The sequence below is a fragment of the Protomyctophum bolini genome, assembly GCF_963924005.1.
Source record: "Protomyctophum bolini genome assembly, chromosome: 11".
NCBI lineage: Eukaryota > Metazoa > Chordata > Actinopteri > Myctophiformes > Myctophidae > Protomyctophum > Protomyctophum bolini.
The window spans coordinates 39,378,234-39,522,412 of NC_137872.1; the positions used below are offsets into that span (position 1 = coordinate 39,378,234).

Here is a 144,179-nt window from a genome sequence, read left to right on the forward strand (position 1 = left end):
TCATACTAGTGGATTTGATTTCGATTCGAATAAACTCATTCTTGCAGAATGACTAGATAGATAGATAGATAGATAGATGCCATTTTAAAGCAACCATTCACAGAATTATTCTAGCTGCAGAACCATTTCCATTCACATTATGATGCAAATATTGCTGCTTAATTTGCTGCATAGTATTGTGTGATATCTGCTGCTGTTTGATGATGTCCTTTATTTGCACAAAGAGGAACTCTGTCACTACTGTATTTTATTTAACTTTATTTTATTACCACGCAACACCTGCCTAGTGCCTACAGTGCCTAGTGTGTCATAAGTGGAAATTATACAATAGAATATTCTCCTACAAATAGCAAATCTACACACTCCCATAGATTGCCAATAGGTCTGCAGTTGTCCTTGTTTGACGTACAGCAAATATTATACCAGTCCAGTAAGTATTCATGGGAATCTTAAACAAAATGGTCTCACAATTACTACAGGGAGGCTGCCAAATGTTTGTGTGATGGGGATGCTGGGATAGGGATTCAAGTGATTGGTGTAACAAATGTATATAAAAAATCTTTCCTAACATTCACAGAAAATAGCAGATTTACAAGCTCACAACAACCCGGCATGTGTCGTGCGCTTGTGGATCTGCTATTTTTGACGAGGTGGTTTGGTGTAGAAGGGGGGGAAAAAAGAGCATGAACACGAATCCAACACTGACGGTGTTGTCCAACACATCTATGTATGTATTAAATCTATGAAGAGGTTTTTATCCGCAACACCGGCATTTTATACAATTATAGTAGCGTCATCGCTCTGTCTCTTGGCTAAGAGGTCCTTGGTCTGAAAAAACATTGGAGGGAGCCTTGTGTTGAAGGGCTTTTGCCTTCTCTCAAATCGGTAACTCTGTTCTCTTAGAATATTTTCCACCTCCCACCACCAACACCTGAACATGACGTGACTGCACTGCAGCCGAAACCTGCCCTCTCAAAGCTGTGCCCTTGACTGAACTTTTAAAATTATTAACTCTATACACGATTGCTCTCACCCCACCGCTTGTCCTTATGCGTGTCCTGACCTGCCTTGTACAGAGAGAAGTAGGTGAGCCTGTTTACAACGCGCGTGTCTTCTGACAACAACCACGAGATAACTGACTGACTGAGTGTTTACGTGATGGAGTCAGTGATGTAAATAGGTTTTCAATGTAATGAGTCCCGGGATGCAGGGATGGCCCTTTTTAGATGAGTCCCAGGTACATTTTATGACTCCCACTTCAACGACGTTAGGAGTCATATTTTGCCATTTTTAACAAATTGCAGCATTTACCTCCCATTTAATTTTATCTGGATATAATGTGGTTATATTCATGTAGAAAACGGAAGAAGAAATGATTATTATAACTAAAGCTAGCAAAATAAACTAGAATTAAAAAAACAGCACTAGTGCATCCCGTCGATGCAGAGGTCGTTGTTTTATTGCGTCCCTTAACTATAAACTGTTTTGGCATGCAAAATGCACCATATTTTAATCTCTGGATGTGTTTGTATTTGACAGCATGTGACAGCGGAGGACTCCTATTTGTGTGGATACCTGAAGATCAAAGGTTTGACTGAGGTAAGGACCGTCCTCAAACCGGGTCAGACAGACAGTCGCTCTGTACTCCTAACCACAGACATAAACTGGTCAAAACCGGGTTTTCCTTGCCCCACTAGTCCAGACCAGTGTTGTTTTTTTGGCAGCACATTTTCATTTTAGTTCTAGTCATATAGTCTCTTGAATAGTTTTAATTTAGTTCTAGTCCCATTTTAGTCACCTGGAATGTTTTAGTCTAGTTTTAGTCGACTAAAATCTACAGTTGATTTAGACGACTAAAATGTATATTGGTGTGCCTTGACGCCGTCATAATAGCAGTTTTTACACTTGCTGGAAATAGCCGATCTACAAGCTCACAACGCATCGCGCTGTGACGCTTTCTTCAGCATGCAACCAAGTGTAAAATTACTGATACTGGATCTCTTGTCCTCTAGTCCCTTCCTAACAATTTTATTGTCAGTATATTTAGTCATAGTTTTAGTCATCGTAGCTCAGTTTTTATTTAATTTCCATAACATTTTCGTCAGTGGAAAAAGGTAGTCGACGAACGTCTCGGTTTCAGTCGACGAAAACGACACTGGTCTCCAGACAGTCCAATATGTTGTGACACGTGACGGATTCAAAAGTCGTGAGACCACTTAAGGTCGGTGTCTAAAAGAGACTCCTAGCATATGTGTGTCAACCGGCGTTGCCACCATATTTATGTAACACGGTTGAAAGGGCAACAGGCGTTGGGGTTCCAAATGTTATGTCCCGTGAAATATCAGCTGTGACTGACGGACCTGAGTCTGTCACGACGTCCAAGAACGAGCCTTGAATGCGTTGTTGCAACCCCAACCGGCGTCAGACAGCCCAGAAGAAATGTTATGTTATGTTATGACCCCTAGATGGAGTCATAACATTGATTGATCTATGATGCAAAAACGTGTGCATTTCCTTAAATACCAGAGGGGCCGTGTTGTACACAGCAGAACATGATTGTACTTCAGTCTCCTGCATTCAAGTTCTCAGTCGCACAGAAGTCTTCCAAGGAGTTCCTGGCTGTCGCGCACGAAAACAGCCCATCGGCGAGCTCACAACGTGCCTCTGACGTGCTGTGAGCTTGTAGATGGTTATTGGTTGTTTTAAGATAAAAAATTGAGAGTAAAGTGTTCAAACTAGCAATAGATTAGATTATTAAAGGGTGTTTGAATTGGCCGAACATAGCTATAGAATAGAATGCACCTTAAAAAAAAATCTAAAATGGTCTCGGATATTTCATTAAAGCAAAGGCCTCAATCTGTGATTTCTTCTGCTGGAATGAAGACAATTAACAAACTATCAAATCTACATATTGTACTAACTGTGTTAGTTAAAAGGTTTATTTATATTCTGCTTCATACCACTGACATAAGCTCACTTTACTTGTGAGCAATACTGTTTGTATTGCCAGAGGGAGGGAGGGACGGCGAGAGAGACAAAGAGGCCTGTTCATGCATTCAAGACATTGGGAAGGAGCTGCTAATATTATGTATCGTTGTACTGTAATCTCTTGCAATGTTGCATAATTTATAGATGGGCCTCATGGCATTATTAGTGTTGATTAATTCCTGACAAAGACCCACACGGGTCAAAAAGTACCTCTAAAGTTGCTTCTGGGAGCAACAGACCAGTTAGTTAGTAGTGTGTGAACTACCTTCTCTCAACAGTGCACATGTTTTTGTTCAGCACCTGTAGAATGTATTTTGAGATGTGTGTGTGTGTGTGTGCTTCCCGCTTGGCCATTATTAGTGTTGCACACAGTGGGATTTTGACCAAATGGGCCACACACAGCCTTCTTTATTTATTTTTTCCCCAGCCATTAAAGCCATGTCAGCATGGCTGACACACAGTTGTTTTGACCGTGTGTGTGTGTGTTTATGTCTTAGACTTAGACGGTCTGTGAACCGATTTTGTCAACACGCTATAAAAATGCAATTCATTATATACGCATCACTGACGGTGTTACTATTGCAACATGCCAACATAGTCTAGTAGCCAGCCCATAGAGCCCCATTGTGAACCCGGACATGTTGAGTACACCAATGTTTTATGTTACAAATGTTGAGTATGGGTCCCCAGCATGTAGAAACTGCCGGATGCTAACTTGCAGCATGTTGAGCAATTTTCACATAATTGCCATACTATGTGACCATACCATTAACAACCTAATAGAAGGGAAGAAAAATAATAATCCAAATTTCATCATGCTTTATGTAGCATGTGACATGTCAAACGAGGGGTTTTCATGAGGCTGAATCCATTCCAAGCATTCGTTTTGCAAAAAAAAAAAAAAAAACACTCCTTGGGCCATAGCTACTTGCATACATACAGGGCTCAAGTGATGTTATTCCTCCCTCTCATGGGTGGACCAATTGTTTAATTTGAAGAAATGTGCTTTATGTAAATAAACGGCCTCTGGTTTTCCGGGTGGAAACTGCCATATGTCCCAAAACTGTTACTTTTCAGGATTCAAATTCAAAGTCTATGACCTTTTTTCCTGTTCACAGGAGTTCCCCACTCTCACGACCTTCTTTGCGGGTGAAATAATCAGTAAAAAGAGACCTTTTCTAACCAGGAAGTGGGATGCAGATGAGGACGTGGACAGAAAGCATTGGGTACGGCTGCTTTTCATGAATCATTTATTTTTTTAAATGCATTTATTTCATTTTTGATGAAAGGCACAGGTACAGGCATACAACAAAATGCACATAAAACATAATTCAAATTCTTTGCCAACCAGTGGCTTGCCCCTTGCCTCATTTAAAAAAAAATCCTACCCCCAAACCCCAGCACCAACCACCGTTGACAAAAAATATATAAAAATATAGTAATACAACATAAAACTCAATTACATTTTTTTTAACAACAAATTGTAAATAAAAAATAATCCCTCCCAACCCACCCCGTCATAGGCCTGAAAAGCAAAAGAAATGAGCAAAGATTTCAACAAAGACCAAACAGAAAAACGGTTATGCTAGTTATATAGTAGAGGTGTTAAGCATTATGTTATGCTTTAGCTATTTTTGAAAAATCGTGAAAATGTGGCGCAAATCTTTGAATATATATATATATATATATATATATATATATATATATATATATATATAAATTATATATTCTTTCAGAGTGAACGTTTTTAACTCAAATGTTTGCTTCTGGGAGGTTCCTGGAACAACATATTATTTCAGATGGAGGGGGGGGGGGTCTGCGGCCAAATAGAGATAATTCTGGGGGTCCTTGAGATGAAATAGTTTGAGAACCACTGACATAGAAACATGAGGTTTTTCAAAAAACTGTCAGGATTTAGAAGACTTTTTTTTTGTTGTAAGAATCGTCCTCAGGTCTAAATGGGTTAAGTTTGTCACACAGCAGCGTAATCGTCACAGCTGCCATTGTCGACGGACTAGGCAGTCGGCATAATTGAAAGGAGACGTACTATCTTGAGAAGAACGCTGGCTTTTATGCCGTTAATATAGTTGATCTCTGTCCTTGGCTCCAAATAAATGAGACTAGTCTCCAAATAAATGGGACGAGGGAGGGCCATAATGTGGCTTTGCAGATTGTGTGTGTATATGGCTGTCTTTGAGCAAACGTAAACCTTGTTTGTGGAACATTGCTGTCACAGTTTAAGGCTCACAACACTTGCTCACACACATCTCATCGCTGGTGGGTTATTCTGCTGGCACCTCAGTGGAATTCTGAAAATACTGGGTTGAGTGTCGTAGTCCCGTAAATAAGTATTTATTTAAAGACCTTTTTAAGCGTCCTACAAAGCCAACTGGAGTCGTGACAAATCATGACAAACACATTTACAAATTACTAATTATTTGTTCGGCCCGAAAAATTGCGTTTGTTGTCATGATTTCTCACAACTTGAGTTGGCTTTGTATACGACGCTTAAAAGTTTTTTTTTTTTTATATATTGCCGTCGTCATGAAAGGGGGCGGGACTGCGACACTCTATTGGCCCAAGAATCAAGAGAATCCAGAGGGGTTTTATTTGTCACTTGTACTCATTCAGGTACAAGCAGGGAAAAATCCCAGTGGTGTATGTTCAGCAAACACTCAACAAAACGACAAGATATTAAAATGTATACTAATACCGCATGTACAGTAACAGGACAAAATAAATCGATGAATAAAAAGTACAGGTATGATAAACATTAAGACATCTTTATCAGACATGGGGAAAGTGCAGTGAACAAGGCAGAATGTGTCTACATCCGATTCATTCAATGTCTGTTTCACTTGTCCCTTTTTGTACATTGTGCACGTAACATTTTGAGCAGCTTCTTTAAATGTTGACCTTGTCCTCAATTTCTGGGCCCTGCCAGCCGCAGTGGGGGTGGGAGAAAAGAAAAGGGAATAATAAAAATTCTCACCCTCGAGGCACGGTCTGTGCCTTCCATTTCGTACCGTTCGTTTCATCTGCAGTTTTAACCACCCTGCCTCGACTCAAACTAGTCAGTCCTGTGTCACAGTCCTGTTGTCTAACGCCCTTTTGGTGTTTGAATCATTTCTGTTAGACTTTAGCTATTGAAAAATAGCAGATCTACAAGCTGCACTACGAGCTTGTAGGTCTGCTATTTTTGAAGAATCGTGAAAATGTAGTGCAAATCTTTGAATTTAGAAGACATTTTGTTAGACTCGTTTCCAGGTCTAAGATGGGTTAATGGAATAATGTCGCGTCCTCTTACCGGTTCCTCTTTGACTCGTGTCTCCAGGGCAAGTTTCAGCCTTTCTGCAAATACACGAAAAGCTTCAACTCTGATGACTTTGACTACGAGGCTCTGGACAACGGCGACTTCGTCTTCATGAGGTGGAAGGTCAGTCCGGGGAAGCCTATAACGTGGGCTAACGTTATGGTGTTGTAAACATTATGTTATGCTTTAGCTATTTAAAAAAATTGCAGATCTACAAGCTCATAGCGCGGCACCGAGTGCCGCACTATGAGCTTGTAGGTCTGCTATTTTAGAAAGAAATCGTGAAATTGTCGCACAGATCTTTGAATGTTCTTTCAGAGCGAACGTTGTTAACTCAAATCTTTGCACCTGGTGAGGTCCCTGGAACAACATATTTTCACACGGGGGGTCGGCGGCCAATTACCTAATATGTTTTGGGGGGGGGGGGGGGTCCTTGACATGAATATGTTTGAGAACCACCGACATGGAAACATAGGGTTTTTCATAAAACTGTTAAGGATTTTAGAAGACATTTGTGACCAGATTTGACTGAGAGATTGCCATCGCGCAAATTACAGCTTTTCACTTTTTTAATGAGTTAATAGCACAGGCAGACATACTAGAGCATGTCTGAAATAAGTTTTGGAGCTGAAATCGACATGTAAATATGAAATAAATGCCCAAACATGTAGCTATAGGTGTAATGTTAGAGACCACAGAAGTGAACCTTTCAAGCCTGTTTTCTCAAGAAGTGAACCGTTCAAGCCTGTTTTCTCAACTCGCTGTTTTCTGCAAGACATTACTCTATAAGCCATATCTCCAAAGAATGAAAATTCAAAAAGATCCAATGGCAGTCCCTCAGTCAAATTTAGTCACATTTGTAGAATCCTTCTCCGGTCGAAATGGGGTTTAAACTCTTGACCTCTGCCCCCCCCCCATCCATCCAGGAGCAGTTTCTGGTGCCAGACCACACCATCAAAGACATCAGCGGTGCCTCGTTCGCGGGCTTCTATTACATCTGCTTCCAGAAGTCCACGGCCACCATCGAGGGCTACTACTACCACAGGAGCTCGGAGTGGTGAGTAAAGCGCCTCTCTGCTTGCTTTTACAGCTAGTGTGACACAATTCCAATGTCTGTCTGCAGAGTTTGACTCTGTTGGAAGTCGGGGTGCATACTTAGTTTATGACTAGTCATTGGTTAGACCGTCATTTTAGATCTCTTCATATAAGATGGATGGATATGAAGCATCGACTGAAGGTGGAAATGTACAAATATACCCAAAGAGTAACAAAATAAGCGTTAGAAATGAGTCAAACAACCCAGAGACTACATTTCCGGGTAGGCGGGGTGTCTGCATCTGCCCGTCGCACAACAGAAACTGAATGTTTATTACGTTTATTTTAATTTTATTGATATTTAATGTTTTGTGGTTAGTACGAGTCGAGTCACCACCAGCTGAGCTTACGTCAACGAGGAATCTCGTGGAACGAGGAACGCAATGTGTCGACAGCTGGGCGTGACGTATATTAGCAGCCTTCATATGTAGTTTCAAGGCTTTTGCGGCCACATTAATTCCATTTTCTCCAGAAACTGGCTGTATCAAATATTAATGGACATCATTAACGACACACAGTCACCCCCCTGACCGAAAGGCCGAGATGATCGGTTTATTTTTAAAACACAGTTCTTATATGAAAGCGATCTAAAATACCCCTATGGGGATTTCAATGCAACTAAAAAAATACATGAACCTGTGTACTGGCGCCCTCTACTGAAAGTGACGTCAGACTTCGGTGCTCTATGACTAGTCTAAACCAAGTACTGTCTAAACTATATGCTACTTTATATGCTACTGTATATCCTACTGTACGCGTAGGTTCGGCGTCCGTCCCATTTGACATTGATTCGAGGTGTTTTGCATATACATCTCTGACCCCCCCCCCCGAACAAATAATTAGAAAGAAGACGAAAACGGCAGGTTACAACACTTTTTTTTTTGTTTTTTTGTAATTATTTGTTTGGTCCAAAATATTGTGTTTATTGTCACGATTTGTCACGACTCGAGTTGGCTTTGTACGCCGCTTATAAGTAATGAATAGTTTTTGAAATGTCTATGGGAAAAATGCATTGGGATTTATTTCCTAGGCCTGGCGTCGTCTTGAAGGGGGGCGGGACTGCGACGCTCTATTAGTCTAAGGAATAGGGACGCACATGACGTTTTGTTTTAACTGCTGAAAAACAAACATTAAAAGTCCATTAGTCTCGGCTGCCACTCTGTTAAATGTGCTCTGAACAAACATTACAAGCATATATGATGCATTTACATTGCGCTTTCATCCAAAGCACTTTACACAGATTGTGCATCACATGCACACGCACTCATAACACCGATGGCGGAGGAAACCATGCAAGGAAGGCACCAACCTGCACATCGGCCGGGGTGCAATTAGGGGTTCAGAGTATCTTGCTCATGGACACAAAAAAGTCCATAGACTTGGCTGCCATATATACCGTCATTTCAAAATCCAGATCATTGGACGGGGTAGCAACCCTACAAACATCAATTTCTTTTGTTTTTCTCTCTGTGTGAAAAGAGGCTGACTCACACTCCTGGACACATCACGCCTGCATTGGCTCTTAACCCATTTCGGGTGGGAACCCCTTTTGGTGTTTTAAACATTATGTTGTACTTTAGCAATTGAAAAATGGCAGATCTACAAACTCGTAGCGTGGCACTCGTAAGCTCTGCTATTTTTGAAAAATCGTGAAAATGTGGCGCAAATCTTTGAATATATATTTCAGAGCGAACATTTTAAACTAAAATATTGGCTTCTGGGGGGGTCCCCTGGAACTACATATTTTCAGATGGGGGTCTGTGGCCAAATACGGATAATTCTGGGGTTCCTTGACATGAAAAAAGTTGAGCACCGCTGACATAGAAACATGGGTTTTTCAGAATCTTTTTATTTAATCGGCCTCAGTCTAAAATGGGTTAAAAAAAAAAAGGTAAAAATGCTGTAAGCACTGGCGGTTTCATTAAATGATATACCTGGCTTGGCACGCACATAGATTTAATTGTTTAGCGAACAGTCGCTATAGTGTGAGGGGGGGCTCCTTTCACACTGCTTCACAAATCACATAATTGGATTCAGCCCCATATACCCATTTAACCCATTTTGACCTGAGATCAGATTCTAAAAACGTCCTCTACATCGGGACACTTTTCTGAAAAACGTTGTTCTTTCGATTAAAAAAAATAAATAGCAGACCTACAAGCTCGTAGCGCGCCACTCGGTGGCGCGCTATGAGCTTGTAGATCTGCTTTTTTTTCAATAGCTAAAGCATAACATAATGCTAACGTCACTGCAGGTACCAGTCGCTAAACCTCAGCCACGTCAGAGAGCGCAGCGTGCCCATCTACGAGTTCCGGTGACCTCGAACACGCCGGCGCAGCTGGCAGAGAGACGGAGAGAGAGAGAGGAGAGGGTCCTGGACTGGACTTGACTGGACTGGGCGTTGGGTTGGGTTGGAAGAGACGGATCGGGTCCTGCCCCTTTTTTTTAGTGCCAAGACCGGAGTTTACCTGCCCTCCTTCCCTGCAGGGTGGCGAGAAGAACGCTGCACGAGCACGCGAAAGACGGGAGCACTGCCCCCGAGACGGGACAGATGAGTGAGATGGCGACGATAACGATGATTGGATAAACCAGGGCTTGGATGATGATGATTGGATAATCAGGGGGGGTGGATGAATCTGGGCATTTTTCCTCTTGTATCCGATTCGTTCAAGATGACCACTGATTCTCCCAGATGTCTCGGGGGGGGGAAAAACGAAAGACCGAAAGAAAGATGGGGGGGAATTTAAACATTTCTCCCCCCCCCCCAATCTTCTCGTTCTCGTGTCGTGGCTTCCGTCTCGTCGTCGAAATGTTTCATTTTTCTATATGGAGACGACACACCTTTTACCTCTATACCTTTCTTTTCCAGTTCAGAGTTGTTTTGGAGGTGCGGCAATACGAGTTATCTGTACAGTGAAGTTCCATTTTTACGGTTTAATTTATATTTTTTAATTTGTCTTTTTTTAAATCTTAATTGAGGGTTCATGCCAAGAGATTTCAATAGAAGCAATGATCGCGTTAGGGCTGGGGGGGGAGGGGGCAGTATATGGATATTATATCGATATCGTGATAAGGATACTAGATCTTGACTGATCTTGCATCGTTTATCGTGATTTCGAAGTCTTTGTCTTTTTTCCTGGGTTTTAATCACTTTAAGTCTTATACTTTCAAACGATATTGTACAAAAATAAAAAGTAAATGGACATTGTCACAATATCGATATTGAGGTATTTAGTCATTCAAATATATATTGGTTCTATTTGATTTTGTCCATATCTCTCAGCCCTAGATCACAAGATGTGTGTGTTTTTTTTTAATGCAAGGTCTATGGAGGATATCAACCTATTGAGCCGATTTCAGGGACGTGTTGTTTGAAGACATTTTTTTAGCGAGGTGAACGTGGCAAGAGTTACAACTTGATGCCATCGGGAACCCCTTTTGTTGTTTTTAAGCATTGTTATACTTTAGCCATTGAAAAAATGGCAGATCTACAAGCTCATAGCGCTGCACCGAGTGTCGCGCGCTACAAGCTTGTAGGTCTGGCTATTTGTTTTAAATCGTGAAAATGTGGCGCAAATCTTTGAATATATATATATATATATATTCTTTCAGTGACCCCCCCCCCCAGAATATTTGCTTCTGGGGGCGGGTCCCTGGAACTACATATTTTCAGATGGAGGGGGGGGGGGGGGAGGGGTCGGCGGCCAATTACATAATAATCTTGGGGGTCCTTGACATGAAAATGTTTGAGAACGACTGACATAGAAAACATAGGTGTTTTTCAGAAAAAACTGTCAGGATTGAATTAGAATACATTTTGTAGAATCCTTCCCAGGTCAAAATGGGTCAATAATAATATACCGTAGTATCAAAACATCATGTCAAAAAAAATGGACAAAGTTTGACCAAAAGTTTGACAACCACAGTTATGTAGCAGCCTATGGAGGTGGTGGGGTCAACTAGGGCAGTGGTTCTCAAATGTTTTTTTTTTTGGGGGGTGGGGTCCACAGATGATTAGTTTATTGTGCAATGTCGTTTTCTCACTCCATGCAGTAAACAAACCAACATGCAGTATATAAGTGTATAACTATTAAAGTGTCTATCTGCACATTTCTAAATCTATACGGATTTAAGACCTCCATTATGCTATCAGCGCCCGGCTATTCGACCCATTTTGGGGGCGGGAACCCCCTTTTGGTGTTCTAAGCATTATGTTTTGCTTTAGCTATTGAAAAATAGCAGATCTACAAGCTCGTAGCGCGGCACCGAGTGCTGCGCTACGAGCTTGTAGATCTGCTATTTTTTTTTAATGGTGAAAATGTGCCGCAATATATTTGAATATATTCTTTCAGAGCGAGTGTTCTCTCCAGTTCAAATATGATTATTATTTTTAAAAGAAATGTGTGTGGGGGGGACAGAGTTTCATGTCGTTTATTGACCAGCATTTGAAGCTCTTAAGATTGGTTTCTAATTCTAAAACTTTTCCTTTTTAAAGACAGTCTTTGACAAAGTCTCTGACAAAACCTTTTGTTTTGGATTGTGGGTGTTTTAAAATATATTTGTTTTATATTTATCTCAACTTATTTATCTCAACCGATAAGAAAAATCAGAAAATAAAATACAATAAAATGAACTACCGGTACCCAAAATCAAAATCCGACCCAGGGAATAATAATAATAATAATAATAATAGGGAATTAAACTTTTGGCCCATAATACCCAGGATACCAAAACAACCCTATATACAAACAGATTCACAGTACAGAAATGGCAGCGCAAACACGACAGACCTATAAGGGACAAAAGGATTGAATGTTCTTAAAAAGACAATGACACACACGCCTTTTTTTTTTTTTTTTTGATCTTGATGTTAGGTTTGCATACAGTCAGTCTCCAGTGACGATGCCGTAATGAACATGTCATTCATATTTTCTTGGTTTTTGTATAGTCGAATGTGACACAGATGAACGTTCAAAAGTCAAACTCCTGATCACAGCACCGAATGGACACACAACTGGAGTTTTACCAAGCATTTTGACTACCTTAACGCCCCCGCTGCCCCACCCGCTGGAAAAAAAAACGCACCAAAAATTTGACGCTTTATGGAAAAAAAACCTGCTGCCTTAAAATGTAAATATTGTAAAGCACTTTTTGTCACTTCTGAGTGACAGATTTATTTTTGGTTTTTGGTTAAGAGTTTGTTTGGTCTTGAGGATTGTGTAAATGTGTGGAAGCATGTTTTATTTGTATCGTTTTAGTTTTTTATTATTCTTGTAAAGGGGGAATAGTGCAAAGAACGAGGGACAACACACTGAACACAGCAGCACCCCCTAGAGGTCTATTGGGTGCGGTGCGTGTGGTTCAGCCTACCTCAGTGGTCAGCGTGCCTGGCCTGATTTACACTTCTTAATGACGACGTGCCGGAAAAGAAAAAGTTGGTGATTTGTCACACAAATTATTGAGATTAAAGATTTCTTTGGAAATTGGAACATTATGCATAGAAATTACAATAATCTGTTTTGCCTTTTTTAGGCTTCGTAATAAATAAAAAAAAATCATAGGGCAGATATGACAAATAACCGAAAAATACCAAGTAATTACCGGCATTTATTATAAATGTCATACTTTCAAATAATAATAGCGGTAATAGCTGATCTACAAGCTTACAACGCAGGCGAGTTTCTGCTTTTTTTTAATGTGTGAAAACGTTTCAACATTGACATGATTATGACCATAATTGCGATTACCTCAGATAATTGCGATTTAGACGATTATGTAATTATTGTGACAACCCCCCCCCCCCCCCCCCCTAGACTCATGAGCTTGTAAATCAGTTTCTGGTGCATGTCGTAAGACGGAGTTAGCCCTTCACTAAGTCCCTCCCCAACCCATCCTTGGATTCCTTGTCCAATAGGCACGCTAGCAGGGAAGAAAGCTTGACCTGCATAGCAACCGTTGCTAAACTATTTGGATTGGACAATTGCTTCTTGGGGTGGGATTTAGTGAAGGGCTAATTAGACGCGATGTTGAAAGACATTGTTGGACTTTCTCCTCCAAAGGGCACGGATGATGTTGATGATGATGCAATTGTTCTATGGATGTTTTTGTGGTTTTTCTAAACGCCTGGGTATAAAAAAAGTGTGCAATGTAAGAGGTAAAACTATAAGGGTGGATTATAGGAAAGCGTCGTAATAAATACATGGATCTCGATTGAATATACTTTTTTATATATATATATATATATATATATATATATATATATATATATATATATAAATGTCAGTCCAAGTTAACACAGATGCTGTATGATACAATCTGCAAAGGTGGGGAAAAATGCACAATTGTGAGATTAAAGATTGTTTCAGAGTTAATGTCCATGCTGTGAAGAGATGCTTTTATTTGATCGATATTTTGCCGCATGGGCCCCTATAGAGCAGGTGTGGGCAACTGGCGGCCCGTGGGGCCACATGCGGCCCCTACCTTCACTTAATGTGGCCCTCAGGTTAATGTCAGAATACTGATATATTATTAGTTTCACAACATGCATTGCAAACATGACCCGCTTTAATTATATAACCCATTCTGACCTGAGATCAGATTCATACGAGGTTTCCACTGGACACACACTGGTCTGATTACAGGCATTTGAAATTACAATGTTTTCAGGATTCCAATTCAAAAGTAGCAAAAAAGATTTCAATTTGAATATAGCAAAAATAGCCGATCTACAAGCTCGATTGGCTATTTTTGTGACGACAGGGAGTGGAGGGAGTGAGTGTGGAAATACAGTGGCCCTCTCCATCGTCAAAGTTGCCCATCCCTCCTATAGAGCTAGTACTAGCTTGTACTAGTAAGTTCCCTATGGCATAGAGTCTATGCCATAGGGAACTTACTAGTACAATCATATTGTATGTACTGTTTTTACAAGATGTAGTAGACACACTGGCAGCACTCAAGTCATTATCTTAGATGGGATCATATAGCCAAACCATTTTTATGGGTCTCAACTCTCAAGTAAAAAAATATTACTCATTTTTCATACATTTAACATTTTGCTAAAAATGTCACTATAGAAAAGAACCATGCCTTCATACCAATATACAGATTCAAGTTAAGATAAGTAAGAAAGACTGGTGCGATCCATGTGTGTGTTACGTACATGTTGTATGCATGGATTAATGTTCTCAGTTGCCACAGCTGATGTCAATCATGAGTCGTGTGCATTCCAACATTTCATAGATGTCGGCAGCATCATGCTGCCTATGGAAGCATGTAGCGCAGCAAAAATTGCTCACAACACTTCAAGGTAGCATAATAGAATATATATTCATAAGCATATTCCATGAGTGAGGGGTATGATGTTGGAAGACCCGAAACCCTGTGTTGACCTCAGGATACATCACTGAGGATACGTCCCAGGTGCATCCATGCAATGTTTTTTTAGTTGGTGAGACGTAGGAGGGGCCCGGACAGTAGACAACCTACAGAGCCTATAGTCCTTCCATGCACCAGAAGTGTACCTCCCAGCCCTGGCAGAGTAGTTCTGGAGTAGTTCCAACGGGTTGTGTGGCCCTGGTTTTGCCCTAGTGGGACTGATCGAGGGTAGCTACTGCGGGGACGTAAGTCGGGACTTGATCACCCCCGGGCTGGGTCGCCTGAGTGAGGGGTTTGATGTTGGAAGACCCTAAATCCCATTGACCTCAGGATACATCACTGAGGATACGTCCCAGGTGCATCCATGCGATGTATTTTTAGTTAGTCATGAAATTGTAATAGTCTTGGATATTTCATGAAAGCAAATGGTTAAACCCTCATTCTGTGAACAAGAACAGACTAGGTTTACAATAATGCCTAAACATAATTCTAATAAAAATGTTTCAGTCAAGAGATTTGAGGATTAAGGGTTTGAAGTTATCTCAATTGCTGCGCCAGTGCGCACACATCTCCCACTGCTGGCACTTGAATGTATAAGCGCAGTGTTTACTAGTTCACAAACGTCATGACATTGTTGTAAAGATTACTTGTATACATAATAATACATATTCTTTTGTCCCCAGACCATGGCTATAGAGAGTCGCAGTCCCGTGCACCCCCTTTCATGACGACGCCAGGCCCAGGAAATGATTCCCAATGCATTTTTCCCATAGACATTTTAAAAGGTATTTATTTAAAAGGTATTTATTTAAAGACGGTTACGCCGCGGACAAGCTCGCTACGAGCTTGCTACGCTTGTAGGTCTGCTATTTTTTTAAACTGTCAGGATTTAGAAGACATTTTTTTAGAATATGATCTCAGGTCAAAATGCGTCAAAGAACCACCGTTCTTCCGTGCGTTAGAATCTGATATCAGGTCAGAATGGGTTTAATATCCAAGGTACTCGGCCTCCAGACGGTCACTGGCCACGCGGTGGAGCTGATCCTTCACATATTTAACGTAGCCGTTGATCTCTGAGATCCGCAGTCTGTTCCTCTTCACTTCCTCCTCCTGGATCTGAGATTATAAAGAGACGAGAAGGAAAGCAGTGATACATCTATATTCTCTAAAGCATATATAGAGACATTGATCCATCGAATACTTTATTAGTATAATAATAATAAGGAATTAAGTGTCTGGTATGGGACTGATTGTAGCTATACTGGGACGTAATTTGGGACTGATCACCCCCGGGCTGGGTCACCTGAGTGAGGGGGTATATGTTTGGGAGACCCGAAACCCTGATGACCTTGGGATACATCACTGCTGTATGCAAACAAATGCAACCAAGTGTGAAATGACTTATACTGGATCTCTTGTCCACTAGTCCCTTCCTAACATTTTAGTCTAGTTTTTATTTGTCGACGAAATTGTCAGTATATTTAGTCTTAGTTTTAGTCATCGTAGCTTAGTTTTCATTTAGTTTCCATTCGTTTTTGTCAGTGAAAAAAGGTAGTCGACGAGCATTTCTCGTCCTTAGTTTTAGTCGACGAAAACAACACTGATGCTTTCTTTCTCAAGGCAGGTTTTGAAAGAAGCCAGTGGTTCACTGTTTGTTCACATCCTTTGATGATGACAGGACATTCCTAGCGGAATTCACCCAATATGGTGGCAGAGTAAGTAGTAGAATGAATATATCCATGTTTGTGCTAAATTCGGTGGCCACCATATCGTATAGGCACTCCTTCTGGTGTTGTGACTGTGGGTGTCACTCACCTCTGGGATATGAGACCAGGGCCGCTGGGCAATAGACCAATATCATATTGATTATGTGACAGATATCGTCTGGGATTTTGGACATTATCTTAATATCATCATTATGGTATAAGTGTTGTCTTTCTCTGGGTTTTTTTTATCAACAATAGTCATTAGTCAACAAATAGCCAATCCACGTGGTGATGCATGATAGCTCTTTTGGAAAACATTTGAGAAAAGTGTAAAAAGATAAATGTATATCATCGTCACATGAACTGTATACAATATTACCGCCCCGTGATATGGAGGTCTTTTGGTGGAAAGCATGATTGTGATTGTTCATGGACCATATTATGCAGACCGCGGCCATCTTACTATATAAGTTAATGGCAAAGTGCTAACAAGGTGCAACTTCCCATAGACAGCCCCTTCATCCAAACAGAAAAGTCCTAATCTGATTGTATTACAAGACGTCAAACTCACCAACATTGCAGCTGTACGAAAAGCTTGAATTATATTCTCTTTCTATCCTCAAAGGGTTTGTTTCATAAAAAGTCCACCGTGTAGACATGTTATGAGTTACTTTCTGTCCTTGCACAGGTGATTCTTTTTCCAAGTGTTGCAGTTTGGAAGTGCTCGTTATACTGTAGATATCACTCAACGGCCCTGCGTAGCACCTGTTTTGAATTTGCACATAACGAGTGCTTCCAAACTCTGATGGCAAGATGGCAGCGGTCTGCAAATGGTCAATACGGTCCATGCAGCAGCCCTAACCCATTCTGACCTGAGATCAGATTCTAAAAATGTCTTCTACATCCTGACAGTTTTCATTCTGACCTGAGATCAGATTCAAAAAATGTCTTCTAATATCAGTCGCTCTTCGATTAAAAAAAAAAAGCAGACCTACAAGCTCATACTCGGTGGCGCGCTATGAGCTTGTAGATCTGCTATTTTTCAATAGGTAAAGCACGACATGATGCTAACACCAAAACGGGTTCCCGTTCAGAATGGGCTAAAGGTAAGGGGGGGTCTTCTCTTCCTACCCGTCTCATGAGCTCTGCCATCCAGGCGTTGACGCGCGTCACCAGCTCGTCCTCTCGGTCGTTGATGTGCAGCAGGTGCTTCTCGTGAGAGGCGGACGCCGCGTTGGTCAGGGTGTCTTTGCTCACAAACAGCTGCAAATGAACAACACGTTCAAGTGTATCAGCTTGTAGATCTGCCATTTTTGAATAGCCAGCGTATAATTATAAAGTGGTTATGATGATTGTGATGCTGTATTAACATATTTAGCTGCTGGGGGGCGCCCCCTGGAACCCCACCTAAGGACCTCTGGAGGTCCCGGGGACACCCGCCCAGAACCACTGGTCTGCTACGCTGAGTGTTCGAAATGGAACCAAACGTAAGCGCTGTAGATTTAATCATACATTATTCACATTCATTATACAGCATCATTGTGTGTTTCTAATGCTCAAAAACATCAAGACGATGTCTTGACTTTTGGCAACAAGACGTTGCCAAAAGTGTCAAAAAGTTAAGGTATATGGCCTGTGGGCTGGCCGAGCGGCCCAGGCACCTGACAAGGTGTCGCAGGTTCGAGTCCCGAGCCCGACGACCTTTGCTGCATGTCTCCCCCCCCCCCCATCTCTCTCCCCCTTTCCTGTCAAACTACTGTATATCTATCAATAAAGGCAAAGAATATCTTAAAAAAACGAAACAAAGGTTAACGCATAACTCATTTTCACATAGCTTGGACATATGCAAATTAGGGGTCCAGAGAGTCTCAACCAGTCCTTAAAGGAATAGCCTCGTATCTCCCCTCAGAGGCTGGACTATACGTATATCATGTGATGACATCACAACTGACCATTCTGACGTCACCAGGAAGCTCCTCCGTCGGCGTGCTCTTCTTGGCGACCTTCTCCAGGGTCGCCGCGGCGACCTCCGTGACCTCCTTGTGGTGGTTGTCCTCGAGGTCACGGCACTGGGCGAAGGTACGGCGAGGTCAAAGAAAGATGACCTTTTAGGTGTTATTAGTTTAGCAGTAGACTGACTCAGTAGGTGGCGTACTCATTTCCAGTTCCAGTTCATTTAGTTTGGCTGCCATGTTGTGCCACGAATCTGCCGTCGATGACCGTCCTTACCTCCTTTCCATATAGAGCGCCGCAGTCCCGCCCCCTTTCAGAAAAGCGAGTGGCCCAGGAAGTGGAACCATGCATTCTCCCATCGGCACTTTTAATATAATTTATTTAAAGACGGTTACGCCGCGGACAAAGCCAATTCGGATCGTGACGAATCATGACAATGAACACAATATTTTGGGCCGATCAAATAATTTATAAGACGAAAAACAAAACAAATAGTGTTGTCTCCTGACTTTCTTTTCTTCTTTCTAATGATTTGATCGTCCCAAAATATTGTGTTCATTGTCATGATTCGTCACGATCCGAATTGGCTTTGTCCGCGGCGTAACCGTCTTTAAATAAATTATATTAAAAGTGCCGATGGGAGAATGCATGGTTCCACTTCCTGGGCCACTCGCTTTTCTGAAAGGGGGCGGGACTGCGGCGCTCTATACCTTGCATCGTACCTGGCCTACTGAGTGGCAAAAAAACTACTTTCTGGCCTTGACAGCCCATAATACATCCAGACAGAAAAGTCCTATACTGATTGCATTAAACGACGTTAAACTCACTTTGCCACTCACTTTATATGCATGTGCATACCGGGTTCGTTTGATTGGCTCGGCAAACACGCGTTTCCTGTTCAAATCTTGCTGCCGAGCCAATCAAACGACACTGTGGTGAAATGTTCATATATACTGTAAATGTAGACATTGGACGTTAGGCTGCAGGCTGTGAAGTTGACAAATACAAAGGATATATTCCTTGAGCGGTTTCAGTGAAGCTGCCGACCATGTTAGAGATGTTCCTCTCAAAGTCTTTGATGAGGTCCTGGAACGAATGAATGAATGAATGAATGAATGAATGAATGAACGAACGAATGAACGAACGAACGAAAGAACGGACGAATTAATTAATCTGTAATAGTACCCATCTGCACACACATAAACACACACACACACACACACACACACACACACACACACACACACACACACACACACACACACACTGTGACACACAACACACACCTCCAGCTGGTCCACCAGGTGCAGCTCCAGAGTCATGACAGCGTGGCGGAACTGTGTGATGTCATCGTGACACTGCATGACGGTGACTTCCTGGACGTGAGCGTCCGTCACTTCCTGCAGCTCCTGCATCCACTAGAAACCAGAGATATGGTCTACAGTGTGAAGATGGGCGGAGCTTCATTGGAGCCACTAGATGGTCTAGTGTGAAGATGGGCGGAGCTTCATTGGAGCCACTAGATGGTCTATGTGTGAAGATGGGCGGAGCTTCATTGGAGCCACTAGATGGTCTATGTGTGAAGATGGGCGGAGCTTCATTGGAGCCACTAAGATGGTCTATTTGTGAAGATGGGCAGAGCTTCATTGGAGCCACTAGAACTAGATGGTCTATGTGTGAAGATGGGCGGAGCTTCATTGGAGCCACTAAGATGGTCTATGTGTGAAGATGGGCGGAGCTTCATTGGAGCCACTAAGATGGTCTATGTGTGAAGATGGGCGGAGCTTCATTGGAGCCACTAAGATGGTCTATGTGTGAAGATGGGCGAGCTTCATTGGAGCCACTAGATGGTCTATGTGTGAAGATGGGCGGAGCTTCATTGGAGCCACTAGATGGTCTATGTGTGAACTAGAACTAGATGGTCTATGTGTGAAGATGGGCGGAGCTTCATTGGAGCCACTAAGATGGTCTATGTGTGAAGATGGGCGGAGCTTCATTGGAGCCACTAAGATAGTCTATGTGTGAAGATGGGCGGAGCTTCATTGGAGCCACTAAGATGGTCTATGTGTGAAGATGGGCGAGCTTCATTGGAGCCACTAGATGGTCTATGTGTGAAGATGGGCGGAGCTTCATTGGAGCCACTAGATGGTCTAGTGTGAAGATGGGCGGAGCTTCATTGGAGCCACTAGATGGTCTAGTGTGAAGATGGGCGGAGCTTCATTGGAGCCACTAGATGGTCTAGTGTGAAGATGGGCGGAGCTTCATTGGAGCCACTAGATGGTCTATGTGTGAAGATGGGCGAGCTTCATTGGAGCCACTAGATGGTCTATGTGTGAAGATGGGCGGAGCTTCATTGGAGCCACTAGATGGTCTATGTGTGAAGATGGGCCAGCTTCATTGGAGCCACTAGATGGTCTATGTGTGAAGATGGGCCAGCTTCATTGGAGCCACTAAGATGGTCTATGTGTGAAGATGGGCCAGCTTCATTGGAGCCACTAGATGGTCTATGTGTGAAGATGGGCCAGCTTCATTGGAGCCACACCATGTGTGTGTACATATTGGTTAGTAACCCCTTAACCTCTTAGTGGTTCAGGGGGGAAATCCGCAACATCGGAGTTGGAATCGGAGACCAATTGGGTCTCCATTGACCCGCTGAGCGCTGCTCAGAGGTGGACCGCCCGCAGGGGCAATGGGGACCCCTGGTGGTCACTACTGGGACGTCTGGACCCCACTTTGAATACCGATGCTATAATAGAAGCAATTAAATCTCATTCAGTGCCTCCTGACGCCTTTGTCTCCCCCTGGTGGCCGAGAGTGGCAATGGCGCCTTTGGACGCCTTTTTTTATTATTATTATTTTTTTTCATCCATATTTAGAAAATTCCTCTAATCTGGTGTGCATGTGACGACATGCACTTGACATGCACAATATAATTAAATTTTCTTTCTTTTATTTATAATGGGCTTCGGTGGCAACGAGGGCCAAAACCTGTATCCACCTGGTGCGGGCACTGTTAATACAACATAAAACTTCCCAGGAAAGAGTAGTTTCCATTAGCCGTCCGTCCGTTCTTCTCGGTATAGGAACATGATACGAGTCTACTTCAGCTCACCTTTCTCCGGCGCTTCTCAAACTGTGCGACCAGCTGAGCAGCCATCTGCTGGTTCTCTGCCACCGCCTCTTTCAAACCGGCAAAGAAGAGCTGCACCTCGGCCTCTCTCTGCTGCCGCTGAACCAGGCCCATCTCAAACACCTGAACGCACAGCTCCCCCAGCTGGTGCTTAAATGTATAACGGCACCGTTAAGGAAATAATTGTCTCCTCCACCAGGCCGAAGGCATGGGGAGAGAGTATATTTTGTTAACCATACTTGTAAATAGTATATATTTGGAGAAATAAATGCATTATCAACAACCGCCACAACAATAGTAGGCCTACAGTGCTTCATAATCTAACAATCTAATTAACTTCACGTTCAAACCTGGAATCTCTATTTTGTGCATTGAAAAAGTGAGGGGGCGCTCTTATCATTACATGTCATCATACTTCATCTCATGAACAACTGAATTTATGTGATTTGGTTAGCCGACCTAATTTATCTTTTTGTCCTCGTTTCTTGTGAGTTCTGGGGGATCCCGACCAATGAATTTTACAGGCTTTATATGTTTAAATAAAGGCTTCAGAGTTTAAAAGCATCTTTCGAAAGACAAACCACAAACGTATGCATGTATAGAGTTAAGAAAACAAAGAAGCAGACGGTCTATTGCAGACAGAATAAAACAAAGGATATGTTTGAAGCAGACGGTCTATTCCAGACAGAATAAAACAAAACAAAGCACATGTTTGAAGCAGACCGACGGTCTATTCCAGACAATAAAACAAAGCACTTGTTTGAAACAGATGGTCTATTCCAGACAGAATGAAACAAAGGATATGTTTGAAGCAGACGGTCTATTCCAGACAGGTGGCTGAGTTTCTGTGCTTGTGGGTCGTCCGTGAACATGCCGTCGTACAGATGGGAGCCGTTCAGGAACTCCACGAAGGCTTCCTGACGCAAACAAACAATAGAAAGAAAATGAACACTCAAAGTCAGTGGCGGATTAAACTCAACGGCATGCGTACTTGAGTCAATGCATATACTCATGGGCAATTATTATTCAACTACAAGGAAAGGTTGCACAGTCAAATTTGCACTTGTACTGTATGGTTAATGAATGTATAGTTGCTTTTTTTTAACACAAGTATAGAAAAGTAGATAGATTTGCTGCTGGAACTATTACTTCTTCACTGTGTGTTTTGTAGGGCTGTGAATCTTTGGGGTGTCCCACGATTCGTTTCCGATTCTTGGGGTCACGATTCGATTCAACTCGATTCTCAATTCAAAACGATTCTCTATTCAATGGAATTTATGGAATTCGAATCGATTTTTCTTTTTACACCCCTAGTGTTTTGCTCAGGGAAACCTCCGCACACAGACTGGGTGTTCATCTGCAGGCCGCCTATCCACACTTTTCCTGGGCTGTGTGCATGTGCTCCAGTTCCTGTTGATTTCATTGGATATCATTGGTCATCTGACCAGTTTCATTGGCTTTCATTGGATCAAATCGACAGGAACTGGAGCACACACAGCCCAGGAAAAGTGTGGATAGATGCAACCCTGGGCGTGTACGCTGTGAAATCCTTAGTTCATGTAAGGGTCTGGGCACACCTATACGATTCCATGCGTGGACAGAAGAAGCTGTCTTTCGCGTCATTTCCGGGTTTTTTAGACAAGCTGGTGGATGTAAATGAAGCTCCACCCACGCGGCAGGTTGCCAGGTTCCCGGAAAAGCTTCATTTCCATCCACCAGTTGCCGGAAATGACGCAAAAGACAGCTTCCTTTGGCCGCGCATGGAAGTTAAAATGTGCCCATGGGCTGTAAGAGAGCCTTATTGTGTTTTTTGTGTGCTTGTTTCCGGTATATTATACCCTGTGCAGCTGGAGCGCCTCCTCCTGGCTCAGTCTGTCCTCAGCAGCCTTTCTGACCTGCAGCTCGTCGTGTTCGGTCTTCTCAACAGCATCCTGATGCTTGGCCAGCGCCTGCTCTTTCTGCATGGAGGACACACACATCATGCACACTATAGGATGTATGTATATAAAACTATATATACACATACATCCATATATCCACAATATACTGTATATATCCATTTCCGTGATTGTACCACTGTTTGGACATAAACAAGACGTGGAAGGGTGCATTTAGGTGCCCACTCTTCCTGTGTATGCGTTCAAGCACAATACTACAGTTGCTTACAGCAGTGGTTCCCAAAGTGGGGTCCGGGGACCCCCAGGGGGACCTGAGAGAGTTCCAGGGGGTCCCCCCACCCAGCTAAAAGATAGTTTGGAACCAAATGGATGAGAGTGTATACAAATGTTCCATCTGAGTTAAATTATAACATTGATTTTACAATATAAATTGTGGGTCCCATGCAGAGATATAGAAATTCCATTAAATGGGGGTGCGTATGCTGCCTAATGCATGTCAAACTGGGGGCCAGGGGGGGTCCTTGAAATTAAACGGGTTGAGAGTCACTGCTAGAGCCGTAACAATCTTCTCTTATGGGGGTCCCTGAGTATATCCTTTTAAATGGGGGGTCCGCAGGCTTACGGCGTGCTCATCCAGGAGCCTGTAGTCCAAGTAGGCCAGGTTTGGCAGGTATGCAGCGATGAAGGATTTGTAGTCTTCATCTTTACAGATGGGGTTTCCAGCTAGATTGACACAGTGCAGGTCCTTGAATCTTCTGAGGTAGACCACCTTCATGGGGAGAGGAAACATTGTCACGGTGTGTGTATATATATATATATATATATATATATATATATATATATGCGTCTTTATGGTGTGAAACCCGTGGCACTATCTTCAGAGCATGTAACGTGGATTGTGATACTGTAAAAAGAAATCACACCCGTGTGAACTGAGTGCAACTCTCTCTCTCATTAGCATGCAGGCAACAGTGCAGCACTATCCCTCTCTCTGTTTCTGGCACAACAGCGCCTCTACTGGTACTCATAGTCATATACTGGTGCTCATTAACCAACACAGCCGCACATATAGGTGAACACGGACATTGCACTAAAAGAAAAACAAAACAATAAAAGAGGAAAAGGAATCCGCTTGGCTCCAATGTGGATCTATTCAATAGATTCACATGTAGGAGCCAAGCCATTTTTCTTTTTTACGTTTTTCAAATAGAGACGGACAAAAATATCAGATCTACAAGCTCACAGCGTGTCGCAACACAATTGAAAAAATCGAATGCACATCAAACTGGGGGATCCTTAAAAAAGTTGAGAATCTGTTTTCGAGCTTGAGCCGATTCGGGGACTGCCCATAAATCAATCCTCCCGTTGGTCCGCGACCCGTGCTGCGGGTTACAAATCACCCGTGCTGCGGGTTACAAATCACCCGTGCTGCGGGTTACAAATCACCCGTTCTGTGGGTTACAAATCACCCGTGCTGCGGGTTACAAATCACCCGTGCTGCGGGTTACAAATCACCCGTTCTGTGGGTTACAAATCACCCGTTCTGTGGGTTACAAATCACCCGTTCTGTGGGTTACAAATCACCCGTTCTGTGGGTTACAAATCACCCGCGCTGCGGGTTACAAATCACCCGTTCTGTGGGTTACAAATCACCCGTTCTGTGGGTTACAAATCACCCGTTCTGTGGGTTACAAATCACCCGTTCTGCGGGTTACAAATCACCCGTTCTGTGGGTTACAAATCACCCGCGCTGCGGGTTACAAATCACCCCTGGCTTCCTGTGAGGTTATAGGTTTAGGGTTTGGGATATAGTGTTAAGAGTTCGGGAATGAGGAAGTGTTGGCAGAGGAAGTGTAGCGCCCAGGATTACATTAGACAATTGGCACTGGGTGAAAAGAAAACTGGGTTACAAAATCGTGGGATAAAAATTTAGATTAAAAAAAAAAGAGTTCGGGAATGATCTCACTCACGTGTTCCAAGTCGTCCAGGAGGTTGTTTCCTACGGACAGGATCTGGAGCCTCCTCAGTGAGTCCATGTTCTCCAGAACACTGATCCTGTTGCTGTACAGACTCAGGTCTTCGAGCTTCACCAGACGTTCCAGACCTTCCATCTTCTCTATGCTGTTGAACGACAGATCTTGAAGAGGAGAGACGTCACACGGTCACACCACTCGTTTTTTATGGTCTGTTCTTTCCCAAAGCAGTGGTTTTCAACCAGTGGTTGAACCTCGAAGGGGGTTCCAGAGGGTCCCCCCCCCCCCAGGTAAATGATGGAAAGTTGGTAACCAAATTAATGGACCCTTTTGGATCTTTAACTCTTGGGTCCATTTTGGTTTCATTTTACACTCTCAAGAGTTAAATGATTGTTAAACATCTGTTTAGTTAATTTCCAAGAAGTCTACATAATTAAAGATTTTATTTATTATTTTAGCGTTTTTACAATGCCCTAACCCCTAAAAATGAGTTATTTAGGTAGTACAGCAGCTCACACACATTACACACATGCACTACAGCCGCAGTGCCCCCCCTGCACCCCCCCAAAATCCGCCCATGAATGCAGCGCTTGTAAGCTTGGAGATGTGAACTGCTTCAAGTGTTCACAAGTGAGCTTGTATATGACGTGAAATTCGACATTCATTGTCAATGGGAATTGAATGTCTGTGTATAGGACAGAGATGGTTAACATACACTAAAAGCTGATGCCAGGGGGGGGTGTACTGTGCATGTGTTTGATCTTTACCGAGCCATGTGAGGTTGGTGAGACATGCCAGTCCCTCTATCTTCTCTATGATGTTGTTGTTCAGCTGCAGTTTGGTCAGAGATGTGAACTGTTGCAGGTGTTCAATCTTCAGGATGTCTGTGTGGACACATCAGATATCATTCAATAGCAGACAGTGCTCTGTCGGCACACACATTGGTGGACGGACATTAACAGAGTCCATTTGATTTGAGTATAGTGTAGCCTACTACTCAACTGGGTGTTTCACTTTAAAACTAAATATTTCATTTATTTGTCTTTGGTTTGGCCTCAAGTATAGCTCCCACCAGTTCAGTTGTAATACCAGGGAACCTCTGGTTTTGGTGACTGATATTGCCCTCAGGGACACAAAGATATCAAAGGGGGCTTGCCTTCAGTGCCATGCCCTTTTACCCATCTGTAAAAACAACTGCCCTCTCCAGACCACGGAATGTATAGCATTTAGGGAAGTTGTATTTATACAACGCAGTTTCGGGAGAAGAGACCTCCTTCCGCTTGACCTTAACCACTCCTCCCTCCTTATCAACCACTCCTCCCTCCTCATCAAACTCACCTGCCTTTCATTATCACCCGGCCAATCCCCCGTGCAATCACCACAGTATAAATACACCTGCGATCTCTCAACCAAGTTGTTTGTTCTGCTCCACGACAGACCAAACATGGGTTGTGAGTATACTGCACTTGTAGATCGGCTATTTTCCTCCTCCACCCCAACCTACTCCTTCCGCCTCGATTCTCTAGGAATCCAGGGGTGACGGAGCAGAGACGACCAACCACTCATTCCGAGTATAGAGCAAAGATGACCGTCAGCTCCAGCCTCCAGAGACTACGCCACCACACTGAGTCTCGCCCTATAGGCCCCTTACCTTGGGTTCCTCACTCCATTCCGCATTCATCTCATTCTGTTTCAATAAACTGTTAATCTTGAGCGAAGGTGTGGTCTCTTACTAGTGAACTATACATGGTTAAAGAAATGCAAATGCCCTCCTCTCCTTTCCATGCCATACCGGAAGGCAGCATTCAGGACAATTGTTTATTTTCTTCTCCGAAGTCTCCAGAGGTAATTAGTTTTTCGAAATCCATGCCGTACACCAGATCTCCAGTAGATAAAGAAAAGTGCAGGGTTGTGCCCTGGAAATAGCTGATCTACAAGCTCTCAACGCGTCGCGACGCGTTGTGAGCTTGTAGATCTGCAATTTTCGCTATGTTGGGCCAAAAAGTGCCCTCTTATGGGGCTTTCAGCCCCTGCCTCTCTAACACTCAATGCACGTGCTGCCCTGATTGTCCTTCTAATCATGCATAATGGCCAACAGGCTTGTATTAATTTCCCGCCCTCACGTTTATATTCCAGTCTGAGGTGAATGACGTCATTGAAGTGGATGCCCTCTTCCTTGGCTATGCGTCCAGCCTGCTGCTGAGGACCCTGCTCCTCCACTGCCTCCTGCAGTACCCTCTCGTCCCCGATAGAGGGCTCTACTGTGCCATATGACCAGCTCATCCTTTCTGCCACACAAAAGTAAAAGAGTAAATTAATTAATCCTAATAGTCAACAAACGACCGGGGAATTGGTCAAGCAAATAGAATGGAAAGAAATCAATTAAAGTGCTACAATTGAGGAAAGGAAAAAAAGAAACCTCATCGCTCATCCTGTCAGGTGCAACAATGTTGTATGTAAACGGAAAAAACAGACATTAGGCCATACATTTAAGAACATTATCTTGCCAGCAAGTACCAGGCGAGAGTCGGGTAGAAATAAAATACAGTTTTTAGAGCAACAGAATGCTATTTTCTAGAGTATGGTATGGTGAATTAGAAAAGTAGCACATGAAGTAGGCCTACTACTTTTCTAATTCACTCTACACAGTCTTAAAATAATGTGCTGCACATTAATTTAAGAATCTGTTTAGCATAAAACTAAGATTAGTTGTAGTAGGCCTAACACCGAACTTACCTTCTCTGAGGTCTTTAAAACCCAGCTAGGCGTTGGGAATGGAGGAAATGTATATCGTTGCGTAGCAACAGACGAGCTGCATTCAACACACTCAACAACACACTTTACTCAAATACGGTAGCCTACTAATGTACATTTATACTTGAGTAGGCTAGTCATTTTTCCAATACTTTATACTTATCTCTCCATACATATCAGAGACAAATACTTTTACTCGAATTATTTGAAAAACATATAGTTTTCTTTGTAGATTTATATTATTACAAAAACATGCATTAGTGCAACCATAGCCTTTAAAATCTTTCAAAGCAGATTACAATATTTTGTATACTTATGACCTTAATATAAATAGCTTTTTAATGTGTTGATTATTGTTATAAAACATGACTAAGTATATTTTTTATTATAATTATTTATAAGTCAATTTTATAATGCATTATTATGTTGTTACTTGTTAGTATGTTAATAAAGCATTATAGAAATGGGATGACCAAATAATCATTAATAGATAATGAATTAATGTTGTAAAAAAGCAAGCAAACAAGAAAACAAACAAACAACCAACTGACTACTCTTTAGAGTTGTGTTTACAACTACTGTAAAAGTTGTGTCGTTGAACGTCCCTTCAAGTGCGGTGATTGACAGCGGGCTCTGTCCATACGCATTGCACGGCCCACTACATTCCCACCAATAGCAGCGCTCTGGGGGCGGGTCTTGGCGCTAAGGCGTCACGATGCTGCTTCGAGGCTTTGCTGTCATCATTATTCCGAGTAGAGAGAGAAAGCTGAAGACAGTGTTTTTGTTATTGTTGTCAAGATGGAGTTCTTACTGGGCAACCCGTACAGCACCCCGGTGGGGCAGTCTATAGGTAAGAAACTACACTTATAATATCATATTATGGACATAATAATGACCATGTCAGCGTTGAATTAATGTCACGTCACGTCATTTCTTACTGGAGGAGCTTGTGAACTAACTGTATTAGCATCAGTGGACTGGGGAGAGGAGTGAGTGGACAGTGGAGACTTCGGTCAAGCTAGCAAGAAGAAGATGAGGAGAGACTGGAGTCAGTGTGGTGGTGGAGCCCAGGGCTTCCCGGCCGGGGCTGTTTAATGCCTCCCCTCTCTGTCTCTCTCACCTTGTTAAAAACAGAAAAGCTCCAGTCTAGAAGTATTAGGAACCGAGCCATCAGGTGTATGTATGGGGGACAGGAAAGCTTCACGTATACGCCCCCCCCGGGCGGTCCCTTTTCATATAGGGGCCCTGGAGGTTTGAGGAAGTCCGCGATGATGATGAGGTCAGGGGAAGGGAATGGATGACTCGACCCTTCTAACTTTGTTGTGAAATGTGAATGACTTTCATCTTGGTATGACGGTTGATTATCTGCGTTTTGGGCTTCAATTAAACTATATAGTAGATAGATTATGGGCTTGGGCTATTGTTGAACTGTACTATTATAATTAGCATTATTAATTGGTGTGTTCTGTCATGTCAGCTAGCTGGCCAGACGTCAGTATAGCTGCATCATCATGACATCATCCAGGCATCCACATGACGTTCTTAGTTCTATAACACGTGGCTTGTTGTTGGGAAGTACCAATTAAGTGGCTTATTTTATTTGTTTTTCCTTTCATAGCGAGTTTGTTGATGCTGAGGAAACTTGATGAGTAAATCTATAGCCTATTTATTTATGGCCTGCAAGGTCTTATTTTATATAGGCCTAGCCTGTTTGTCCCTATTTTTGGCACATACAAGACAACATTTTAAGAAATTATTTCACATGGCTTTCCAAGCTACTACTGTGGAAGGGCTATCATGTATTAATTTACTTCTATTGACCCTATAAACAATTTAATATTGGTCTAGTTTTTTTTGGAGCTCTGGCTCATGGTCTAAGGGCCCGATTCATACTCCTATTTTACCGCTGTTTCGGCGCTGTAGTGTCGAAATGATTTCGGCTCGTCAGAAATTTTCAGTAGCCCCAAAGAGCCGACTTTAGGACGGTACCCCCCCAAACCTCAAATGACGTCACATTGTAGGCACTACTAGCCTGGGCACCATTTCATTTCGGTATATGATCCGGGCTGGAGCAGGATGATATGCTTAAGTCATGTTGTAGGCAATGGTTTGCCTACAACAAACAGGAAGCTGTTTGTTGCTTCCTGTTTGATTAAAAGCAATAAAAGCTCTCGTAAGCGAGAGCTTTTATTGAGAGGTAAAAGGAAGTTGTCGCCGCCTGTTCATCCTGTCTGGCGACTACAAAACAATACTACAACATGACGTAACCACATCATCCGGCCCCAGGCGGGATCATACGGACTTTTGAAACAGAGACCAGGCTTTCCTCCGAGGCGATGGAAAGCCTGGTGAGGCGAGGTTAAGGCACTACAGAGCCGAACTGACTTTTATTCGGCTCTAAAATAGGAGTATGAATCGCGGCCTAAGAACCAAAAAGAAGTGAACCGGTTCCCATTGGGAACCAACCGGTGGAAAAGGGGGTCTCAGTGTCTGCTGCATCTATAACATCTGAACCTTGTGGTTGTGGCTGTTGAACTGCTCTGTTAGCCGTCCTGTGACCCTCAGCCGGCCCTCTAACCTATAACGCCTCTGCTCTGCTCCTGTTGACACGGACATGTCATTTCTATTGTCAGACCATGACAACATCATGAGCGTGTTGCCCGGCCGGCTGTCTGTCTTATCCGTGTGTGTGTGTGTGTGTGTGTGTCTGTCATGGACTTTATGACTTTTTGATGATTCTACAGTATACTATGTGCTTTCCCGTTGCTTTCTGTTTGCCTGGATTGACCTGTGCATCAGTGATATGATATGATATAGTACTTTATTGTCAGTTCACAGTTCACACTGAAACTTGTCTTGCGACACAGCAGCAGTGATGAGATATAAGAGTTGATACGAAGTCCATACTAAGTCACGCATCATCATTTATACATTATGGATAAGGTGACGGATCAGATGACGGATAGGGATAAGGGATAAATGCTTCATCTAAAAAACAAACAAACAAACAAACACTGTCCTCTCACTGAATTTACTCGTTTTCAGTCAGTTTGTTTTGGCAGCGCCAAACACGTCCCCATCTATTAAGTAGTAATTAGCATGCAACAGTGCAACACTCTCTCTCTGTTTCTGGCACAACAGCGCCACCTTTGCCCCTCCTGTTACTCTAAACATAGTCACATAGGTTAGGACGGACATTGCTGTTCCTTGGAGTGGTTGCACCACTCAAAAATTGAGGAAAATAATGGATATTTACAGGCAGCCCTCAGAGTGTGAGACTCAAATGAATCTGTAAATAGGAAGTGTTCTTCTCCTGTGCCTCCCTGGCTGCTCACCGGTGTGTCTGTTGCAAAAGACAAACAACCTGTTTTTTTTTTGTGTGTGTGTGTGTAGCTGTTTTCGGATTGTGTTTACTTTGCTCCTTTGGCCACTCTTAACTCTAAACAGTTCCGGCTTCAATTCGGAAAGTGCTGCAGGGAAGTTGTTTGTGAGCAAGCCAGCCAGGCCAGCCAGCCAGGCCGCCACCTAAACTCTATCTGGAGATTAGGAGGAGAGATGTTGTTGGAAGGAACGTCAGTCAGTTTAGTGGCATTTCCTGTGTTGTTGTTGAACACAGCGTCTTTTTTGCTCAGCATTCTTTTCCCACACTGTCATCCTGTGTCCGTCCAAGCTGCCTGCGCTCCGACTGGGAGCAGATTGGGTATACCGTGCCCCTTGGAATGAAAACCATGGACTGCTATAGACGTATAGAGCCATACTAATCTTCTCGTATGGGAACATGGCACATATTTTCAAATGGGGGTCCGCACAGGCTAATGCGTATAATTTTGGGGGTCCTTGACCTTGACATGAAAAAGTATGGGAACCACTGGTGTAGTAGTGGAGTTTCTTTAAAACCCATTTTGGGGCGGGAAGCCCTTTTGGTGTTTTAAAGCATTATGTTATACTTTAGCTATTGAAAAATAGCAGATCTACAAGCACCATGCTGCGCATATATTCAGCATGAACATATATTCAGATGGGGGTCGGTGGCCAATTACATATAATTTTTGGGGTCCTTGACATGAAATATTGAACACCACTGATACAGAAATATAGGTATTTCAGAAAGCTGTCCGAATGTAGATGACTTTTTTTTTCTTTTTCTCGACGTCAGGCCTAAATGTCTCTGTCGGTTGGAAACCTCTCATATTTCCAAAAACTGTTCCGTTTTCTGGAGCCAAATCCAAAAAACGGCAAAAGTAGCAGATCTACCAGCTCAAAACCCAAGCTCAAGCCTCATGCTTTTGTGCTACACCGTAGTATGATCAAGTATTCAGGGCGTTAATTTACCAAACAACAAAACCGAGTTAGAATATGGAGATGAAGAGGTTTATGCCCCCCGGCAGCAACGATTATAGTACACTGTATAGGCGAGAACTAAAACGACGCAGAGGTGTTCCCAGCTGCAAAGGTATAATATCAACGTATGGGTGTATAACACAGGTCTAAATCGGTTCATATCTTATTCTTTAGCCCATATAGTTATGGCGAGGTGATGAGAATGGCACCACGTGTTGCTGCGACCCGTCGCCCTCAATGTGGTCAAACTGGTTGATGACGTCACCGACATGCAGTGTTCGTGTTGCATACAAAAATAAACACTGTCTCTCTGTGATGGAAGAGATTCATAAAAAAACCCTCAGACATGACTTGCAGGCATCATACCTATTTTGGGCATTTCATCGTTCCAGGGGTCCGGGGACCAACGGTGGTCCCGACAGCTAAATGATTTTGAGAGTTGGTATAACTATAAATGGACCCTTATTATGGACCTTTAATTATCGAGAGCGTTAAATGAAACCAAATGGGACCCGGGCGCGGCCGTTAAGAGTTGAATTATTTTTTAAACGTCTTGCATTACTTAAGTTTACAAGAAATCTATAGACAATTGGAGAATGTAGAAGAATTGTTACTTTCATCAACGTCTGCCTGTGTGTGGGCTGTTATCTCTCCTATGTGGTACCTCAATAAATACAGCATTGAATTGTGGACAACATCTTATCCTATAACGATGTTCAAAGTTCTGGGTCCGAGAGGTTAAATAGGCATCAAATGGTGGTGCGTGGCTCAAATGCCCGAATAAATAATGGACCTTGATATGATAAACAGTTGATAACGAATTGCATTTTAATAATGAATTGCATTTTTAACAGCGCGTTTACGCAAGTGCTCAAAGCGCTTCACAACGGTTCATTCATTCTTCATACATTTGGGAGGTGAAGCGGCGAACAGTCGACGCCAGCGTCCTCACTTCCCACATTCAGGCACCAATGGTGGCGAGGCTCACACCGACTGACTCACTGAGGCAATGTAGGGTTCAGTGTCTTGGCCCAAGGACACTTCGACATGTTGGACAGGAGGAGGAGCCGGGATTCGAACTGGGATTCTAACCGCCGACCCCAGGGATCATTGGACGACCTGCTCTACACCTCCTGAGCCACAGCCGCCCCACAAATGATGATATATAGGCTATAGTTCAAAACCACTGCTCTGTTACTATACAGAGATATCGGGGCAGTGCATTAGTCAATGAGTCGGTACAGTATATTATTTATTCTTTTGAAGGAAGGACGTTTTTTGTCTTTCTGGAGCCAGAGAGGGGGTGGCATTTATTCATTCATTCAGCCAGCGCTGCTGGTCTAGCCTGCTGGGCATGTTCTCCTCTGGCCTCCCCCCCCCCCCCCCACCCACCGGTCATCCGCTTTGTGCCAAGTCATCCAAAATGGCCGCCCTCCATCCATCCATCCATCCATCCATAGACAAAAAAAAGAAAAGCCGCCTCAATGAAGGCTCATGTTACAACAAGCAGGGGGGGGAGGCATGATGAGGCCGGAGTGCTGGCCGGCACTACGCTCGCCAGGCACCGCTCACTCACTCGCTTGTGTTTCACCGTTTTACTGAGACGTCGTTGTTGTTGTTGGCATATAATCTGGCGGCTGCATCTCTCTGGTTGAGTTGCTGTGTGTGTGTGTGTGTGTGTGTGTGGGGGGGGGGGTGGTGGGGGGGTGTCAGGTTACCGCCAAGGAAATGAGAGTCCACCACGCACCATGCTGGTGTCAGTGGTGGTGTGTCCCGCTGGCTTCATCGTTTAGGAGTTTTTTTCATCTCCTAAGTGACGGACGATGTGGAGGTGGTGAAGGAGGTGTGTGCGTGTGTGCGTCCGTCCGTGCGTCCGTGCGTTGCGCTCCGGGCGGGAATAAAGTCGCGCACAAACCTCCGCGCAGACAACGATGCATTTATTTTGGTTGGGTTTCCAATGTAACGTAGAGAGAGAGACGGTACTACTGGTCCTCAAAGCGGGGTCATTTTCAGGGTCAAGTTGACATTCTTCACGACATCGGTATCGGCGAATCATGCAGCCGATCTGCCCTGATCAACCTGCCGTCTTACGTCTGTGTTTTCTTTTTAATGTAATTTTTCGTGCCCAAGATTTAGATGTTCAAAAATAGCTGATCTTCCAAGTACGAGCTCGCAACATGACGTGTCATGACAACACCATACCTCTGCTGTGAGCTTGCGCTTATAGATCTGATATTTTTGAAAACCTTTGAATACGTTAAAGGTATATTCTGTGATTTCACTTTTTTCAAATATCATTTTTTTTTTTTTTTTAGTGCCAGTTCAGTCTCTAATCCTTCAGTTCTTTATACTCTATGACTGTGACCACCAATTAAGGAAGAGGAATTGAGTTTGGAGTGAACAGAGTTGTCTCTCTCTCTCTCTCTCTCTCTCTCTCTCTCTCTCTCTCTCTCTCTCTTTCTCTCTCTTGTACAAATAGCCACAGATCTATCCACACTTTTCCTGGGCTGTGTGTGCTCCAGTTCCTGTTGATTTCATTGGATATCATTGGTCATCTGACCAGTTTCATTGGCTTTCATTGGATCTAATCGACAGGAACTGGAGCACACACAGCCCAGGAAAAGTGTGGATAAAGCTCACAGTGGCTCAGAGGAATGGCTGCTTGGGAACTGAGGTTCCCAGTTCGATCCCTCACCCCTCCTGATGAGGAGCTTGCATGGTTTCCTACGCCATTTGTGTGTGTGTGTGTGTGTGTGTGTGTGTGTGTGTGTGTGTGTGTGTGTGTGTGTGTGTGTGTGTGTGTGTGTGTGTGTGTGTGTGTGTGTGTGAATGGGTGAATGTAATGCACACTCATTGTAAAGCGTCTTGGATAAATGTGATGTACTAAATATTAATGCACCATTTTCCATTTACCTGTCCTGTCATGTCAATACAACAGCAAATGCATTAAGCACTATACACATTTTAATGGTTAACCCATTTAGGCCTGACGTCGAAATAAATTAAAAAAAGTCTTCTAAATCCTGACAGTTTTCTGAAAAACCTCATGTTTCTATATCAGTGGTGCTCAATATTTCGTGTCAAGGTCCCCACAAATGATATGTAATTTGCCGCCGACCCCCATCTGAAAATATATTATTCCAGGAACTCCCCAGAAGCAAAGATTTGAGTTAAAAACCTCTGAAAGAACATATAATATTCAAAGATTTGCGCCACATTTTCAAGATTTTTCAAAAATAGCAGACCTACAAGCTTGTAGCGCGGCACTCAGTGCAGCACTGTGAGCTTGTAGATCTGCAATTTCTCAATAGCTAAAGTATAACATAATAAGTTGAAACACCAAAAGGGGTTCCCGCCCAAAATGGTTAATAATGACTAAAGACTGTTAGTCTAGTAAAAGTACAAAAGTATCGGTATCAAAATGTACTTAAAGTGCTAAAAGTAAACGTATTCATATTGCAGAATGTCCCGTTTCACAAGTTCAAAATGTGTAGAAAATCTATTGGAAATTGCAGATCTACAAGCTCTCAATGCGTCGCGAACTTGTGACACATTGTGAGCTTGTAGATCGGCTATTTTCAAATGGCCGAAATGTATAGGGTTAATCTATGTTTTCTAATCAAAATGAAAATCTCCAAAGTAACTAGTAACTAAAGTTTTCAAATAATTGTACTGAAGTAAAAGTACAAATTGTGGCTCCGAGATGTAGTCAGTGGAGTAAAAGTACTGGAAATTGGCAGTACTCAAGTACAAATAACTCAAAATTGTACTTAAGTACAGTACTTAAGTAAAAGTACTTAGTTACTTTCCACCACTGCTTTTAGTATACCGTTCTGTCAGCGGCCACATTTAGAGAATAACTCCTTAGATGGAACCCTAACATTATGTCATACTTCAGCTTTTGCAGAATAGCAGATCTACAAGCTCCTAGCGCGGCACAGAGTGCTATGAGCTTGTAGGTCTGCTATTTTTGAAAAATCGTGAAAATGTGTTGCAAATCTTTGAATATGTATTCTTTGAACACACCATGCTATAAATAAAATACATAGTTTTATGTACCATGGTATAACAACATTTACCATGATGAGAGGCGATTTCTTGTTTATTTGAACTTTTCATAAGCTATGTGAAGAATAAATATATTTTACTGTAACTTAAGTGGGGGAAATGCAATTACATCCATCAGTTCTCAGTGGATGATTTCTCTGAGAACTCAAGGCAGATTTCGTTGACCAGATTACCCTCCATGCGACCACTTCACCTCACATTCTCCTAAATTCTCAAATCATTCTATATACTTGTGGGGACAACCGGCTCTCAAGTGTATTGTAATGCCACGCCATGCACACACACATGCACACGCACACGTGCTCCTGTGACTGTGCTTTTTCATTAAAGTTCAGTGTAAGTCAGCAGTGGAACGAGTATACGGACGGAAATAGACCGTATCGTATAGTCGGAGCGAATCAGACGAGCCCGAGGGACGCAGCTGCTCAACGTGTGTCCATTAAATGCAGTTCAGACATGGATTCTTCTCACTAAAACTGGATGGAAACACTGATAATGGCCTCAGTGGTGAAGGGGGGGGGGGGGGTTGAAACCTTTTATTCAGTATTTAAGTCCGACGTCATTTTGTAGTCCTACGTTACGTCCGGGTCCAAGTGGCACCAGCTCCCGTCCGCATCTCATTGTAAATAGAATATCCAGACGCGTGAATCTTTTTACAATGACGTTATTTTTCAGAAAGGAAGCCTTTTTTGGGTTAAAATGGGTCTTAATGCTTCCAAATCGAGTAGAATTAAGTGTCCATGACAACAAATATATGCTCGGTAAAATATTTCGGGGGCATATTTAGAATGTGTGCAGGCTTGAGTATGTTGAATCTAGTTTGCATTAATGAGGATTTAGTTGACACAATAAAATAAAATGGCGATAGTATTCCATGTGGGGCAGACGGCCTGTCACAGCCAGATTTGGGAGAGCAGCGCAGCTTTGTTGTTGCGAGGAAAGCAGTAAAATTTGACTTTCGTGGTTGTTAGTCTAAGAGGAAAATGAACGGGTAATTATTTTCCGGGTCTCTCGAGGGGGCGGTAGTGTAGGGGTTCTCAACCTGGGGGTTGCGACCCCTCGGTGTATCTATCTTGAGTGTAGAGTTTTAAGTAGGTGAAAGTCTCCTTTACTTACTGTGGGAGTTATTCAGGACTTTGTGTTATTTGCCACATTATTTATTTTATGTATTTGTTTTTGTGGAATTATAGTTTGACTACAAGAAGCCATATTGTTTCAGTCAATTCGTGTTGCAGAGCTGCACACTTTTATTCATTTTGGCGAGCAATTGGGGAGTACGGGTCGATGTATTCACTTTGAACCCATTGTGTCGTTTTTAGAAAGGTCTTTGAAAAGTGAGAGAACTGCTGATTTTGAGAAGGGCCAGGCATTTTGTAGAATCGTCTTTTTGGTGTTTTAAGCATTATGTTATGCTTTAGCTATTGAAAAATAGAAGATCTACAAGCTCGTAGCGCGGCACCGAGTGCCGCGCTACGAGCTTGTAGTTCTGCTATTTTTGAAAAATCGTGAAAATGTGTTGCAAATCTTTGAATATATATTCTTTCAGAGAGAGCGTTTTTAACTAAAATATTTGCTTCTGGGGGGGGGTCACATATTTTCAGATGGGGGTCCCGGTCGGCGGCCAATATTTTTGGGGGTCCTTGACATGGAAATGTTTGAGAACTGTCAGGATTTAGAAGACATTTCTAAAATCGTCCTCGGGAATTTAGGGAATACTGTAAAATCAGACGGTGGCACCAGGAAGGCGCATGTTTCTATTTGTGACCAGATTTGACTGAGAGACTGCCATCGCGCAAAATCCAGCTTTTCACCAGAGGAGAAAAACCTTTTTTTTTTTTATAGCACAGGCAGACTCTTCACATACTAGAGCATGTCTGAAATAAGTGTCAGAGCTGAAAATGAATGTAAATATGAAATGAATGCTTTAACATGTAGCTATGGTGTAATGTTGGAGACCACAGAAGTGAACCTTTCAAGCCTGTTTTCTCAACTCGCTGTTTTCCGCAAGACGTTACTCTATAAGCCTAGCCTGGGCACCATTTCATTTCGGTATATGATCCGGGCTGGAGCCGGATGATATGCTTACGTCATGTTGTAGGCAATGGTTTGCCTACAACAAACAGGAAGCTGTTTGTTGCTTCCTGTTTGATTAAAAGCAATAAAAGCTCTCGTAAGCGAGAGCTTTTATTGAGAGGGAAAAGGAAGTTGTCGCCGCCTGTTCATCCTGTCTGGCGACTACAAAACAATACTACAACATGACGTAACCACATCATCCGGCCCCAGCCCAGATCATACGGACTTTTGAAACAGAGACCAGGCTTTCCTCCGAGGCGGTGGAAAGCCTGGTGAGGCGAGGTTACTATAAGCCATATCTCCAAAACTGGTGGGTCAAACTGGAAAACCAATATGTCAATTTGAAGCTACGATTCCCTGCTTTCATATGACATGATCCAATGGCAGTCCCTCAGTCAAATGTAGTCACATTTGACCAGCGTCGGGGTCAGATTCAGATTCAGACTTCACCCCTGCTGTGTTGTTGCTTCTGTGAAAGAAGCTGAATAGAAATGCCACTAAACCTTCACTGCCTGACTGGACAATGGACTCATTAACTGACATGCGTAAAATTGCCTGCCCCATGGTGGTGCCTCAGTGGCCTTTTGAGTTTTTGTTGTTTCCAGGACAAATGTTACACTTTACTTTTTCTAGAATGTCAAGTTTCTTTCTACACAACCCTTTTAACCGTGCACTTCCTCTGGAAGAAAAGGCCACAAAGCCTGATTTTAAAAGCCTGGTCTTGGCTATATACAGCTGTAGTATCTGCACATTTCTGAAGTGACGATTTAAGGACCTTTTTTTTAATACCTCTAAAATGAGTAGTATTTTATTTTTCCTTGGCCTCAACTGGCACTGCTTGGGGCTGATTGGTCCAGCAGTTCACAAGATTAACCCCACAGAAGGACAAGCAAACGGTTAGAAAACATAATTTTCCTTCGGCCAGCTATAGAGATAACTAGAACCGCACTCTGTCGAGTGCCTATACTTGCTTGTTGCACACAAGTAGGTCATACATGGCCTACTAGTGCGCAAGCAGAGTGCGCAAGTAGCTGTCGACCGCTACAAACTGTCAAATCGTAGCTTCTCTGTGAAAGAACGTTTGAAATATTGAATTATTAGGTTTAGCTATTTGCTATACGTACCTAGTTTTTGGAGGTAAAAAAGTAGTATTGTGAAGTATGGTAAAAGCGACGGCTTTCGACGTATATGTCGATCAGTGTCGGGTGGATTAAAGGAAATGCCTCTATGTATATGTAATTTGTAAGTTGATTAGCGGTATACTGTGGTTACTTTGCGCCCCGTTTGATGCGTATGTACAGTATCGTGCCAGCATAGGACGTCAGGGTATAACTGGTACAACTAGCTCTCAATGATGACGTAATAAAGATGTGGATTAAAGGACCCAATGCCAGGGTGTAAATTGGTAATGACGATATGTTTTAGTGTCGGGAGGATTAAAAGGTAATGCCCCTATATACATGTATGTAATGTAACTATACCACTATACCGTATAACAGGCACAAGTATAGTCATGCATCAAACATCGTCCTGGACGAAAACTATTACCTGTGCCGCTCTGCTTGCGCGAGTAATTGATGAATGACCTTCGCGATGATTGATTGTATAGGTCCCTATGCGTCAACACTCGACCCTATGGAGTATAGACACACATATGTGTGTGGTCAACTGTGTGTGTGTGTGGACCGGTGATTATCGTGAGATTGACGCTGCTCTTTGTGATCCATGGCGTTTGTAATCTATGGCGGGGGGTTGTTGTATAGGAAAGGAAAATATCTCATTGAGCGGAAGCAAGCTCAAATTGACGGTGTAAGAAACAAGCGTCCTATACGGTCTGAGAAACCGAGAGAGAGAGAGAGAGAGAGAGAGAGAGAGAGAGAGAGAGAGAGAGAGAGAATAAATGAGTGTGTGAGAAGGACGGAGGGGGTTGACAGAGGCATAAAGAAGATGTGTGGCTGTGTTGTTGGCCGTGGACGGCACGGCACGGCCTGCCACCCTCTCTCTCTCTCTCTCTCTCTCTCTCTGTCTCTCTCTCTCTCTCTCTCTCTCTCTCTATGCCACGTGAACACTGGCACTGCTGTCAGTCCACTCTGCACTGTGGTGGGACTGGACTATGGGGACAACAATGGACTCCCAGCTTATTAACCCATTCTGACCTGAGATCACATTCTAAAAATGTCTTCTTACATCCTGACAGTTTTCCATTCTGACCTCATGAGATCAGATTAAAAAAATGTCTGTTTGAAAATGACAGTTTTCTGAAAAAGCTATGTTTCTATATGTCAGTCGTTCTTCGATTTTTCAAAAATAGCAGACCTACAAGCTCGTAGCGCGGCACTCGGTGCCGTGCTATGAGCTTGTAGATCTGCTATTTTTCAATGGCTATCACAATGCTTAAAACACCAAAAGGAAACCCCTTGTGGGGTTTCTTGTTGCTACAGTATATACTAGCAACATAACAATTGTGTCGTTTTTTGGAATAAATATTAGATTTTCTTTCAGAAAACTTAGGTCAGGCTTTAATAGGCGTTTTGTAGAATCGGCCTCATTCCTAAATGGGTTCCCTCTTAAACGCTCAGGTTCCTAAACGGTTCCCTGTAAAAGGACTCCTAGATATTTGTTATAATCTTTGATCAACACAGATTCAATCGTGTATATACAGTTATTGTATACAACTATACATATTGATATTATTGTAGTGGTTCTCAAAGTGAGTTATACTGTACAGGGATCCTCTGGGTTATATTTGAGGGTGTTCCAAAATGCACCCGTATAACTCCAAGAGTGTACAAATGGAACCACCGTCCGAAACACTGACTGGTGTGATAAAACTGTTCCTGGAAACCGTTCCAAATATGATGGCAGATGGATGGATGGATGGATGGATGGATGGATGTTCAGCCAGTTGGCTTTGGGGGAAAACTTTGACTGCCGGTAATACTACTACCCACAGAAGCACACACCTCGTTCAAAGCCAGCGTTTTGCTGTGTGTCCCTGGACACTGACTGACAACAAAACATCTTAACCGCATATACTAGTGTGTTGTGTTTCAGTTTTCTTTCTGTTATCGTGGAGGGAACGCACGCTTTCACTGGAAATATCCGATTACTGTCAGTGCGGCCAAAATGTATAGGGTTGAAGTGGTTAATGTATTACTTCACTAATCGCATTAGTGAAGTATAAAAGTAAAAGAAATGTCTCCGAGATGTATAGTGGAGTTTAGAAGTAAAAAAGTACTGAAAATTGGAAATACTCAAGTAAAGTAGAAATACCTCAAAATTGTACTTAAGTACAGTATACTTAGTTACTTTCCACCACTGGGCGCAGGATATAATATCCCAGTGGACGTATAGACGGTTAAAGTCTTCTCTTCCCAAGCGTAAATGCTCCGCCACCACACACACACACACACACACACACACACACACACACACACACACACACACACACACACACACACACGATGAAAAGCAAAACGCTGGCTTTGAACGAGGAGTGTGTTTCTGTGGGTAGTATTACCGGCAGTCAAAGTTTTCCCCCAAAGCCCCCCTGGCTGTCCATCCATCCATCCATCCATCCATCTGCCACCTCTCCTCTCCCAGCACTGACGTGACAGTCGGATAGATTCTTTCTGAGCAGCGGAGGAGGAGGAGGAGGAGGAGGAGGAGGAGGAGGAGAGGTATATATAATTAATAAGTCATGGGGGTGTCTTGTTGTCGTCCCTGTGTTCAGCAGCCTGCAGGTGAAACAGGACCACCACTCAGCCCCCAGGGATAGTGTCCTTGGCCTGGGCATGACAGCTGGCACCATGCAGGGGGGTAGGGGTGGGGGGGTTCTGAACTATAAGCTCTAACATCTGTCTTAACACATTCTGACCTGAGATCAGATTCTAAAAAAAATGACTTCTACATCCTGACCGTTTTCTGAAGAAGCTATGTTTCTATGTCAGTCGTTCGATTTAAAAAATATATCAGATCTACAAGCTCGTAGCGTGCCACTCGGTGACGCGCTATGAGCTTGTAGATCTGCTATTTTTTCCATTTTAGCGGAAGTATTGCCCAAGGGAATGACGTTGATGCAAAATCAGTTTACATTCTCCGCGAATGAAACAAGTGTTGTGATTGGTCGGGAAAATATCGTATACCCGGGGGAAATACATTTTGACGGATGTTCCCGGGGGATACATCCGCCGATAGCTTATCTGCCTTATACGTTGTGACCACCAGGCTTTTCTTTTCGCAGATAAGCAGCAAGCCTGGGACCGAGGCTATAATATCGGGGTTATTTCAAACCTTTGCCTCTATTGCGGTTAATGGATTCTGAGAAAGAAATGTTGAAAATAGAATATCTGCAATTCTGCAGATGCGTTGTGAGATGGTAGTGGGTTCGTGATGATTTGTTGATGTATACAAAAATGTAAAGAAATATATCGGCAAAAAAAACACTGCCTCTCAATTAATCGGCAAACCTACAAGACCAAGGTCGGTTATTTGGTTCTACTTCCACATTTCTGTTTCTGTTTCGAACCCCTTTTGGTGTTAGCATCATGTCATGCTTTAGCTATTGAAAAATAGCAGATCTACAAGCTCATAGCGCGCCACCGAGTGAGTGGCGCGCTACGAGCTTGTAGGTCTGCTAGTATTATTTTAAACTGTCAGGATTTAAGACATTTTTAGAATCTGATCTCGGGTCAAAATGCGTTAAAGGACCACCATCCTTCTGTGCGTTAGAATCTGATCTCAGGTCAGAATGGGTTAACTCGGACCCAGCGAATAGACTTCAAGTAAGCAGCTGTTCCGACACCTGCAAGCTGAACTCGTCAGTCCTGCATTCCCTGAACGCATAACTAAACATCTTAACATGTTTACACTTAACCCATTCTGACCTGAGATCAGATTCATACGAGGTTTCCACTGGACACACACTGGTCTGATTAATGATTATAGGCTGACCAACGCCACATCTCTGGAGAGTCGTGCTATCCCACGGTTTATCCTTTTGACCAATATTCTATCTGTCATATGACAATTACATTTAACTTGAATGAACTAGCAAACACGTACTGCATATTCCATAATTGCTATTAATTGCCGATACCAATGTCGTAAAAAAATAAAAAAAGGTCAAATAATTGCTGTCTGCGGTGTCTTAACGGCTGCATTCCCTGGACCCTGACTGACGACAAAACATTTTAACCGCATATACTAGTGTGACGTGTGTTGTGTTTTAGTTTTCTTTCTGTTATCGTGGGGGGGAACGCTTTCACTGGACATATCCAATCACTGTCGGTGTCACAAACGTGCTTTGCTCAGGGTGGGACTGTCGTGGTCTCTGCTCTTAACATGTGGAGTGTCTTTCTTGAGAGAACTTGTTGAGATTTGACACTTGGATAAAATTGAATTGATGTGGTATGTTATGTGTGTCGGCTTGTTCATCTGCTTTTTTCAGCGAATTATTTACTTACTTTTATTTATTTACTTACATTTTTTAAAGATTTACTATCGATTCGGAAAAAGAACACCACCTTTACCACCTTGTATGGGCTTGTCTCCAGTCTCCATGGTAACAGACTGGCGTGTGCCTCTGGTTGGTCCTCGCCTCTCTGAGTTCTCCTCTATATATCGGTGGTTCTCAACGTTTTTGGCTGAGGAGGAGCCTCGGAAATGCTTTGGCCATGTGTCGCCATATGTCATATATATTAACATAAAAGTCCTCAAGTTATACTTATGTTAACTTGTAAAAATACATTTAAATTGTATTACTAGTCATTCATCTGCTAGTTTAATAGACTGAAGTAATTAAAGCATGGGTCATTGTAACAGCTGAAATCAATAATATATCAGTATTCTCTGCGGGCCTCGTTAAGTGAAGGTGGGGCCGCCAGTTGCCCATGTATACTTTAGAGGCAGTTCACCACTTGTAGCCTCTGTCTGTCTGTCTCTGTGTCAGTCAGTGTGTGGCATGCTGGCTGTTAGGGCTGGAGGAGGTGCTATTAAACTGACTTATCTCCTCTGCGATAACATGGAAGCGTTCACGAAGGCATGGGAACCAGTCTTAGATACAGTGGACCCTTCTAGACTGTGCTTCAATGTACCTTATAAAACAAAGACTCTGGTGACCTGGAATGTACAATCCCGTCAAGACTGTGGTGTACTTGTGTTTTTTTTCTTCTGTGCATTGTAATGTCTGTACACAAGACAAAATGTTGTATGCATGTTGCAACAGTGTGAGTGAGGCCTTTCACTTTCCCACAGCAAGAGTGACAAGAGTCTCTAACTGATAACAACAACAACGACGACAACACAACCCCCGGTGACCGTTTATCTTCCGAACACAGTTTGAACATTTATAATTCAGTATAGCTCTGGTAGTGGATGGTGTAATGTGTCTGTGGAGTGTGGACTGTTTGTTTGTTTGTTTGTTTAAACCAGACTCGAAGGAATAGGAATGCATTGTTGGTACCAGTGTTGTTTTTGGCTGCAGCTTTTAGATTTTTAGTTTTAGTCATATAGTCTCTTGAATAGTTTTCACTTAGTTTTAGTCGCATTTTAGAGTCACCCGGAATGTTTTAGTGTTTAGTCTAGTTTTAGTCGACTAAATGTCCTGAGATTTTAGTCGACTAAAATTTATTTTGGTAGGCCTTGATGCCGTCGTGGTGAGCTTGTAGATCGGCTATGTTCAGCATGCAAGTAATTGTTAAATGTCTTATGCTGGATCTCTTGTCCACTAGTCCCTTCCTAACATGTTTGTTGACGAAATTGTCAGTATATTTAGTCTTAGTTTTAGTCATCATAGCTTACCGTAGTTTCCATTTAGTTTTCATTTAGTTTCCATTTAGTTTTCATTTAGTTTCCATTTAGTTTTCGTCGGTGGAAAAAAAAAGGCAGTCGACGGACATTTTTCGTCTTGGTTTGAGTCGACGAAATCAACACTGGTTGGTACTACTGTAGGCTATACGGTGCTGCGTTGCTACTTGGCTATAGTGTCATGACTCTTTAGTCGACTGGTTAACATACATGCCATTGGAATGGGGAACCCGGGTTCGCCTCCCGGCCGAGGCTATACATAACATTGGTGGCAGCGGTGTGTTTGGGTAACCTCTACAAGTATGTTCCCAGGCGGCATGCACAGACCTTAACCTGGGTAGTCGACAGCCCAAAACAGTCTCACTCCCTGGGGCGGAGGTCCCCCCAGTCAGTCGAGCGTGGCTCCTGGCTGGCGCGCCCGGCCGAGGCTACACTACTGTGGTGGTTTGACGTGGCTACTTCCCTCCTCAACCGAGTCAGTCAGCCATCGCAGATTAGTTTGACTTGGCTTTCTTTTATTGTTGTACAGTACCTCCACCATCCAGTTTGTTTGGACCCCCAGGGGGGGACCCCAGCCAAAATGACACTTTACAGTCTAGTTTCCTTTCTTTCTGTAGTTACTTTTAAAAAATACAAAGATCATTGTCATCAGGTCAGCACATGGGAGACAGATAATGCTTATACATGTTACAGTACACATGACGTCATTCTTCACACCTAACATTATATCAATGCGTAAGTGAAGCCACAGCCTGGCTGGACAGTGTAATTAGTCTGCATTACTCAGCTGACCTCACTGGAGTGCTAGCTGCGGTATGCTGTTGTTTACGTGAAGCACTATACACTAACATGGTTACTTTTGCACTCTGCTACTTATGTGACTGTTTATGCTCATGTTTGTTCACTATACAGTTCATGTTTTCTCTGTTTACTTTGATGCACATGTAGTGTACAGTAGCAGAGTGGCTCAGAGCCTCTGCCTGATGGCTTCAAAAGTCTTAATATCTAAAAGTCTAATATCTCCTCCCCCGGTCCATAGGGATATCCCTTTGGTCTAGTGGTTAAGATGTTGGACTTCACGCGGGAGACCCGAGTTCGAATCCCGGGCGTTACACACATACACTTGTACAAGTAAGACGTGCAAACGCGGGAAGCGAACGCAGCTCATAAATTGCAATAACAACAATTCGAATAAATTACGTACTTTTTTAAGGTTTTTTGTTTGTTTTGCGTGCGTGTGTGTGATACAGTTGCGCCCTCTGGTGGCGGGCGGGTGGTGTTACAGCGTGACACACACACACACACACACACACACACACACACACACACACACACACACACACACACACACACAGTCAGACGAAAGAGCCGATCTTGCTAAATGTCACAGACTTACGGATTGACGTCTGTCTGTCTTTTTCTTTGTCACAGAGAGGGCCACAGACGGGGGTCTGCAAAACGAGGACTGGACTCTCAACATGGAGATCTGTGACATCATCAACGAGACCGAGGAGGGGTGAGTTGTTTACCAGTGTTTTTATGTGCACCAATCGGTGTGTTTTGGAGCAGTGGTTCCCAAACTTCTTCACGTCAAGGACCCCCAGATTGACACTAATTAGCCCGCGGACCCCTATTTGAAAAGATATGCCAGGGACCCCCATAAGAGAAGATTTTTACGGCTCTAGCAGTGATTCTCAACCCGTTTAATTTCAAGGACCCCCCAGTTTGACATGCATTAGTCTACAGACCCCCATTTAATGGCATTTCTATCTCTGGGACCCCCCCCCCCCAATTTATATTGTAAAATCAATGTTAATTTAACTCTGAGACGTTATGAGCTTGTAGATACAGTACGTTATGAGCTTGTAGATCGGCCATTATTTGAACTATTTAAAAATGATTAAAAAAAAAGCAAAGTAGGGGCACCACAGCGAAAATATTGCCCCCTGTCCACTGTCTTCCTTGGAAACGAAAAAGGTGGAAAATCACTGTACTATTATGCATTGTTGTTTTGGTCGACTAAAACTAAACTAGACTGGAGGGACTAGTGGACAAGAGATCCAGTTTAATCTACAAGCTCATACGTTGTGAGCTTGTAGGTCGGCTATGTTCAGCATGCATGTAATTATAAAATGACTTATGCTGGATCTCTTGTCCACTAGTCCTTTCCTAACATGTTTGTTGACGAAATTGCCTACCAAAGTATAAAATCAGTCATTACGACGGTATAAAATACACTTTAGTCGACTTTAATGAACTCCAGATTTTAGTCGACTAAAACTATACTAACGCTAAAATGTTCCAGGTGACTAAAAATATGACTAAAACTAGTTTCATTCCAAAGACTATGACTAAACAAAAAATGCTGCCAAAAACAACACTGTATACTATTGTGTAAAAGCTCCGTTTTCTGCCTGGTTACAGTTGTGTTTCCACAGCATTCGGTCCTGTCTGTTCACCTCGTGGATCATGAGCAGTGGTGGAAGAAGTATACTCAATTGTTTTACTTAAGTAAAAGTATACCAATACTGCAATTTAGAACTACTTCGCACGTGGGTGTCAGGAATGCGCACGATAAAGAGAAACAGAGCTCGTAGAATGGTGGAAACAAAAACATCTGCATAATGTTTTTTAACCACTTCAGCACCGGTTTATTACCGTGTCGTACGACCGTACGTGTCACTCACTAGCCCGGAGGAGCTAAAACATATAGAATAGAATAATTGGAGAGCATGCCATTTTATGCTATTGTCACTATTTCAGACAATTTGGGGGAAAATTATTTGCAAAAAAATAATTATAATATTAATAAGAATTGTGACAATTTTCACATACGATGATCAAAAGTATCGGCATTAAAATGTACTTAAAATACTAAAAGTAAAAGTGTTCATATTGCAGAATGTCACGTTTCACAAATTAAAAATGTGTACACAATCTATTGAAAATAGCCGATCTACAAGCTCACATGCTTAATGTATGTTATCTAATCAAATAAAATCGACAAAGTAACTAGTAACTAAAGTTTCCAAATGACTATAGTGGAGTAAAAGTAGAAGTAAAAGTATTGGAAATTGGAAATACTCAAGTAAAGTAGAAATACCTCAAAATTGTACTTCAGTACAGTACTTACAGTAAGTAAAAGTACTTAGTTACTTTCCACCACTGATCAATGAGAGAGTCAGTGTGTAAGTTCACCATCAGGCCAGGTCGCCAGGTCCATGATGACTCATGCAGACCCGCACTGACACTGCTGTTGTCTCTCACTGTTGCCAGATTTTGTGAGAGAAACAAGCGGACACAGGTCTACGGAAACGAGCCCAAAAGAAAAGATCACATGCGCACGCACGCACACACGCACGCACACACGCACGCACACCCACACACGCACGCACACACACACACACACACACACACACACAAACGCACACACACACACACACACACACAAAAACGTAAACAATGTGAAAAATGTGGAATTGTTCTGGAACATTTTATACACCAGACCAATCAAATATAGACCAGTCATCTAAGGGGGTCCCTGGCAAAACATATGTTCAGATGGGGGTTCTGTGGACAAATGCATTGTTTGTATTAATTTGTGGGTCCCTGGCGTGAAAACATTTGAGAACCGCTGGTTTGAACAACTTTAGGAAACAAGCCCAACGTCCGCCTATAATAAGCAGACTTGGCAACCGAGGAGTGACTGATGAGGGGCAAGAATAATTTTGTATATTACGCACAAAACGTAAACGTAAAATCACACCCGTGTGAACCGAGTGGTGCAACTCCTCCCCTCCTCTCTCTCTCTCTCTCTCTCTCTCTCTCTCTCTCTCTCTCTCTCTCTCATTAGCAGGCAACAGTACAGCACTATCTCTCTCTCTGTTTCCGGCACGACAGCGCCCCTACTGGTACTAATAGTCATACTCGTGCTCATTAACGTCACATACATACAGGCGGACACGGACATTGCTGCTCCTTGGAGTGGTTGCACCACTCAAAAATCAACTGTTTTGACCAATGTCATCGTATGTGAAAATTGTCACAATTCTTATTAATATTATAATTATTTTTTTGCAAATAATTTCCCCAAACTGTCTGAAATAGTGACAATAGCATAAAATGGCATGCTCTCCAATTATTCTATTCTATATGTTTTAGCTCCTCCGGGCTAGTGAGTGACACGTACGGTCGTACGACACGGTAATAAACCGGTGCTGAAGTGGTTAAAAAAACATTATGCAGATGTTTTTGTTTCCGCCATTCTACGAGCTCTGTTTCTCTTCATCGTGCGCATTCCTGACACCCACGTGCACACACACACACACACACACACACACACACATACACACACACACAGCACGATCTATATTGGCCCCAGCGGGAAACACTGGAGTGTCTTGTGTTCTGTATAGAAAGTCATTCATTTAGGCAGCATCACGCTATCTGCAGTTCTGCACTGTTGTGGGAGAGAGAGAGAGAGCGCAAAGAATTCCAAAAATCTTCGTCGTCGTTTCCCTTTGGGGACAAAAGTTGCGTTAATAATCGGTGGATTAACGTTCAGCCCACACCACGAGTTCCTGGGAAGAGAAAGCAGAGCTATATCGTGCCAATTCTTTTAACCTCGGTCAACCTCAGAAAGTCAACGTTTTCTTACTTATACAGTAGAGAGAGAGAGAGAGAGAATACTGTGGATTTTTCAAAAACCTTAATATCGACTGTAGAGGCACGACTGTTGGTCATTTCACTAAATGTACATGATATTGGTAATTTCACAAAATCTACATGATATTGGTAATTTCACAAAATCTACATGATATTGGTAATTTCACAAAATCTACATGATATTATAAGTAATCCTCACCAATGCACCTTTACAAGTCGGTAAAGGTAAATAACAAACGGCTAGGTTTTAAGTTCAGAAAAGTTACTGTAATGTAACTGTCGTGTAGTTTCTCCCTCTACACTGACTAATTCTAATCTATTTGAGACAGAAACGGCTGAGCAAACGGCAGGCTTGTAGGCTGTAGTCAAAAACACTGGAAGAATGAAGGCAGGCAGAGAGTGTTCTGAAGTGTAGAGTAGAGTCATTTTATTGCAACCGAGACCCAGACAGACCAAGACAGAGAGCTTCCCCGTAAGCCGTTGTCAGCCCACGGGAGCACACAGCACAGACTAACCACGCTTGTGGCTAGCCTCCTAAGACCCCCCACATTGTATTTGACAGACATTTATATACAGTTACCTACACATTGAGCCAGACTGGCCATTTGGCCCCTCCCTGGTACTGTAGGCCTTGATCATTGTTCTTCTCGCATGTTAAAATCTTTAGGTGTGACCCAGGATCTGACTTTAAACATGTGAACAGGCCACCAACACCTTGACTCTACATAACAAAGACAGGCCTCTGAGAGGACTGCCTTGCATATTAAGCCAGTTCCCACCAAATACAACAGTTTGAGTGGGATATTGCATAGAATTATTGATCCTAGATACGACATAACCTTCAAAACCATGAAAATCAACACTATTGAGTCAACCTATCGGTATCCTGATAAGATATCCCAAATCCCAGATGATACAATATAGCCTCACATATCATGATCCAACAAAGCCAAGCAAGTCACCCTTAAAGGACCACTTCCCCATTTTCAACCTTACCTTCGTACTAATGTTCATTATGATAACGAGCTGGTAGATCTGATATTTTTTGAGAAATCGTCAAAATGTGGCGCGAATCTTTGAATATATATTCTTTCAGGGCGAACGTTTTTAACTCAAATCTTTGCTTCTTGGGGGGGGGGGGGGGGGGTCTCAGGTCTAAATGGGTTAATTTCATTATAGGCAAAACAGTTTAATCGTTTTTATAAATTCATCGAAAAGGCCCGTCACACAATCAGTGCTGTTTTCGTCGACTAATACTATGACGAAAAATGCTCGACTACCTTTTTTCACTGACAAAAACTACGTAAAAATGACATAAAATCAATATGCCATGATGACTAAATATACTGACAATTTCGTCAACAAATAAAAACTAGACTAAAATGTTAGGAAGGGGACTAGTGGACAAGAGATCCAGTGTAAGTCATTTTACACTTGCTTGCATGCTGAAAATAGCAGATCTACAAGCTCACAGAGGCGTCACGCTTGTAGATCTGCTATTTTCAGCAAGTGTTAAAACAGTCATTACGACGGCATCAACGCCCACCAAAATACATTTTAGTCGACTAAATCAACTGCCGATTTAGCCGACTAAAACTAGACTAACACTAAAACTTTCCGGGTGACTAAAAAGTGACTTAAAACTAAATGAAAACTATTCAAGAGGCCAATGGACTAAAACGAAAAATCTAAATGCGCTGCCAAAAACAACACTGCACACAATGAACCAAGTATATATAAGTCTCAAGTGGTCACCTCGTAGTGCAGCAGACGGTGTCACATGATTGCGGAGAATGACAGCGTCAACAACGCGACGCGACGACAAGCCGACAACGTCGCCGAGCTTGAAGATCAGGTCGCGCGTCGACGAGCGTCCCCCGCCGTGCGTCAAGACTATTAGCCCATTCTGACCTGAGATCAGATTCATGCGAGGTTTCCACTGGCTGCACACACTGGTCTGATTAACCCATTCTGACCTGAGATCAGATTCAAAAAAAATGTCAGTCGTTCTTCGATTTTTCAAAAATAGCAGAACTACAAGCTCGTAGCGCGCCACTCGGTGGCGCGCTATGAGCTTGTAGATCTGCTCTTTTTCAATAGCTAAAGCAGGGGTGGGCAACTTTGACGATAGAGAGGGCCACAATATTTCCACACTCACTCCAGTGGGGCCACATTGCATATTAATGTCGTAGCAATTTTTTTTGTTGCTATATTTGAATTAAAATCCTGAATATTTATTTTGCCATTTTTGAACAGTTTTTTTTGGAATTCTGAATTAAATACAAATACATTGGACATAAAAAAAAGAGAAGACAATAACATTGTAATACTAGTAATTAACTGAAATCAATAATATATCAACGCTCCGGTTCGGTCTCTATCTTTTTATTACTCTATGATAGACACACACAGAGTCACGCTGAAAACTGGAGCCTTTTCCCTGAGTGACGGACACAGATAGACTACTGTATATGTCTGGCTGACGCAACACACCGGCTTCACGGATTGGCCAGAGGCGTCACATGACGTTTGTACCACTGTAGAGATATATTGTAAGAGATAGCGTGTGGTTGACAGAACTGCATTCTGGGACAGAGACGGAGAGACAGAACTGCATTGTGGGACAGAGAAGCAAGAAGAACCTGATGTTAGAATGATCCGCTGGACCGTCCGTCTGAAAGGAGGAGCAGAGAGATATCACATGCATGCAACTGTGGCGCTGCAGGACAAGCTGTACTGCTTTGGAGGAGACAGTGATCCCATTGATGTTCTCGTCTTCAACACAGTGTCTTTATGCTGGAGGAAGCTGAGCCCAGGAAGAGGAGGAGGACGCCACCTAGAGGTTCCATCCAGGCGCTCTGGCCACACAGCTGTGCTGGTTGAAGATATAGTCTACATCTGGGGAGGGAGGCCTTACTGCAATGTGCTTTATGCATTTGGTGTTGACACCTACAGATGGTTCAAACCCAGGGTTTCTGGCACTGTTCCAGTGGAGAGGTACTACCACTCAGCCTGTGTGTTGGAGAAGGTCATGTTTATGCATGGAGGACTCACCAAGCTGACTGGATGGACTAATGACATGTACAAGTTGGACACCAGCACAATGGTCTGGTCTTTAATTAACACCAGAGGAACTCAACCTACTGCATACTTTCACTCTGCCACCATCATCGGGACAAAGATGTTTGTATTTTACCAGTACTTTCCCCTCAGAGTGTTTGACACAGAGACCAACCTCTGGCTGAGCACACCATCTCCACAGCCTCATCCAGAAGGATGGTTCTATCATTCAGCATTTACCTGCAATGGAGAGATGTACATATTTGGTGGCTGTAACAATATTAATGTGTGGAAATTCAGTCCAGAGACCTTCTCCTGGAAGAAGGTTGAGCCCAAGGGAAAGGTCCGGGTCCGATGTATGAGATATGCTGCTGCATGCATGGTGGGAGATCGTATGTTCCTCTTTGGAGACACCAACCCTGATAACCTGTATGTCTTAGACTTCAATCCTAGCCTCAAGACATTATGTAAGCTAGCAGTTATTCAGTACGATCTGGAGCAGTCGGAGCTCACACACGACATCAGGTGGGAAATGGCAGCCATGACAACCAACAATAACAACCCGCCAACGCCGACATGATGAAAGCATGCCTACAATAGAAATCACACCCGTGTGAAGTGAGGGGCGCTAATATATTAAATATCTAACTCAGTCATGTTGATTAGGTGATGTAAAACAAACGGTGCCAACACAAACATTAAACGCCATTAACAATAAAGAGACAATATGACGTAAACGACACATTATGGCGTAAATTTTCCCTTCATTGTCAATGCGTTTACTAAACAAGCTTTGAACTAAAGACAAACATTAAACCTGTGTATAGGAAGGGCCCATCAAAAAACGGAAAAAACGGAAAAAACGGAAAAAACAAATTACACGAAGTGAGCGGTGCCTTTGACTTGTTTGTCTGGGGCACCCGTCACAACTGCCCCTCCCTACCTACCCCACCCTACCCTCCAAAAAACCACCCACACCCTCGGATCTGAAAATATATTCCTAGGTTCCAAATACCAACCATGTACACCATGGGGCACCGACCAGGCCTTCCTTCTGCTGGGCAGCAGCGCGCCTGTGGAACAGCCGCTTTGTGTGTTTGTGTGTCTGTGGGCGGCTGTTCGATGATCCGTGGGTCGGGGGTTCGAATCCCGGCTCCTCCTGTCTACATGTCGAAGTGTCCATGGGCAAGACACTGAACCCTACACTGCCTCCTCCAATGAGTCGGTCGGTGTGAGCTCGCCACCGTTGGTGTGTGAATGTGGGGAGTGAGGATGCTGGTGCCGACTGTTCGCCGCTTCACCTCCCAATGTATGAATGAATGAACCATTGTAAAGCGCTTTGAGCACTTGGAAAAACGCTATAAAAATGCAATTTATTATTATTATTATTATCACAGTGATGATTTGATTGGTTGAGCACGGAATGTCACATCACATTCGGTTATGGAAGGTAAAAAGGAATAAAGTGTCCTTTAGTTACAGTCAGTGTGTCACCGTATCAAGATAATAGTCATCAGTCCAGTTACCAAGAGATAAAAAGTGTCCATGTTTATCCTGATTTTTTTTATGTTTGCCATTTTTTTGATTGGAATCCTGAAGTTGTTTTTTTTTTAAATTTCAAATGCATTTAGTTATAGTTATGTTAACTTTATGAATGAAATACAAATACATTGTACATAAAAAAACCTAGACAATAACATTTTAATACTAGTAATTAGCTGAAATCAATAATATATCAATGTTCGGATATTAACCTGAGGGCCGCATTACGTGATGGTGAGGGCCGCATGTGGCCCATGTATGAGCTAAAGCATAGCATGATGCTAACACCAAAATGGTTTCCCGTTCAGAATGGGTTAGTCAATGTTTACACATTGGCGTCGGTGAAATGGTAAATGGTGCATTTATATAGTGCCTTTTATCGAAGGTGCTATACTGTACATATAGATTGTGCATTACATTCACCCATTCACACACACATTCATACACCGATGGCGGAGGAAACCATGCAAGGCACCGACCAGCACATCGGGAGCAATTAGGGGTTCAGAGTCTTGCTCAAGGACACTTCGACGCTGACTCTGGGGGAGCCCACGGGGTTCGAACTGGCGACCTTGCGGTTACCATCCGGCCGCTCTACCCCCTGAGCCACCGCCGCCCCTATGTTGACCCGGAATGTTTCACTGTTTAGTCGACTAAATGTTTAATTGACTAAATGGCCTAAGGTTTTAGTCGACTAAAATGTATGTTTTTACACTTGCTGAAAATAGCCGATCTACAAGCTCACAATTGTTGTGAGTTTGTAGATCGGCTTTTTTCAGCCTGCAACTAATTGTAAAATGACTTATAATGGATCTCTTGTCCACTAGTCCCTTCCTAACATTTTATTTTGTTGACGAAATTGTCGGTATATTTAGTCTCAGTTTGAGTCATCATAGCAGAGTTTTCATTCAGTTTCCATTTAGTTTTCGTCAGTGGAAAAAGGTAGTCGACAAACATTTTCCGTCTTAGTTTTAGTCGACGAAAGCAACACTGGTATAGGCCCCAAATAAAATGTGTGTTTTTCTTAACAGGCCCAGAGATGCCATGCGGGCTCTGAAGAAAAGACTGAGTGGAAACAAGAACTACAGAGAGGTCATGCTGGCCCTGACGGTACGACAGTACGATGTTACTATTCATCACATGTTCTCTACGACATGTTACTATTCATCACATGTTCTCTACGACATGTTACTATTCATCACATGTTCTCTACGACATGTTACTATTCATCACATGTTACTATTCATCACATCTTATCTACGACATGTTACTATTCATCACATGTTCTCTACGACATGTTACTATTCATCACATGTTACTATTCATCACATCTTATCTACGACATGTTACTATTCATCACATGTTCTCTACGACATGTTACTATTCATCACATGTTACTATTCATCACATCTTATCTACGACATGTTACTATTCATCACATGTTCTCTACGACATGTTACTATTCATCACATGTTACTATTCATCACATCTTATCTACGACATGTTACTATTCATCACATGTTATCTATGACATGTTACTGTTCATCACATGTTACTATTCATCACATGTTATCTACGACATGTTACTATTCATCACATGTTATCTATGACATGTTACTGTTCATCACATGTTATCTGACGGTACCACATGTTACTATTCATCACATGTTATCTGACGGTATGACATGTTACTGTTCATCACAAGTTATCTAATAGTATGACATGTTACTGTTCATCACATGTTATCTGACGGTACGACATGTTACTGTTCATCACATGTTATCTAATAGTATGACATGTTACTGTTCATCACATGTTATCTAATAGTATGACATGTTACTGTTCATCACATGTTATCTAATAGTATGACATGTTACTGTTCATCACATGTTATCTGACGGTACGACATGTTACTGTTCATCACATGTTATCTGACGGTACGACATGTTACTGTTCATCACATGTTATCTGACGGTACGACATGTTACTGTTCATCACATGTTATCTGACGGTACGACATGTTACTGTTCATCACATGTTATCTGACGGTACGACATGTTACTGTTCATCACATGTTATCTGACGGTACGACATGTTACTATTCATCACATGTTATCTAATAGTATGACATTTTACTGTTCATCACAAGTTATCTGACGGTACGACATGTTCCAATTTGAACACTCAGAGTTACATACCTGTAATTCAGGGCTATCTATTTATAGGCGGGTAAAAATATGGTTTGACCCTAAAAAAATTGTAACAAAAGGTTTCTCAACTGATTTATGTAGTATTAGGTGTCCTAAATAACATACTACAAGTTTACCAAAGTTTGACCACCCGAAAGGTGTTTTTTTAAGATGGCCGCCGCCAGTTCTTAAAATACCATTACTCCTCCATTATTCATCCTAGAAAAGTAATTTTGGTGTCTAACCCTATGTTTTGGTTATCTAGGAATCCAATTAGCATATATACATTTTAGTCAAGCATTTACAAGTACAATGATATATTAAAGCAATTGGTTATAAGGTTATAACAGTGTAATAGGACATTACCCTTTTCTATAATGCCGTACTGCCCAGGATTGGTGAATTCATCACCTATACAAAATTCACATTCTGTTGAAGCTTTCAGGAGATTTATTTTGATACCATAACAATAAGGAATATATTCATTATTACTGGGCGGTACTGTCATATGATGTGACATTTGTAAAAGCATGGCTGCCAAGTGATAGACTCATTAGACTGGGAATATTACACAAATCATGGAAGAAATGTACAGAGAAATGTCTGCACTATTTTATTTGTAAAGGTGTCTGGTAATAATAAAAGTCCCCTATAGGGTAGTGGTTCCCAAACTGTGGGCCGGGACAAACATCGTGAAAATAGGCGATCTATAAAAGCTCACAATGCTGAGTGTCTTTGCACCAAACACACTCAGTAGGACCAATTGGCCACTTGTCTGGTCTATGGGGAAGATGGACTCCTCAGTGGGGATACAGTGGAGAGAAATGGCCCCTCATGGGCCTAGAGACTAGAGAGGGTGTGAAGTCAGTCCAGAGCTATCACACATGTATCTTGGTATATAGGCAGGTGGTGGAGTGTGGCATGGATAGGGTTCAGTTATGCTTGTCACAGACATCTTCTTATTCCCGAGACTGTAGTAGTTGTGTGTGCAAAATTAATTTCATATTTACTTTGTGTTTGGTACTGCTGGCAATAACCTTGAGCCCTGGGCTCCAGTCTCGGTCTCCCCATAGAATCCCAATCTAACCTCCCTCCACGCTGTAGCCCTGCTGCTATCCAGCAAACAAGCATTGCTGCCTTCCAATGCATGGCTTTTTAAGTCATATGGCAGCCAAGACTATGGACTTTAATGTTTGTTTAGGGCACACTAAATGACAACATAGGATGCCATGTGGCCAATATAAATACAGTGGGCGCCCCTAATTTCGTGTTTTTTGCACTTTTTGCATTTTCGTACTACAGTAGCTGTTCTAGAGGAGAGGGGAGAGGGTATTCTGCGCCATAATGATCAGTCACCATATTGATGGTCAGCCACCAACCAGACACCGACTCTCCTGTGAGCCAGTCCGACATAGGGACACCCATGTCTGCCTGACAAACAATCATGCACCACGTGGAGGTCTTCTGTATACCTATGCCCACTCTAAGCGCCTATAGCTCAGACCTAGGAGCCAGCAGGAGGTCCATTTGGGACCAGCATGCATACATTTAAGAACACGACTGCCTGACAGTCTTGCAACATGTGGAGGTCTTATAACCACCATCAGTGGAGACTCTCCTCACTAGCTAACTCAAGAAGTCCTATCTCGGGAGTAAGAGCCAGCATGGTCCACATAGGACCAGTGGGACTATAAGCCAGGCGACATATAGGAACACTCCTCCCAGCCTAAGCTAAACCCCAATTCCTTAGTTTCTACCTCCTCCACACTCCGTTCCCCAGCATGCGGTGACCCCCACCTACATGAGAGTAGATTCATCTTGTGACTCATGTAGGCATATTTATTTTGAGATGTTTCCTCAATGTGGACATGCAACTAAGTTGCAACATCCTTTGCAGGAAACTATGGCATTGCATTTATTGCACTTTGCGTGCTCAGCCTCAAGAGTCATTTCCCTCTCTGTTAACCACACTCGCAAAGTGCAATAAATGTGATGCCATATAGTTTCCTGCAAAGGATGTTGCAACTTGCACCAGGAAACGTCTCAAAATCAATACGCCTACACGAATGACGTTAGAAAATAAAAACTACTAACTTCTACAGAGCTTTTTATTATGACTCGACGTCTTTCTGTTTGAATCACGTTAACTATAGAGCCATGAATTAAATACAAATCTATTTGTCTGCACTTATTTTTACAACTTATAAGCAACTCAATTGCTTTTTATTTGGCTCTAAATTAATCACGCAACTGTTGAGAGCCCAGCCTTTAGGTGCATATACATATACCTCCATAGATTGATTACTTTATAAACAGTTTGCAGAAAAAAGCACAGGATCATAGCCTACAGTACAATAAAAAATAATATTAAATTAATCTGAACATTAAAGACATTTGTCACCACAACAATATCATTATTGCAATGTGTACTGTATATTTAATATACAGTACAAATTGCAACAATGATATTGTCGTGGTGGCTAGCTGGTGGTGGTGAAGTCTAAATAATAGTGCCAACTCAGAATTGTAAAGTGCAAATACAATAATTTAATTTGTGTTTATTAAGTACTTGGTTAGGTTAGTTATAATATAAGCATAATATATGTCAGAAAAAAGGGAAACAAATAATATTAGGAACCGTTAGGAACCGGAACCGTTAAAGTCCTAACAAATCCCAACCCTAGTCCGGACCCCCCTTTACCTCTTCACCCAACCCCACCTATCATACTCCCCTCTGGACCCGGTAGAGACTTAGGTTCTGACTACTCTGCACTAAGAGTAAATAATGCAATAAATTCGTTTTGGGTGGGTGTATAGTCAAAGATGAATTATTTAGTTTGAGCCTAATTTTATCCACAGATCCAAATATATATAATATTTCAATATTGCAATCAGTAGGCTATTGTCTATCAACTGACAATATTATCTGCCACAACCTTCTGAATTACTGCAAATTGTGACTATTAGTTTTGTTGTGTTTTGAGGATATCTTGAAACCTTATTCCAAATATATATATATAAATATTTAGATATTTATTAAATATTTAGTTTAGTTAACTTGAAATTGGTGACTATTTCAGAGGGTTTTAACAGTCACAAACACTATTGGATTTCACAATTATCTAATTGTATCTCTGCAATTTTGATAAGTTCAATGGACTCCTAGACCCCAAAAACATAGGGTTAGACACAAAAAGTACTTGTCTAGGATGAATAATGAAGGAGTTAGGCTATTTTAATGGTTTTTAGGCCATCTTGGACGCCATCTTGAAGATAACACCTTTCGGGTGGTCAAACTTTGGTAAACTTTTAGTATGTTATTAAGGACACCTAATACTACATGAATCAGTTGAGAAACCTTTTGTTACACATTTTTTAGGGTAAGCTGCTTTTTTTTCATATATTTACCCGCCTATTATGTGTTTCTGGTAATATTATTGTCCATTAATTTTGTGTGTCCGTGTCAAACAAATGTATGTTGACAAAACATGTCCACCAGCGACGACACCTGGCGGTGAAGGCACAATAATAATAATGAATTGCATTTCTATGGCTCTTTTCTATGCACTACGTGCCTACTCAAAGCGCTTACAATGGTTCATTCATTCATACATTGGGAGGTGAAGCGGCGAACAGTCGACGCCAGCGTCCTCACTTCCCAACCCCCAATCCAACCCTTTGATGCTGAGTGTCAAGCAGGGAGGGCACTGTGTCCCATTTTTAGAGTCTTTGGTATGACCCGGCCAGTATCTGAGCTGGTGTACCACACAACACCTCTGATCTACAAGCTCATAGGGCACCACCGAGTGGCGCGCTACGAGCTTGTAGGTCTGCTATTTTTGAGAAATCGTGAAAATATTTATTTCAGAAAACTGGAGGATTTAGAAGATTTCTTTTACATTTCGAGGTCAGGCCTAAATGGGTTAAAAGTCCCGGCAGTGAAGCACATTTTTCTCAAGAAGAGTGTTATTATGCTCCACTTTAGGACGACCTGCGTCTGATGGCTCTGCTCATTAAAAAGGCCACTCTGGTCCACCGCTGCTGTCGGATCAAAAGCAGCCAGAGAGCAAAGTTTCTCCCACGCACAAAACGTCTCCTCCTCCTCCCTCATATCCCTTCTTAAATCCCGTTGAGACCTGCCGCCGATTCTGCACACAATCTTCTAAATCCTAACAAGTTTTTGAATAGAACTTGTATGCTGCGCTGTATCAGTGCTTCTTCAAACGTATTAAAGTCAAGTACCCCCCCCCCCCCGCCCCAATTAAAAATATTATTTTAATTGGCTCTGGGCAGGAAACCCCTTTTTGGTGTACTTTTAAGCATTGTTGTGTTGTACTTTAGCTATTGAAAAATAGCAGATCTAACAAGCTCGTAGATCTGCTATTTTTGAAAAATTGTAAAAAAAAATACTATTCAAAAGAAAATGTGGCGCAAATCTTTGAATATAAATTATTTCAGAGCGAACATTTTTAACTCAAATCTTTGCTTCTGGGGGGAGGTCCCTGGAACAACATGTTTTCAGATGGGTGGTCGGCGGCCAATTACATATATTTTTGGGGGTCCTTGACATGAAAATGTATGAGAACGACTGGCATAGAAAGATGGATTTTTCAAGAAAACTGTCAGGATTTAGAAGGCATTATTTTGTAGAATCATCCTCAGGTCTAAATGGGTTCAAGTCGACGACCCCCCGACATTATAATGTAATTGGCTGCCGACTGCCACCTCAAACTATTTTGTTTCCCAGGGACCTCTGGAAAAGAAAAGATATTATCAGTTGGCTTTAAAGGGACACTTCACCCTTTTTGCAAAAAAAAATATGTTAATGACGTTTAGAAGCTTTAGATCACTTTCCTGGGGGTATTTAATATGTGGTTTTAGATATTTTAGATTGTAGCAGTGAGCCTGTTGTCTCTGATGTCATGGAAACTGGTCTCACTACCTTCCTGGACTACAATTCCCATAATTCTTTGGTGCACTGCTCCTCCTTGTGGATAGGGGGGAGAGCTGTCTTACTGAGACAACATGTAGTCCAGGAAGGAAGTGAGCCCAGTGTCCGTGACATCAGAGACAACAGGCTCACTGCTACAATCTAAAATATCTAAAACCACATATTACACACATAAAGACCCCCAGGAAAGTGATCTAAAGCTTCTAAAAGTCATTAACATATATTTTTTTGCAAAGAGGGTGAAGTGTCCCTTTAACAAAACTAAATCTATAAATGAACACTCCTTCTTCCCCTCCTGTCCGCCTGTGCTGCATGTGTCGCAGGTGTTGGAGACGTGCGTGAAGAACTGCGGCCACAGGTTCCACGTGCAGGCGACACACCGGGACTTCATCGAAGGCGTGCTGGTCAAGATCATCTCCCCCAAAACCAACCCTCCCACCATCGTTCAGGACAAGGTTCTGGCCCTCATACAGGTACCAAAACCAATCATAATTGGTTCACCGATCTGAGCGTACTACAAAGTTATTCATGACGTGAATTCTCCATTCAATTGTCGATGGGAATTTCTTGTTTGTGTGGGACGAAAATCGACACTAATAGGCTGAATATAGGAGGGGGATATAGGATATAGCGCCCCTTAAAAACTCAATGAATGGCAGTTTGTGATTCGAACGAACTAAGAGTGGCAGCAGACCTGCGGCTTTCCTGAGGAGTTTGCTCCAGATATGTGGTGCATAAATAAATAAAACCTAAACGCTGCTTCTCCACGTTTTTAGATTTGATTTTAAAAAGGTTATCTTTGAAAAACAAAAGAAGGGTCTCCCGCACACTGTCAGAAACTTGCCCAAAATGTTGCTCTTTATTCAAATAGACCGAAACGTTGAATAAAATTGGCAAGTTTCTGACAGTGTGCGGGAGACCCTTCTTTGTTTTTTTTTCAAAGATAACCTTTTTTAAGTATGCTTCATCGCCCTACGCACCTGTCACTATATAGCCTCCTGAGGTGTGCATCGGCCTTTTGCTAAAAAAAAAGATTCGATTTTAAACCACGGTATTTCCACACAGAACGCGGCCTCGCGGATCTCCATTACCTAGAGGAGGACCAGCCAGGCGAAACAGGTGGCCTTTAAAAAGTGTGCCTCGTCACAGTTCTTGTCCTCTCAGTATTTATAGGGATGGGAGACACCCCTGGGACTGTCCTGTTTTTAGACCAGAGAGAGAGAGAGAGAGAGAGAGAGAGACTCGTTCCCATGGTGCATAATTGCATATATGTAGACCACGGTCTGTTTATTCCGCGTTTAGGAGCAGAAGGGTGTGAGACAACACTGTTTCCGATCAGGGTTCTTCTGGTCATAATGGGATACGCTCGATGAACAAGGTGAACAAAATCTCCTCCGAGATTGACGACCCCCCCCCCCCCCGTATTCATTGATGTATGTTTTGCATAGTACCGTTGAAAGCCCTACTACTTCATCATACAAGAGTGTGTCACGCAGAAATAGTGAAAATGGCAGGTCTACAAGCTTACAACATCATGCTGCAATGGGGCGTGTTGTGAGCTTGTAGATCTGCTATTTTCACGAGAACCTTGCGGGTTTTAGTGTTGCGTTTTACATTACTGTCGCTGTCGGGTGTGTCCCAAACCGTTACTTTTCAGGAAATGGAAATGGATGTTTATTTTCCTCTATCTATTGTGGAGTCTGTCAGGTCTCACCTCAGGGGGAGGGGCGAGTTACCATGACAACCAGGCACGCCCATGGCCGGGTCATAGACTCAGTGTATTATCCCAGAGCAATTCTAAATCAGCTGCGCCTCATTCCGGCCGCCGCCCTGGTTAGCAATTAAGGACAGCCGCAGCCTGTCAGCCGCGCCCTTTATAAACAGCCTGCGCACCTAGCAGTATCAGATCCCTGCTACACACAGACGCTCGCGCAGCATATGCCGTCCACTCGGCGTTGGATGGTAAGTCCACACTCCTCTCACTTATGGACTCTCACGTATGGACTATGTTTATTGTTTGATTGTTTGTATCACCACTCAATTGCTCTCTTATATTCTCACATCACCAGGCTTGTAGGAGTGGGGCTGGAAGCACACGCAGGAGCGTGTGCCCCCCATAGACAAGTATACACGGAGAGCCGCATGCATACTGGAGACCCACCTGGCTCGTATCGGGGACGAGTGCGGAAGACGGGACCCCCGTATGGAAACGGCAGCCCCACAGCTCCATAAGGTCGCAGTAAGACAAACCGTTCACTATCTATCACCCGTGTTATTAAGAAGAGGCACTCATAGTGGCAAATGAGCAGCTAAGGACAATAACGAAGATTGTGAATGAAGGAAGTCACCCTGTCGATGCTAAATGAAGACTGTGAATGAAGAGTGTCACCGTGGTGTTGTACACTGAAGATTGTTGAATGAAGATAACCCCGTAGAGACTAATGGAAGCTAGCAGGCTCTAGATAAAGTGTCACGTACACCCTGTGAAAGAAGACAGGCCCGTGTTATGTTTATTTCACCCTTGAAGAGACTTTAAGTTGGCTTGCGCCGCCAGGCCCGGTGAAAGAAGACCGTTAGAAACTAGAGCGCTTACTTTGTGTTAACCCCCTGACTGCCGTTGTCGTACCGACACGGCCACCCAGTAGATAGAGAGAAATAAGAATATAAATGCTTGTGTATCTTCCTGTTGGCCGAGCCTAAGGGGCCCTCCGTACCCTCCCCGCCCGGTACCATACCAAGTACTTTTACTCTAATTACTCACCACCCCGTATCCGAGTACTTCTACTCTAAAGTACTCTTCTGTGCCTTGTGGATAGAGAAAGATACGCACCCCCTTACCTACCTCCGGGGGAGCCTCCTGGCCTCCTCTGGAACCTGGAAAAGAAGAAGAGAAAGAGTTATACAAAGGTCCAGTTGGTAGACTGCCTAGACCGGGTGTCTCAGGCCCCAACTTTGTACTTACCTTGTGCTCTGACCGTATGCTAACATCCCCTCTCATCCTCTGCAGTGACGACTCCCGCCTCGGAGCCGGGACCTCATGCAAAGAATATTACTGTCTGAGTTCTGTTTGTGAAAACTGACTTTGTTTGAACCTGTTGGAGAAATAAAGCAAGGGGCGCCATCGTGTGTCTAACCCCTGAAACTGCACTCTGAGTTGTATTTCCCACCCGACCTCCCACATATGGTGGAGAATGTGGGTATTCATCTGATCTCAACCACCGCCTAAACATGGCCAGCCCCGAATTGGCCGCCCTTCTCCGAAGTCAGACTGAACTACAGAACGCTGTGCGTGAAGTTGTCCGCAGGCTAGACCGACACGGTGATGTCCCTAGGACCCCCAACGCCGTCCTCTCCAAGCAGACCCCCGAGGATGACATCGAGGCGTACCTCGAACTCTTCGAACGCACCGCCGACCGCGAGCAGTGGCCCGCCGCCGACTGGGCCGGCATACTGGCGCCCTACCTCTCGGGAGAGGCTCAACGCGCATGTCGGGACCTTCCCGCCAGAGACGCTCGAGACTACGAGACGCTGAAGGCCGCCATCTTGTCCACCCTCGGCTACAGCCTGCCCGCCCGGGCCCAGCGGTACCACATGTGGGCCTATCAGCAGGCCCAGCCCCCTCGCGCTCAGGTCGCCGACCTCTACCGCCTGACGCAGAGCTGGCTGACCACGGGCGGAGAGACCCCGTGGATTGAGAGATTAGTCATAGACCGGTGTGTCCGTGCCCTGCCATCCGACGCCAAGAAATATGTTGCCCGAGTCAGCCCCACATCCGTGGACGCCCTGATCGCCCTCCTGGAGAACCACCACGTCTGCTCGGATATGCTCCGCCAGACCAAGAGCGACGCCGTCCCCAAGACAGACGACCGCCGAGACCGACGCCGACCAGCCCCGCCGACCCCGCCGGCCCCGGTCCGGCCCCGTGCCTCCGGCCCCCCCGACCGCAGCCCGCGGATCCGCAGGTGCTACGTCTGTAATCGGGAGGACCACCTGTCCTGGGCCTGCCCAGAGCGGCCCCCCGGCCCCGATGTCTCCATGCCCTCCGCGGACAGCATGAGAGGGCCCCGCCCCTGCCTCCACACCGGAAGTGAGAGCCGACGACAGACCACCCTCCCCGCCCGGGTTGATGGGACCGACACCCATGCCTTGCTGGACTCAGGCAGCGTGGTGACGCTGGTCCGGGGTGACCTCGCCTCCGCCACCAATGGACCCACCATCCCGGTCACGTGTGTCCACGGAGATGTCCGGCGGTACCCCGTCGCCCACGTGACCGTACAGACCCCCCGTGGCTCCGCGTTGGTCGCCGCCGGAGTGGTCCCCGAACTCCCCGTCCCCCTCTTGATCGGAACGGACTGTCCGCTGTTCGAGAAATACTGGAACCCGGGACGACGAGGGCCCCCCAGGACGCGGCGCCGCCGACGCCGCCGAAGTAGCGTACCCCTCGTCGCCTGCCCCGCCCTCCGCGAAGACGGGACCTCGTCCACCAGCAGCGGCCAAGGAAGTCCCCAGCCAGAACCCGGGCCGGAAGAAGCGGAGGCCTCCGACGCAGACGACACGCCGGCCCTCGGTGAAGACCCCTTCCTAGAGTTCCCCAGAATAGACGCGCCGCCCCCCCGGCGGCAAGGATCGTTCGCCACCGCTCAGTGGGCCGACCCCAACCTGGCTGGCGCCAGGCGGAACGTCGTGGCCGTCGACGGGAAGCTGAACCCGGGGGTGAGTGAGAAACCTTTCCCACACTTCTTCGTCCAACACGACTTGCTGTACCGCGCTTGCAAGGACCCCGCTGGGGAGGTCGTCGAACAATTACTCGTCCCCAAACCGTATGTGTCCCGAGTAATGTATCTCGCCCACTCCCACCAGTTAGGGGCCCACCTGGCCGTACAAAAGACTTACGACCGGGTCGCCGCCCGCTTCTATTGGCCAGGCGTTAAGAAGGCCATTGAGGAGTTTTGCCGCTCCTGTGCCGAGTGTCAGCTAACCGCCCCCCGCGGCGTGCCCCATAGCCCCCTAATTCCAATGCCAATTATCGATGTACCGTTCTCCCGTATCGCCATGGATATTGTCGGACCCCTCCCTAAGTCCGCCCGGGGCCACCGGTACATCCTAGTCATCATGGATTATGCGACGCGCTATCCGGAGGCCATCCCCCTCCGCACCGCCAACGCCCGGGCCATCGCCCACGAGCTGCTGATGCTATTCAGCCACGTCGGCATAGCGGACGAAATCCTGACCGACCAGGGCACGTGCTTCATGTCCAGAGTCCTAGCATCCCTGTATAAATGGCTGAAGGTCAAGCGTATACGGACCTCCGCCTACCACCCTGAGACGGATGGTTTGGTCGAACGGTTCAACCAAACGCTAAAGAAAATGTTAAAACGCGTCACGGAAGAGGACGCCAAAGACTGGGACCGCCTCATCCCGTTTGTACTCTTCGCCATTCGCGAAGTACCCCAAGCGTCAACCGGGTTTTCGCCCTTTGAGCTCCTGTACGGGAGGAAACCGCGTGGCCTCCTCGACCTGGCTAAAGAAGCCTGGGAGAGCCAGCCGTCCCCCCTCCGCAGCGTCATCGAACACGTCGACGCGCTCCAGGAGCGCGCCAAACGCATCTGGCCCATCGTAAGAGAGCACATGGCCGCAGCCCAGACGGCCCAGGCGCGCACCTACAATAAGGGTGCCAAGATCCGAGAGTTCGCCCCCGGCGATAAAGTGCTGGTGTTGGTCCCCACCAGCGAATGTAAGTTCCTGGCCCGATGGAAGGGCCCATATGAAGTCGTAGAGAGGAAAGGAGACGTGAACTACCGGGTGAGTCAGCCAGGTAGAAGACGCGGACACCAGATCTACCACGTGAACATACTGAAACGGTGGCATACGCCGGAGGAAGTGCCCCTACCCGCTTTAGTAACCTTTGTCTCCCCGCAGGCCCCGGCCGTGGCCCTTGGTGAGGATCTGACGCCCCAGCAGACACAGGACTTGCGGGAGCTACTCGATCGGAACCGCGACGTATTCTCAGAGTTACCGGGCCACACCTCCGTGCTAAAGCATGACATCGACACCCCTAACGGCCAGGTAGTGAGACTACGGCCGTACCGGATCCCGGAGGCACGAAGGAAGGCAATCAGAGAAGAGGTCCAGAAGATGCTCGAGCTGGGGGTCATCGAGGAGTCCCACAGTGCCTGGTCGAGCCCGATCGTGATTGTCCCCAAACCCGACGGCACACTCCGCTTCTGCAATGATTTCCGGAAGTTAAATGAGATCTCCGTGTTCGACGCGTATCCCATGGCCCGCGTCGATGAGCTGATTGACCGGCTGGGGCCCGCCCGGTTCATCAGTACCCTCGACCTGACTAAAGGGTACTGGCAGGTTCCCCTCACGGAGAGAGCCAAGCAGAAGACGGCCTTCATCACTCCCGATGGACTCTTCCAGTACCGAGTGATGCCCTTCGGAGTACACGGGGCCCCCGCCACGTTCCAACGGCTGATGGACCGGATACTGCGACCCCACCAGGCCTTCGCGGCGGCCTACCTGGACGATGTAATCATCCACAGCGCCACCTGGGGACAGCACCTGGAGCGGGTCGACACAGTCCTAGCCACCCTACGGGCGGCCGGCCTGACCGCCAACGCAAAGAAGTGCCGCATTGGTTGGACCGAGACGGACTACCTCGGCTACACCATCGGCCGAGGGTGCATCCGACCACAGACGAGGAAGGTGGAGAAGATCCAGACCTGGCCACGCCCGGTGACCAAGAAGCAGGTCAAGTCCTTCCTCGGCCTGATCGCCTATTACCAGAAGTTCGTCCAGAACTTCGCCACGATCGCGGCCCCCCTCCACGACTTGACCAAGAAGAACCTTCCCCACCACGTCCAGTGGACGGACGAGGCGGACGAAGCCTTCCGCACGTTGAAGACCGCCCTGTGCAGCGAGCCGGTGCTCGTGGCGCCGGACTTCACAAGGCCCTTCATCCTCGCCACGGATGCGTCCAACACCGGGGTCGGCGCTGTCCTGTCCCAGCCGCTAGACGGAGATGAGCATCCCGTACTGTACATCAGCAGGAAGCTGCTGAAGCACGAGCGTAACTACTCCACTGTCGAGAAGGAGTGCCTGGCCGTGAAATGGGCCATCCATCACCTCCGGTACTACTTATGGGGCAGACAGTTCACCCTCGTGACCGACCACGCGCCACTCAAGTGGATGGCGGCGAACAAAGACCGCAACGACCGTGTCACCCGCTGGTTCGTCGAGCTCCAGAGCTACAAGTTCGAGATAGAGCACCGGCCCGGGACCAAGATGAAACACGCGGACGCGCTCTCAAGACTGTACGAAGACGAGGGAAGTAGTCAAGCTCCTTGCGGTAGCAAGAAACTTAGGGGGGGAGTGTGTGGAGTCTGTCAGGTCTCACCTCAGGGGGAGGGGCGAGTTACCATGACAACCAGGCACGCCCATGGCCGGGTCATAGACTCAGTGTATTATCCCAGAGCAATTCTAAATCAGCTGCGCCTCATTCCGGCCGCCGCCCTGGTTAGCAATTAAGGACAGCCGCAGCCTGTCAGCCGCGCCCTTTATAAACAGCCTGCGCACCTAGCAGTATCAGATCCCTGCTACACACAGACGCTCGCGCAGCATATGCCGTCCACTCGGCGTTGGATGGTAAGTCCACACTCCTCTCACTTATGGACTCTCACGTATGGACTATGTTTATTGTTTGATTGTTTGTATCACCACTCAATTGCTCTCTTATATTCTCACATCACCAGGCTTGTAGGAGTGGGGCTGGAAGCACACGCAGGAGCGTGTGCCCCCCATAGACAAGTATACACGGAGAGCCGCATGCATACTGGAGACCCACCTGGCTCGTATCGGGGACGAGTGCGGAAGACGGGACCCCCGTATGGAAACGGCAGCCCCACAGCTCCATAAGGTCGCAGTAAGACAAACCGTTCACTATCTATCACCCGTGTTATTAAGAAGAGGCACTCATAGTGGCAAATGAGCAGCTAAGGACAATAACGAAGATTGTGAATGAAGGAAGTCACCCTGTCGATGCTAAATGAAGACTGTGAATGAAGAGTGTCACCGTGGTGTTGTACACTGAAGATTGTTGAATGAAGATAACCCCGTAGAGACTAATGGAAGCTAGCAGGCTCTAGATAAAGTGTCACGTACACCCTGTGAAAGAAGACAGGCCCGTGTTATGTTTATTTCACCCTTGAAGAGACTTTAAGTTGGCTTGCGCCGCCAGGCCCGGTGAAAGAAGACCGTTAGAAACTAGAGCGCTTACTTTGTGTTAACCCCCTGACTGCCGTTGTCGTACCGACACGGCCACCCAGTAGATAGAGAGAAATAAGAATATAAATGCTTGTGTATCTTCCTGTTGGCCGAGCCTAAGGGGCCCTCCGTACCCTCCCCGCCCGGTACCATACCAAGTACTTTTACTCTAATTACTCACCACCCCGTATCCGAGTACTTCTACTCTAAAGTACTCTTCTGTGCCTTGTGGATAGAGAAAGATACGCACCCCCTTACCTACCTCCGGGGGAGCCTCCTGGCCTCCTCTGGAACCTGGAAAAGAAGAAGAGAAAGAGTTATACAAAGGTCCAGTTGGTAGACTGCCTAGACCGGGTGTCTCAGGCCCCAACTTTGTACTTACCTTGTGCTCTGACCGTATGCTAACATCCCCTCTCATCCTCTGCAGTGACGACTCCCGCCTCGGAGCCGGGACCTCATGCAAAGAATATTACTGTCTGAGTTCTGTTTGTGAAAACTGACTTTGTTTGAACCTGTTGGAGAAATAAAGCAAGGGGCGCCATCGTGTGTCTAACCCCTGAAACTGCACTCTGAGTTGTATTTCCCACCCGACCTCCCACACTATATATACAGTATATATACTGTATATATTTTGGGGCTTTTTCATGCCTTTATTGATATTGAAGTGAAGTCAGACGGGGATCGGGGAGAGATAAATGGCGAGTGACACGCAGCAAAGGCCGTCGGGATCGGGACTCGAACACGCGACGTGCTGTCAGGCTACATTGGAGCGAAGGTTCCCAGGCTCATGGTTTAATGTTGTGTTTGTGTGCGTGTGCGTGTGTGTGTGTGTGTGCGTGTGTGTGTGTGTGTGTGTGTGTGTGTGTGTGTGCTTGTGTGTGTGTGTGTGTGTGTGTGCGCGACAGGCCTGGGCGGACGCGTTCAGGAGCAGTCCCGACCTGACGGGCGTCGTCCACATTTACGAGGAGCTGAAGAGGAAAGGCATCGAGTTCCCCATGGCAGACCTGGACGCCCTGTCCCCCATACACACTCCTCAGAGGGTGATGCGCACGCATTTACGCACGCACTCACTCACGCACGCACGCAACGCACAAGTGTTGCTTTTGGCAGCAAATTCTATGACTATATTTTTTTGTTTTTAGTCATAGTCTCTTGAATAGTTTTCACTTAGTTTTTTGTCACATTTGAGCCACCCGGAATGTATTATTGTTAGTCTAGTTTTAGTCTAGACCAGGGGTCGGCAACCCAAGGTGTTGAAAGAGCCATTTTCCACCAAAAATAAATTCAAAATCTATCTGGAGCCGCATTCTTTTTTACACATTTTAATGCAGCTTGCCAAGCTTTATTATCTCCCAGGTTGCAACGAAATTAGCAGCAGTGGTGGAGTTTGAAGTCCACGAACTGTTAAACCCTCTGTTTTCGTCGGCCATCTTTCTTTTTCTCCCCGTAGAAGCCGTAGTAGCGTAGCAGGCAGCAGCCTTGTTTGTTTATAATAGACACCTGGCTGGCGCGGCGCCGAGGGTGTCAGGCATGCTATGACGCAAATTTTAGTTGACATAATGTGTTGAAACTTAATATTTACTCTACACATTTTTACAAAATTGGAAAACTTAAGAGTGTTTGTCACGTTTGGCCTCCTACAGAAACCATGAATAAAAAATAAAAATGTGAAAAAATAACATTATACATTTTCATCTATTATTATTTTTTGGAACGCTACAGGGAGCCACTAGGGTTGCAGACCCCTGGTCTAGACTAAATGTCATGAGATTTTAGTCGACTAAATCTACAGTTGATTTAGTCGACTAAAATGTGTTTTGGCGGGCCTTGATGCCATCGTAATGGCATACTGAATCTCTTGTCCACTATAGTCCCATCCTAACATTTTAGTCTAGTTTTTATTTGTTGATGACATTGTCAATATATTTAGTCTTAGTCATCATAGCTTAGTTTTCACACGCACGCACGCATGCATGCACGCACGCACGCACGCACGCACGCACACACACACACACACACACACACACACACACACACACACACACACACACACACACACACACACACACACACACACACACACAGAAGCAGCAGTGCCGTTACTACTAATACAGTATATGAAATGTTTGTTTTGTTTTGTTTTAACAGGGCATACCAGAAGTGGACCCCGCCATAATGAAGTACAGAGCCGTCCCCTCCCCCCCTCCTCCTCCTCCTCCTCCCCAACCTGCGGCGGCCCCCGTGTGTGTGTCCCAGATCCCGCACGTGCCCAGCGTCCCGGGACCCATCACCGTCACCCCCGAACAGGTGACCAACTAACTACTGACTGTAGTGGCAAACTTCCTCTTCTTTACGTTTGCACACTTAAATGTAGCAGTCTATGGCTATAGGGCAAAAGCTTGTACGCACAAAAGGAGTTCTTCACAGTATCGTACAAAAACTTTGATCTTTACTTTGATCAAAAAACAATACAAAAACTTATTTCCTTTCTGTGTGTTTACATGTGGTCAAAAACTGTGTTGCTCCAAAGCTGCTTCACTTCACACTGCCAACAGCAAACCCCCCCCAGACAATATGAGTTGCTAATCAACATGGCAAGGAGCATCCCATTGGCTAAGGCTCATTAATACAATTAACTCAGAACTCACAGAGCTGCATTCTAAAGGTCACGTTAACCTCCTAATATCACACAGGTGCATTGTATAGGACTCGTTAACCCCCACTATGGGTCTTACACTGACCACTACAACCCCCACGACACAGGGTGACCTGAATGACGAAGCATCCCTTATTATCCCTGTCAGGGCGCGGCGGGAACCCCCTTTTGATGTTTTATAAGGGCCTTGCAAACGGGGAGCGATAAAACGCGCCTATAGTTAATTTTCAGTGAGACCTGCTTTTTTTGCTCTGAGAAGTCGCGGTGTGCGACAACGCAAGCATATTTACGTGAGCGCGGTCCCGTGGATTTGTTGCGCGCGTGCTCGTTACGCGCACATGCCCCCCCTGCGACTCACCAGACCTGGCTTCTGTTTAGCTTTTCTTTGTTTTTACGCTTGCGTTGTCGCGCCGCTCTTCAACAGACCTGGAGGAGACCTGTCGTTGATCCAGGCAACAACGCCTGCTGCGTTACTCGCTTCACGTTTGGCCCTTTAAGCATTTTGTCGTGCTTTTTAAGCTATTGGAAAATAGCAGATCTACAAGCTCATAGCAGTTCCGAGTGCCGTGCTGTGAGCTTGTAGGTCTACTGAAAAATCGTGAAAATGTGGTGCAAATCTTTGAATATATATTCTTTCCGAGCGAACGTTTATCACTCCAAATCTTTGCTTCTGTTCTGGGCAACATATTTTCAGATGAGGTTCCCGCTGTCAAATACAGATAATTCTAGGGGGTTCTTGACGTGAAAAAGGTTGAGCACCACTGACATAGAAACGTAGGTTTTTCCAGAAAAAATACTTTTAGGATTTAGAAGCCTTTGTTTTAAGAACCGTCCTCAGGTCTAAATGGGTTAATATTATAGCGACCACACGTTTTTTTTGTTGCGAAAAGTAGGAAATGTGTAAAATATCATACTATCATTGTTGACAATGATATAACGCCATTTATTTAGGTCAATGATATATATAACAACACTAGACCTAGAGCAGCGGGTAGCCTATTTAAGGTCTTCCGTGAGAACGTTATGTTTTGGTAAAGGAAAGGAAAGGTACTATGTTTACCCGGGTAACTGGACTAAGCTCAAGAACTTGTTTACAGCCAGGCCCTGCTCATAGAACATTTCATGGTAGGTGGTTCAATGCCTTGTCCAAGGGCACTTCAGCGGTGGTGGTAATTTTAACGTGCCGGTCCGGGGATACGAACTATAGCGACCTTCACGATATCAAGACCGCTCCGCAAACCGTTCGGCCACCGCTGCCTAGTACGATGAACGAACATGTTCAGAGAACCACTGCTGTCATCGCATAAGCTTGATATATCCATTTGACTTCTGACCCTGTGTGTGTCTGTTGTGTGCGTCTGTTGCGTGCGTCTGTTGCGTGCGTCTGTTGCGTGCGTCTGTTGCGTGCGTGCTGCAGATCGGCCGGCTGCGCAGTGAGCTGGACATCGTACGAGGGAACACCAAGGTGATGTCGGAGATGTTGACGGAGATGGTCCCCGGCCAGGAGGACGCGTCGGACCTGGAGCTGCTACAGGTCAGATACGTGTAGATCTACAGATCTATATTCTATAGCACATCATCACCACAGTGTTGATCTCGTCCACTTAAACTATAAGACGATTTTTTTTTCTTCGTCGATTACCTTTTTTTCACTGAGGAAAACTAAATGGAAACTAAGCTACGATGGACTAAAGCTAAGGCTAAATATATTGGCAATTTCGTCAAGAAATACAAAGCTAGACTAAAACGTTAGGAAGGGACTATAGTGGACAAGAGATCCAGTATAAGTACATTTACACTTGGTTGCATGCTGGAAATAGCAAGTCTACAAGCTCGTTGTGAGCTTGTAGATCTGCTATTTTTTGCTATAAAAATCTGAAATAGTTTGCAATGCGTCACTTTGTGACACGTTGTAAGCTTGTAGATCAGCTAATTCTGCTATTCTTTTAAGTATAAACTTTAAAATAACATTGTCATACTGCCCTGTGCGCTTTTTGTAATTTATTTTCATAATGTTCAAACGGCAAAAAACACAAATTTTAAATTGTTAATCGCTAGTATTTGTGGGACAATTAATTTGTCGAGTTAAATGTGTAATCGTGACAGTCTGAGGAAAATTGACGATGCAAGCTGAGCTTGTAGATCTAAATGCCTGTTCTAAGTCAGTGGTTCCCAAAGTGGGGTCCTTGAGGGAGTTCCAGGGGGTCCCAAATGGAACCAAATGGACCCTTATGGGTCTGTAACTCTGAGAGTTAAATGCCATTAAATGGGGGGTCCGTCCGTAGACTAATGCATGTCAAACAGGGGGTTCCTTGAAATTAAAATGGTTGAGAATCACTGCTAGAGCCGCTAAGAATCTTCTCTTATAGGGGGGGGGATTTTCTCTTCAAATGTGGGGTCTGTTGGCTAATTATTGTCAATTTGGGGGTCCTTGACATGAAAAAGTTTGTTCTACAAGTAAATACTTTGAGGCATTCAGCTAGAAGGTGTTGGTCTTCCATATGTCCACTAGGGGGAGCAAGGTCTCCAGTAGTCACAGAGATCACCCACACAGTAACTTGCCCTGCACAATTCGCTCCGTTATACTTTTGTACTCAAGTACAAGTTTCAATGCCAGGCCTTTTTACTGGTACTTTTTATTCATAATATTTATAATATTTTGTGGTTTTTCTACTTTTACTTGAGTAAAGAGTACAGTAAGCTTCTTCCACCACTGCAGCTCAGCCAGTGAGCATCTTGCAGTGTTGTTTTTGGCAGCACATTTCTATTTTAGTTTTAGTCATAGTCTCTTGAATAGTTTTCATTTAGTTTTAGTCACATTTTAGTCACCTGGGATGTTTTAGTGTTAACGTGACGCGTAAATATGAAATAAATGCTTAAACATGTAGCTAGGTGTAATGTTAGAGACCACAGAAGTGAGCCTTTCAAGCCTGTTTTCTCAACTCGCTGTTTCTCTGCATCAAGACATTACTCTATAAGCCATATCTCCAAAACTGGTGGGTCAAACTGAACAACCAATATGTCAATTTGAAGCTGTGATTGCTTTCATATGACATAAAAAAAATAAAAAAAAATTACCCGACAGATAACCGATTTCCGCGCAGCGTACAGGGCCCCTTTCATTGAAAAAAACCATGGCTGGTGAAGCCTAATTACGCCACTGATCTTGTGGTAGATTTCACTGCAGCGTGGCCAGTGACAGCATCTCTTGTGGTAGATTTCTTACGCCCCCTCGGACTCCAGGGCGTAATGAAATCCCTGTTGGGAAATCCACTGTGGTATTCGTGTCGACTGACTGTGTGTGTAGGCTTTTCAAATGCCCTTTACTTTGCCTTAGTGCCGCCGCATGGTGCCATTTGTAACTGTGATGAATTGCATTTTTTTATAATTAATTGCATTTTCATGGCGCTTTTCTATGCACTACGTGCCTACTCAAAGCGCTTACAATGGTTCATTCATTCATACATTGGGAGGTGGAGCGGCGAACAGTCGACGCCAGGGTCCTCACTTCCCACCCCCAATCCAACCCTTGATGCTGAGTGTCAAGCAGGGAGGCACTGGGTCCCATTTTTAGAGTCTTTGGTATGACCCGGCCGGGGATCGAACCCCGACCTCCCAGTTTCAGGGCGGACACTCTAACCACAAGGCCACTGAGCTGGCAATGGGTCTGAGTCTATGGGTCTGAATGGTCTAACACTACACTACCCACAATACAGCTGTGTGGGTCGTATCGGTGGGTATAGAACCGACTGACACCTTGGGTGCGTTTTTTTGGAAATGCACACCGGGAGCGCACTCGCCTATTGGTTTGCATCGCACAGTGCGCTCAGTGCGCTATTTCCGAACACGCCCCTTGTGTCACGTGTGTGAACAGATGGGTTTAATTACTCACTTAACTTGTGGACTTTTTTGCTAGTGTTTGAACAAGGGTGCAACTATTATTATAATTTTTTCATTTTTAGATTATTCTATCGATAACTTTACCGAATAACCGAGACTTTTATCCCATTTTGACCTGAGATCAGATTCTAATAATGTCTTCTACATCCTGACAGTTTTCTGAAAAAGCTATGTTTCTGTCAGTCGTTCTTCGATTTTTCAAAAATAGCAGACGAGTGGCGCGCTATGAGCTTGTAGATCTGCAATTTTTCAATAGCTAAAGCATAACATAATGCTAACACCAAAAGGGGTTCCAGCCCAAAATGGGTTAACTTGTGGACTATGCATAATAAATATAGTTTCGTCTTTTTTTTTGCTAGTGTTTGAATAAGGGTGCAACTATTGATTCTGCCCAGGCGGTGCAAATGCGCCGTTTCCAATGTGGTTTCGGCCATCGTCTATGCTACGGGGGGACAGGTCTGAATACAGCGACCCTGTGTTCCAGGCGGTGTTGTTTTCGTCGACTAAAACCAAGACAGGGCCGCGTTTTACCCCCCCCCCCCCGTTTTTGGACGAGGAAGGGGCCGGTTTCGCCCAGAGGGTTGCCTTCAGTTCATGCAGCCCTTCTCGGAGAGGCTCTGCATGGCCCAGGAAGGAGGTGTTCCTCCTCTTCCTCGCCTCTCTCGCCCTCCGCCCTTAAGCTCTTCAGCTGTGTGCCGTCACTAGTCTCTGAATATAGGACATGCACTGCCGTTGTAGTTTGTATGTATAGGACTATAGACCGAAACGGGTCTCATGGTCGCATGTAGGCGACGTATTTCCTGCGGGCGGAGATGACATATCTGCGGTTTGCCCGAAACCTCCTTCTACTACATTGAATGGGAAAGTGACTGATGTTAGTTTGCCTCAAACGTTACTCTTTTACCTGCTTTTTTACTAACACTAACATTACAAAGATGCCCAGAACATCGGGATGAACCTGTGTAGTTTGTGGCTGCTCCAACAGTAGTGGCAACATAACAAAAAAAAACAAAAAACGGAATATAGTAATGGTTGAGACGAAGCAGTGAAAGGTCCTGAAAGATACATAACGTCAGTCTTACCCAATACGCAATCTAATGCTGCTGTACTTTATACCTCATACTAAGCATTAAAGTATGAGTCTCCGCCTACAGGAAATACGTTCGGTCTATCGGTCTATAGGACCCCCTCTAAAACTAGATGCTGCATCTCAAGAGGCCATCCTCTCAATAAAATTCGGACAAATTCCGACAGGCTGTTGTGTCGTCACTGTCATGTTGAAACCTTATGTCTAAAAAACGTTTTCAGGAAAAAAACAAAACAAGGATGTATAGTTATTGAAAGTGCCAGGTTGAACGTGCTGAAAATAAACAAGACATTTGAATGAAGAATTGATTTTGTGAGTATGTGTGCACGTGGTGTGTGCATGTGCGTGCGGCACCTGGGCACATTCTCCCGGTTGGATACACACCAGCAGTGACAACAACACACAACATGTATGTGGGGAGGAAGTATAACTGGCAAAAAAACCAATATAAAGAAGTAAATCAGTGAGGTAAAAAGTATAAAAGCAAAGAGTAAATATGAAGACCATCTTTTGTAGGAGCTGAACAACGACGTGCAGGAGCGAGTAGTTGAACTCACGGTGTGCGTGACTGTGAAATTGCACAGGTGAAAGGAGTTGGCCTCATTAGGCCCACTGGCAGAGCCTGGCCCAGGTGAAAGGAGTTTGCCTCATTAGTGTGTGTGTGTGTGTGTGTGTGTGCGTGACTGTGTGTGTGTGCGTGTAGGAGCTGAACAGGACGTGCAGGGCCATGCAGCAGAGGGTGGTGGAGCTCATCTCCCGCGTGTCCAACGAGGAGGTGACGGAGGAGCTGCTGCACGTCAACGACGACCTCAACAACATCTTCCTGAGATACGAGAGGTGAGTAGGAGGAGGAACCTGTATGTATGTAAATACCTCTCCACACACTGCAGCTCTGTCTGATGATACTAAAGGTCCCTAGCCTAGTGGGCACCGTTTCATTTCGGTATATGATCCGGTTCGGGAGCGGATGATATCGTTTATACGTCATGTTGTCGTGTTGTTTTGTAGTCGACAGGCAGGGACAACAGGCGTCAACTTTATTGAGGGGAAAGGAAGGTTCCTTCCTTTTCCCTCAATAAAAGCTCTCATAGCCTGTAGCTGAAAAATCGGTTTGAGGTCCCTAGTGCGCACACAGCACGTTTTTCGGATTTATTTCGCAGCGTTTCTCCATCGGGTTTTTTCCGAAAAACGTGTCCAGTGTTGCAACCACCTTTTACGGCGTTGTTTTTGTCGACGTGAAACTAAGACGGAAAAAATGTCCGTCGACTACCTTTTTCCCCACTGACGGAAACTAAATGGAAACTAAATGAAAACTATGCTATGATGACTAAAACTATGAGACTAAAATCTGTTGACAATTTCGTCAACGGATAAAAACTAGACTAAAATGTTAGGAAGGGACTAGTGGACGAGAGATCCAGTATAAGTCATTTTACAGTACACTTGGTTGAATCCTGAAAATATCCGATCTTCAAGCTCAGAGACATTAAAAGACATTGATGAGAGAGAAGACACACGTTTATTTTCACATCTCCCCTTTTGTACCACCTTAAAAAAAAAAAAAAAAAATAGAGTAGCCGCATATTTTACTACCCCCCCTCCCTCATAATGTATTCGTTATGTGAATTATATAACCCTCCCCCCCCACGCATGGCAGGCGGTTCCTATACTGATGGACTGCAAAGCACGGAAAAACCAGAAGTACAGAGAACACGCCAATGCCTGCCGACCTCCCGAGTCCCGACCACCGGAACAACTATTACGGACAGTTGTGAGACCGGCGTACAACCGCCGCCCGTTGCATGGGGTCGGTTGCACCAACCCGAAAAGAGCACTAACACCCCCGCTGTGCATCAGGCAGGCTAGTGGATTAAGCACTCCTTTCACCTGGGCCAGGCTCTGCCAGTGGGCCTAATGAGGCCAACTCCTTTCACCTGTGCCATTTCCAGCCTCTGCCTCAGCCAATTGAGGCTCAACCAATCAGGCTCTGCCAGTGGGCCGAATTGATTTTTACCTGGGAGGCCAGACCTTTAACCCATTTTGGACGAGAACCTCTTTGTTTTAAAGCATTATGTTATGCCTTATAGCTGTTGAAAAACAGCAGATCTACAAGCTCATAGCGCGCCACTCGGTGGCACGCTATGAGCTTGTAGCTCTGCTCCACGCAACCTGACTGTTGTTTTCATCGACTAAAACTATGACGAAAAATGTCCGTCGACTACCTTTTTCCACTGACGAAAACTAAATGGAAACTAAATAGAAACTAAGCTACGATGACTAAAACTAAGACTAAATATACTGACAATTTCGTCAACAAATAAAAACTAGACTAAAATGTTGGGAAGGGACAAGTAGACGAGAGATTCAGTATAAGTCCATTTACAATTAATTGCATGCTGAAAATAGCCGATCTACAAGCTCACGACGTGTCGCGCTGCGACGGAGACAGAGACCCACAGAGGATGCGATCGCCACGACTCCTCTTCACACCGCCCTCTCGCACGTGGATGCCGAGAAGCTTGAAGGACTCCTTTACTCCCCTGTGTACTGCACACAGCTCCAAAATGTCGGCATCATCATCACCATCGAGTATGCTGAAGACACCACAGTGATAATAAGGCCAGGTTGTCGACAGCGATGAGACTATACAGAGATGATGTCCGTTCACTGGCTCTGTGGAAACCACGAGAGAGCAGAGCACGCGCCCTATTATAGACAAATCCACAGAGGGGTGCCCTGGGCGCGGCCATTACTGAGGGGTAATCCATGGAGCAGGTGCTCCGTACAGGCCAGGTGTAGCTAATCAGTGCTGCTGCGCTTAATGGTACACCTCAGTAATGGTAAACCCTCTGAGTTTGTCTATATCTGCATCCATGATAGTTGCAGTGGAGATTCTTTTGCACTTTCAGTCTAATGCAGATGCTTTTTTGCTAATTTAATGTTAGATTATTATTTTTATATCCCTGCTCGATCTCCCTGCCTTCCCCTCATTTTCCTTCCTTTGTCCCTTTTTCCGGAAAAACAACAGAAATGACGGAGCTTCACCGCCAGGTTTAATTGATCTATCTCTGGCGCATTGCCAATGTTTTGTCGCGAGCGACCCTTATTTTGAAGAGCCACATATCCGTAACCGGATGTTACAATGACAATGCTGTGCATGGTGTCTTGACCGGTTGTTCTTCTCTCGGTCGGTGGAAAAAACCCGACCGCGAGTATCACGGCGCCTGCTGTCGGCCGTTGGAAAAACCTTGTTTTCACCATAAACGACATTCATTGCGCCGATTTGGAGATGCAGGCCATTGGAAGCAGCACAGTGGATGCGTGCGCACATCTTCAAAATGGCCACTGTCCCGCTTTGACTGTTATCTTGCTAACGATTCGATCCCATCAAAACATGGATTATACCCTGGAAAACGTAGGCTACGTTTCTGGTGGGCTCCACGACTAATTTAAAATAAAGATATGACTAATTTAAAGATATGACAATAAAGTTATCCTGTCACTCTCGTGCTTTACTGGCTCACCTGCCAGTGAGGAACCCCCAACGGGAGGATGGACGTATTGCACCCTCCGTCCTACTCCTCCCATAGAACCCCCCTACCCACCCCCCCTTAAAGGCTCCACCCTGTAGGAAACCGTAGCTTAGCGAACACAGCAAATAGTGTCTCTAGACTTCATACAGAGACACTCGGCCAAGACAGAACGCATCGTGTCGGTGGACACACAGGTATACTTTACCCCTGCATCGCCCCGAGCGCTTTCTTTCTGCACATTGCTGTTCAACCTTTTACTCTTTCAGAGTTATAAATCTCCCGATTTGTTTGGGAGCGCTGCGTAGCTATACCCTTGCTTTTCAACATGTCTAATTCAAAAGCATCAAAAGTAGCAGATCTACAAGCTCAAAGCGTTGTCGCTTCGCGCCACATTTCGAGCTTGCACATCTGCCACTTTTGATGCTTTTGTGTGTTTGATTGATTGATTGAAATATGTATTAACAGTTTGCAGAGTTACAGTACTTTTCAAGCACAAACTCAATACAAAGAACTGTTAACTGTGAGTGGACGACCCAATTAAGCATTACACGTGTTTACAAGAGGGTCCGCCTTGTTCAATTCATCAAAACCCTGCTGGCCCTGCTGTAGTGTAGGCCGTTTAAAAAAATACAAAAAGTGAAAACATGGAGAATAGGAGGTTTGTGCCTGACAGAGACAATAAGGCTAGCCTGGAACTGTTAAGCCCTAACCACACCAGAGGGTCGCCATGCAACTGCTTGCGACCATCTACTACATAATGCGCCACGTCTCTGTGTGTGTGTGTGTGTGTGTGTGTGTGTGTGTGTGTGTGTGTGTGTGTGTGTGTGTGTGTGTGTGTGTGTGTGTGTGTGTGTGTACGGTTGTAAAGCACGTAACTCATTAAACAATGAAACATTACAAATAAACAAACAGTTCACATACAGTACATAATAGCAGATACCAAAGTACAAAGGTGCACATAACCATTAAAGTGCAGGCGTTAAAGTGCTATGCGATAGGTCTTAGAAAGTGCGTGTGCATAGACATTATAGGCACGAGACCAATACAGTAAAAAGTGCTTATCATAAGGTTCTCCTTGATCTACCCACAGCAGCATTTAGTGTGCAAATAGAGACCGGGGATAAATGCAAGTTTGTGCCTTTTTTTTGTGGCACAATAAGGGGCTCGCAAGCGAAGGCCGGATGGGAGAAGGATGTACTCTCCGTGTAGAGGGTGAGCAGCATCAGATCGGATGCACAGGGGCTTTGTTAAGCACCTGTTTCTTAAAGATCTGGTCTAGGCTGTTCATTTGTGAGCCAATTATTTTAGAGGCCATTTAAATAGACCATTTCGTTCCATTTAGTACACTCAGAGTTACAGACCCACAAGGGTCCTTTTGTTTCCAAACCCCCTGGAACTCCCTCAAGGACCCCTGGGGGTCCCCGGACCCCACTTTGGGAACCACTGATTTAGATGAAAGCAGTGTAGGTGTCAGGTCTTAACTCAGGCATGTTTGATTTGTGAGCCCACGCAAAACTTAAAAAAAACCCACTTTCACCTAGAAACTCCATTACTTTTTGAATGGTGCAACCACTCCTACAACCACAAATGTCCATGTACCTGTGCACCTGTGTCTATGAGCACCAGTGGTGTGCGCATGCGTGCGCGTGCACTGGTGCACTGGTGCACGCGCACCCGTGTGTGTGCGTGCACCAGTGGTGTGCGCACGCACCTGTGTAACTTCTGACTGCCACGGTCTGTGGGGGTCTTGTGCTAAATAAATAGCGTCAATGCTAGCGAGCTAAAATATAGCCATCCTTGCTCTAGAAAGCACCAATTTTTCCATCTAGACCACCGGATAATCAGCAATGACCTCCGAACATTGCGCTAATTGACCAAACCATGGAGATCTCCGTAGATTAGGAGTTGTTCAGCTTTTAGTCTGCCTGTATAATGGTAGGTGGACGGCAGCGCGCATGCGCGATCCGGTCTAAGATCGCTAAAGAAGGAAAGGCCGAGCCAAAATCCACTGTTGCGCAACCCAGTCTAGGATCGCTAAAGAAGGAAAGGCCGAGCCAAAATAATAATGAAAACATAGTTCTCATTTCTCAGCGACGCGGATTGATATCCATAATAAAGCTAATCTGACCGAGCAGAGAGAAAGAGAGAGAGAGAGAGAGAGAGAGAGAGAGAGAGAGAGAGGAGGGGGGGAGAGAGGGGAGTTGCACCACTCGGTTCACACAGGTGTGATTTTTATAATTCAGCTGACTGTGGAGACACATGCTGGAACTTTTTACTTTGAAATGTTTTATAGTTTCTGAGTTATTTAACTTAAACGCCCAATGCATTCTCAATGGCAATAACACAAACTTTGGCACCAAGTATTAAAAAAAAGGAAAAAACATATAACATAACATATGTTTTAAAAATAAAAACCAAAGAAAAAGATGGGCACAGTACGCGGGGTAATGCCAAAGACGTCCACAGGCACACGTCTTGGGCACAAAATGTGTTAAAACACTGCAAGGCCACTGCTTCCTATTGTCTCTCTCTCTCTCTCTCACCCACAGATACGAGCGCTACAGGTCTGGAAGAGCCGTGACAAACAACGGGGTGAGTACACACGGTTCAAACGAAGCATTCTTACAAACATCTCAAGACACCGTTAAAGGACCACTTCACCACTTTTCAACCTATCTTCATATAATAGATCCTCACTAATAATCTTGAAAAAAATGGCGCAATTGTTTTCTACTCGGTCTGTGTCTCATAGGCATAGGAGGGCTGTGGGAAGTTTAGAAACCATCTTCCAGTGACATCATCGATGTACAAGCTAATAAAAACTGCAGGCTTTCTAGTCCTGAAAAGTTGCAATGCGAAAACAATGATGAGAATCTAAACATTTTTGTAAAAATAATCTGCCTAATGATGATGTCACTGGAAGACGGTTTCTAAACTGTCCACAGCCCTCCTATGAGACACGTGACATGAAAAAAAAATCGTGCCATTTTATCATGATTATTAGTGAGGACCTATTATATGAAGATAGGTTGAAAAGTGGTGAAGTGGTCCTTTAAGCTGCTGCCTTGTTTAATTTCTTCTTCTTATCAGCGTATTCACATGCGCTCTGTATTTGCTCTGTTTTTTCTTTGCCTTTAGGGGCACTTTTCACTACTAGCCTCATTGCTCCCATTTGCGTTACTCTTTGAACCGTTTAACGGAGAATACCCGCTGACACTGGTGATATGTTAATTCCAACTGCTTAACTTAAATTATCGGATGAATAAATAATGACACCCGGGCAACAAAAATAGCTCGGAGAATGTGGAGTCCGACATAACGAGGAACACACTCCGGGCGGCTTGTGGTCCTGGTTTAGTTTGGGATTTTTTTTAAACTTAAAGGGATTGTGACATAAAAAAAAAAGGTTTTGGAATTGTTCTTATTTTTTTTAGGTTTTCTAATCTCAATTGCACCCAAAAAACATGAACTTTTAACATTCAGTAGATTTTCTGTGATCTGGGGTTTTCTGGCTCAAACAGGTGCTCTGATTTGCCGGCAGTTTGTGATGTAAGAGCCTGCAAATCCCATATATGTCAATGGGATTTGCCAGCAGATGTCACTGTTTTCACTGTGTTGGCTGTTTTCATTGTAGCTCAAAAGGCTTCCAAACCCCAAAGAAAACTTCAGACCACAGAAAATCCACTGAATGTTCAAAGTTCAGATTTTTTGGGTGTAATTGAGGTCATAAAACCTAAAAGAAAAAAGAAAAATAAATGAAAATGAATGTCATAAAACCTTTAAGCTATATGAAATACTTAATTGCCATTAATCTAGTGGTTGCAACTGTATTACAATTTAGGCATTTAGCAGACGCTCTTAATCCAGAGCGATTTACATTAAGCAATAACAAAAGCATGGCATACATCACATATATAAAAAGTAGTTATCTTGAATCATGTATAAACTAAGAACGTAACAGTGGATTATCTATGTAAACTATACATACTACTATATTATATATTATACATGTGTACTATAAAGTGCTATGACTACATACAATGCAATTCTAGTGCTGTCTACGTGTAAGCTATATAAGTCGGTTTAAAATACTATCTAAGTCTACATAAAGTGCTATCTAAGGGGCTAGGCTAGGGCAAGTGCTACGGGCTAATGGTGGAGTCTGAAGAGGTGGGTTATCAGACTACGGCGGAAGATTGGGAGTGAGGCTGCAGTTCTGACTGTGATGGGAAGTGCATTCCATAGTTTTGGAGCCAGAAGGGAGAAGCGTTTGGGACGTGTATTCATTGATTGCCCGAGTCCCGTGGTGGGAGTTCTGCTCTGGTTTTGGTCAAAATTAAGTAGTTCCGGTCAATTTGTGGGGGGCATGCACTGGGGCCACGCAGTAAAAGTAAATTAATCCACAAAACTCACTTGTATTGTTGACCTATTTCTAAAATATTAGTGCAACTTTGTTTCGTTAATTTTAGTTTTTTGTGTCCATATTATCACTACACCTAAAAAATAGTTCCATGTGATAGAGGGGTCAAAGTATTATTTTATAAATAGGTCAACAATACAAATTACATTTGTTTTGTGAATTAATTTACTTTTAATTTGTGGCCCCCTGTGCCCCACACAAAATGACCGGAACGACTTAATATTGACCAAAACCAGAGCAGAACTCCCACCACGGGACTCTGGCAATCAATTAATACAGTTGCAACCACTATTATATACAGCTTAAGTTCAGAAATCTGTACTATCCCTTTAAGTGATCATGCTGCATATAAATGGCTCACTTTATCACCATAACAATTTAAAAAATCTAATATTAACAGTATTAATCGCATGGATTAAAGATTCCGTACAGGTCACTGAGGTCAGAAGAATGTCTTTTCTGTTGGCAAACTCTTGGCCTTTTCGGTGCAGGTTGCGTGCCATCGGAAAATACAAAATAGCCGATCTACAAGCTCACAACGCGTCACGCTGCGACGCGCTGTGAGCTTGTACAGCGGCTTTTGTTGGCGCACAACGCAGCACGCGACAGTCCTTCATTCTCAATCTGATTTCTTCAACTGGTTAATTGGCTGTATGTGGAACAGCATGATTATTATAGTATATCCTATATTTTAAAGGTTTAGAAAGATGATACCAAATAATTTCACATTCCACGCTAATTGTTTGGGAAGCACTGTGGGGTAACACAAATCACAGATTTGTTCACTATAATTGTCTTCTAAATCAGTTTTCTGGAAAAACACTATGTTTCTAATGTCAGTGGTTCTCAAACCATTTCACGTCAAAGAGCCCCAGAATGATCTGTATTTGGCCGCCGTCCCACATCTGAAAATATGTTATTTGAAGGAACCCCTCAGAGGCAAAGATTTTAGTTAAAACGTTCTCTCTGAAGGAATAAACATTCAAAGATTTGCGTCACATTTTCAAGGGTTTTTCAAAAAATAGCAGACCTAGGCTTACGAGCTTGTAGATCTGCTATTTTCCAATAGCTAAAGTGTAACATAAAAGGCTTAAAACACCAATATGGGTTCCCGTTCAACCGGTTAATAACCCATGCCATCATCCAGATATAGCTTGCCGTTCAACACGATCGTGTCCGCCAGTAAACCCAATGTCACTGTGTGTCCAATCGATCGAAAAAAAAAAAAGCATCCCTTGTTTTTACACTGCATGCAGCTTCATTTCCTTCCTTCTTTCTTTGTTTTTCTTTTTTGGCTCAATATCTATACCCGCATGCTCTTTGTTTGTTTTGTGTGGCGGCCAGCTGTTGGAGGCAAGTATGACAGACAGACAGACAGACAGACAGACAGACAGTGGCACCCCGTTCGTTCTGTGCAAAGACCCTGCCCCCGGGGGGAGGAGGGGTCAGGGAACAAACAAACCGCGAGTGACACCGGATAGATGTCGACACGTCGTGTCGCAACATTTGGCTCGTGTCAACATTGCAGACCGCCTATCCGGTGACACTAGAAGTGCTGCAACCGGCTCCTCTCCTCTCCTCCTGCAGGCCAGTGGCGTGCACACAGACATTTAGAGAGGGGCAGCAGGTGCTCAAGTGGAGAACAAAAAGGGCACCTTGTGCAGCGTGTGGAACCGGCCCCCGGTTTTGCCTTAATAGTGTGAGATTTATAGATTTTTCTTTTAGGGCCTAAATAATATATTAGAAGCTTTTTTTCTATCAAGAATTGATCGATGTCACCATAGTCCACATACTGTATGTGCCCTTAACCCATTTAGACCTGAGTTCAAAACATTCACTTTGAAAGAATAATATATTCAAAGATTTGCACCACATTTTTTTACGATTTTTTCAAAAATAGCAGACCTACAAGCTCGTAGCACGCCACTCGGTGGCGCGCTATGAGCTTGTAGATCTGCTATTTTTCAATAGCTAAAGTATAACATAATGCTTAACACCAAAAGGGGTTATTTTTCCTAGTGTCTAGCTGTGCACGCCACTACTGGCCTCTGGCTTTGTCCCTTCCAGTCACCAAGCGTCTGACTCTCATGTTGAACTCATGTCCCCGTTCGACCTCAGAGATTGTGATCCCAATGAATGTGCTTTGCCTCCAAATGCGTCCATTGGCCCTCTTCCTCCGGCCCCTTATAGCACTGACCCACAAACTGGCCAATCGCTTTCCTCCTCTCTCTAGTCTGCTCCGGACTGTGTATAGAATTGCAATAGATTTCGAAATCCCAGTCCCCCCCCCCCCCCCCCAGTGTGAAGGGTAAACTGTGCTATCATTGTCATCACGTTTTAACCACATTAACTCCCAGCATAGCAAACCCGATTATGGTTTGCGAAACGATCTGCATAAATGCTCACTGTGAGCTTGTAGATCTGCTTTTTTGTATAGGGAATAAGAGTAGGGGAACGAGCAATGACCCCCGGTAAATTAAAGGAGAATTCCATACTAAAAGGCTTTCTTACCTTTAGTTGTTACGTCCCCACCAAAGAGGTCCAGGTGTTATTTTGTGCAAAAGCTCCTTATTGGCTATTTCCCCTACCATAAGCCCTAAATGAATGGCATTGAATTGAATGGGAATTGAATGGGGCTATGGGGTGTTGTGCTAATTTGCTTATTTCCATCGCTCAAAATTATAATTTCTTTGTATATATCCTCTCTTCATAATGTAAATAATATCCCAAGCGGCACACTTTACTACTTCTTTCGATGGAAATAAGCGAACTAGCATAACACCCCATAGCCCCATTCAATTCCCATTCAATGCAATGCAATTCATTGAGGGCTTATGTTAGGGAAAATAGCCAATAAGGAGTTTTTGCACAAAAAAACACCTGGACCTCTTTGGTGGGGACGTAACAACTACAAAGAAAGGTAAGAAAGCATTCTAGCATGGAATTCTCCTTTAAGTATGCATAGAGCGTCCCAGTCCCGCCCCCTTTCATGACGACGTGAGACCCAGAAGTGAATTCCCCCGTTCATTTTCTCCGTAGGCTTTTCAAAAAAGTATTTATTTAAAGACGTTTACGCCGCGGACAAAGCCAACTGGAGTTGTGACAAATCATGACAACAAACACCACATTTTGGGCCGAACAAATAATTACAAAGAAGAAAAACAACAAAAAGAAAGTGTTGTAAACCTGCCGTTTTCTTCTTCTTTCTAATTATTTGTTCGGGGCCGAAAAAATGTGTTTGTCGTCATGATTTGTCACAACTCGAGTTGGCTTTGTGCGAGGGCTCAAAAGGTCCTTAAATAAATACTTTTTGAAATGGCTATGAGGAAAACGAACGGGGAATCATTTCCTGTGCCCTGGTAGGGGGCGGGACTACGACGCTCTCTATAGGGTTTAAGTGGTTAAGAGCAGATGACTTCATGGGAGGGTGATAAGTACTCTAAACTAAAAAACTCTCTCTAAAAAAGGGCTTCGGTGGCCCCAGAGCATTAGCTGTCCTGATGCTGTACTCATTCCTCAAGTGATTTTGGGCGACTAAATCTACAGTTGATTTAGTCGACTAAAATGTATTTTGATGTAAATGGCTGATTTTACACTGAAAATTGCAGATCTACAAGGTCACAACGCGTCGCAACGTGACCTTGTAGATCTGCTATTTTCAGCATGCAACCAAGCATAAAATTACTTGTCCACTAGTCCCTTCCTAACATTTTAGTCTAGTTTGTATCCGTCAACGATATTGTCAATACATTAATGGTCATTACACACTGGCGAATTAGCGACGCGAATAAGCGATCTGAAAATGCGAAATATTGCATTTTGCAGTTCGCCTGCGAATCTCTGCAAAATACGACACCAGAGCGTACAAATAAAGAGCGAAAACGGTCGCATTTTCGCACATTCGCCACTGGTGTGGAAGCTTTCATGGACTTCAATTGTTTTTTTTTAAATGCGAATTATTCGCACGAATATATCGCGTCGCCAATTCGCCAGTGTGTAATGACCTGTAGTCTGCAGTTTTAGTCACCATAGCTTTAGTTTTCATTTAGTTCCCATGCAGTTTTCCTCTGTGAAGAAAGGTATAGTCGCCGAACATTTTTTCCGTCTTATAGTTTTAGTCGACAGAATCAACACTGATTTCTGATCGTCTGCACCTTTGTAAAATTGACATACACACGCACACATGTACACACACACACGCTCCTCTCTCTCTCTCTCTGTCGCTCTAAGAAGTAATTAGTCTCATGTCGCGCAGCTGCGCATAGTTTCTTCCGGCTGGATCCTGCCAGGAGCTGCCTCCTATGCCATAAAAAGCATAGGTGAGTTCCAGGCTATTTCTAACCTGACGCTGCCAGATCCAAGAAGCTTTGCTATATACACACAACATGGTTACTCAATACCGCCCCCTATCTGGCAGAGTCAGGTTATATACCATTTCCTTCCCTGGGTATATACACCAGATGCTGAGCGAGGCCACGGAGGACAACCTGATAGACCTGGGCCCGGGGTCGCCCGCCGTAGTGACCCGACGGACCACGGCCGCCGGCGCCAGCCCCCCGCCGCACCACCACCACCCTCCCAGCGCCGCCGCCGCCGCCCCGGTGGTGATGGGGGGCGGCGCCACGGCCTCCCCGGCCCGGCTCAACCCAGCCGTTAGGATAGGATCCCCAACAAACGCCTCCTCGCTGTCCAGCAGCCTGGCCGGACTGGGTAAGAAAGAAGAATGATTGTCAGTAATTGGTTATTGAATGCAGCTTATTGCGCCCACCAGAGAGAACTTTTAGAGAAGGCATGGACCTGGACAACTGTTATTCACAAAATAAGGCCTATATAGCGACATGTACAATTGTACATACTATATGAAACGGAAGACTCTCTGCTTTCATAAGAAAAAAACTAATACTGTAATAATAATAATAAAAATCACACCCCTGTGAAGTGAGCAGTGCAATCATCTTGAATTAGATCCTTACAGTATATAGAGCGTTGCAGTCCCGCCCCCTATCATGGCCCAGGAAATGATTCTCTGTTCATTTTCCTCATAGACATTTCAAAACGTTTTTTTTTTTTTAAAGGCGTTTACGCCGCGGAACAAAGCCAACTCTTGTCGTGACCAAATCATTGGGAATTATTTCCTGGGCCTGGCGTCGTCATGAAAGGGGGCGGGACTGCAACGCTCTATGGAGAGTATGCACATGCATGCTTTTCCCATCAGGACACGCCCCCCTCATCTTAGACTGCGTGGCAAAAACATTGAGCAGCATGTTGGAGTGTTGGAGTTTGGAAGTGCTCGTTGGAAAGGGGTCGTTCTATGTTCCCCAGGTTCTATGTTCCCCAGGTTCTATGTTCCCCAGGTTCTATGTTCCCCACTTACCTTAGGGTTAGCGTCACATTTCTGGTTTAAGGACTTCAGTGTTTTGTACTGTAAAATTGTGCATAAGTACAGAACAAAGAATGTTTTTGCCATCTTTGTTGAAGAGTCTGAGCCATTATGTTCTATTTTATTTTATGCCGGTGTTAGTTGTTTGTTGGCTAAGACTAGATAGTTTAAATAGCCTATAGGCAGGCCTGAAGTTCAATGGATTGTTCAATCTTAAATCAGAATTTGCTACTAAAAGTAACACTAAGACTAAGTTGCTAAAATACTTGGCAACAAAGTAAAAATGAGTAGAAGTGAATGTCCTAATACACACAAATAAAAGGTGGTTGATGGACTGTAGGACGCACACACACACACACACACACACACACACACACACACACACACACACACACACAGAGAGAGAGAGCGAGAGAGAGCAGTAACTCAGCCTGGTCTCTGCAGACGTGTAAGGGCAACAGAGGATAAAGAGGAGTCATAATCTGGCTACTAATTGGAACAAAGCCCAGTTTCATAACTCACAGTTAACGACCACACACACACACACACACACGCCCACACACACACACACACACACACACACACACACACACACACACACACACACACACACACACAGAGCTAGCTCCCTTGTTGACCTCGAGGAAACTTCCCCCCCACCCCTATCGCCTCGCTCCCTGGCCGAGCCTCAGAGAGACATTACAGCCTCATTTATATAATATAGTTCTCGTGGCGGCCGTGGCTGAGTGGGTAGAGGGAGAGAGAGAGAGAGAGAGAGAGAGAGAGAGGGAGAGAGGCCTTCTGGGAACCGATGGCGGTCGCCGGTTCAAACCTCGGGTCGGCCAGTATCTATATGCAGGGAAGTGTCCCTGAGCAACACACTTCAAAAAATCTTCTACATCCTGGCAGTTTTCTGAAAAACTTTTCAACCAGGGAAACTCCCCCCTGTCAGGTGAAAAGAAGCAGCTTGGACTCCTCATGCATAGAAGGAGGCATGAGGTCAGTCCGCTGCCCCTCCAGGTTGGCAGAGGAAGTGTAGTGCCCAGGATTACATTAGATCAGGGGTTTTCAACTGTTTGTGAACCAGGGACCACCACCTTGACTAAGAATCAACCTGGGGACCGCTGTTGTGTTGTAATGGGATGTGGGCTAAGATTAGTGCTTTCGTAACACTTGCTATGGAATGCATCCCATGTCTTATACTGTTTCTCAAACGATGGTCCACGGTCTTAACTGATATACAGTACTGTCACATGTGGCCCTATATCTTGGGCGTGCCTTAACCTTTATCCCTAAACTTATTTTTCCATATTTTACTATCTTGAAAAATATTTTAAAATTGTTCAACTAGCAGATCTACATCCATACATTATGGCTATTATCGGCTATTTGAACTATTTTAATAATAGTAATAGTAAAAATGGCAAATACGTGCAAGATATAGCACATGATGACATGATTATATGGGCACATTAACATTTCCTAATAACGATGACTCAATCAGGCAAGCTGGTACAATTCACTCTTCTTGAGATTCTAATTGCCTTTTCTGTGGAATGTGTTAACCTCAGACTTCCCAGTAACTCTGAAAACATTGACGCACTCCCACGGAACAGTGAGTGCACAGACGGATTAGTGCACTGTTCCGTGGAAGAAAAATACAAAATCTTCACTTTGCTACATTTGCTAAATGCAACCAGGTCAGGGACCACCTGCAATACCTCCACGGACCACCAGTGGTCCACGGACCACCTGTTGAAAACCCCTGCATTAGATAATTGGCACTGGGTGAAAAAAACTGGTTTGCAAAAAATTGTGGGGTAAAAATTATAAAAAAAAAAAAAAAAAAAGATGGCGTGTGGACACGTCGTCGGATTGGACGGAACCTGTTAATGCGACTCTGATCTTGTAACTGAACGTTTCTCTCCCACCACGCCCCCTCCAGACGTGGGCGCGGACAGCGTGAGCGGCACCCTGGCCGGCCTGTCGGCTCCGGGCCAGAACCGAGACGACTTTGACATGTTCGCCCACACCAGAGGCAGCTCCCTGGCCGACCAGCGCAAGAAGTAAGTGGGTGTCCCATCTCCCGCCTGGTACTGTACTGTACTGTACCACCCTGCTTGGTACCGCTCTAAACCTGGTACCCCCCCCTGTCTGGTACCCACCGTGCCCTGGGTCCAGTTCTCATAATACCGTTTAACAAATGCTCCAAAATATATATTTTTGAGGGGCGCCCGTGATAGGACTCCAGATCAGATGTACTCGAAATATGTTGTTAACCACATACAGCCCTATAGACTTCATTGACAATGACAGCGCCCCATGGGTTCTACAGTAGAGTAGTAGTCTTTTTTCCCTCGACCAAATTGATTCGCCAAAAATAGCCGATACAGTATATATACGTACAAGCTTGCGAATCGGTTATTTCCGCGGAATGCTGGCCCTATAGGGATACTATATGATTCAAGCGGTCAAAGAGATGCCATCTCTCCCGAAGTCATGCTATTGGAAACTCTTGTCTTTGTCGATGTGATTAGACACGACTGCGTTCTATCAATCTGCCTGTGTCTCTCAACACGGTGTGTGCTTGTTCGTGTGCTTGTGCGTGTGTGTGTGTGTGTGTGTGTGTGTGTGTGCGTGTGTGTGTGTGTGTGCGTGTGTGCGTAGTGTAAAATACGAGGATCCTCAGGCTCTGGGCAGCTTGGCCTCTGCTTTGGATGTCAGGCAACACAACACTGGAGGGGTGAGTACAACAAGGCATGCTGGGAATTGTAGTGTACAGTACATAATTGCTGTCAGGCAGAAACCTTGTACGTACCTCCATATTACAGTTTTTTTTATCATACATATAAAGGCTGCTCTTCGACATAAGCTACAATAGCGTGTCAGAGAAAGTAGTGAAAATAGCTAGAATCTAGAAGCTCTTGGCAGCTTATAGATCAGCTTTTCTTCACTACTGTATTTTACATGTATTATTTAGTAATAATAATAATAATAATGGACATACAAGGTTTCCATCTGACAGCGAACAAGAGGTGCGTTCGGATATGGAGCACTGAGCGCACTGTGCAATACAAACTAGTATGTGAGTGCGCTCCCCGGTGCGGTTTTTTTTTCCAAACGCACCCAATGTGTGTAGTGTGTGTGTGTGTGGCCTTTGCTGCAGCAGTCTGCATGTGACGGACAGTCAGCCCGCTTGCAGTTCCAGGCTGTGGAGTGACGTCAGATCACATGTCACATGCGTGTCGGACCTGTCACACGCAGACTGACACTGCACACGGCTCCGCGCAACATGTATAGATGGAGCAGCTGGACTCATCAGGTCTTTTATACCTGCGGGATTCGAACCGCATGAGAGTTTAAGCGCTGTATTTTGCGTGTCTTAAGTACCAGGTCTTATTCCCTATCTTGAGTAAACTAAAGACCTGGAGGCGTGATCAATGCCATTTGGCTATTCTGAGTGGCCAAAGAGCATTGATCACGCCTCCAGGTCTTTAGTTTTTGTGGACCAACCTGCACTGTTTTAATTAATGATTAAGTGTATTTCTAACACTATAACTTCTAAATGGTTTCAAATAATATTTTAGTCTGGGGCTAAAGTATACACGTCAAAGCTCTCCTAATTAGTATGTCAAATGTGTTAGTTTTTAAAATGGCTCTTTGATCAGAAAGTTGAAAATTTAAACTCAGCCCAGCCAGCGGGTGTTTGTGGAACAGGAACTCTATTAAAAATGAGCTTCCAGACGAGTTCCTACAAGTCCCTTCGTTCCTGTCCGTGTCCTCAGCGCACCTTCCCAAAGAATTCACACACCTGTAATCAATCTCACAGATAGGTTCCTTTGATCTGAATGTATACCCAGCACTTCACTTTATGTACACATTCATCACACGGTACACATAGACGCCGAGACACATAACACGCACACGCCACAGCTACACACACACGTGTGCACGCACGCGCACACACACACACAAACACACACACGCCCACCAGGTGGAATTCAACGCACCAGGCCGGCCGGCCGGGCGGGCGGAACGGGCAAGGTGCCAGATGTCCTCATGCGGCCTCGTGTCCTCGTCTATACTGTACACACAGTTCCTTACCTTCCTTAACCTTAGGAGGGTTCCATGTTCTTTTTTGTTGTTCTTTTATCTTTCCTTATTATATGGAATGAACCCCTCCCATTTTCTCTCCGCCCCCCCTCCATTTCCACCCCTCCTCCCCTTTCTAGCTTCAGTTTTCATATTTGACTTTCTCTCTCTCTCTCTCTCTCTCTCTCTCTCTCTCTCTCTCTCTCTCTCTCTCTCCACTCTCTCCTATATGCTGTGTGTGCTGGGCGGGTGTGGTGTGGGGGTGTGGTGTGGTTGGTTTCATCACAGCTGATGAGGGTTATAGGGGATGAGGTCATCCCGCCCGATCAGGAGCTGCCCATAGACAGCTGGCTTATCACCCAAGGAATGGTGAGGACCCCCTACCTATACTCATAGTATCCCCCTACAACCCCACCCCCACCCCCCTGCGTCAGCCCACCGCGAACCCCGTCTCTTTTGCTGCGCTCACACTAGCGCAGATGCAAAAGATACGAAGATGCAAAGCTATACGGTACGCACAAGCGTATATTTGTACTATAGCTTTGTATCTTTGTAGCTGCAGTTGAAACCGGCTCAACTTTTTTGTTTTGCAGATGCAAAAGATACGAAGATGCAAAGCTAGTACGCAAGTGTATATTTGTACTATAGCTTTGTATCTTTGTATAGCTGAAGTTGAAACCGGCTCAACGTTTTTTTTTTTTTAGCTTTTGTTAAACGTCGGATGTGTGAATCTTTGTATCTTCGACGTCGCTGGCTGGCTTCCATTGGAAATGAACGAGAGATACCGTGCAGCTTTGCATCTGCCCCCGTGTGACCGCGGCATCTCTCACGCCATCCGTAACAACCCTCCGTCCGTCCGTCCATCCATCCTCCATGACTGTTGGAACCCGCTCCTCATATAGGCTTTTCAAAAAGTATTTATTTAAAGACTGACCTGAGATCAGATTCTACAAAATGTCTTCTACATCCCGACAGTTTTCTGAAGAAGCGATATGTCGTTCTTCGAGATTTTTCAAAAATAGCAGACCTACAAGCTCGTAGCGCGCCGCTCGGTGGCGCGATATGAGCTTGTAGGTCTGCTATTTTTCAATAGCTAAAGCATAACATAATCTAACACCAAAAGGGGTTCCCGCCCAGAATGGGTTAAAGACCTTTTAAGCCTCGTACAAAGTCAAATCGAGTTGTGACAATTTTCTTGGTGCCGAACAAAGAATTAGAAATAAGTAAAAAGTGAGGGTGATTCAGTGAGAAAAAAAGAAACTCTAGTGCAGTGGTTTTGTCAAACGAGTCAGAATCTCAAGGTTAGGCCTGATATTCACATCCGTGCAAAAATAGCCTCTATAACGCATGTTAAATGCAATTTTTTTTTAAATTTACTAATGCAAAAATAAAACGATTTTTAGTTTGTTGTGGATATAGAATTGTCCCTCTGCAGCCTATTAGGGAAAACGCCCATGCAAATTGCTGATGTATAGTAAATCAACATAATTATAATGGGGTGAAGACTCACCCCATGTAGTGTAGAAAACAAAGAATAGGCCAAGGCCACAAGGTCACTCCTGGTTCTCTGAATTCATAGTTTTCGTGAAAACGTTTGAGAACGACTGACATAGAAACATAAGGTTTTTATCGAGAAGATTTAGAAGACATTTTGTAGAAATCGTTCCCAGGTCAAAATGGGTTAATGACTCCACCTCCCCTCTATATATTATGCTGCTGGTTGGTTCTCCCATTCATTCATCCTTTCCTATACCGAATCTCTCCATTCCTCCATTCCGCCATGGACAAGTCAGAGCAACAAGCGTGAGCCAGCTGTGTTGCGTGCGGGCTTCCACTCAGTCAAACGTATAACTCTTGTAACAGTACAGTCACACACTAATATCTAATGGAGTGCTGCGGATACTCGAGCTGCACGACAAGTTTGAAACGTTAAAAATGTGTGTTCAAATTCAATGTTGATATACATAACTTCAAAACTATCCAAACAGTAAAACATATTACTGTCGACGCTACACGCGTTTGGCTCAGACTTCCGTGTGGCCGTGAGTATCGTGTCATGTATCTTCCTGTGCTCGATCACACTAACAGCCGATAGAGATAACTAAACTTAGATAACCAACTAGAGATAAATAATGTACTAAGATGTGTTGTTGTTTTTTTGTACGACTAGCCCAGCGGCGGCCGTATATAGAATCACAACAGGTTGTAGTGAATTAATCGACTAACGGATGTCTCCCCATCACAAGTGATACTTGTTTTGATGTTAACTTTTGAACTTTTGAGTACACGGCAACTTTGTGTGACTGCATATCGACGACACAGTGCCCCCCCCACCCTCACACAGCCCTATGTTTATTTTTTGTGTCGTTTCTTTTCGTTGTTCTCCTGCCTGCGCGACTTTGAAACTCGGGGGCGACCTTCCTTTGCCTTATACTTCCTGACCTGCCTTACTTCTAAAAGTGTCGGCAGAGCCTGTGCTCTCGCGGGCCCCGCTGGGAGGGGGGGGAAACTCCCAGCGGTGCTTGTTTATATCAAACGGTGGCCTAGCTTCAGGGACATGAAGAGAGGCTTCTGTTCTCTCAATAGGACTTTGATGATGATGACGGTGGCGATGTGGTCGGCATCATCTGAACCGGTGGCCCCGTTTTGGGTTTGTTTTTGCTCCACATGCACGCATGAGGCAAGACAAAAGCAGACTCTGCAGGACCTCTTTGTCCAACTGGCTCCTGCAGGCCGACAGCAAGTTTACCCCTAAATGAACCGAGTGAACCCCCGGTAACACTTTACTCAACCCATTTCGACCTGAGATCAGATTCTAAAAATAGCAGACCGTCCTACAAAGATCTGCTATTTTTCAATAGCTAAAGCACCAAAAATGCGTTTAATTCGCCGTTTTAAAGTAATTTAAAAAAGATAGAGTGTCGTTATAAGTTGTAAAGTGTTACATGAACCCTTTGGTACGCCATATAGACACACGACTGACGACGGTATTCATCAAATGCAGAGAGACCGACGGTGTCAGTGATCTAGGATCACAGGTAAGCCAGAAGAACCTACGGTAGCATTAGTCTAAAGTTTAGAGTTTAGACCATACATGGGCAGCTGGCGGTCAGCGGGCCACATGCCGCGCAAAAATAGCTGATCTGCAAGTTAAAAACGCATCGCGATGCGACGCGTTTTGAACATCGTCAAAGTTGCCCCACCCCCTGGTTTAGACGGAAATAGAATGACGACAGTGACTGAACATCTTCATGCTCGCTGGGGTGTGACCTCTATAGAGCGTTGCAGTCCCTCCCCCTTTCAGAACGAGTGGCCCAGGAAATGAATCGCAATGCATTTGTCCCGAAATGCCTATGGGACAAATGCATTGGGATTCATTTCCTGGGCCACTCGTTGTTCTGAAAGGGGGAGGGACTGCGACGCTCAATTGTCTGCACTGTAGCCAGCGACTCCTCTCCTCCCATCAGCCCCGGGGGTCAGCAGCCGACCCAATCCCCGAGTCCCCCCCCCCCCCCTCGACCTATCTGTGTCTCAACACCTAGCACACACACACATACCCATGCATTATGACATGACCGCCTCATCATCACAGTCACTGCATGTCATGCAGCAGCGATGTGTGTGTGTGTGTGTGCGCGAGTGTGTGCGTGCGCCCCGGTCCTCAAGGGTCCCTGTGTTTTTCAACTTCTCCCTCGACCAATCAATCTCCTAATCATGTTCAAGCGATTTGCTAATTAGCTAACGACGTGGAATAATTAGCATTGGCGGCGAGTGACACATTGGCCAGCAGCTGCTGAAGCCGTGTCGATGCCACAGGCTCTTAATGAGCGCAACACACGGCCTGGGACCCGACGCGGCGCTCCGGACGCTCAGCTGAGCCCGGCGGATCGTTAACCGGACGTGATGGACAGCTTGTGTTTCAGCGGCGCAGCGCAGGGATTCCTGGTGGGAAGGGAGGGACGCCTGTCTGTCTGCTTGTGTGTGCGTGCGTGCGCGTGTGTTTGTAAGCGCGTGTATTTGTTTGTTGTGCGTGTGCGTGCGTGCGTGCATGTGTGTGTACTAGGCTCGGGGCGATATGGACAAAATCTAATATGGCAGTATTTTTCTCGCTGAGCATATAGTTTTTACGTACCTCAATATTGATATTGTGACATAGACGATATCATTTTTTTGTTTTTAAAATTGTCACAAAGTTTCCAAAAAGTGGCAGATTGAACAAACTTGACAAAGTGATTAAAACCAGTAAAAGACGACGCCATATATCTCTCCATATTCCTTAATTCCAGACGACATCCAGTCCCATATCATTCCCAGCCCTAGAATGTGCGTGCGTGTGTGCCTGTTTGCGTGCGTGCATGCACGTGTCTGTGCGGGTGTATAGCAACGTTTTTCCTTTTTTTTCTTCCCTTTTTGCCTTTGGCTTGTTGCGACTGCTTTCTCTGATTTTCTTCTTTTGGTTTTCTTTCTCGTTTTGTATAATCTCCCTCTTTTCTGAGCTTCTGGTGATTATTGTTTTTATGTTGTTCTTTTGTTTTTGTTTTGTATGGATGGATGGCGGGCTTGGGTGTTTCTGTGCGTGCGTGTGTGTGTGTGTGTGTGTGTGTGTGTGTGTGTGTGTGCGTGTGTGTGTGTGCGTGTGCGTGTGTGTGTGTGTGTGTGTGTGTGTGTGTGTGTGGCTTTGCGGCGGTCCCTGGGTGGTCCATAGATCCCAGTATTGCAGTCCTCTGTCATGGATGACATTGAGGAGTGGCTCTGTACCGACGTGGTGAGAACTCTTTACCTTGATTTACCCTTGATTTATAACTTAAACCTAACCTCTCTCTCTCTCTCTCTCTCTCTCTCTCTCTCTCTCTCTCTCTCTTTGGTTTGTGTTCCTTTAATCCCACATCTTTTCATCCCTGTCCATCTCATTATAATATGATATATAATAGATATTCTCCCGTATAGTTTCCCATGAACATAAACCATCTCTGTCTCATTAATCTAATCTCCTTCCATCAATCAACTTACCCATGATAACAGTTCAAGTGTGTGGCGTGTGTGTGTGTGTGTGTGTGATGTCTAGATCACGTGTTCTTACAACAGTCTTAGCGGCGGCGCTAATACGAATGACATGGCCATTCCTCTATCCTGCATGCATGTGGCGGGTGGTACTGTAACGCCTACCGTTTACAGTATAGCAGTGGTTCCCCCTAAAATTTTTTAGGTCAAGACCCAAAGAAGACATTTGCTCGGGACGTTTTTTGCCCCCCGAGACTCAAACTAGTGTAAATAGTAGGGCTTTAAAGGAGCCTTCAGTGATTTGGAAAAAACTCCGGTCCGCCCCGGTAACAAGATGTGCACATGCACACGCACTACAGTGGGGGGGGAAGTACAATAGACGAACAGCACGTGCACCAAGGCCCGCCCCACTCGATCATGATTGGAGGAAGGCCTCTCTAATCCTGATTGGATGAAGGCTTTGCCACCCAAAGCCCAAACCGAAACTAGGCGTTTTTTTTAGCCCAGGGGCTCACTGGGGACAGCTAGGGAGGAACTTCCTTATATGGTCAGCACACTTTATAGCAGGGAGGATTATCCAAAAAATAAGTGATATTTGAATTAAGTGAAATCACTGAATATACCTTTAAGCAACTAGTCGACTATTCAACTATAGTAAATCCACTAGTCGACCTTGTTGGTACTGGTTGACTAGTTGATACGATTTTATTTTTATTTTGTAGGCCTCAAGATCAGGTAGATTATTGTCATAGTCACCAATGTACACAGTTTTTAAATGTACAAATATTTATTTCCAAAATGTATTCTTTACATAATAGTTGTATAGTTAAACATTAGTCGAATTACTGGAAGTGAATGAATAGTTAATAACAGATCTACGAGAACACGAGTCGCTTTGCAGCGCCTTGTGAGCTTATACAGATTGGCTATTGTCACTATACTTCTCAAACATTTTTTTTCCTAATTCATGGATATATATATATTTTTTAATTATATTTCTTCATGAAAATACTGAAAAGAATCAATGCATTTGATTATAATCCATCAAGAGTTTAAGCTCATTATTATTTATGTTTTGAATTAAAAAAACTAAATATAGGACATTTAAAAAAAATGTCCGTGGACCCACAAAACACACTGCTTGTTGGGAAGGAAGGGAGGTAGGCCCTCCTGTCCTGTTGAACCTGTTAAGGGAATGTGTATAGTGTGACGTGTTGGACAAGATGCATGGTCCGTCACTGAGGAACTTCAGAATGTCTGCCGTACCGACGTGTTCCCGTTTGTGTGGGCAATTAACAACAGGTGTTTGAGTCGTTAAAGGTGTGTGAAAGACAATGCCGTCGCTGTCGGGCAGAAACCTCTTATCTCCATTATAGTTATCTCCAACTCGTTGCGTTGAATGAACGGCCTACATGCTACAGCATCGCGCGAAAGCATCGACAGTAAAAAAAACAGATCCACAAGCGCGAAACCCAGCGCAAATTGGCATGTTTTGAGCTTGCAGAGCTGCTACTTTTTGGGGCGCAAACTTAGTTTAGATTAGTCGTTGGTGAGACATGCGTTAAGGTTAGGTGGGTGAGGGTTTGAGATAGGTTTTAGTTGTAGGAAAACCATAAAACTGTCTAAACTAAGTACTGCACCCCTACTTTTTACTATTGTTGACTCCTGAAAAGTAAAATGTTTGGACATATGAGGTTTCCACCCGACATTCATTGCATGTTATTCGCTCTGGTGAAGCACAGTGGTGACTCCTGTAACCACGGTATGTATAATCTCTCTCAACGTGCAAATTCCTTCCGTTGGCAGTCCCTGTTCATGAGATAGAAAACGAATTCGGAATTGAAATCAACTCGATTCAAACTGCACACTATTACCTGTGATAGGTTAAGTCTCTCGCTTCTGTCAATTGAAGGAATCGCGACTGCTTTTTTGTTGTTGCAATTGTCGATTGTGGTGTGGTAAGGTCAGCTGACTTGATGCTAACTATGACCGAACCGTTTTGATAATTTGACTGACCGACTCGTCTTGTTCTCTTTTGTATCTCGATAGAAAGGTGACGGCGTCGAGGAAGGGGTGACCAGTGAAGGTAATGTATAGCTAACGTAATCCCGTGCCGTGGGTCAGTTTTTTTGTTTGTTTTTTTGCTGGACTGCCTTCAAACCAGTGTTGTTTTTGGCAGCAACTTTTGATTTTAGTTTTAGTCATAGTCTTTTGAATAAGTTTCATTTAGTTTTAGTCACATTTTAGTCACCTGAAATGTTGTAGTGTTAGTCTAGTTTCAGTCGACTAAATGTCATGCGATTTTAGTCGACTAAATCCATGGTTGATTTAGTCGACTAAATCTACGGTTGATTTAGTCCACTAAAATGTATGCCGTCTTAATGGCTGATTTTACACTTGCTGAAAATAGCCGATCTACAAGCTCACAACGCGTCGCAGCGGGACGCGTTGTGAGCTTGTAGATCGGCTATTGTCAGCATGCAACCAAGTGTAAAATGACTCGTACTGGATCTCTTGTCCACTACGAAATCGTCGTTACATTTAGTCTTAGTTTTAGTCTTCATAGTTTAGTTTTCATTTAGTTTCCATTTACTTTTCGTCGGTGAAAATAGGTAGTCGACGAACATTTTTCCTCATAGTTTTAGTCGACGAAAACCACACCGCTTCAAACGTTGACGAGACCACGTGCGTCGTATCTCTCTCTCTCTCTCTCTCTCTCTCTCTCTCTCCCAGACTTCGATAAGTTCCTGGAGGATCGCGTGAAGGTGGTGGAAGGTTCGCTACCGTCTCCACCCAGCGGGAACCCCGGCGGCACCACCCCTCGCCGTAGCTCCTCCCACAAGAAGCCTGAGCGGACGACGGAGGACACACTCTTTGCCTTGTAGACACTCCCACCCCCCACCCCCCACCCCCTGGCGGGGACCCGTCTCTCTCTCTCTCGCGCTCGGGTCCCTGGGACTTATCACAGCCTCGTTATTCCATCGCTGCCCAGCAGGGGGGGGTGGGGGGTACTAGCGAGCGACTGCTTTCACCTCCTCGCCATCCTGTGTCGCCCCAAAAGCCCAGCCCCCGACGCCAGACGAGCTCCTCCCACCACGCCACATCGTTGCATTGCTTGTCGATCGGCGCAGCGTCGCGCTTTCTGTCCACGATATCTGCTCGCTGTGGAGAGAGAGAGAGAGCTTACTGAATATCAGCGTAGTAGACTAGACGCTCCACCTGGAGGGGGAGCCAGAGGACCTAAAAAAAAAAACGGATGAATGTCGGCTAAAGCCGCGGTCCATAACCTTTTTTTTTTGTTTTAGGCGAAGAAAGAAAAACGATACTTTTTTTTTTCGACCTGTGAGCCGGCGGGTCCAAACTGGTGGTGTGTGTCGTGAGGATACACTGCCCCTTAATTGATTGGAAAAACACTTGGTAATATAACATCAACATGTAACAACAAAAACTAATTCTGAATTCTGAAAATTCTGAATTACTTTTCACTGTGATATACATACAGTAAGATCCAAACCTCGACAAATTTGATCGATTGATCATCGGAAATAGTCATAGCTCCGGAATATGCCAGCGGGGCCAGCGGTGGGCTGCGAACGCCTTAAAAGATCTGTACGCTATTATGTGTGCTAAGAGAAAAGTCTGATTGCATTAATTAAACAACGTTAAACGACGTTAAACTCATTTCTTTCCACTCGATTTGCCAACCGACTTTATATGCATGAGCATACCCTCTGTCTATACCCTATTGGTTGACAAGAGGTATTGCATGAAGGAGTAATTTACCCTCTCTACCCAAAGCGGCTTTCCTGTCGTAATTTTGGCGCTTGCGCGAGTTTGGCAGCCTGGCGGTCCCGGGGTTGGGATCCGGACATAAATGTTATGGACTGCGGCTTTTAAAAATGCATTAGCTGAGGTGACACACGTTGAGGTATATTATACTGTTAATTTTACTACGTTTAGCTAATTATTGCTACTTTATGCATCTATTTTTTTTTTGTAATGGTTTGTACTGTACTAAGTACTAGCGCTGTGTCATGTATTATATATAGTCCATCCATGCGGGGAACGTCATTATGTTTTTTTCTACAAAACGTTCCAGTTATTTTCAAGATTTATTTTATTTTATTTAACCTGATAATACTGAGATGTGTCCGGAAGTGGAAGGGGGGCGTTAATGACTTTGCGTGTTGTCGTGTTGCCAGAAGGACTAATGCTAACATTGCTAATGCTAACATTAGCATTGCTAATGCTAACATTGACGTTGCCGTCCCCAAATATTATAATAGCTATTTCATTTGCTATATAGCTTTGAAACTGAAATTGTACACAATGCTTAAAGGAAAACAAAACAAAGTAGGTGATAGCCACTTCATTGTTGGAACACACTGTCGTTATTTAAGCAAAGTGAGTTTTGGGATCTATAGAATTATTCCAAACGTACTCAATAACTTAAGCCCTATGTATTTAACTATGCTGAATATAGGGAACATAACTAATAATAATTTATCTCGTGTAAAATTCCGCCTATAGCGGCACGCGGCCCCAGAATACGGACGACTATGTTTTTAAAGTGGTTCAGACGATCGCAATTAAGCCTTTTCCCTCCACACTTCTCAGCCATTTCAAAGAATGTAAACTTGCGTCTGTAATGACCAATCGTCTCTTAACGCGATGTCGTGTCTTGAACATTATCAAATCAAGCTCGGCGTTGTTGAGAGATCTTATCGTCACGGCATCCCGACACTGAGCGGATGTTGTTTGTGCACCTTGAAGAGAAAAGAGAAGAAGCGACAGACCTGTGTATATTAATTCATGATCCTTTTTGTGTTTACAAGATGGCTACTATTTTTATAGGGAAACGGGGGAATGCGCTTAAAGACTGACTTGACTTTGCACATTCAGTAGCTTTTCTAACTCGTCGATTCCAGCCCTCTTCTTCTTCTTGTTCTCGATACAAAGCACACTTTTAGAAGTGGACACACACACACACACACACACACACACGCATGCGCGCACACAGACCTCCTGCTAAACCAATAGAGATCACAGAATATAAAAAATAAATAAAAGTAATATAATAAATGATGTGAAAGAAATATGGCACCGCAATCTACACAGCCAGGTGTAGTGATTGGAATATAGTTGACTGAACCAAAACACTTGTACTACATCCATCCATCCATCTTCAACCGCTTATCCGGACTCGGGTCGCAGGGGTAACAGTTCCAGCAGAGATTTCCAGACGTCCCTTTCTCGAGCATTAGTAACTTCCTCTTGGGGGGATCCTGAGTTGTTCCGAGGACCAGTTTGGAAATATAATCCCCCCCCATCTGGTTCTTGGACGTGCAGCGAGGACCCCCCCCTAGGGGAGGCGTCCTTTATAGATGCCCGAACCTATGCTGGCTCCTTTCCCAGCGAAGAAGCAGCGACTCTACTCCGAGTCTCTCTCGCGTGACTGAACTTCTCACCTTATCTCTAAGGGAGATGCCAGCCACCCGTCTGAGAAAACTCATTTTGGACAGTTGTAACCTTATTATTTTGGTCATGACCCACACTTCATGACCATAGCATACATTAACCACTAAAACCCTATACATCGTTGACCGGAGTCCCCCCCATGGCTCTGTACTATATCTTGGCTGAAAACATCTGATCTGCAAGCTTTTTGCAGTGTTTTGCGTCCGGATTGTGACCTTGTAGATCGGCCTATTTTCGCCGACTGTAAATTCCCCCAGGATATGGATGCTATAGGGTTCAAGTGTTAACAAACACCCTGTTGTAAAAGATGTACTCCTATTATACACAGATGCTATTTATACTATATACCTCAAAGAACATGTGAATATTCTGTATTGAGTTGTTTGTTTTATTTTGAATCCCCGCGGTTACTTTTATTCTTGGTTCTCGGGGGCGAAACAGGCCCAGCTGAGAAGCATGCCTATTGATTGAAGTATACGAAGGTTTGATTTTCTGACATTCCTGACCGTTTGATAGAAAACAGAACGGTCGTATAAGTATTTCTGTTCGACCACGTCCTTGCTCTATAGGGGAGGTTTTTACCCTCTCCTCTGCGGCCGACTGAACGATTTGCACCAAAGCTCTATAAGCAGCTGTAAGTGGAATTTAAAGGTGCTTATATAAGGTCGCGCTCGGAAGGCTAAAAGCCGCTCTGTTGACATTCCAACCCCTTTTGCCATCGTTGGTTTGCGTTGGCACGTGAAGGTGTTCCGTTTCATTCCCCGTTGTTGTTTTGCTTTCAACTCGTCCATCTTTAAAGGGCCATACCAGTCTGATTTGGACTCGTTAGCCATTAGCAGAGATTGTCCTTGTCTTATATACTGTACACATACTGTAGTGTACGTGTGCACTGCAGTGTGCATACTTTACTTTAGTAGATGTCAGCCTACATTTTTAAATGTCCCTCACTCACTGACATGACGGTGTGGAGAAACAATTATACAACTAGGTATTTCACCTTTTTGACAGTTTATGCCGTTTGTTCATAAAAATGCGCCACAAATCTTTGAATATATATTCTTTCAGAGCGAACGTTTTATTTAAAAAAAAATTACGTCTGGCCTAAATGAATGCATTGATATCGACACATCTTTCGAGATGTGTTGAAAAGGAGACAAAGTGCTGAAATGTCAACAAAATGGTTCGCTTAAATGTGGCTTAAATTGGCTTTTAACGATACAGTACGTTTTAGCTGACATTAACAAAACATTTGGATACATACTGTAATATGATTATGGACAAAACCTAAACAAACATTTATATTTATCTCAAGTTGTGGAGGTTTATGTAAAGTATTTTGCGGGAACACTGGTATGGTCCTTTAGTTTATAGGGACCTAAAGTGTGGTGGCAAGAAATGTCTCGAAAAATGCCATCATGTGTTACTCATTATTACATCAATTAACAGTATATGCTTTCCACCTGAGGGAATATTCTTCATTTGTCATAATTATATATAATAGCTACAGAGTGACATTAAAACAAAACATTGATTTTGCCTTTTTAGCGTAATAATGATTAAATGTATTTTATAGGATAATCAAATAAATGATTAACCCGAGCTTTAACTTTTGCTTTAGTTTTTGCACTGTTCTTATTGGAGTTTAAAGTATAGCTCTCATGGTGTAATGCAGGCAATTCGAATGAATGAATAAATATGACATCAAGATCTTTGCAATCAAACGTATAACTGTCGTGTCAAAGCTTCCAACGCAATGCAATGGGCAATGCTTTAATGGATTAATTGTGTGCGTGTGTGGGTGCGTGCATGCATGCGTGAGAGAGTGATAAGTGAGAAGTCCACATCAATGCAACACAATAAGTCCTTAACCCTTATCCCTAAACTAATTTGCCATTTATTTACTATTTAAAAAAAAGTTAAAATAGCTGATCTACAAGCTCACAACGTGTAGATGTAGATACGCTATGGTTGAACTATTTTAAAATGATTTTCAAAATAGTCAAAAATGGCAAATTTAATGAGTTTAGGGATAAGGGTGGCACACTGGCACAAGATGGAACCCCATATGTCCAAAAGTTCAGCGGTTTCTGCCCAACATCAGTGACTATACTGCAACAGAGGGTGTGTTCGGAAATGCGCCCTGAACGCACTGGTGTGCTCTCTTGTCGTTAGTTTATTCAGTGCACTCGGTGCGTTGTCGTTCGAAAATCCAGTGCGCTGCAGCGCACCGGGGTGTGCCCAGTGCCCGTACTGAGCGACCCTATACCCTGAAGCTGGGGTCGTCCGGTGTGAATGCGTCACAGCTGTGGTCGTTCGTAAATAAGACGCACTGAACGTCACCGCCCACCACACTCGACACAAACTGACCACATTCCCGGTGCGCATTTTCCGAACTGCAGCGAGTCTTTGGTGTGACGTTGGACTGGCCTTGACGTTAACCTGCTTTCATGAGGCTTATACAGGAGTGCATGCATGGTTCCCAAAGTGGGGTCCGGGGGGGTCCTTGAGGGAGTTCCAGGGGGTCCCTCCCCAGCTAAATGGTAGTTATAGGGACCAAAATGGTTCCTAACTATCCATTTTGGTTCCATTTGTACACTCTCAAGAGTTCAATTAACATTGATTTGACATAAATTGGGGTCCCGGAGAGATAGAAATGCCGTTAAAATGGGCGTCCGTATAGCTTAATGCATGCATGTCAAACGGGGGGTCCTTGTAATGAAAACGTGACTGCTAGAGCCGTACAAATGGGGCTCCGCAGGCTAATACATGTCAATTTGGGGGTCCCATGACATGAAAAAGTTAGAGAAGCACTCACTGGCTTACAGTACAAGTCTAACGTGTATTTCTCTATCAACTGTACCTCACAATTAACCCATTTTGGGGGCGGGAACCGGAAACCCCTTTTGGTGTTTTAAAACATTATGTTATGATTTAGCTATTGAAATAATTGCAGATCTACAAGCTCATAGGGCACCACCGAGTGGCGCGCTACGAGCTTGTATAGGTCTGCTATTTTTGAAAAATCGTGAAAATGTGCCTGAAATCTTTGAATATAATGTTCTTTCAGAGCGGGTTTTTAACTCAAATCTTTGCTACTGGTCCCTGGAACAAAATATTTGCAGATGGGAGTCGGCGGCCATGTGTCATATATATTTGGAGACCTTGACATGAATATGTTTGAGAACGACTGACATAGAAACATGGCTTATTAATAAAAACTGTCAGGATTTAGAAGACTTTAGTTTTTATTTCGACGTCAGGCCTAAATGGACTAACACTCACTGAATGATGAAGGTTTTAACCAGTGGTGGAAGAAGTATACTGAGATGTGGTATACTGAAGCAAAAAGTATAGCAGTACCAAAAGTAAAAAGTACACATTTTTGACAGCATGTCCCATTTTCACAAGATTTTGTCAAAACGTTCTAAAAAAACGGCATCTTTAGAAAATGGACGATTTGCAAGCTCACATTGCGTTGATTGGCTTTATATACGTAAAATAAAAATATTTCGAAAGTACGGCTTAATTGGTTAATGTACAGTACAGTCTTGCCATTTTAAATCTACGAAGAAACGAGCACCTACACATTTTTACTCGAGTGCATTACTCGAGTAATTGTACTTGGTTATTTCCCGTCACTGCTAAAAAAACGTATGCGGTATAATTGTGTAACTATATATGGATCAGTTTGTATGTGTTATTAGTGTGGGAGTCATTGTGTCTGGTCGCGTGTTCTTATCTATGCTGACATATTACATAATACGTACAGTTCCGATCAGATGTCTATTGTTTTGTCTGTCAACTGCCCAATAAAACACTAGCAACGTGTGACCTCTATCCCCCCCGAGCACTCTGTGGTTCTTTTACAACTAAATGTGACCAGATTTGACTGAGAGACTCATGCCATCGCGCAAATTACAGCTTTTCACCAGAGGAGAAAAACCTTCAAAACGAGAGCACAGGCAGACTCTTCACATGCTAGAAGAGCATGTCTGAAATAAGTGTCGGAGCTGAAATCGACATGTAAATATGAAATACATGCCCAAACATGTATTTAGGTGTAACGTTAGAGACCACAGAAGTGAACCTTTCGAGTCTGTGTTCTCAACTCGCTGTTTCTCTGCAAGACATTACTTTATAAGCCATATCTCCCAAAACTGGTGGGTCAAACTGAACAACCCAATATGTCAATTTGAAGCTATATGATTCCCTGCTTTCATATGACATGGAAAAATATATCCCATGGCAGTCCCTTAGTCAAATGTAGTCACAAATGTCTTAACCACTGCATGGTGTCACCGATACGGATCACACCAGTATGCAGGTCACAGAGAAGATTATGTGCACATCATGTCTCAATGCCTATTATATTCAGGCCGCAGGTGCATGTATGGATGTTTGTAGAGCTTACTTTATTTTAACCCATTTTGGGGTCTATGAGTAGCTGTTTGCCTGCCTGCCAGCCAGCAAGTTGGTTAACAGAAAATAAATTGTTATGGCTGAGTAAAATAAAATACAATAAACACAATTTGCCTGAAAATAGATTACCCAGCTATGACCTTTTTCATGAAAAAAAATGAGTAGTGATATGGCTGACTGAGTAAAATAAAACAATCTACCTGAAAATAGATAGCTATAAGTGAAGAGCAATTTCCGCAATTACCATTTCCGCAATTTCCATTTCCGCAATTTCCATAATTTCCATTTCCGCAATTTCCGCAATTTCCATTTCCGCAATTTCCGCAATTACCATTTCCGCAATTTCCATTTGCGCATTTCCGCAATTTCCGCAATTTCCACCATTTCCGCAATTTCCATTTCCGCAATTTCCATTTCCATTTCCAACTATTAATGGCAGCTGGGTTTCATCATTCAAATAAAATAGAATTCTGTCCGTTTAGCTATAAAATTATGTCAGGGAATAGGGATACACAGTATATGTCTTTCATTTGCATTGCATCTCCCCCCCCCCCCCCCAAGCTTTTATTTTCGTTCGAGTAATAGTACAACTCTAATAGTATTACTTATAATAATGTAATTAAAGATAACTTCATTCAGATTTTTTTTTTTTTTTTTCATTTTCCAGATTTTTTTTCTTCTTTTTTTTAGATTTTTATTGGTGGGCCAGTCATAATGGTCCCGCGGGCCTGATGTGGCCCGCGGGCCTGAGGTTGAGTTCACTGCTATAAAACCTTCCAGGTGACTAAAATGTGACTGAAACTAAAATGAAAACTATTCAAGAGACTATATGATGACTGAAACTAAAATCTAAATTTGCTGCCAAAAACAACACATGCTTCACTCTCCAGCCCTATAACACAAACGGCTGCAGATATAGAGGGAACTTCAGTATTAGCTCAGCTGTTTAGCAGGTTTAAAATGAGCTAAACTTCATTGTAGAACCACTAGCAGTGGTTTGCATTCTTTTCAGGCCATATATGACCCCCCCCCCCCCCCCCCCCCCCCGCCCAAAAGAATCATGCTGTTTTTGAATAGCCAAAAGGTTAAAATCTAAAATGACACGGATGCTGAATCCCGGCGGGTTGGTGTGTTACAGTATACGTTTCTGTACTTACTGTATATAGTAAGTGGGTTGAGAACAATTTCAAGAATTTCAAGTGGGCCCTACAGTATATGCAAGCGTTGCTGTCCCACCCCCGCCGCCGGACGAGCTAAAGTAGGCTACCAGTAAGACGCCCTATGGCGAGGGGTGTGTGTGTGTGTGTGTGTGTGTGTGTGTGTGTTTGTGTGTGCGTGCATGTACGAGAGAGAGATAGTGACATCAGGTTTCGACCAGACATCATATACTGTGTGTGAACTCGCACAGCTGGCGCACACACACACACAACCACACACACACACACACACACACACACACACACACACACAACCACACACACACACACACACACACACACACACACACACACACACACTACACACACACACACACAGTATACTGTATGCGAACTCCACATCTGCTAATGTTTCATGACCAATCAAATGATGCCCGCCGTGAAGACACCCTCGTGTGGAGCACATAAAAAAGACAGAGACAAACGGCAACACAACCAAGGAGACCCCGACCCGATCTCCACGGACACAGAGACCCTTCTAGAAGACCCCCCAACCCCCCCACGGACACACCTGCAGGCTGACATGCTGCTGATTCCTCAACTCCTGTGCTTGCTGGGCCTCACGGCACTAGGTAGTACAATTGTTCTTTTATTGCTTCAATATGCTTCCATGTGGTTTTAAAGGACAATTCCATACTAAAAGGCTTTCTTACCTTTCTTTGTAGTTGTTACGTCCCCACCAAAGAGGTCCAGGTGTTATTTTGTGCAAAAGCTCCTTATTGGCTGTTTCCCCTATCATAAGCCCTAAATGAATTGCATTGAATTGAATGGGGCTATGGGGTGTTGTGCTAATTCGCTTATTTCCATCGCTCAAAATTATAATTTCTTTCTATCCTCTCTTCATAATGTAAATAATATCCCAAGCGGCACACTTTACTACTTATTTTGATGGAAATACAGTAAGCGAACTAGCATAACACCCCATAGCCCCATTACATTCCCATTCAATGCAATGCATTGAGGGCTTATGGTAGGGAAAATAGCCAATAAGGAGTTTTTGCACAAAAGAACACCTGGACCTCTTTGGTGCAGGGGACGTAAGAACTACAAAGAAAGGTAAGAAAGATAAGAAAGCATTCTAGCATGGAATTCTCCTTTAAGAGGACCCCAGTTTGGCATACGTTAGCCCGCAGACCCTCACTTCAAACAAGCCTCTTACGTATCTCTAAATCCAATCACTGTAAAGAATTGATTTGACTCTGATACACTTGGGTCCATTTGCTTCCTAAATACTGTAAATCATTTAGCTGGGGACCCCCTGTAACCCCTCATATATAATAATGGCTATACTTTATGTCCAACCCCTTGTATGGTGCATAGACCTGCTCTCCTTCTCTCTGCTCCCTGACCCCCTTTTCTCTCCTTGACACTTCAAATTGATGGAGCTCGCACTAAAATGATTAGCCTAATGTGCAACATTGCTTCCTCACTCGACAGTAAACAACATACAGTAAAAGTGTATATATACTGCATGTTGGGTATCTATCTGCACATTCTAAAGTTACACTTGAATGACTTTAAACACCTTTATTTCTCTCTCTCTCTCTCTCTCTCTCTCTCTCTCTCTTTCTGTGTGTGCGTGTGTGCTCGCACAGGCACCGTGCACGCCACCCCCTGGGCCGAGGAGAGGCTGGATCAAGGGAGCTGTCCGATGTTCTGGGCCGGCTTCAACGGCCGCTGCTACAAGTACATACCCGTGAACCTGTCCTGGAACGAAGCCCAGAGGAACTGCCAGGAGACCTACAGCCACCCGGAGCTGATCTGCGAGCTGGCGTCCATCCCAAGGTTATAATAGTTAACTAAAACTATAACAAAAAAACCCGAAAACTAGAATTTTGAAAAAACATTTTAGTTAACTGAAACTAATAAAAAATAAGAATAAATTAAAAAACGATAACTAAACTGAAACTGTATTGTGTGTCCTCGAAACTAACTGAAATTATAGACAAAATACCCTTGGTTTTAGTTTGTGTCAATATTTATATGCCTATATTTATAATATAATTATATATAATTATAGATTAATTTCCTCAAAACAAGTTTTGCGGCAGTTTTCAGCACCGTACGGCAGCATGTAGCCACGCTAACCCTAACCCACAAATAAACCAAAGTACGAAAAAAACTAAAACTAAAAAGTATAAACTAAAACTAAGCATTTCACCAAAATAAAAACTAACAACCCCGCTCTAAAAACTAACTAAAACTAACTGAATTAGAAAAAAATAAGTCACTCAAAACTATAACTAAACTATAATGGAAAAAACCCAAACTATTATAACCTATATACACTGACTCCGTCCACTGCAGCCGGGAGACGCACGAATTTCTCCTGAGCCTGATCCCGGAGTACGAGCAGCCGACAAAAATGGGAGAGACCTGGATCGGCCTGAACGACTACTACGTGGAGGGCAGATGGATGTGGCCCGACGGCTCCAGGGCCGACTACGCGCCGTGGGGGCCTGACCGGCCGGGCGGCAGCACCAGTCACAACTGCGTGTACACGAGCAGGGGAGGTGATTGGCACGACGACTACTGTCACATCACCCGTCGTTCTGTGTGTGTACTCCGTAAGCAGACGTCTTGTTAAAGGGGCATTCCACTCAAAAGAATCATTGACGTGGTGAAACGCATCATGCATGATGTCATCAAGATGTGTTTCACGAATCACCATGTTAATGATTTTTTCCCCCCCAGACCTCCAGTTCTAGGAAACACAGAATGGGGGGGGGGGGGGGCATTTTACTGTCATTAAGGTATATTTATGACAGTAAAATGCTGAAAATGAGTGGTATTCCCCTTTAAGGTGGAACGTGTGATTCAACTCTCACTGACTTGTGTACTGCAACTGATCGAGTCTCCACAATAAAAGAGCATGAAATAAAATCCATTGTGTTTACTGCGTGCCATCATTTAAAGAGTGTCTCATTACATTGTGAAGCACATTCAGACAATTATAATAATAATAATAATAATAATAACAACAATAATAATAATATTAATAATAAACTATATTGTACTGTAACCACTCGTTAAACATTGTCTGGATTGTGAAATAACAAGAAAGAGGGAAACTGTGAAAATGGCCTATACGTATGCGGCTTCGTGCTGCGCTGTGAGTTTGTATGTATATATCTGCAATTTTTTTTTATTATTTTGAAAAATATCAAAATGAAACAAAATTAAAAACAAATCTTCTCTTCTGGGGGAGGGGGCTTCCCTGGCACAAAATACCTTTTCAGATGCCAAATGCATGCATGCTTGTTAATGTGGGGGTCCTTTGGGGGCACAGAGACGTTTAAGAACTGACTGGTTTAGTTTAGTAGAATCGGCCTCATGTATAATAGGCTAATAATGGGTCAATTAACCCATTCTGGGCGGGAACCCCTTTTGGTGTTTTTTAACTAAGCATTATGTTATACTTTAGCTATTGGAAAATTGCAGATCTACAAGCTCATAGCTCTATGAGCTTGTAGGTCTGCTATTTTAGAAAAATCGTGAAAATCTTTGAATATTATATATTCTTTCAGAGCGAACGTTTCTTTTATTTCGACATCAGGCCTAAATGGGTCAAAGCCCAATTTCCTAGGAACGACAGGTTAGAAGTGCATGGTCGTGAATGTCGGGACAGTGACAGCTCTCCTCACATTTACCATGTGCACTGGCTACAGCACAGTATACACGTCTCCTTGTACATTACATGAGTTTTGACTGTTGGTGTTTATACATAAACTATTCAGTTCAATCAATCAATCAAAACCGACACACTGTAGTGTGTATATGCACACTTGCTGATGCAACACTGGCATCACATTGCACTGTATAGTGGCTGTTCATTGTCTGGCATCATGTGCCTCTCTCTCTCTCTCTCTCTCTCTCTCTCTCTCTCTCCCCCACATGAGGGCATGACCTGCTGTAGAAATGGACTGTTGTAAATGCAATTCAACAGTGCCCGCTATCTGGGCACACAGAATGTTCTCCCACTCTCCTGCAGTCAGTTCCGTTCAGTCTGTTTATATACTGTATATACTGTACTAGTCCTTGCCCGTTCTGAATATATGAACAGGAAATGATGTTCGCCAGGTGGGGCAGTAGAGAGTATACTCTCTACTGCCCCATCTGGCGGAGTAAGGGTAATATAAGGAAGTGTATAGGCTATACAGACTGACTGACTGACATCAAGGTTCATGTATTTTTTTGTCATAATAATTAAAATCTACAAAGTGACTAGTACCCTATTGTGCTGAATATATATATTTTCCAATGGAAATATACTAAAAATTATAATCGGGGACTATAGGCTAGGCTATTTGACAACGTTATTTATCCACATAAATGAGTCTTGGAAAAATGGAGGTTGTCTAATAATCAGAGTCGTCCTATATCCGGGCACAATACAATAACTATAAAAGGTTTTAGAGTAAAAAGTAGGCTACAATATTTGCATTTGAGATGTATACTGGTGGAGTGGAAGTAAAAGTATTAAAATTCATGGAATTATGGACACACTCAAGTAAAGTAAAATTACCTGTAACTGTACCGGTAACTTTCCACAACAGAAGAGATGACAGTGGAAACACCACAGGCTACATGCAGGCTACCTACATGCAGGCCTTACGGTGTTTGTTTTGGTAGAGTAGACAGGGGTGTTTAGGGGCAACCAAAACAAACACCAACGTACAGTGAGAGGACCAGTGTTGGGCAGTAACTATAGTTACAGTACTAATATATTACTGTAATAGTAATTACTTTTCCCAGTAAGTATAAGGTAACAGTAATATTATACCTACCGGTATTGTATTTATACTTTACTTTTTAGTTTTAGTTTTGTTCGCTGTTGTCTTGAAAACATTTAATTTAAAAGGTCCTTTTAAATGAAATGCTGCTTTACTTTATAGCCTTTTTGGCTGATTGGTTACTCTTCTTCTTGATATTATTATTCAAAACAATTGGATTCAGTTCTAAAAGAAGCTGACTAAACATATTGTGTTGTTGTACACCCCTTTTTTTGCGGTTGGGGGCGCAAACATAATATGTAATATATTAGTCTTGATTCTAAGTATAATAAATAACGTATATTATTACTTTTTCTAAGAGTTAATAAGTAATAAGTAACATATTACTCTCCCAACACTGGAGAGGACAGTGCATGTGTTTCTTCAGGTAAACACCACCACACTACTCCTCCACATGGCATGCTGCGATCGAGGGAAATGATGGATGAAACAAATATTGTTACTCGCGCGAGCAGAGCACGCAAGTACTGTAATCGGCTACATATAGAGCGTACCACAATCTCCTTGAGGGGGCGTCAACATTTGTGTCAGTGTCACGTGGTATAGCGGCCGCCATGCTTGTTGGCTTCAATTGTCTGGTTTGTTTACATTGAGCGACTATCCGGTGTGCTTGTATACGTTCTTTTTTTAAACCGACCTCACAACGGTGCAGACTTGCTCAGTAAATAAGTGCCACAGCAGGTCACGTCGAGGGAATGAGCCAGAAAACGGAATTAGATTCTCAGCTTTCCAGCATGGAGACAGCATCAAGGAACCCAGATTGACGAGTTTACAAAAAGACGTAGAATGGCTTGGATCTCGGCTGTACGGCGCACGGGCGCAGAGACATAACGTTCAAAGTATCTAAGCACAGCCGTGTTTGTTCACGACATTTCCCTTGTCCTTGTAAGGTATTTGGGCTCAACGTTCTTTCTATCCATCCTGGTGTTGGTTCACTATGTTGTCGCCAAGACTCAATATTTACAAAAACACACTCTATTCTGAGTGATGTGGGCTAGAATTTAAAGCCAACAAGAATGGCGCCGCTAGCTTTTCAGACGCCGCTCCTTTCTTAGTGACGTACACGTTTTTACACCCATGTCAATTACAGCGATCGGCTGGGTATGTACAGTCGGTATGATGACGTATAACTAAAGTACGTTTCAAAATTGGTAGGCCTATATAAGGTCAATAGGGGGTATATGTATCGGCTGGGTATGTGTGTATGTCAATGTACTCCACCGGGCGAGGGACCACTGACCACTGCTGTATCTCAAACCTATAGACAGCGGGCAGGGGCACGGTGGCACAGTCAGTAGTGCTGTCGCCTCACAGCTAGAAGGTCCAGGGTTCGATTCCCGCTGGGGACGCTGTGGGACCACGCTGGAGGCGTGCTCTGTCCTCCGTGTCATCAGTGCCCATACCTGCAGGTCAGGTTGGCGAAAGGGCCTTTCTGTGTGGAGTTTGCATGTTGTCCCCGTGTCCCCTATAGGGTAGGTGTACCCTCACAAAAAAACATGCAGTGATCCTGGTCTCTAAACTACCTCCCCCTAGCTGGCCAGCCTGATGGAGGGGAAAGGAACTGGTCGGAAATAACGTGTTCCCTCCACCAGCCGGGGGAAACTCCCCCGTGTCAGGTGAAAAGAAGCAGCGTGGACTCCTCATGCATTGAAGGCAGCATGAGGTCAGTCCGCTGATTATTGTATTTGTCCATGGACCCCCGATCAGATTTTTGGGGAAAATAGCAGCTCTACAATAATGCTCACGTGTTGCACGCCGGCGCATTGTAGATCTGCTATTTTCAACGAGCCAATCCTATATAGGTTACCGTTTTTACAAGTGCTCATGTGACCTGCCCTATAGTCACTCCTTTTTATCTTGTTTTCACTTGTTTCCCAACAAACATCTGGCAACACTGACACTTTACAGGCACAATTATGTATTCACATCCATCAGCAACCATAACTCACATATACAGGCTCATATATGTCATAAACGACACACTTAGGTCATACCTGACTAATATAATTATGACATAATAGCCCACTGGTATGTTAAACCATCTCTGTCCCAGCCTACTACTGAGGGTCGATCATTGACCTATTTCACCATTGCCAACCATACCTTTTGTTGTCATTTGTCTCAATTAATAAAATAATGTATTATATTGCAGTTATTTTTGTTGGCCCATAGGTATGATAATGGTATGATAATGTGAACCTTTGTTATTTAGCTGACACATTGGATATAAGACATTTTTATATAATAAAAAATCTTCAGCACCGCATGGCCTATATTAAATACCTTTAAATGTATAATTATATTATTGTAATCCCTCTAATGTGTTCCTATAACGTCTCTCTCTCTCTCTCTCTCTCTCTCTCTCTCTCTCTCTCTCTCTCTCTCTCTCTCTCTCTCCACCGTCACTACTCTGGTAGAAAATACATGATGTAATCTTCTGAAGGCACATCATGTGTGACGTCACATCACCCCACTCGGTTTCCCCGCTCCCCATTGGTCCATTCCACTGGTTCTACAGGAGGAGGGAGGAGCAACGCGGCTTGCCGGTCGAACAAACTTGGCCTTTCGTTGAGCCCGCCTCCAGCCGACTGTGATTGGCTGTTGAGTACATAAACAGATAGACGCTTTTCCCAAAAAAAGAAAATATAGTATTTGGGTGACACAATATTGAGTTTTTGATCATATAAAAACAATCATAGCGTAATGATGATCAATTCATATTTGTACTATATTTTAGGTTTTCTACTAGTTTTCTTGTTATAAGATATGGAGATAATCATGTAGCAAATTTAGATCTGACTGTGTTACATACAGGGATTTCATTTAATAATACTAAACTTTAATCATAGAGAGCATTTTATCAAAACAAATTAAGTTTAAAATTGCTTAAATGAGAAAGAATTAGGCTAATGAAAACGTAAATGCAAAAACAAAAAAAGAGAGAATAAATGATCATACAAAAATAAAACATCTCAAGTAATGTAAAAAATAAACTCCTAAATATTCCTTAAAAAAACTTTAGTAAATGTAAACAACTTGATGCAAACAGAGAAACGTGCCGCTTCGGCTTCTGATGAAAGCTCAGCCGATTGGCCGGCGCTGTTGTCACTCACGCCCCTGGTGGGTGGAGTCCGGACGCCGATTGGCTGCGGCCGGCTGTCAGTCAGTCAGTCAGTCAGTCAGTCAGTCACTCATGCACGCGCGCGCACGCGTGTGCGTTTGCGACTGTGTGTGTGTGTGTGTGGAGGGGGTCGGGTTTTCCCCGTGCTGTTTCTCTCGCTGTTCTGTTTCGTGACACAAGTTTAAAACACACAAGACACAGCCAAGCAAGCAACAACCCTCTGGATCAATCATTATGGATGATTATCGGCCGATAGATCGATAATAATAAATACATATCGATCATTAGATCGGGGAAGGGAAAATAAGGAACCGTTTTGTTTGGCTGGAACTGGATAAGGAACGCTTTGGATCAGATGTTTGTACCGATGTTTCTGCTTTGATGTGTGGTTTTGTTTTAGTTTAACAGTAAAAACTGTGTACGAGAAGACGATTTGAAGATGAATAACTTGTCTTTTGACGATCCTTCGCTGGATAACCTGGACCCCACTCTGTCTCTGCACGACCCCAGTGACATAGACACGGCCCTGCTCAACGACATAGATGGTAAATAAAAATAATACATACTTTATGTTTAATTAAACTGTTAATTGATTTTTTTTTAGTCCCGAGAGAGAGAGAGAGAGAGAGAGAGCAAAGCAAGGGGTCCGTTCGGTTTACACTCGCGGGAGTTGCAAGTTTGATCGATAATCGAATTAATTATTTACAGCCAGGGATTGATTTGATTGCTTAATTGATGCTACTGTGTGTATAATTAAAAGTGACCCCCCCCCCCCCCCCCCCCACACACACACACACACACACACACACACACACACACTTTCAAGATCAAAGCTCACAGTTCGTTTACACTTTGGCTACTAATACTATAATATATTATATTATATTACTATAAAAATTATATTATAATACTTTGTAACGTCAAGTATGATTGATTGATTTATTAACAGTTTGCAGAATTACATTACATTTCAATACAACTCAATACAAAAATGTTAACTGTGAGTGAGTGGACACACCATAAAGCATTACACTTGTTTTGTTTACAATAGGGCCCACCAATATTATTATTATTATTATAAAAATATCATATTATTTTGTATACTGTATCGCTGTTGCAGTAGTAGTAGTAGTAGTAGTAATACTAATAATACTAATAATGTAAAAGTGTAGAATACTCATTTGCCCCACATTTCTTTAGACAGAGAGTGGGTCAGTAGCTCATCAGGGATGATTAGCCATGCAGGCAGATAGATAGCCTAGCATGCTGGCCCCGCCCCCTCTGGTCCCACCACACTAGAGGTTACTCCAGTGCATTCCTCCCAGGCTGGGTTCATGTGCTGCTGGTGTCACACACACATGGGTTACCCGTAGAATGTTGTGACTTGATATGATGATGATGATGATGATGATGCAGGGTCCTGACATTCATAATGCATTTTCTGTGGACAACTAAGTAAGACTGTGTATTTAATAGGGCAGGTATTGAGTGCATTATAACTGCGTTTATTATTATGCAGTTGTTTGCCTATATATAACATAAAGCATTATTTATAGCACGTGTTGAATGAATGTTTATATAATTGTGCATGACGACTTTATAACAAAGGTTTATGAAGTATTGGCTTATAAAGTGCTGGTCATGGCAACTTGGGCCCCCAAAAAGGCCAAAACACGTTTGCCCCCATTTCTTTCTGCCGAAGACTGCTCTCCCCCGGTGGCAGACTGCTTTCTCTAAAGATTTGTTTTTGGCTTTTGTGCCTTTTATTGATAGTTACAGTGAAGACAGACAGGAAAGAGGGAGAGAGAGAAGGGGAGAGACACACAGCAAAGGTCGTCATGAACGGGACTCGAACATGCGACGTGCTGTCAGGCCAAAGCCTATATATGTGGCACATAGACCACTAGGCCAGCGGGCGCAAGGCAGACCACTTGTCTTGATTGGTGCAAACCCCCCCCCCCCCCCCAAAGCAAGCTCGCCCACTGGCGCGGGAACACTCGCCCGCTAGCTGGGGGAAGAAACACTCGCCCACTGGCATGAGAACATATTCAGTTAGGAAGCATTCAGGGAGTGTTGTCTCTGTGAAGCAGGGGACAATAATCTTTAAAAATCTGATTTGTGGGTCCGACCGTTCCGAGGTCACCGTATCGGTGGTCTGGTGGCGAGTCGGTGGACTTTGTTTGGCCAGAAATACAACATGGGTGCGAGTCGTGCGACTCTTCCGACCCTCGAGGTCACCGGGTTTGACCCGTGGCGAGCTTGGGCTGGTCAGAGGAACAGCACAGTAGAACTACCGCAAGTGAGTTAGTGGGGGCACGGTGGCACAGTTGGTAGTGCTGTTGCCTCACACACACACACACAGCAGGTCCTGGGTTCGATTCCCGCTCGGGACGCTGTGGGCGCTGGCGGCGTGTCCTCTCCTCCGCGTCATCAGTGCCCATATACCCGAGGCGGGGTTGGCGAAAGGGCCCTTCTGTGTGGAGTTTGCATGTTCTCCCCGTGTCCCCTATAGGGTAGATACCCTCACAAAATAAGTAATCCTGGTCTCTAAAACTACCTCCCCCTGGCCAGCCGGGGCGCCTGATGGAGGGGAAAGGAACTGGTTGGAATAACGTGTTCCTTCCACGCGTTACGTCCAACCAGGGAAAGTCCCCCCTATCAGGTGCAAAGGTGCAACTCAGGCAAAGTCAGGCATGAAGGAAGCATGAGTTCAAGTCCATTGTTCTCCCCAGGTTGGCGGGGGGTGTGTAGAGCCCAGGATCACATTAGATAATTGACACAGGGGTGAAAAATGTGGAGAAAAAAAAGTTAGTTAAAACAAAGGTGTGTTTGTTCTAAGTAGTTATGACATGATTATAAACGAGAGATCATTGACAGCCGCTCAGGTCATTGTTGACAAATAAAATAAAACCTGACGGCGCGACGGCACCGACGCACAGCGTGGTGAAATGCAATGGCGTGTTTGTTTGTTTACATGGCTGTCATGTTGTGCACGGCACAAAACCAACACAGCGCAGCAGCAGGTGCTCTGAAGCTTTGATTGAAAGGAAAGCGGTCTGTTATTGTGGTCCCATCGGTCATTTATCCAGAAATATGTAATAACGTGCCGCTGGATTCAGTGATTGACCGATCGGAAAACAAATGAAACATGCAAACATGCAGCATGCATGAAACATCCTTTTATTTATATCGACCTTAAAACACCCACAGAAATCACCCAAAAAACATTTCCTCACAAGCAGTCTCTGGGGGGTGGCAGATTTCCATAGGTCACCGATGTCGGTGTAACATGCGTAGTTTTATGCACCCTCGTAAGGCAGTGTCGCTCGCCGTGAAAGTATCAGATGTACGAGCGCTTGTAGATCTAATTGTTCTAATTGTTCCCGCGAGTGACGACTCTAGGTGAGGTTTTGCTGTTGTGCATCCTCCATGCAAAGCACTTGACGGCTGCTTCCCCAAACTGTGACCGGCAGTAACCTCTGAGCGGGCAGTGGCCGATAGTAACCCTGCATGCACGAGCGAACGAGCCTCGCAGACAAGCAGCTCTCTCTCTCTCTCTCTCTCTCTCTCTCTCTCTCTCTGCTCTGAGTCTTGGGGGCTGGTCCGCATAGCAAGTCTGTGAGGTGCGCTCTGATTGGCTGGGAACGATCACCTCATACAAAACATTGGTTTACAAATCCAGGCTGACCGTGTGTGTTTGTGTGTGTGTGTTTGCTGCTGTGTGTGTGTGCTCGAGTAGCACGCCACACACACACACACACACACACACACACACACACACACACACTGGAGCGGCCTGATGTTGTTTCCTGTAATAATATATCCCTCATTATTTCTCGGCAGTTGGCACGATTCAAATCCTTTTATTTGTCACATGCTCGCACGTGCAGCGACGTGTTGGTGATCGTGACGAACTGTTGTACAACAACTAAAGTACTGACACACACACATTATACAGCACAAAATATGGCCTAATTAAAGTTAAAGGGGATGAACGATACGAAATACGTTGTGTAATCCACACCTAGGCACTAGTAGTAGTAACGGTGAGTCATACAGTAGTATGTAATAAAGTTTAAAAACCGTTGTAGCCTTAGTGTATATACCATTTAGGATTGTGCCTTCCGTAGGTTCTCCTGGGACAGAGGATATCGTTGTTTGTTTGTCAGGCAGAAATCGCTTATCTTCCACATTTAAACTTTTTTGTTTTGTTTTACTTGTTCCCACTACAGCGCCACACAAAAGCAATCAAGGCATAGCAGATATACACAAGGTCGAAAGCTTGTAGATGTGGTACTTTTTGCCATTTTTGAATTGGAATCCTGAAAAGTAACACAATATACAGAGTATACACACAGTTTAGCCGCGGGAACCCATGTCTTGGCGATTTAAACTTTAGCTATTGAAAGATAGCAGATCTACAAGCTCATAGTGCGGCACTCTGTGCCGCGCTTTGAGCTTGTAGATCTGCTATTTTTTGACAATGTGGCACAAATCTTTGAATATATGCTTTCACAGCGAAAGTTTCTAACTAAAGTCTTTGCTTCCCCGGAGGTCCCTGAAAAACAACACATTTTCAGATGAGGGTCGGCGGCCAATTGCATATAATCTTTGGGGTCCTTGGACATGAAATAGTTTGAGAACCACTGATACAGAAACATAGGTTTTTTCAGAAAACTGTCAGGATTTAGAAAGCATTGGTAGAATCGTCCTCAGGTCTAAATGGGTTAGAGTTAGACAACATGCATCTTGTCTGGTTGTTGTCGAGGTAGGATATTCATATTACTATAAGTTGCAGCTACGTCGTAAATGCGAAGTAGAGGCAGGCCGCTCTTTCACTCTCATTACTCCAAACTGCTGTTCAAACAAAACAATCTTGACCTGAATACCTGGTCCTGTGATATGATTATACTGAGAGGCTCACAAGCTAATATTGAGACATTCTTGTTATTGCGATATCGCATATAAAATAAATAACGCCAGTGTTTCTACATGCCTTCTGTCCTCCAGACAGAAATATACTTTTGAAAACGTGCCTGTGACGTGACGTGACCCTGGACCTGACCTCAGGCTAGACTAGTGCCCTGGGGGGGGGGGGGACCATAACTGACCCTGAACACTTAAACCCTATACACTTAGCCGACAGGGGATTCTAAACCCTATACACTTAAGGCTCATACATAGTCTGGATCTTCGGTGGTGAGGTGACCACCGAACTACAACATGACGCCATGAGCCGCGGTGAAGAGCAAACCACCGCCACCGCACAAGCCCTTTACTTCTCTCTGTTTTCACTCACCATCGCTCAACGTTATTTGAGCTCCGGTGGTCACCTCACCACCGAAAATCCAGACTATGAATGAGCCTTTAGCCGACAGGGGGTTCTAAACCCTATACACTTGCTAGTACACTTCCTTTGTTACTGCTAGAACTTTCAACCAACTGTGTAGTGCCACTGTACTTATTCTAATAGTTATTATACTACACTAAGACGGAAGGGAAGGTCTGCTAATACGCCTATTCATCTCTGTGGTGGATGGGAAAGGTTTTCTCATCCACAGGCACAAGTGGAAAATATTCCATTGCAGACGTTTTCAAGCCTTTTCATGTCGAGGCCCATTGTTTATTCAGCATTCGTGTCACGGACCGCCATTTGATTTAGCCTCTCGCACCCGAAAACATGTTGTTGTCGTTGGATGGGATTTGATCCACATGCTGCGTTTGATGTGGTCCTTGGTGATGTCATCAATTAGTAATCGGCAATTCTCAGCACCTGAGCTCTATTGTTTTGGAGCTCTTTAAGAGCTGACCGTAGTCATGTTTGGAAAAAAAGGACGAAGAAAGGCGCAACAGTTTTCTCAGTGCTTCAGTGTTTGATGTTGTACCATCAGGAGAGATACCAGGTTCTACATTCTCTAACTGTAGACCTTTTCGGCACAAACAAGGGACTAAATTAATTTCGCTCCCATGCCACCAAAATGTGGAACGCCCTACCAACAGTCATTGAGACATGCGAATCCCTTGACTCCTTCAAAACCGCTCTCAAAGGGCACCTATACGGACGGCTGCAATTTGAAACTGGCCCCTGTAAAATCTGAATCCCCCCCCCACCCCCTTTTCCCCTCACTGTCTATGTTTTTTTCCCCCTTTTTTAACTTTATTTTATGATCATTTCCTGTTTTTGGCTATATAAAGTGTATGTTTGTACGTCTCTAAATGTTCTGATCTGGTGTCGTCCACTCACAGTTAACAGTTTTAGTTTGAGTTGTGCTTGAAATGTACTGTGATTCTGCAAACTGGGGGGGATGCCAGTAAATGGATGACGCAAGCTCTGTGTAAGATGAGCAACGGACGTGTCCTTCATGTCTGGCTGGTATACTGTATACCTGCTCTGAATTTCACATTCATGATTCATCCGACCAGATAAGATGGGATAAGATAGCTTTATTGATCCCCGTGGGGGAATTCAGCCGCAGCAGAGATAGCAGTATAATAGAAATATTGGCCAGACGGTGCACTAGACAACTGTACTTGGTTTGAGTTAATATTATATCAAATAACACACATCGGCTTAGCCCATCGAACATTGACATCGAACTTAAAAAAAAGGCTTCTAAATCCTGACATTCATCTGCGTAATTCTACGCTGTTCCAGTTTGAATTTCGTCTGTTAATTGTCTTTGTGCCATCACTTCCCATTTCCTCTGCTCTGATTGGATACAATTGGTATCCCAACCTGAAAAATGTATTTTGTGTCGACTAAAGAGATTTACCCCCGTGTCACTGAACAAACACTCTACAGAGCGTCGCAGCCCCGCCCCCCCTACCAGGGCCCAGTAAATGATTCCACGTTCATTTTCAAAAAGTATTCATTTAAAGACCTTTTCAAGCCAAGTTTTTAAGCCAACTCGAGTTGTGAGAAATCATGACAGTAAACACAATGTTTTGGGCCAAACAAAGAAAGAGGAAAAAAAACCCCGGCAGTTTGTATTCTTTGTAATTATTTGTTTGGGCCAAAATATTGGTGTTTGTTTGTCATGATTTGTCACAACTCGAGTTGGCTTCGTACGACGCTAATATAAGGTCTTTTAAATAAATACTTTTTGAAGGGGGGAAAATGCCTGGCGTCGTCATGAAAGGAGGCGGGACTGCGACGCTCTATAGCAACAATATATAATAATCTAACAAAACGTACAGTATGATATGAATATGCGTGTGTTTTCCCCCGTCTCGCCCCTCCTCCAGACATGCTCCAGCTCATCCACAACCAGGACATGGAGTTCGGCAGCCTGTTCGACCCCCCGCCGCCCCACTATAATAACGCCGTGACGGGACTTCCCCTCCATCAGGCGCCCCCGTCCTCGTCTCTCTCTGGCCTCGGCCACTCCATCTCCTCCCCTCCTCCTCCACCACCTCCGCCTCCATCCACCTCCTCTTCGCCTCCCTCCTCCTCCTCCTCCTCGCCCCCGTCCTCCTCGCTCCAGAGCAGCAGCCCCCACCTGGACGCCCTCCTGGGACCCCCCATCACCACGCGCAGCTCGTCCACCCCATTGGACAAGGCCTTCAACAAGCCCCCCACCTTCCAGCAGGCTCCCCTGGCTCAGGTGCTCAGCTCCAGCCCCAGGCAGCAGCAGCAGCAGGCCCCCAAGATGGAGCTCCCAGCTCCCCAGCAGCCTGTTCTCATGAGCCCCCCCCCTGCCCCGGCCCCGGCCGCCGCCCCCCCGACCCCCCAGGTCGCCTCCCCCCCTCCTCCTTCTCCTCACGGTTCTCCCAAAGGACAACAACAACAACAACAACAGAGCCAACCGCCGCCGGTGGTGTTCACTTCGGTGCCCGGCCACCACCAGGCCCTGTTCGCGACCTCCGCCGCGCCCCAGGCGACGGCCCTCTTCACGACGTCTCCCGTGCCCCAGCAGACGCAGACACAGACGGTCCTGCAGCCCCTGCAGCCCCAGCAGACGCAGACGGTGCTGCAGCCCGGCCTGCAGCAGCTCCAGGCGGCTCCGTCGCTGCTGCAGCAGCAGGCTCCTCCCACCACCACCCTCCAGGCTCACAGGGTCACATACAGCCACCATAATGGATACACGGGTAAGGGCGGACGTTTGTTTGTTTTTGTTTTGTTTTGTAACCATTGGTGGTTCAAAGCGTGTGTCGTCGTCTTCTGGTCTTCTGCCAGAGTGTCCAGGTTTTTTTTTAGCCCATTTTAGACCCGAGATCAGATTAAAAAAATGTTTTCTACATCCTGACACTTTTCTGAAAAAGCTATGTTTCTATGTCAGTCGATTTTTCAAAAAATAGCAGATCTACAAGCTCGTAGCGCGCCACTCGGTGGCGCGCTATGAGCTTGTAGATCTGCTATAACTCCCAGAGTGTACCAATGGACCTGAACAACATCATCACAAATGTGATGAGGTCGGCACATTTGGGCCGTTTTTTAGCCCAAGGAGTGTTTTTCGTACAAAACTAAATGGAAACTCTGAATGGATTCGGAATGATGAAAACCACCTATCTAGTTTGACACGTCACATGCTATTTAAAGCATAAATGACATTTAGAACATGTTTGCCATATATTGGCTGTTGATGGTACCCCAACTTTCAGCAGCTGTCAAGAATTCCCAATTAGGGTGGCTGAATATAAACCAACGTGGGATATGTTAGTAGACCCGTTTACAAACACATTGGTGAAGACAATGTGTTCCCAGATTATACTGATAATATTCCCTGACTATTGGTACAAATGGGTGACAAAAATTAAAACGTTGTGGAAAATTCCAAAAGCCTTTAAATAGTCTCTGGCTAATGCATTTAAAGAAAAGAAAAGAAGGCTGCGTGTTGCGCCAACAATGCCTTCATCAGGGTGATTTGATGATCGAGTTATTTTTTTATCCTGGGATTTCCCCGCAGACTGTGTGTATCTATGACGCACGCACGCACGCACGCACGCGTGCACGGTTGCTGTTCCACACGGTCGTAAACCTAGAGGCCTTTATTTATGCTGCGTTTATTGTTGTCGCAGCAGTTTGTGGCCTGACAAACACGAGCAGAACGATAACAACAACGCACACCTCATCCAGCATACTCCTCTTTAGTCCAGAGTAGGCCGAGTGTCACACATTATCATAACATAAATGCCATTATTTGAGCATTTTATCCGTTCAACGAGAGACAGTCTTCTATCAGCGGTGCTCAACCTTTTTCATGTCAAGAACCCCCAGAATTATGTCTATTGGGCCACGGACCCCCATCTCAAAATATGTAGTTCCAGGGACCCCCCCCCCCCCAGAAGCCAATACTTTAGTTAAAAATGTTCCCTCTGAAATATATATTCAACGATTCGCGCCACATTTTCGCGACTTTTCAAAAATAGCAGACCTTGTACAGTACAAGCTCGTATGAGCTTCTAGATCTGCTATTTTTCAATAGCTAAAGTATAATCACAATGCTTTTAGTTAAAACACCAAAAAGGGGTAATTCCCGCCCCCCAAACTTTGGTTAACCGGTGAAATCTCACGTGGTGTCCGTCCGCGATGTGTGGTATAGCGTTGAACCCGGGTTACCCCATGTTGTCTGAAAACAAACCAAAAGACATCGGAGCGCCCCCCCGCAGCACACACAAACACAGTCCCTCATAGGCCAGGCTGGAGGGCCTCTTGACACGTACTATGTCATGTATGTGTGTGTGTGTGTGTGTGTGTGTGTGTGACCCTGCCCTGCGTCAGGTGGCACTGCCACTGCGCTCGCACTGGACCCGCGGCGCGAAAACAAGCTAGAGGCTACCTCCGTTCACCTCCATGACAGCATGCAGGCTCAGACGATAACACACAGAGAGAGCCTGCCGGTTGTTGTGGAGGTGAACACGCACGGACGGACGCACGCATGCACGCACGCACGCACACAGAGCAGAGGCTTGGCTGGCAGCACAGTGAGGATTGTTTGCTTTAACGCAACACATCTGTACTCTTAGCACATACAGACCTTACGGGTCCGTTTGGTGCCAAGTTGTCCCAACGGTGTGCCAAGGGGGGGGGGGGGGGGGGTGCATATATACTTAGTTTAGACTATAGTCATTGGTTAGACATGGGTTAAGGTTATAGGTTTAGGTGTGCTGCCCCCGTGGGAGGTTATAGGTTTAGGTTTAGGGTGAGGGTTTGAGATGGGTTGTAGTTGTAGGACTAAATGACTGGTCTAACCAATGACTTGTCTAAACCAAAAACTGTCTAAACTAAGTACTGCACCTGTGCCAAGGCACACTGTTGTGTGTGTGTGTGTGTGTGTGTGTGTGTGTGTGTGTGTGTGTGTGTGTGTGTCTGTGTGTGTGTGTGTGTGTGCGCCGTGAGACATTCCGTGCTCAAGCAAATCAAATCATCACAGAAGTCTTCACTTTTCTCAAGTTTTCTGCCCTCACATTTATCTTCAATGTGTATACTTTGTGACTTTGTGAGTACATTTCAAAGTCAATACAAAAAACTGTTAGTGTGGACGACACCACACTTGTTTACAACGGCCGGGTCCACCATTTTCAATTCATCAGGACATTTTAGAGACGTACAAATATACACTTCTATATATAAAAAATAAAAGGTTTTGTCTTGCCCTTTGGTCGGCCTCCCTCGGACACGGCACAAAAGGTTATAGAAAGCTTAACAACCGCTATACTGTGGCTTCTCTGTACTGCTCTGCCACACGTTTTGATGAATTGAACAAGGTGGACCCTCTTGTAAACAAGTGTAATGCTTTATTGGTGGTCGTCCGCTCACAGTTAACAGTCTTTGTGTTCGAGTTGTGCTTGGAATGTACTGTAATTCTGCAAACTGTTAATACATATTTCAATCAATCAAGTGTCTAATTTTGTTGGTTATATCAGCAGTCAAAAGTACAAATATTTCCATTTAACCCATTTTGGGGGCGGGAACCCCTCTTGGCGTCTTACACATTATGATCTACAAGCTATGATCTATTCTACACGAACTTGTATGTCTGCTATTTTTGAAGAATCGTGAAAATGTTAGTGCAAAGCTTTGAATATGTTCTTTCAGAGCCAACGTTTTTTTTTTTAACTCAAATCTTTGCTTCCGGGAGGGTCCCTGGGAACTACATACTTTCAGATGGGGTGTCGGCGGCCAATTAAATATATGTTTTTGGGGGGTCCTTGACATGAAATAGTCTGACCACCACTGACACAGAAACATGGGTCTATATGGATTAAAATGTAGCCGAGTGAACTTCATCAGTTTGTACAAAAGCACTACGACAATATAACGTCAGCCCTGATGAGCGCAACTGTATAACTGTAACTGTAACTGACCTTCCGATAAGGAAGGTCAGAGGCGACTCACTGACTGACTCATCAGACCGCTGATAAGGGCTCACCTTTAGCCTACAAACAAACCATAACGCTACGGACGGTGTCACGGGATGTTTAGATAAGGCCACCGATGACAAACTCCAATAGTGATCCATCAGGCATATCATTAGTGTGGGCATTGTGTTGGTTTGCCCAAACTATTATTTGCACAATCATATTTGTGATGAATATCAAATAGTCATCTGTAATGTCTGGTTACAATAATTAAAGTGAAGTGAAATATAGAACGGCTTAGAACAGGGCAGGTATAAGTTTGCTGTCGAAAGAAGAAAAAAGTGTCACGTATACTCAATATTTAGTTTTATTTTTAACCCATTTTGGGGCGGGAACCCCTTTTGGTGTTTTAAAGCATTATGTTATACTTTAGCTGTTGGAAAAATAGCAGATCTACAAGCTCGTAGCGGCATTTTCTGTGCCTAATAGACGTCTAATATTCGTCTAAAGGGCTGTGTAAAAATGCTATTCTAACAAACGGATAATATCACATACCCTACCTTTTTTTTTCTTCTTTTAATCAATGTTTTGAATCGACCCTTTTCTTCTCCAGCTGTCAATCAAGCCGGCGGCCAACCGATGGTCACCTTGTCGTCGTCCCCGCCCGGCGTTCAGCCAATGGCCATCCAGGCCCACGTCCAGGGGGCGGGCCTGACCACCACCACCGCCCTGCTGACCACCACCCACAACACCCCCATACAGACCATCGCCCCCCATCATGTGCAGCAAGTACGTGTGTGTGTGTGTGTGCGTGTGTGCGTGTGTGTGCGTGTGTGTGTGTGTGTGTGTGTGTGTGTGTGTGTGCGTGCGTGTGTGCGCGCGCGTGTTTACTTACCGTCAATTTATTGTCATACAAATAATTGTGATTTGGATTTAATTGTTGGAACATGGAAAGATTGACTTTTCGACCTCTCAAACAAACATTTCACAGGGTCGGATGTGACAATTACAAGTGTATCACAGACACAGAGTGGAAATTCCGCTAACTGACCAGATGTGATTGTTTTTGGTAGTAGCGTGGATCATTTCAAAACATGTGAAATTAACTCTCTCTTCCTTCCTCTGTATTTGTGTGTGTGCATGCGCGTGCGTGTGTGTGTGTGTGTGTGTGTCTGTGTGTGTATGTGTGCGTTTGTGTGTGTGTGTGTGCGCGCGCCAGGTGTTGCTCCAGCCCCAGTTCATCAAGGCTGAGTCTCTCCTGCTGACCACTCTGAAACATGACAACTGCATAGTGACCACCTCACTGCCCAACACCACCTCCACCACCACCTCCCTACAGGTCGGTGGTGCAGCTGTGAGCTTGTAGATCTGCTATTTTTGAATATCATATAGTAAGCCTTGCCGAGCCCTGAGGCCCATAGGGGGCAGCAGGAGCTAATCTCCTGTTTCCTATAAGGCCTCACTCGCACCTAAAAGACACACCTGTGTCCTGTGTGTTCTGCTGTGTGTCATGGCCTCACAATGCATTTCCAATGGGCGTCACGTGGTTTCCCCAAACATTTTGGTTTGATGGCTGTTTTCTGCCCCCCTCCCCCATCAAACAAAAATCAAGGACCCCAAAAATATAATTTTGTAATATGCCTCCCCCCCATCTGAAAATATGTTGTTCCATGGACCTCCCCAGAAGCAAAGATTTGAGTTAAAATGTTAAAAAAAAAGATTTGAGGGACATTAAAAAAATAGCAAATCTACAAGCTCATAGCGCGGCACTCGGTGCCGCGCTATGAGCTTGTAGATTTGCTATTTTTCAATAGCTAAAGCATAACGACGCTTTTAAAACGCCAAAAGGGGGTTCCCGCACCCGAAATGGGTTTCAATAACGGGAGTATGGGCCATTCTCATAATAATACCAACACAAACGAGTTTTACAAAACGTACACAAAAAAGGTTGTTCAAAAAAATTGTTCCATAATTTCTTTTTTTGGGGGTTTTCCTCCTCCTGCCTTCCTGTTTATCCGTCTGTAATAGGCTCTGATGGGCGCCGGAGGCACCATCCTGACCACGGTGCCCCTCATGATGGACGCCACGACGGACAACAACAAGCTGCCCATCAACCGCATCGCCATCGCCGGGGGGAAGCCCCACCACCACATGGGCGGCGGGATGCCCCACAAGGGCGAGAAGCGCACGGCGCACAACGCCATCGAGAAGCGCTACCGCTCCTCCATCAACGACAAGATCATCGAGCTGAAGGACCTGGTGGCCGGGACCGAGGCCAAGGTGAGAGAGAGAGACGCTAATTAACCCATTCTGACCTGAGATCAGATTCATACGAGGTTTCCACTGGACACACACTGGTCTGATGAACCCATTCTGACCTGAGATCAGATTCATACGAGGTTTCCACTGGACACACACTGGTCTGATGAACCCATTCTGACCTGAGATCAGATTCATACGAGGTTTCGACTGGACACACACTGGTCTGATTAACCCATTCTGACCTGAGATCAGATTCTAAAAAAATGTCAGTCGTTCTTCGATTTTTCAAAAATAGCAGACCTACAAGCTCGTAGCGCGCCACTCGGTGGCACGCTATGAGCTTGTAGATCTGCTATTTTTCAATAGCTAAAGCACGACATGATGCTAACACCAAAATGGGTTCCCGTTCAGAATGGGTTAAATAATGGCTTCGTTTTAAATTCCCCACGACGTAACATGTTCGTGATAATTAATTAACCCTTATGGTGGTTCAAGCAATATGTTATGCTTTAGCTTTTAACTGAGTGCCACGCTATGAGCTTGTAGATCTGCTTTTATTTCTTTATTTCTTGAAAATATGGCGCAAGTCTTATATATTCTTTCAGAGCGAACATTTTTTACGGGGGGGGGGGGGGGGGGGCCTGGAACAACATATTGTCAGATGGCCTCAGGTCGAAACGGGCTAATATCTTTAATTTATAATTCATACGATGGCGTGTCCAGACAGAGAGGCATCTGTACAAATCAGTCCGATTTGAATCCTAATTTGAAAACCACCTTGAATGACACAATGTGGCTAAAAGCTGTAAATCCAGTCATGTATTTGAATGATTAAAACCAGTTTTACCAGTCTGTGTGGTACTGTACGTTTCTAGTACATGGTGCGGTGGTTTATACAGTATAAACCAGTCTGTGCTATGTTTTTAGTATGGTGCAGCAAGCTTATACAGTCCCATTTACATACAGTTGGTGTTGGGTAGTAGGACACCTACTGGTTGCCAAGGGGTACTGCCTCAATGAGCACAATATCTCCCTTTGGACATTTATGTGCACTACTAGATTTGCCCGTGGAGCCCTGTCTTCCGTACTTCTCTCTCGTCGCTAAACTTTATTCCACACTGCGAGCTCTGCTGCCTCACCCACGCCCTTATATGACCTGAAGTCACTGCCCGCACTGTCCGTCACTCTTTAGCGACGTCCGTGTGGCATCACTGTGTGCTGTCCGTTGTCGCGGTAACGTTGCTATTTTTTGTCAAAAAGTGCACCCTCTTGCGGGATTTCAGCCCCTGCCTCTCTCTAACACTCTCTGGTCTTGTCTGTCCCCGTATAGCCTAATAAGCTTGTCTTTCTGCTGTCTCTGTCCCCCCTCCGTGTAGCTCAATAAGTCCTTTCTACTGTCTCAGTGTCCTCCGTGTAGCTCAACAAGTCCTTTCTGCTGTCTCTTGTCCCCTGTGTAGCTCAACAAGTCGGCCGTGCTGCGGAAGGCCATCGACTACATCCGCTACATTCAGCAGACCAACCAGAAGCTCAAGCAGGAGAACATCGCTCTCAAAATGGCCGCTCAGAAAAACAGTGAGTTCTTCTCTCGCTCCCCCCCCTGTCATTTCTTCAGCTGGAGCTCGCTCACGTAGAGTAAACCACTGTCATGTTCTTTAAGCGTCATTTTCAAAGAAGTGAAAGGACAGGTTGGGGAGAGAGAGAGATGTGTGCTTGACCCTGTGATCTCCTCTATAACCTTTTATTTTGTCAGTAAAAAATACATTGAGACAGACTCTTTTACACGTGTCCACTAGCCAAGATGCAGGACATTTCACACATTCCATATAGGACAAAATAAACCCCCACAAACTTCTCACTGTAAACTTCTAGTACATACAATAAAGTATGAGTGCATTGAGGCACAAATCAATGCACCTCAATGAGACGAGGCAACTATTAACACAATATATGCCCAAGACGTCCACATACATCCTATAGGAACTACCGCATGTAGTGCCCAGGACGTCTGTGGACGTCTTGGTAAAAAAAACCTAAAAACTAAATAGAAATGTGGGTCTAAATGCGGGCACCCCGTGTCGCTATTTTGAAAGAATGAAATGTGTTGATAAGCAAGGCCTTTATCGTCCTTTTGAACATCTCCAGTGAAAGCAGTGCGGGCAGTTTGACTTTTCTGTGTGGAGATCATTCCAATCCTTCTGTTGTCCACCCTCTGTTTGCTGAGGTGACTCAACATAGTGGCCATAGCCCAACATAGCCCAGCGTTTGATCTAAGGCAGGGGTGGGCAACTTTGACGATGGAGAGGGCCACAATATTTCCACACTCACTCCAGAGAGCCACATTGCATATTTCTGTCATAGCAAAAATAGCCGATCTACAAGCTATTTGAGCTTGTAGATCAGCTATTTTTGCTATATATTTGAATTGAAATGGTGAATATTTTTTTTTGCTATTATTGAATTGGAATCCTGAAAAGTTAATTATTTATTTAATTTCAAATGCATTTCGTTATAGTTATGTTATTAACGTCATGAACTAAATACAAATACATTGGACATCTAAAAAATACAATAACCTTTTAATAATATAGTAATTAGCTGAAATGAACAATATATTCTGATATTAACCTGCAGGCCGCATTAAGTGATGGTGGGGGCCCGTATGTGGCCCCCCCGGGCCCGCCAGTTGCCCCCATCTATGATCTAAAGGGGTTGAGTGAGAGTTCCTAATCAGAAGAACAAACGTCTCTGCAGTGTTGTACCCGAACACTTCCTGTGTAGAAACTGCCTCATCAAAATAAGAGCCACTTGTATTGATTAGTCATCACTAGTTTTATTTCCACATCTACTTACAGGACGTTAACATCTCATTTGAGTGCCTGTCAGCATTCTCTAAATCCCTGTCTCTCCGCAGGTGCGCAAATGGCTATAGGCTGTGGCAATAATAAAAATGAAAAATAAAAAAAAGAACGAAAAAAAGAACCATGAACTTTAGTTCAAAATGTTGAATTATGAACTATGAACTGAACTAGTTGTTTTTAAAATGTCTGAACTGTGAACTGAACTAGTTCATACAATAAATGAACTCTCCCAACACTGCGTCTCTGCTCCTCCTCCTCAGAGTCTCTGAAGGACCTGGTGGCCATGGAGGTGGACGAGGTGAAGGCGGAGCTCCCCACGCCCCCGGCCTCCGACGTGGGGTCCCCCTCCTCCTACTCCTCCGGCTCCCACTGTGGCAGCGACTCGGAGCCTGAGAGCCCCATGGTGGAGGACACCAAGGTATGTACACTATATTACACTGCAGGCTTCCAATTGACTGCAGAATTGTTTTTACATTTTTATTAATCACTTTTAAAGCTCTCCCATGTACATAACCGAACTATTACTCCCCATATCAAATGTGAGAACACTGAGGTCTTCAGGTAAACACCTGCTCAAAGTTCCTAATATGAGACTAAGAACAATAGAGCTTTTGAAGTTGTAGCCCCGTCCCTATGGAATGAATTACCCCTTTCCCTAAGGAGGGCAGAATCTGTCGAGACGTTCAAAAAGCTGCTAAAAACCCATTTGTTTCAAAAGCACTTTTGTCTGTAATATTGTCTATACATTATGGTACTGCATGTTTATATATATATATATATATATATATATATATATATATATATATATATATATATATATATATATATATAATATATTATTACTCTGTCATTGTGTTTTCGTTTTATTGTTGATCTATGTGTTGCTCTTGTTTTATTTCATTTTATTTATTGTACAGCACCTTGTGACATTTGTTTTGAAAGGCGCTTTATAAATAAAATGTACCTTACCTTACCTATAGGGCATTCACTTCTAGTCATTTTTGAGTGGTGCCACTCCCTTACGGAGCTGTGTGTGTGTGGGTGGCTGGGTGGGTGGGTGCGTCTGAGCACGAAAACAGCATGGTTGTTTTTCACCACCTGTGCGCAACCTAACACACACAAAAACACACACACACACGCACATATTAACTGTATGCATGGTGATTTCGGGTGTACCAGTACAGTACAGTGACAGTACAGTACTGTACAGTAGAGGGTACAGTAGAGGGACCCCCACACGGTAACTCTGTCATTTTTCAACCGTTTCGGACGCGGGGCGGCTTGCCAGAATCGGGCCGGCACCCTGGGTGCGTTCCTGTGGGTCTGGAACTCCCCCGGGGACCCTCACACAGAGTTGCACCACTTTTTGGAAATAAATGTGTACTTTTAAGTACGTCCCACACATTATGTGAATCATGAATCTCTCTCTCTATCTCCCTCCCTCCCTCCAGCCCAGTGTGTTGGACAGCCCCCCAGTAGGGGGCAGCAGCAGCAGCGGCGGCGTCGGAGGCATGCTGGACCGCTCTCGCATGGCGCTGTGTGCCTTCACCTTCGTCTTCCTGTCCCTCAACCCGCTGGCCGCCCTGCTGTGTGGCACCACCACCACCGCGGCGGCGGCGGCCACCACCGGGGGCGCTGCCGGCTCCGCCGGCGCCACTGGCCACGGCACGGGCAGGGCCATGCTGGGCCTGGACATCGCAGGTACTGAGGGTGGGGGTCCGTGGGGGGGGAGGGGCGGCGGGTAATGAGGTTATTACTATATTTTCACTGTCCAATTTGGCCTTTTCTTTCCTACTTTTTCTAGCCGTCGTCACAAATTTGATGTGGTCAGCTCATTTGGGGCACATTTGGGCAAGTGGCTAGGGCTGAATTTAGCCCAAGGAGTGTTTTCTGTGCAAAACTAATGCTTGGAATGGATTCAGAATCATGAAACCCCCCCCTAGTTTGACACGTCACATGCTACTTAAAGCATAATGAAATGTATTTGCCTTATATTGGATGTTTATGGTACCGCAACATTCGGCAGCTGTCACAAAGTTTCCCAAGGGAGTTGGGTTTGGAACAAATTTATATGTGATTGTAGACACCTTTTATGAACACATTTGTGAAGAAAGCTAGTGGTAAGCTTTTTTTTGTTGTTGCAGATTTGCGACACATTTAGCTACTTTTCTCTTAACTACACCCCGTATAGTAACAGTGTGTTGTCCACAGCAGACTGGTGGGGCTGGCTGGACTGGATGCTGCCCACCCTAGTGTATAGTAACAGTGTGTTGTCCACAGCAGACTGGTGGGGCTGGCTGGACTGGATGCTGCCCACCCTAGTGTATAGTAACGGTGTGTTGTAATGTCCGCAGCAGACTCGTGGGGCTGGCTGGACTGGATGCTGCCCACCCTGCTGGTGTGGCTGCTCAACGGCGTGCTGGTGTCCGGCGTTCTGATCCGCCTGCTGGTCTACGGAGAGCCGGTGACCCGACCCCACTCCGGGTCTTCCGTGCTGTTCTGGAGGCACCGCAAGCAGGCCGACCTGGACCTGGCCAGGGTAATAATAATAAAACACACAGCTGTTGTTTACACTTTACAATTACCGTGAAGCTATTTCTTTTTTTTTCAGATGTTCTTTATCCAGAGAGACTTATGACCCATTTAGGCCTGACGTAAAAATAAAAAAAAAAAACTTCTAAATCGTGAAATAAATATTAAAAGAAGATATGTTTTAAAAAAAGATTTGAGGGACATTTTCACGATAAAAGAAATGGCAGACCTACAAGCTTGTAGCGTGCCACTCGGTGCCGCGCTATGAGCTTGTAGATCTGCTATTTTACAACATAATTTATAACATAATGTTTAAAACACCAAAAGGGGTTCCCGCCCCAAAATGGGATAAGCTAGTTAGTTACAAATAAAAGCATACATCCTCATGCTTAGAGACGGTGTAGTGCCTCAGTAACTGGTAAACGCTTGCCCCCAAAACACGTTCGCCCCCCATTTTCTTTTTCGTGGTGTTAAAAAGCTCTATATTCTGACCATTGCTACAGACCACAGGGTGTTTGTTCAGTAACACGAGTCTCTCCAGCTCTGTACATAATCAGGAAATACATTTTGTATTGTTGTTGGGATGCCATTTTGATCCAATCAGGAGAGAGAACTCACGCAGGTTAAGAGGATACACGCACAAGTGAAATTGGAATTGATGAAACAAAACCTAAAGTGCTATAAAATTGAAACTGATGAATGAGCCGGGAGTGTAAAATTAGCAATCGTTGGTTAATCAGACTAATGGATTTTTTTTAGTTAATTAGATTTCCTCTAATCATCAATTCACCGATGTATGAAATAATATATTTTTTTTAATTGAATTTCTTTTATTCAATTAATCATAAAAATAATCAATGAATAATCATAATTGCTAAGAAAGTAGTAAATAGTTGCACTGCTCGCCCTCTATTCAAATACCCCTCCAGTCTCTGGTTCTCGTGGTCGCCACGACTGATTGCAACCATTTTGACTCTATAGAGGTCTTCTTTAATAATAATATTATTATTATTATTATAGAGGTTTTCTTTGGAAGCATGTTGTGCAGTGGAAATAGTCGGACTACAAGCTTTCAATGCGTCACTCTGCGACGTGTTGAGAGAGCTTGTAGATAGCCTATTTTTGGTTAATTTAAGATTAGAGCATTTGAAGTGGTCCAGCCTCGGTACGCGGGCTTTTATTTTCGGTAGCGTTCGTCTCAGAAAATGAAAGCCTAGGTGAACGTGACACATTTCCTGTTCCAGGACAAGGACTATTAACACAATCAGTGGCGGAAGTTCTTCAAAATAGGAGCTCTGGTGTGCCAGAGTTGTCTGGTCGCTTTTACTCTGAAACCCACGACCCGGAAACAATCCACTAAAACAAGTGTACTTTACATTGCTAGCTTACATTGCGATCGTTTTAATTTATGCGATATATGATCCAAAAAAGCATATTTGCGGGAGAGACGTATGAGGAGCAGAAATGAAGCACCATGAGTATATCGATCCGTTCAAAACCACAGAGAGCGCTCTGGATTAGGAGAGACGAGTCATTCTTTCCGCCGCGCTAACAGCTAAGTCAACGGTAAGGTAATTTTAGTGCCCGGTATCATTGAGGATGTGCTAGGACGTCTGAGGACGTCCTATGTACCAGAAAGCATGCTGGCTAGGCCACCCGCCCCTCTAGACCAGAAAGCATGCTGGCTAGGCCACCCGCCCCTCTAGACCAGAAAGCATGCTGGCTGGGCCAGGCTACCCGCCCCTCTAGACCAGAAAGCATGCTGGCTAGGCCACCCGCCCCTCTAGACCAGAAAGCATGCTGGCTGGGCCAGGCTACCCGCCCCTCTAGACCAGAAAGCATGCAGGCTGGGCCAGGCTACGCGCCCCTCTAGACCAGAAAGCATGCTGGCTGGGCCAGGCTACCCGCCCCTCTAGACCAGAAAGCATGCAGGCTGGGCCAGGCTACGCGCCCCTCTAGACCAGAAAGCATGCAGGCTGGGCCAGGCTACCCGCCCCTCTAGACCAGAAAGCATGCAGGCTGGGCCAGGCTACGCGCCCCTCTAGACCAGAAAGCATGCAGGCTGGGCCAGGCTAGTGGTTAGTGGTCAAACTAGCAACATGTTCAGAAGCTGGTTAGTGGTATGTATGTAGAACACCAGGAGCAATATTACCAAAACATCCTAATTGTCAATATTCTGTTAATCGTTTAGGAAACGGCACTTTTGTTTTTTTTGGGAATAGAAGAACGACTGACATAGAAACATATAGCTTCTTCAGAAAACTGTCATTTTCAAACAGACATTTTTTTTAGAATCTGATCTCGGGTCAGAACGGGTTTTAACTCATTAATTCACTCATTCATTGTTCATGCTATAGGGGGACTTTGCCCAGGCCAGCCAGAACCTGTGGACCTGCATGAAGGCCCTGGGCCGACCGCTGCCCACCTCCCAGCTGGACCTGGCCTGCGCCGCCCTCTGGGCCCTGCTGCGCCTCTGCCTGCAGCGCCTCTGGGTGGGCCGCTGGCTGGCCGCGCGGGCGGGGGGGCTGACCGGCGCAGACCGCCCCCTGCAGGAGGACGCGCGCAAGAGCTGCCGCGACGCGGCGCTCGTCTACCATCGGCTGCACCAGCTGCACATGACCGGTGGGTGGGTGTGTCCGCTAGGAGAATATAACCATGGGGTTGTTTTATATTTAAAAACAAAATCTGACCTGTCTGAAGTGAGCGGTGCTGTGCTGTACTGTGCTGTGCTGTGCTGTACATTTTAGTCTGGTCAGCATAGCTTAGTTTTTATTTAGTTCCCATGTGTGAATTGAATAATTGTTTTGTCATCGTTTTAGTCTGCGAAATGAAGCCTAACTGGTACTTGTGTTTGTGTCTGTCTGTGTGTCCGTGTGTGTGTTTGTGTGTCCGTGTGTGTGTGTGTGTGTGTGTGTGTCTGTGTGTGTGTCCGTGTGTCTGTGTGTGTGTCCATGTCTGTCTGTGTGTGTGTCCGTGTGTCTGTGTGTGTGTGTGTGCGTGCAGGTAAGCTGAACGGCAGCCACCTGTCCGCGGTGCACATGGCGCTGAACGCGGTCAACCTGGCGGAGTGCGCCGGCCCCTGTCTGCCCGTGGCCTCCGTGGCCGAGGTCTACGTCTCTGCCGCGCTGCGCGTCAAGGCCAGCCTACCCAGAATGCTCCACTTCACCTCGGTGAGTGTCCGCCCCTCCCGTTTTTTTTTTTTTACCAAACACCCCCCCCCCCACACACACACCAGTGTTGTTTTTGGATGGCGTCAAGTTTAGATTTTCGTTTTTTTAGTCATTAGTCTCTTGAATATAGTTTTCATTTAGTCTCAGTCACATTTTAGTCACCTGGAACAGTTGATGGCGGGCGTTGATGGTGATGGTGGGCGTCGTAATGACTGTTTTTTACACTTGCTGAAAATAGCCATCGCAGCATGACGCGTTGTGAGCTTGTAGATCGGAAACCAAGTGTGACTTACACTGGATCTCTTTGTCCACTAGTCCCTTCCTAACATCTTAGTCTAGTTTTTTATTTGTCGACGAAATTGTCAGTATAATTTAATCTTAGTTTTAGTCACCGTAGCTTAGTTTTCATTTAGTTTCCATTCGTTTTTGTCAGTGAAAAAAGGTAGTCGACGGCTTTAGTTTTTTAGTCCACGAAAACAACACAGTTCAGTTGAACTCCGTACAGCACTTGGGTGCTCCTCTGCTGTCAGAGAGAAACAAGCCTCGAGTCGTTGTGTTCGTTTCTTCTCGTTTCTTTCCTCCGTTCTCGTGTTCCTCAGCGATACGACGCCTGAGTGAGCAGTAAGCGTATTTGTGCTTTTTTTATTTTACACAAATCTGTTTCCCAGACTTTTTATTGACGTCTCTTTGACACGCTATACTGTAGATTCAATATTCACAGAGGTTTTTGTTTGTCACTCACTCAATACAAGTACAGCACTAGTATGATTCACAGAGGTTTATTTATTTTTCACTCGTGCAAGTACAGTGCTTTAGATTTTTTTTAACCCATCTTTGGCGGGAACCCCTTTTTGGTGTTCTAAAGCATTACATTATACTTTAGCCATTGAAAAACAGCAGATCTACAAGCTCATAGCGCGGCACCGAGTGCCGCCGCTATGAACTTGTAGGTCTGGTATTTTTGAAAAGTCGTGAAAATGTGGCACAAATCTTTGAATATATATATATATATATATATATATATATATATATATTCTTTCAGAGCGAACGTTTTTAACTCAAATCTTCGCTCAGTGCAAGTCCAGTACGTGCAGAGAACTGCTCTTGGAGTGACATCACGCTCCACAGACTGGGATATTAACAGTAATATGTCGTCACTGTTGCTGGGTAGAACTCTTCTTTGCTCATATTTAATACTTTTCCTCCTAAATTAATCTTTTATTCTTCCTGTCCTGTGACAGTCTTGCACAGAAGTATAGCGAAAATAGGCGATCTAACAAGCTCGCAAATTACACGGCTTCTTTTTGGTGCCGAAGGTCATGTGCACGTGCTGACATTTTTGTGCTGACATTTCAAGACCTTTTTTTTTTTTTTTTTTTTTTTTTTTTTTCACTGACATTTTTTTAGAATCTGATCTCAGGTCAGAATGGGTTAATCAGACCAGTGTGCGTGTCCAGTGGAAACCTCGTATGAATCTGATCTCGGGTCAGAATGGGTTAATTGAGTGTGTGTTGTGTTTTCCTTCCATCAGCGTGTGTTCCTGAGCAGCGCGCGCCAGGCGTGCCTGTCGTCGAGCGGCAGCGTGCCCCTGGCCATGCAGTGGCTCTGTCACCCTCTGGGACACCGCTTCTTCGTGGACGGAGACTGGGCCGTGAGGAGCACCCCCAAAGACAGCATCTACAGCCAGGCGGGCAACACGGGTACAGTGCACACACACACGCACACACGCACTAGGGCATTCACTTCTAGCCATTTTTCAACCACCATTTTTCAACCACTCCAAGGAACAGCAATGTCCGTGTTCACCTACCTACCGGTATGTGGCCATGAGCACCAGTATGACTATTGGTACCAGTAGGGGCGCTGTTTGCCAGAAACAGAGAGAGAGAGGTAGTATCAGTGCTGCACTGTTGCCTGCTAATGAGAGAGAGGAGAGGGGGGGGAGGGGAGTTGCACCACTCAGTTCACACAGGTGTGATTATACTAGTTGCTTAACTACCTACTGTATTATGTAAAAAAACACTTTTTTGGGAAATAAATATTTGTACATTTAAAAACTGTGTACATCAGTGACTATAACTATAATCTACCTGATCTTGGCCTACAAAATCGGGGAAAAAATAAGAAATAAAAACAATTATCTTTTTCTTTTCTTTTTTGTCAACTAGTGGATTTACTAGTCGACTAGCTTAATGCCCTGGGATAATTTAGGATAATTTAATGTGATTCTTGAGGTGTAATTGAAATTGGTATTTGACCTTTCTCTGTCCCTCTGGCACACACACGTCGTAAGGCCACATATTTCTGTCTCATCTTGGTCTTCTTTCTCTCTATGTGTGTGTGTGTGTGTGTGTGTGTGTGTGTGTGTGTGCGTGCCTCTCTCCAGTGGACCCTCTGGCCCAGGTGACCCAGGCCTTCAGGGAACATCTCCTGGAGAAGGCTCTGTACTGCGTGGCTCAGCCCAGAGGAGAGAAGAGCCCCAGCCCCCAGGGAGAGGGGTGAGTTGGCACGCACGCACGCACACACACACACACACACACACACACACACACATAATTTCATTTTGACCTGGGAACGATTCTGCAAATGTCTTCTAAATCCTGACTGTTGTCTTGCAAAAAGCTATGTGTTTCTATGTCAGTCGTTCTCAAACACTTTCATGTCACTTTTCACGATTCTTCAAAAAGAGCAGACAAGCTCGTAGCGCGGCACTCGGTGCCGCGCTATGAGCTTGTAGATCTGCTATTTTTCAATAGCTAACGCATTACATAATGCTTAAAACACCAAAAGGGGTTCCCGCCCAGAATGGCTTTT

At 44.3% G+C, this 144,179-nt stretch overlaps 4 protein-coding genes across 5 annotated transcripts in view; 3 read left to right on the forward strand and 1 right to left on the reverse strand.

The window, feature by feature from the left end:
- Nucleotides 1-10,099, forward strand: part of gid4 (GID complex subunit 4 homolog) — a 10,868-nt gene extending 769 nt beyond the window's left edge. Inside the window, exons 2-6 of the mRNA XM_080775712.1 lie at nt 1,540-1,599; nt 4,107-4,214; nt 6,323-6,424; nt 7,228-7,358; nt 9,651-10,099. Coding sequence (XP_080631838.1) covers nt 1,540-1,599; nt 4,107-4,214; nt 6,323-6,424; nt 7,228-7,358; nt 9,651-9,714 — 465 coding nt within the window. The 3' untranslated portion in view covers nt 9,715-10,099. The remainder of the gene's footprint in view (nt 1-1,539; nt 1,600-4,106; nt 4,215-6,322; nt 6,425-7,227; nt 7,359-9,650) is intronic.
- Nucleotides 10,100-15,757: 5,658 nt separating this feature from the next.
- Nucleotides 15,758-27,713, reverse strand: drc3 (dynein regulatory complex subunit 3; the record flags this gene model as incomplete). Its single annotated transcript, XM_080775198.1, has 12 exons — nt 15,758-15,886; nt 17,608-17,739; nt 18,429-18,545; nt 19,414-19,515; nt 19,716-19,847; nt 21,542-21,709; nt 22,411-22,476; nt 23,398-23,517; nt 24,080-24,226; nt 25,428-25,594; nt 26,198-26,314; nt 27,554-27,713. 12 exons carry the CDS (start codon nt 27,711-27,713, stop codon nt 15,758-15,760), a joined length of 1,557 nt encoding a protein of 518 aa, XP_080631324.1.
- A 1,196-nt stretch (nt 27,714-28,909) lies between these two features.
- tom1l2a (target of myb1 like 2 membrane trafficking protein a) lies at nt 28,910-109,434 on the forward strand. Of its 2 annotated transcripts, XM_080776253.1 has the most exons (15): nt 28,910-29,034; nt 46,905-46,989; nt 55,772-55,850; nt 62,204-62,353; nt 71,051-71,185; nt 72,294-72,452; nt 74,219-74,335; nt 78,492-78,625; nt 83,871-83,913; nt 90,202-90,451; nt 93,067-93,187; nt 93,789-93,864; nt 99,919-99,978; nt 102,264-102,300; nt 102,948-109,434. In XM_080776253.1, exons 1-15 carry the CDS (start codon nt 28,983-28,985, stop codon nt 103,097-103,099), a joined length of 1,650 nt encoding a protein of 549 aa, XP_080632379.1. In that variant the 5' UTR covers nt 28,910-28,982; the 3' UTR covers nt 103,100-109,434. The 2 variants fall into 2 exon arrangements, with proteins under 2 accessions (XP_080632379.1, XP_080632380.1); XM_080776254.1 differs by lacking the exon at nt 99,919-99,978.
- Nucleotides 109,435-119,374: 9,940 nt separating this feature from the next.
- srebf1 (sterol regulatory element binding transcription factor 1) overlaps nt 119,375-144,179 on the forward strand; it is a 33,499-nt gene continuing 8,694 nt past the window's right edge. The window contains exons 1-13 of the mRNA XM_080776659.1: nt 119,375-119,787; nt 126,488-127,330; nt 131,157-131,332; nt 131,763-131,882; nt 132,572-132,823; nt 134,263-134,377; nt 135,924-136,081; nt 137,115-137,364; nt 138,018-138,202; nt 140,553-140,817; nt 141,199-141,365; nt 142,897-143,065; nt 143,752-143,863. Of these exons, the coding sequence (XP_080632785.1) occupies nt 119,682-119,787; nt 126,488-127,330; nt 131,157-131,332; nt 131,763-131,882; nt 132,572-132,823; nt 134,263-134,377; nt 135,924-136,081; nt 137,115-137,364; nt 138,018-138,202; nt 140,553-140,817; nt 141,199-141,365; nt 142,897-143,065; nt 143,752-143,863 (2,918 nt within the window). The 5' untranslated portion in view covers nt 119,375-119,681. The remainder of the gene's footprint in view (nt 119,788-126,487; nt 127,331-131,156; nt 131,333-131,762; nt 131,883-132,571; nt 132,824-134,262; nt 134,378-135,923; nt 136,082-137,114; nt 137,365-138,017; nt 138,203-140,552; nt 140,818-141,198; nt 141,366-142,896; nt 143,066-143,751; nt 143,864-144,179) is intronic.

Excerpts from the sequence above, each read along its gene's own strand:
- tom1l2a (XM_080776253.1), top strand. The coding sequence starts at position 28,983 with ATGGAGTTCTTACTGGGCAACCCGTACAGCACCCCGGTGGGGCAGTCT. Across the intron at positions 83,914-90,201 it reads GAGCCGTGACAAACAACGGG|ATGCTGAGCGAGGCCACGGA; the intron begins GTGAGTACACAC and ends TATATACACCAG. Across the intron at positions 102,301-102,947 it reads GGAAGGGGTGACCAGTGAAG|ACTTCGATAAGTTCCTGGAG; the intron begins GTAATGTATAGC and ends TCTCTCTCCCAG.